Below are 144,179 nucleotides of genomic sequence, written 5' to 3'. Positions count from 1 at the left end.
TGCTGAACATCTTTGTTTTTGTCTATCTTGACGATATCCTGATTTTTTCACCGTCACTCGAGATTCATGTTCAGCACGTTCGACGTGTTCTACAGCGCCTTTTAGAGAATTGTCTCTACGTAAAGGCTGAGAAGTGCTCTTTTCATGTCTCCTCCGTTACTTTTCTCGGTTCCGTTATTTCCGCTGAAGGCATTCAGATGGATTCCGCTAAGGTCCAAGCTGTCAGTGATTGGCCCGTTCCAAGGTCACGTGTCGAGTTGCAGCGCTTTTTAGGTTTCGCTAATTTCTATCGGCGTTTCATTCGTAATTTCGGTCAAGTTGCTGCCCCTCTCACAGCTCTTACTTCTGTCAAGATGTGTTTTAAGTGGTCCGGTTCCGCCCAGGGAGCTTTTGATCTTCTAAAAGAACGTTTTACGTCCGCTCCTATCCTCGTTACTCCTGACGTCACTAGACAATTCATTGTCGAGGTTGACGCTTCAGAGGTAGGCGTGGGAGCCATTCTATCCCAGCGCTTCCAGTCTGACGATAAGGTTCATCCTTGCGCTTATTTTTCTCATCGCCTGTCGCCATCTGAGCGCAACTATGATGTGGGTAACCGTGAACTGCTCGCCATCCGCTTAGCCCTAGGCGAATGGCGACAGTGGTTGGAGGGGGCGACCGTTCCTTTTGTCGTTTGGACAGACCATAAGAACCTTGAGTACATCCGTTCTGCCAAACGACTTAATGCCCGTCAAGCTCGTTGGGCGTTGTTTTTCGCTCGTTTCGAGTTTGTGATTTCTTACCGTCCGGGTAGCAAGAACACCAAGCCTGATGCCTTATCCCGTCTGTTTAGTTCTTCTGTGGCTTCTACTGATCCCGAGGGGATTCTTCCTTATGGGCGTGTTGTCGGGTTGACAGTCTGGGGAATTGAAAGACAGGTTAAGCAAGCACTCACGCACACTGCGTCGCCGCGCGCTTGTCCTAGTAACCTCCTTTTCGTTCCTGTTTCCACTCGTCTGGCTGTTCTTCAGTGGGCTCACTCTGCCAAGTTAGCTGGTCATCCCGGTGTTCGAGGCACTCTTGCGTCTATTCGCCAGCGCTTTTGGTGGCCGACTCAGGAGCGTGACACGCGCCGTTTCGTGGCTGCTTGTTCGGACTGCGTGCAGACTAAGTCGGGTAACTCTCCTCCTGCCGGTCGTCTCAGACCGCTCCCCATTCCTTCTCGACCATGGTCTCACATCGCCCTAGACTTCATTACCGGTCTGCCTTTGTCTGCGGGGAAGACTGTGATTCTTACGGTTGTCGATAGGTTCTCTAAGGCGGCACATTTCATTCCCCTCGCTAAACTTCCTTCCGCTAAGGAGACGGCACAAATCATTATCGAGAATGTGTTCAGAATTCATGGCCTCCCGTTAGACGCCGTTTCAGACAGAGGCCCGCAATTCACGTCACAGTTTTGGAGGGAGTTCTGTCGTTTGATTGGTGCGTCCGTCAGTCTCTCTTCCGGGTTTCATCCCCAGTCTAACGGTCAAGCAGAGAGGGCCAATCAGACGATTGGTCGCATACTACGCAGCCTTTCTTTCAGAAACCCTGCGTCTTGGGCAGAACAGCTCCCCTGGGCAGAATACGCTCACAACTCGCTTCCTTCGTCTGCTACCGGGTTATCTCCGTTTCAGAGTAGTCTGGGTTACCAGCCTCCTCTATTCTCTTCCCAGCTTGCCGAGTCCAGCGTTCCCTCCGCTCAAGCGTTTGTCCAACGTTGTGAGCGCACCTGGAGGAGGGTGAGGTCTGCACTTTGCCGCTACAGGGCACAGACTGTGAGAGCCGCCAATAAACGCAGGATTAAGAGTCCTAGGTATTGTTGCGGCCAGAGAGTGTGGCTTTCCACTCGCAACCTTCCTCTTACGACAGCTTCTCGTAAGTTGACTCCGCGGTTCATTGGTCCGTTCCGTGTCTCCCAGGTCGTCAATCCTGTCGCTGTGCGACTGCTTCTTCCGCGACATCTTCGTCGCGTCCATCCTGTCTTCCATGTCTCCTGTGTTAAGCCCTTTCTTCGCACCCCGTTCGTCTTCCCTCCCCCCTCCCGTCCTTGTCGAGAGCGCACCTATTTACAAGGTACATAAGATCATGGACATGCGTTCTCGGGGACGGGGTCACCAATACTTAGTGGATTGGGAGGGTTACGGTCCTGAGGAGAGGAGTTGGGTTCCGTCTCGGGACGTGCTGGACCGTTCACTCATTGATGATTTCCTCCGTTGCCGCCAGGATTCCTCCTCGAGTGCGCCAGGAGGCGCTCGGTGAGTGGGGGTACTGTCATGTTTTGTCATTAATTATCATGTCTTGTCCCTGTGCTTCCCATTCTATTAGTTTCCCTCTGCTGGTCTTATTAGGTTCTTTCCCTCTTTCTATCCCTCTCTCTCCCCCTCCCTCTCTCACTCTCTCGCTCTCTCTTCTCTCTATCGTTCCGTTCCTGCTCCCAGCTGTTCCTATTCCCCTAATCATCATTTAGTCTTCCCACACCTGTTCCCGATCCTTTTCCCTGATTAGAGTCCCTATTTCTCTCCTTGTTTCCCGTACCTGCCCTGTCGGATCCTCATTTATATTCACCGTGCTGTGTCTATGTTTTGCCCTGTCGTGTCGTGTTTCCCTCAGATGCTGCGTGGTGAGCAGGTGTCTGAGTCTGCTAGGTTCAAGTGCCTTCCCGAGGCAACCTGCAGTTCTCGATCAAGTCTCCAGTCTGTTCTTGTCTTTACGTGTAGTATTATGCTTTTTGTTTTGTAAAGTTTATTCTGGATTAAATACTCTGTTTTCGCCAAGTCGCTTTTGGGTCCTCATTCACCAGCATGACACAGACAGGCTTTATCCCTAACAGAAACTTTTTCTTCAATCTCAGGCACCTCTTCAACATGATGTATTCTCAGAGGTTACCTAACGTGGACCTTGCCGTTATATCTCTTGATGCCGAAAAGGCCTTTGGCTAAGTTGAGTGGTCCTATCAATTCAAGGTCCTACAGAAATGTAATATTGGAGATGGGTTCATAAATTGGATCCAGATATTATATAGGAACGTCTGTGTGAGAATACTCACTAAGCAATCATTGTCGCCCCGATTGAACCTTTATAGAGGGACAAGGCAGGGTTGTGCGCTGTCGCTCTTCACTCTAATTATTGAACCCCTCACTCAGGCGATCAGATCTCATGTAGCAATACACGGCTATAATACTATACACTAAATAATATTTCCCTATTCACAGATGACATTCTCCTCTATGTAACAGAACCCCAAGCTAGTATCCCAGCTATTCTTGATGTGATTAATTGGAATCAATTGGAACAAGAGTGAATTAATGCCCACACGGTTGCAAAACACCTCCTGGCTAGAACATCTTCGAGTTAAGTTATCTTCAGAAAAATGTCCCTACCTAGGAATTGTAGTTTCCAAACAATACTCCTCACTATTTAAAGAGAATTTCCCCTGTCTGATGCAAAAACTCAAGGCAAACATACAATTTTGGAGAACTCTCTCAATGTCTCTGCTCGGGAAGAATTAATGCCATTAAAATGATTTTCCTCCCACAGCTGCTCTACCTATATCAGAACATCCCAGTATTCATACCAAAGTCCTTTCATAAACAACTGGACTCAATTATCAATCCATTCATCTGGGATTATAAAACACACAGGATAGGTCAAAAAACACCTCTGTAAATCCAAGATGGAAGGAGGATTGTCTCTCCCAAATGTTATATTTTATTACTGGGCCGCTAACCTCTGTGCTGTTACGTTTCTGCCGGATGACGCACTTCCGTCATCCAGCTGTCTTAGTATGAAGCTTGAGGAGTGTCACCCCTTCTCTATTGGCGCTGTGATTTAATGCATTTAATGTATTACCTGAAAGAGGTAGGCTAGGACATATATACAGTGCATTCGGAAAGTATTCAGACCCCTTCCCTTTTAAAAAGTTGTGTTCCGTTACAGCCTTATTCTAAAATGGACTAAATCATTTCCCCCCCTCATCAATCTACACACAATACCCCATAATGACAACGAAAAAAAGGGGTTTTATAATTTTTTGCAAATGCATATATATAAAAAGGAATAGCTTATTTGCATAAGCATTCAGACCCTTTGCTGTGAGACTTGAAATTGAGCTCAGGTGCATCCTCTTTCCATTGATCATCCTGGAGATGTTTCTACAACTTGATTGGAGTCCACCTGTGGTAAATTCAATTGATTGGACATGATTTGGATGATTTAGAAAGGCACACAACTGTCTATTTAAGGTCCCACAGTTGACAGGACATCAACCACCCGAGCGACGGCCTGTTCACTCTGACACCATCCAGAAAGCGATGTCATTACAGGTGCATCAAAGCTGGGACCGAGAGACTGAAAACTGCTTCTATCTCAAGGCCATCAGACGGTAAAATAGCCATCACTAGCCGGCTACAACCGGGTTACTCAACTCTGCACCTTAGAGGCTGCTGCTCTATATACATAGATATGGAATCACTGGTAACTTTAATAATGTTAACATACTGGTTTACTAATTTCATATGTATATATTGTATTCTATTCTATTGTATTTTAGTCAATTCCACTCCTCACATTTATATATTTCTTAATTCCATTCTTTTACTTTTATATTTGTGTGTATTGTTGTGAATTGTTAGTTTTTACTGCACTGTTGGAGCTCGGAACACAAGCATTTCGCTAATCACGCAATAAAATCTGCTAAATATGTGTATGTGACCAATTACATTTTATTTGATTTTATATCAGAGCAACAACCAAGCTATGAGGTTGAAGGAATTTTCCTTCAACAGGATTGTGTCGAGGCACAGATCTGGGGAAGTGTACCAAAAAATGTCTGCAGCATTGAAGGTCCCCAAGAGCACAGTGCCCTCCATCATTCTTAAATGGCAGAATTTGGTAACCACCAAGACTCTTCATAGAGCTGGCCGCCCGGCCAAACTGAGTAATCAGGGGAGAAGGGCCTTGGTCAGGGAGGACACCAAGAACCTGATGGTCACTCTGACAAAGATCCATAGCTCAAATCAAATGTTATTTGTCACCTGCGCTGAATACAACAGCGAAATGCTTACTTACAAGCCCCTTCACCACAATGCAGTTTTAAGAAAATACCAAAAAAAGCAAGAGATAAAAGTAACAAATAATTAAAGAGCAGCAGTAAATAACAATAGCGAGGCTATATACAGGGGGTACCGGTACAGAGCCAATGTGCGGGGGCACCGGTGTCGAGGTAATATGAACTGTACATGTAGGCAGAGTTATTAAAGTTATGCATAGATAAAAACAGAGAGTAGCAGCAGCGTAGAATGGGTAGCCATTTGATTAGATGTTTCTGGGGACCCATTCCAAATACTTTCAGTCTTCTGAGACAAAGGAGATGATTGGGGGTGGCCTGTCAGGAAGTACAGGATCCAGCTGCAGAGGGAGGTGTTTAGTCCCTTAGAGGTGTTTAGGTCCTTAGCTTAGTGATGAGCTTTGAGGGCACTATGGTGTTGAGCTGAGCTAAGCTGAGCTGAGCTGTAGTCCATGAATAGCATTCTCAAATAGGTGTTATTTTTGTCGAGGTGTGGAAGGGCAGTATGGAGTGCCATAGAGATTGCATCATCTGTGGATCTGTTGGGGCGGTATGCAAATTGGAGTGGGTCTAGGTTTTCTGGGATAATGGTGTTGATGTGAGCCATGACCAGCCTTTCAAAGCACTTCATGGCCACAGACGTGAGTGCTACGGGTCAGTAGTCATTTAGGCAGGTTACCTAAGTGTTCTTGGGCACAGGGGACAATGTTTGTCTGCTTGAAACATGTTGGTATTACAGACTCAGACAGGGAGAGGTTGAAAATGTCAGTGAAGACACTTGCCAGTTGGTCAGCGCATGCTTACAGTACACGTCCTGGTAAGCCATCTGGCCCTGCGGCCTTTTGAACGTTAACGTGTTTAAAGGTCTTATTCACATCGGCTGCGTGATCACGGTCGTGATCACACAGTCGCCCGGAACAGCTGATGCTCTCATGCATATTTCAGTGTTACTTGCCTCGAAGCAAACATAGAAGTTATTTAGCCTGTCTGGTAGACTCGTGTCACTGGTCAGATCTCTGCTGTGCTTCCCTTTGTAGTCTGTAATAGTTTGCAAGCCCCATTTGACGAGCATCGGAACCGGAGTAGTACAATTCGATCATTGATCCTGGATCATCGATCCTGTATTGACGCATTGCCTGTTTGATGGCTCGTCAGAGGGCATAGCGGGATTTCTTATAAGCTTCAGAGTTAGAGTCCTCTGTGGAGATGGGAGAACCTTCCAGAAGGACTCCACCAATCAGGCCTTTATGATAAAGTGGCCAGAAGGAAGACACTCCTCAGTAAAAGGCACATGACAACCCACTTGGCACCGAAAAGACTCTCAGACCATGAGAAACAATATTCTCTGGTCTGATGACACCAAGATTGAACGATTTGACCTGAATGCCAAGCGTCACGTCTGGAGGAAACATGGAGGCAGCATCATGCTGTGAGGATGTTTTTCAGTGGCAGGGACTGTGATACTAGTCAGGATAGAGGGAAAGATGAACGGAGTAAAGTACAGAGAGATCCTTGATGAAAATCTGCTCCAGAGGGCTCAGTACCTCAGACTGGGGGCGAAGGTTCACTTTCCAACTGGACAACGACCCTAAGCACACAGCCAAGACAAACACACGAGTGGCTTCGGGACAGGGCTCTTGAGTGGCCCAGCCAGAGCCTGGACTTGAACCCAATCAAACATCTCTGGAGAGACCTGAAAATAGCTGTGCAGCGACGCTCCCCATCCAACCTGAGAGAGCTTGAGAGGATCTGCAGAGAAGAATGGGAGAAACTCCCCAAATACAGGTGTGCCAAACTTGTAGTGTCATACCCAAGAAGACTCAGCTGTAATCACTGTTCAAATGTGCTTCAACAAAGTACTGAGTAAAAGGTCTGAATACGTATGTAAATGTTTTTCTGTTGTTTTTATTTTTATACATTTGCAAAAAATTCTAAAACCCTTTTTTTCCTTTGTCATTATGGGGTATTGTGTGTAGATTGATGATCAGAAAAAACAATTTAGTAAATTTTATTCAGGGCTCTGAATACTTTCCCGAATGCACTGTATATAGGTCTATATATTAATCTAGAACAGGATGATCTATTTTGGATGCAATTTGAATGGAGTTGATGGGGAGAGAGAAAGACTGCGAGAGAGTGGTCACGCGTGCACTGATTTATTTTTATTTTTTAAAACCTTTATTTAACTAGGCAGATTTAAAGCAACGGTAATGCAGCTGCAATTTCACAAAAAAAGTATCTTAACAATAAAACATGTGTCCCCCGAAAGCCAGATGGAGATGGTAAATTAAATGCGCATTCAGTCTTTATATTACTGTAGCCTAGGCTATGCTGCATCAAATGTAGGCCTACCAGTCACAAGAACAAAAGTGACCATGATCAGATGAGAGGTCTACATGCATTGTGAACTGCGCTCCAAATCATCATTCCAGATACCAATAAACAGCTGCACCCAGCGTTGAGCGTAGCTGTAGATCCAGGTCACAGCCCCACTGTAAAGAACGTCACGCTGCTTGCTTAGTACCACTTCCTCATGATTTGGCTCCCACTGAAGCTCGAACCCAGGACCTCTGCCTTGCTAGCACATATCACCGCCTTCCTGAAGCATCTTATCAGTCAGCACCACGCGAAAAGCTAGCAGTTCAGCTGCGCAAGTGGCGACACTTCAGGCTGAGGAGTAAGTTTCACACATCCCAATGCTCTATACGCACACACCCACACCCACCCACACACCCACGAGCACTTAAGATAAACAGATATTTTACAAAACATAGGAAAGGATACAGTTATTTGATAAGCAACTAAAAAAAACACTCTACTCTCCATCAACCACTCAACTCTTCAGGAATGGCCTTACAATAGAGTTATTAATAAGGCCCTGTATTTCCCAAGTGCTTCAATTTTAGAAGTGAACTCTTATAATGAGTGTTTTTCAGACATCTCATTGTTAGTCTATGTAAAGATGTGGTGAGTGAAGTCTTTAGAGACAGAGAGGAAAGGCAGACAGAAGTGTTACATCGAGTCAGACAGATCCCAATGGGCAAACACACACTGGTTGAATCAACATTGCTTCCACGTCATTTCAATGTGGAATAGACATTGAATTGACGTCTGTGCCAAGTGTGAAACCTTAAGCCTGTATCTGCATCCTTATTGCCTCTGTTTTTACCCTGGAACACCTTTGTTACGATATCAAACTATTATACATTCTTAAAGTACTTTTATATCCTTCTCAAAAGCAACTCTTAGATCCAGCAGTGAGATTATTGGAAGTGTTCATAAAACATTGTCCTTATAGAAGAGATTATCTTATAGAAGAGAAGGTCTTATAGAATAGAAGGTCTTATAGAAGAGAAGGTCTTATAGAATAGATGATCTTATAGAAGATAAGGTCTTATAGAAGAGAAGAACTCATAGAAGAGATGGTCTTATAGAAGAGAAGGTCTTATAGAAGAGATTATCTTATAGAAGAGATTATCTTATAGAAGAGAAGGTCTTATAGAATAGATGATCTTATAGAATAGAAGGTCTTATAGAAGAGAAGGTCTTATAAAATAGATGATCTTATAGAAGAGAAGGTCTTATAGAAGAGAAGGTCTTATAGAAGAGAAGAACTCATAGAAGAGATGGTCTTATAGAAGAGAAGGTCTTATATAAGAGATGATCTTATAGAAGAGAAGGTCTTATAGAATAGATGATCTTATAGAAGAGAAGGTCTTATAGAAGAGAATGTCCCATAGAAGAGATGGTCTTATAGAAGAGAAGGTCTTATAGAAGAGAAGGTCTTATAGAAGAGAAGGTCGTATAGAAGAGAAGGTCGTATAGAAGAGATGATCTTATAGAGGAGAAGGTATTATAGAAGAGAAGGTCTTATAGAAAAGAGGGTCCTTTAGAAGAGATTGTCTTATAGAAGAGATTGTCTTATAGAAGAGAATGTCTTATAGAAGAGAAGGTCTTATAGAAGAGATTGTCTTATAGAAGAGAAGGTATTATAGAAGAGGAGGTATTATGGAAGAGATTGTCTTATAGAAAGAAGGTCTTATAGAAGATATGGCCTCATAGAAGAGAAGGTCTTACATAATAGATTGTCTTATGGAAAAGATGGTCTTACAGAAGAGAAGGTCTTATAGAAGAGAAGGTGTTATAGAAGAGGTCTTATAGAAGAGAAAGTCTTATAGAAGAGAATGTCTTATATAATAGATTGTCTTATGGAAGAGAAGGTCTTATATAATATATTGTCTTATGGAAGAGATGGTCTTACAGAAGAGAAGGTCTTATAGAATAGAAGGTGTTATAGAAGAGAAGGTATTATAGAAGAGAAGGTATTATAGAAGAGATTGTCTTATAGAAGAGAATGTATTATAGTAGAGAACGTCTTATAGAAGAGAAGGTATTATAGAAGAGAAGGTCTTATAGAAGAGATTGTCTTATATGATACATTGTCTTATGGAAGAGATGGTCTTACAGAAGAGATGGTCTTATAGAAGAGAAGGTCTTATAGAAGAGAAGGACTCATAGAAAAGAAGGTCTCATAGAAGAGAAGGTATTATAGAAGAGATCTTATAGAAGAGAAGGTCTTATTGAATAGAGTGTCTTATAGAAGAGCAGATCTTATAGAAGAGACGGTCTTATAGAAGTGAAGGTCTTATAGAAGAGATGATCTTATAGAAGAGAAGGTCTTATAGAAGAGATTGTCTTATAGAAGAGAAGGTCTTATAGAAGAGATGGACTTATAGAAGATAAGGTCTTATAGAAGAGATGGACTTATAGAAGAGAAGGTCTTATAGAAGAGAAGGTCTTATAGAAGAGGATCTTATAGAAGAGAAGGTCTTATAGAATAGATGATCTTATAGAAGAGAAGGTCTTATAGAATAGAAGGTCGTATAGAAGAGATGATCTTATAGAGGAGAAGGTCTTATAGAAGAGAAATTCTTATAGAAGAGAGGGTCTTATAGAAGAGATTGTCTTATAGAAGAGATTGTCTTATAGAAGAGAATGTCTTATAGAAGAGATGGTCTTATAGAAGAGATGGTCTTATAGAAGAGAAGGTATTATAGAATAGGGAGTCTTATGGAAGAGATTGTCTTATAGAAAGAAGGTCTTATAGAAGATATGGCCTTATAGAAGAGAATGTCTTATATAATAGATTGTCTTATGGAAGAGATGGTCTTACAGAAGAGAAGGTCTTATAGAAGAGAAGGTGTTATAGAAGAGAAGGTCTTATAGAAGAGAGTCTTATAGAAGAGAAGGTGTTATAGAAGAGAAGGTATTATAGAAGAGAAAGTGTTATAGAAGAGAAGGTATTATAGAAGAGAAGGTCTTATAGAAGAGATTGTCTTATATAATAGAAGGTCTTATAGAAGAGGGAGTCTTATGGAATAGATTGTCTTATAGAAAGAAGGTCTTATAGAATATATGGCCTTATAGAAGAGAAGGTCTTATATAATAGATTGTCTTATGGAAGAGATGGTCTTACAGAAGAGATGGTCTTATAGAAGAGAAGGTCTTATAGAAGAGAAGGTCTCATAGAGATTGTCTTATAGAAGAGAAGGTCTTATAGAAGAGATGGTCTTATATAAGAGAAGGTCTTATAGAAGAGATGGTCTTATATAAGAGAAGGTCTTATAGAAGAGATGGTCTTATAGAAGAGATGGTCTTATAGAAGAGAAGGTCTTATAGAAGAGATGGTCTTATATAAGAGAAGGTCTTATAGAAGAGATGGTCTTATAGAAGAGATGGTCTTATAGAAGAGAAGGTCTTATAGAAGAGAAGGTCTTATAGAAGAGATGGTCTTATAGCAGAGAAGGTCTTATAGAAGAGATGGTCTTATAGAATAGATGGTCTTATAGAAGAGAGTGTCTTATAGAAGAGATGGTCTTATAGAAAGAAGGTCTTATAGAAGAGAAGGTCTTATATAATAGATTGTCTTATGGAAGAGATTGTCTTATAGAAGAGAAGGTATTATAGAAGAGAAAGTCTTATAGAAGAGAAGGTATTATAGAAGAGAAGGTCTTATAGAAGAGAAGGTCTTATATAATAGAAGGTATTATAGAAGAGGTCTTATAGAAGAGAAGGTCTAATAGAAGAGAGTGTCTTATAGAAGAGATGGTCTTATAGAAAGAAGGTCTTATAGAAGAGATGGTCTTATAGAAGATAGGGTCTTATGGAAGAGGGTGTCTTATGGAAGAGAATGTCTTATAGAATAGATTGTCTTATAGAGGAGAGGGTCTTATACAGGACATGGTCTTCCTCTTTCCATTGATCATGATTCATGACTATTGATCCACTGCACAGAGCGACTGAGACCTGGGTTGTTTTCTGTGATGCGCAGATGGTCACATCTGTAACCCTACACTGATTAATACTTCAATATGGCCATGTCAATCAAACATGGTGATTCAATTATGATAGAGGAACAGGGGAGAGCTGTCTTAAGGAACCCACAACAGATGAGGCCCCCTACAATACCTCTCCATCTCAACTCCCCAAATCCCCCTGTCTTACCTCCGAGTGGATGCGTCCCATGGGACTGGGCCCATTAAACTCCATTATCTGGACAGAGAGAATATGAGGGAACAGTACCATTGATCCAGTAAAGTAGGGGGGGGGGGCTAGGCATCCTCTTTTGTCAGATGAAGACAATGGTCTCTGAAGGTTGGTCTAAGGGGTGGAGGGGTTGAGGGAGTGAGTGGGTGAGAGGATGCTTTTGAGGATGCCATTGCTTTGTGTTCAGTTAGTTCAAGCCAACGGCTGTACAGTATATTGACTTCCAGTATGACCAACCAACTAGTAAACAAGCAAATTAGTGCTTGTTTGTACTGCACACACCCACAGCTCAGATGGGGCCCCTTCCTTCATCTCAATAGACTGTGAGCCGTGTCTTGCTTCTGGAAATTAATAAACATCCCATTTTTCCGTGTGGTTCGACTGGAATGATAGGTCTCTCTTTAAAGAGGACGGTTCCTCTTCATTTGACAGACTGGCATAACACTGTAGATCAGTGGTTCAAAACTGTGGGGAACCATTGAAACTCAGTCCGGCTTTCATATCACATGAATACACATTAGACATGGCAAAATGTATAGAATTGCAAGAAATGTGGCTTCAAAACGGCAAATTTGTCTCTGCATCCCATAACAAAATGTATTGAATTGCAGGATTTACAGTAAGCTTTAAAACTGGAAGGGGGAGGGTTCAGTCTATCTGCTGAGAGAGAGACAGAGACAGAAATAATTTACAGCTGTGTGATTTGACCATCACAACATTTAGCTTCAAGTAAATCAACATTCCATTGCTTTAAGAACAGAAACAGTAACTCAGCTGGCAACAACCAGAAGAGTAGTAGAAGAGTGATTGACATCTTACCAGTACAGAATTACCCCTTTCAAACCAGACAGGCTAGTCAATGAAGAGCTCCTTATTGGAATTAAAGAGGGGAACCAATTCGAACTGCCACGATCAATCACTTTTTTACCTTCCAATACGCCCAACATGTCAGTGTCCATCCACTTATTACCAGACTGACTGACCCTAACAACATGATAATCCTGTTAGTGTTTTGACCTTCCCTGGTCTGAGAATCATGGCCTGCGCCTAGGGGGTCTAGCATCTCACAGCTCTCATGGTCCTCAATAACTAGACTCATAACTCAACAAGAGGGGGGATTATAGGTTTCATTTTTTAAATTCTTTACTATTGCTGTACTATTCTATTATATTCTATACTCCTCAAAACTATTTATATTCTAGCACTGGGTTATGATTGAAGAATATTTTATTTGTGAGGCTCATATTATCTATCTCTGCAGTTATTCTATGTTGCTCTAAGTAAAAGATATCTCGCCACGAGCCAAACTTTACTTTGGAAGTGTTGAGTCTTAACTTCGGTTAAACAATGACCTTGCAGATCCAGCAGCCATACACATCCTTTTGTCGATTCAGTTTAATCTGTCTAAGTGAAGCTGGCATTTGACTGAACTCCATTCTGCAACCACTGTGGCATGATACAGCCTAGTACGGCAACTGCACTGTCTGCAACCGCAGGGCTCTTCAGTGGCTGGTGCGGTCAGCCCAAGCATCACCAAGGCCACACTGCCTGCCCTCCAGGACATCTACAGCACCCGGTGTCATATAAAGGCCAAGAAAATGATCAAGGACTTCAGCCACCTGAGCCACTGCTTGTTCACCCGCTACCATTTTGACTCTAGACAAGACTATCCTATATAACTAACTGTACAAACCTTTTCCATTCAGATACCTTCCATACTGTCTCTACAGACCATTCACATACATATATACAGTACCAGTCAAAAGTTTGGAAACACATACTCGTTCAAGGGTTTTTCTTTACTTTTAGTATTTTCTACATTGTAGAATAATCACGAAGATATCAAAACTATGAAATGACAAATAGGGAATCATGTAGTAACCAAAAAAGTGTGAAACAAATCAAAATATATTGAGATTCTTCAAAGTAGCCACCCTTTGCCTTGATGACAGCTTTGCATACTCTTGGCATTATCTCAGCCAGCTTAATGAGGTAGTCACCTGGAACACATTTCAATTAACAGGTGTGCCATGTTAAAGTTAATTTCTGGAATTTCTCTCCTTACTGAGTTTGTGACAAGGTAATGGTGGTATAGAGAGGAGAGCTCTATTTGGTAAAAGACCAAGTCCAAATTATTGCAAGAACAGCTCAAATAAGCAAAGAGAAACAACAGTCTGTCATTACTTTAAGACATGAAGGTCAGTCAATCCGGAACATTTCAAGAACTTTGAAAGTTTCTTCAAGTGCAGTTGCAAAATCCATCAATTGCTATGATGAAACTTGCTCTCATGAGGACCGCCACAGGAATGGACTACCCAGAGTTACATCTGCTGCGGAGGATACGTTAATTACAGTTAACTGCACCTCAGATTGCAACCCAAATAAACACTTCACAGAGTTCAATTAACAGAGAGTGCTTGAATCAGGACTTCATGGTTGAATTGCTGCAAAGAAACCACGACTAAAGGACACCTATAAGATGAAGAGACTAGCTTGTGAAAAGAAACACGAGCAATGGACATTAGACTGGTGGAAATCTGTCCAAAATTGACATTTTGGTTCCAACTGCTGTGTCTTTGTGAAACGCAGAGTAGGTGAATGGATGATCTCCGCATGTGTGGTTCCCACCGTGAAGCATGGAGGAGGAGGTATGATGGTGTGGGGGTGCTTTGTTGGTGACACTGTCTGTGATTTATTTATATTTTGTTTTTCAACAGGACAATGTAGCAGGTCCAGGGCAGACAGAGGTCAGTAATCCAGATAGGTGGGGCAAAGGTACAGGACGGCAGGAAGGTCCAGGGCAGACAGAGGTCAGTAATCCAGATAGGTGGGGCAAAATTACAGGATGGCAGAATGGCCAACACCAGGAAAACTAGGAAACAGGAACAATCGAGAGACAGGAGCAGAGGGGAAAACGCTGGTAGGCTTGATGAAACAAAACAAAATGGCAACAGACAAACAGAGAACACAGGTATAAATACACAAGAATAATGGGGAAAATGGGCGACACTGGGAAGGGGTGGAGACAATCACAAAGACAGGTGAAAGCTGTCATCAAGTCAAAGGGTGGCTATTTTGAAGAATCTAAAATCTAAAATATATTGTGATTTGTTGACTTTTTTGGTTACTACATGTGCTATTTCATAATTTTGATGTCTTTACAGCTATTTTACAATGTAGAAAATAGTCAACTAAATATATATATACAGGCGTGGCCAAAAGTTTTGAGAATGACACAAATATAAATTTTCAATGTTTGCTGCTTCAGTGTCTAGATATTTTTGTCAGATGTTACTATGGAATACTGAAGTATAATTACAAGTATTTCATAAGTGTCAAAGGCTTTTATTGACAATTACATGAAGTTGATGCAGAGTCAATATTTGCAGTGTTGACCGTTCTTTTTCAAGAACTCTGCAATCCGCCCTGTCATGCTGTCAATTAACTTATGGGCCACATCCTGACTGATGGCAGCCCATTCTTGCATAATCAATGCTTGGAGTTTGTCAGAATTTGTGGAGTTTTGTTTGTCCACCCGCCTCTTGAGGATTGACCACAAGCTCTCAATGGGATTAAGGTCTGGGGAGTTTCCTAGCCATGTTCCCCGAGCCACTTAGTTATAACTTTTGCCTTATGGCAAGGTGCTCCATCATGCTGGAAAAGGCATTGTTCGTCACCAAACTGTTCCTGGATGTTTGGGAGAAGTTGCTCTCGGAGGACGTGTTGGTACCATTCTTTATTCATGGCTGTGTGCTTAGGCAAAATTGTGAGTGAGCCCACTCCCTTGGCTGAGAAGCAACCCCACACATGAATGGTCTCAGGATGCTTTACTGTTGGTATGACACAGGATGGATGGTAGCGCTCACCTTGTCTTCTCCGGACAAGCTTTTTTCCGGATGCCCCAAACAATCGGAAAGGGGATTCATCAGAGAAAATGACTTTATCCCAGTCCTCAGAAGTCCAATCTTTGTACCTTTTGCAGAACATCAGTCTGTCCCTGATGTTTTTCCTGGAGAGAAGTGGCTTCTTTGCTGTCATTCTTGACACCAGGCCATCCTCCAAAAGTCTTCGCCTCACTGTGTGTGCAGATGCACTCACACCTGCCTGCTGCCATTCCTGACCAAGCTCTGTACTGGTGGTTCCCCGATACCGCAGCTGAATCAATTTTAGGAGACGGTCCTGGCGCTTGCTGGACCTTCTTGGGCGCCCTGAAGTCTTCTTCAAAACAATTGAACCGCTCTCCTTGAAGTTCTAGATGATCCGATAAATGGCTGAAAGCTGGCAGCAATATCCTTGCCTGTGAAGGCCTTTTTGTGCAAAGCAATGATGACGGCACGTGTTTCCTTGCTGGTAACCACGGTTGACAGATGAAGAACAATGATCCAAGCACCACTTGGACCAGTCTGTTTTAAAACTCAATCAGCATGACAGAGTGATGTCATGTTTTGTCATTTATTATCATGTCTTGTCCCTGTGCTTCCCATTCTATTCGTTTCCCTCTGCTGGTCTTATTAGGTTCTTTCCCTCTTTCTAGCCCTCTCTCTCCCCCTCCCTCTCTCACTCTCTCGCTCTCTCTTCTCTCTATCGTTCCGTTCCTGCTCCCAGCTGTTCCTATTCCCCTAATCATCATTTAGTCTTCCCACACCTGTTCCCGATCCTTTTCCCTGATTAGAGTCCCTATTTCTCTCCTTGTTTCCCGTACCTGCCCTGTCGGATCCTCATTTATAATTCACCGTGCTGTGTCTATGTTTTGCCCTGTCGTGTCGTGTTTCCCTCAGATGCTGCGTGGTGAGCAGGTGTCTGAGTCTGCTAGGTTCAAGTGCCTTCCCGAGGCAACCTGCAGTTCTCGATCAAGTCTCCAGTCTGTTCTAGTCTTTACGTGTAGTATTATGCTTTTTGTTTTGTAAAGTTTATTCTGGATTAAATACTCTGTTTTCGCCAAGTCGCTTTTGGGTCCTCATTCACCAGCATGACAGAAGGATCCGACCGAGGAATGGACCCAGCGACTACAGACGCTCGTAACACTGCCGTCGAGATCCAAGGAGCCATGCTCGGCAGACACGAGCAGGAATTGTCTGCTGCTCGCCATGCCGTGGAGAACCTGGCCGCTCAGGTTTCCGACCTCTCTGGACAGTTCCAGAGTCTTCGTCTCGTGCCACCTGTTACTTCCTGGCCTGCCGAGCCTCCAGAACCTAGGGTTAATAACCCACCTTGCTACTCCGGGCAGCCCACTGAGTGCCGCTCCTTTCTCACCCAGTGTGAGATTGTGTTCTCTCTCCAACCCAACACATACTCTAGAGAGAGAGCTCGGGTTGCTTACGTCATTTCACTCCTTACTGGCCGGGCCCGAGAGTGGGGCACAGCTATCTGGGAGGCAAGGGCTGATTGTTCTAACAATTACCAGAACTTTAAAGAGGAGATGATTCGGGTTTTTGACCGTTCAGTTTTTGGTGGGGAGGCTTCTAGGGTCCTGGCTTCCCTATGCCAAGGTGATCGATCCATAACGGATTACTCTATAGAGTTTCGTACTCTTGCTGCCTCTAGTGACTGGAACGAGCCGGCGCTGCTCGCTCGTTTTCTGGAGGGACTCCACACAGTGGTCAAAGATGAGATTCTCTCTCGGGAGGTTCCTTCCAGTGTGGACTCTTTGATTGCTCTCGCCATCCGCATAGAACGACGGGTAGATCTTCGTCACCAGGCTCGTGGAAGAGAGCTCGCATCAACGGTGTTTCCCTGCTCCGCATCGCAACCATCTCCCTCCTCTAGCTCTGAGACTGAGCCCATGCAGCTGGGAGGGATTCGCATCTCGACTAAGGAGAGGGAACGGAGGATCACCAACCGCCTGTGCCTCTATTGCGGATTTGATGGACATTTTGTTAATTCATGTCCAGTAAGAGGCCAGAGCCCATCAGTAAGCGGAGGGCTACTGGTGAGCGCTACTACTCAGGTCTCTTCATCTAGATCTTGTACTACTATGTCGGTCCATCTACGCTGGACCGGTTCGGGTGCTACATGCAGTGCCTTGATTGACTCTGGGGCTGAGGGTTGTTTCATGGACGAAGCATGGGTTCGGAAACATAACATTCCTTTCAGACAGTTAGACAAGCCTACGCCCATGTTTGCCTTAGATGGTAGTCATCTTCCCAGTATCAAATTTGAGACACTACCTTTAACTCTCACAGTATCTGGTAACCACAGTGAGACTATTTCTTTTTGATTTTTCGTTCACCTTTCACACCTGTTGTTTTGGGTCATCCCTGGCTAGTATGTCATAATCCTTCTATTAATTGGTCTTGTAATTCTATCCTATCCTGGAACGTATCTTGTCATGTGAAGTGCTTAATGTCTGCCATCCCTCCCATTTCTTCTGTCCCCACTTCTCAGGAGGAACCTGGCGATTTGACAGGAGTGCCGGAGGAATATCATGATCTGCACACGGTCTTCAGTCGGTCCCGAGCCAACTCCCTTCCTCCTCACCGGTCGTATGATTGTAGTATTGATCTCCTTCCGGGGACCACTCCCCTCGGGGTAGACTATACTCTCTGTCGGCTCCCGAACGTAAGGCTCTCGAGGATTATTTATCTGTGTCTCTTGACGCCGGTACCATAGTGCCTTCTTCCTCTCCGGCCGGGGCGGGGTTCTTTTTGTTAAGAAGAAGGACGGTACTCTGCGCCCCTGCGTGGATTATCGAGGGCTGAATGACATAACGGTTAAGAATCGTTATCCGCTTCCCCTTATGTCATCAGCCTTCGAGATTCTGCAGGGAGCCAGGTGCTTTACTAAGTTGGACCTTCGTAACGCTTACCATCTCGTGCGCATCAGAGAGGGGGACGAGTGGAAAACGGCGTTTAACACTCCGTTAGGGCATTTTGAGTACCGGGTTCTGCCGTTTGGTCTCGCCAATGCGCCAGCTGTTTTTCAGGCATTAGTTAATGATGTTCTGAGAGACATGCTGAACATCTTTGTTTTTGTCTATCTTGACGATATCCTGATTTTTTCACCGTCACTCGAGATTCATGTTCAGCACGTTCGACGTGTTCTACAGCGCCTTTTAGAGAATTGTCTCTACGTAAAGGCTGAGAAGTGTTCTTTTCATGTCTCCTCCGTTACTTTTCTCGGTTCCGTTATTTCCGCTGAAGGCATTCAGATGGATTCCGCTAAGGTCCAAGCTGTCAGTGATTGGCCCGTTCCAAGGTCACGTGTCGAGTTGCAGCGCTTTTTAGGTTTCGCTAATTTCTATCGGCGTTTCATTCGTAATTTCGGTCAAGTTGCTGCCCCTCTCACAGCTCTTACTTCTGTCAAGACGTGTTTTAAGTGGTCCGGTTCCGCCCAGGGAGCTTTTGATCTTCTAAAAGAACGTTTTACGTCCGCTCCTATCCTCGTTACTCCTGACGTCACTAGACAATTCATTGTCGAGGTTGACGCTTCAGAGGTAGGCGTGGGAGCCATTCTATCCCAGCGCTTCCAGTCTGACGATAAGGTTCATCCTTGCGCTTATTTTCTCATCGCCTGTCGCCATCTGAGCGCAACTATGATGTGGGTAACCGTGAACTGCTCGCCATCCGCTTAGCCCTAGGCGAATGGCGACAGTGGTTGGAGGGGGCGACCGTTCCTTTTGTCGTTTGGACAGACCATAAGAACCTTGAGTACATCCGTTCTGCCAAACGACTTAATGCCCGTCAAGCTCGTTGGGCGTTGTTTTTCGCTCGTTTCGAGTTTGTGATTTCTTACCGTCCGGGTAGCAAGAACACCAAGCCTGATGCCTTATCCCGTCTGTTTAGTTCTTCTGTGGCTTCTACTGATCCCGAGGGGATTCTTCCTTATGGGCGTGTTGTCGGGTTGACAGTCTGGGAATTGAAAGACAGGTTAAGCAAGCACTCACGCACACTGCGTCGCCGCGCGCTTGTCCTAGTAACCTCCTTTTCGTTCCTGTTTCCACTCGTCTGGCTGTTCTTCAGTGGGCTCACTCTGCCAAGTTAGCTGGTCATCCCGGTGTTCGAGGCACTCTTGCGTCTATTCGCCAGCGCTTTTGGTGGCCGACTCAGGAGCGTGACACGCGCCGTTTCGTGGCTGCTTGTTCGGACTGCGCGCAGACTAAGTCGGGTAACTCTCCTCCTGCCGGTCGTCTCAGACCGCTCCCCATTCCTTCTCGACCATGGTCTCACATCGCCCTAGACTTCATTACCGGTCTGCCTTTGTCTGCGGGGAAGACTGTGATTCTTACGGTTGTCGATAGGTTCTCTAAGGCGGCACATTTCATTCCCTCGCTAAACTTCCTTCCGCTAAGGAGACGGCACAAATCATTATCGAGAATGTGTTCAGAATTCATGGCCTCCCGTTAGACGCCGTTTCAGACAGAGGCCCGCAATTCACGTCACAATTTTGGAGGGAGTTCTGTCGTTTGATTGGTGCGTCCGTCAGTCTCTCTTCCGGGTTTCATCCCCAGTCTAACGGTCAAGCAGAGAGGGCCAATCAGACGATTGGTCGCATACTACGCAGCCTTTCTTTCAGAAACCCTGCGTCTTGGGCAGAACAGCTCCCCTGGGCAGAATACGCTCACAACTCGCTTCCTTCGTCTGCTACCGGGTTATCTCCGTTTCAGAGTAGTCTGGGTTACCAGCCTCCTCTATTCTCTTCCCAGCTTGCCGAGTCCAGCGTTCCCTCCGCTCAAGCGTTTGTCCAACGTTGTGAGCGCACCTGGAGGAGGGTGAGGTCTGCACTTTGCCGCTACAGGGCACAGACTGTGAGAGCCGCCAATAAACGCAGGATTAAGAGTCCTAGGTATTGTTGCGGCCAGAGAGTGTGGCTTTCCACTCGCAACCTTCCTCTTACGACAGCTTCTCGTAAGTTGACTCCGCGGTTCATTGGTCCGTTCCGTGTCTCCCAGGTCGTCAATCCTGTCGCTGTGCGACTGCTTCTTCCGCGACATCTTCGTCGCGTCCATCCTGTCTTCCATGTCTCCTGTGTTAAGCCCTTTCTTCGCACCCCGTTCGTCTTCCCTCCCCCCTCCCGTCCTTGTCGAGAGCGCACCTATTTACAAGGTACATAAGATCATGGACATGCGTTCTCGGGGACGGGGTCACCAATACTTAGTGGATTGGGAGGGTTACGGTCCTGAGGAGAGGAGTTGGGTTCCGTCTCGGGACGTGCTGGACCGTTCACTCATTGATGATTTCCTCCGTTGCCGCCAGGATTCCTCCTCGAGTGCGCCAGGAGGCGCTCGGTGAGTGGGGGTACTGTCATGTTTTGTCATTTATTATCATGTCTTGTCCCTGTGCTTCCCATTCTATTCGTTTCCCTCTGCTGGTCTTATTAGGTTCTTTCCCTCTTTCTAGCCCTCTCTCTCCCCCTCCCTCTCTCACTCTCTCGCTCTCTCTTCTCTCTATCGTTCCGTTCCTGCTCCCAGCTGTTCCTATTCCCCTAATCATCATTTAGTCTTCCCACACCTGTTCCCGATCCTTTTCCCTGATTAGAGTCCCTATTTCTCTCCTTGTTTCCCGTACCTGCCCTGTCGGATCCTCATTTATAATTCACCGTGCTGTGTCTATGTTTTGCCCTGTCGTGTCGTGTTTCCCTCAGATGCTGCGTGGTGAGCAGGTGTCTGAGTCTGCTAGGTTCAAGTGCCTTCCCGAGGCAACCTGCAGTTCTCGATCAAGTCTCCAGTCTGTTCTAGTCTTTACGTGTAGTATTATGCTTTTTGTTTTGTAAAGTTTATTCTGGATTAAATACTCTGTTTTCGCCAAGTCGCTTTTGGGTCCTCATTCACCAGCATGACAAGTGATCTCCAGCCTTGTCCTCGTCAACACTCACACCTGTGTTAACGAGAGAATCACGGACATGATGTCAGCTGGTCCTTTTGTGGCAGGGCTGTAATGCAGTGGAAATGTTTTTGGGGGATTCAGCTCATTTGCATGGCAAAGACGGACTTTGCAATTAATTTCAATTCATCTGATCACTCTTCATAACATTCTGGAGTATATGCAAATTGCCATCATATAAACTGAGGCAGCAGACTTTGTGAAAATTAATATTTGTGTCATTCTCATAACTTTTGGCCACAACTGTATATATTTATTTCTATTCCAGACTCTGACATTGCTCTTTGTAATATTTCTATATTTCTTAATTCCTTTCATACATTTTTGGGGATTTGCGTGTCTTGTTTTGCTATGTCAGGTATCACTGTACTGTTGGAGCTCGGAAAAGAAGCATTTCGCTACTCCTGCGATTACATCTGCTAAATATGTGTGTGCGATCAATAAAATGGTATTTTATTTGGCATGCAGACACTGGCAGATTGACAGTCAAGATACACATTTATTGAGCTGTGAGTCAAATATAAAGGCTCTTCATATCTAAAACACTCACAATGCTGTCATTGAGATGAATTTTCTTTACCTCAAAGTGCTAACGTGTCAACAGTACTTGCAACAATCAGATATGAATCAAATGCATCTATACTGTAAGATTCAAGGTGTTAGAGCTAACCGTCATGTTTTCAGCAGCATTTGACTCTAGAGTTAACAACAGTATATAAGCCGACATGAACATGATATTAACCAAGGTAAAGCTGTTAACAGTCTGACTGCATTTAATACACTGGTTCAGATGAAACAGAGTGACAGTACATGTAATGAAATTCATATTTGAATCATTAATAAAGATCACCTTAAGAGTTCACCTAATTAATAAAATATGTGTTTTTTTTAAACCCCCCCCCGCCATCCCCCTCACCCCCGTCTCTTCCCATCCCATCAGGCTGACAGAGAGGGTCTGGTATTCCCAGTGGGAATGCTGTCTGTTGGCTATAGTGTCTGTCTCGGGCTAGCAACGCTAACCATGCGGCACCGTGTTGGGGCTGGGGGAAGGAGAGAGGGGAGAGAGGGAAAAGAGGGGGTGTGGGCAGGATGGGGGGAAGACAGAGGCAAGGAAGGAGGGGGGTCCCAGTCTGTCATATGATCTATTGACTATCCACTGGCATCTGCCCAGTGGGTTCACAAGCAGCTCATTACAAAGCAACTCTGCTGTGACCCACAGGACCTGGAGAGTGAGGGAGGGAGGGAGGGAGGCAAAAAGGGAGAGGTGGAAGACAGATGTGAAAAAATAGAGATTAAAGAGGAGAGATGGATGTTGTTAATATAATTTCTTTCATTATATTTTTCTTGTTTTGCTTAAAAATTCTTCATCTTATTAGTTTTGCTATCATTGATAATGATGTTGTTATTGTTGTGATCATTTGCACTTGCAAATTTGCACTTGCAAGTTCATTCACTTTTTAACCTAAAATGGAGAATATAGGATAATATATTTCCTCAGAAGCATGAAAATATGAAGAAAGGGAGAAAGTAGTTAGAGTCATAGAGAAAGGATAAGAGAAAGGATGAGAGGAGAGAGGAGAGAGTCATAAAAAGGCAGGTGTGGAGAGAGATGTATTGGAATTAAACAATGAGGAAGAGGTGATGTAAGGATGACTGATGATGGATGGAGGAACAAAGCGTTCTCAAATGGTTGAAAAATACCCAATTGTTTTTAATTGAGAGCCTTTCTCCACATGCGCTGCTGGAAAGCAAACGTCAACACAAGTCAAGACAAGCTTCAAACTGTGTTGTCCATCACAAAAGTTTGAGAAAATGTTACTTTTGACGCAATCAATCTCTTTCTCTGGTCCAGTCTCCACCTCTCTGTCTACCTCCCTCTGCTCCCTGTGTCCCCTCTCCTCTCTCTGGTCCAGTCTCCACCTCTCTGTCTACCTCCCTCTGCTCCCTGTGTCCCCTCTCCTCTCTCTGGTCCAGTCTCTCTGTCTACCTCTCTGTCTACCTCCCTCTGCTCCCTGTGTCCCCTCTCCTCTCTCTGGTCCAGTCTCCACCTCTCTGTCTACCTCCCTCTGCTCCCTGTGTCCCCTCTCCTCTCTCTGGTCCAGTCTCCACCTCTCTGTCTACCTCCCTGCTTCCTGCTCCCTCCAGTCTCCACCTCTCTGTCCCTCTGCTCCCTCCCCTCCTCTCTCTGGTCCAGTCTCCACCTCTCTGTCTACCTCCCTCTGCTCCCTGTGTCCCCTCTCCTCTCTCTGGTCCAGTCTCCACCTCTCTGTCTACCTCCTCTCTCCCTGGTCCAGTCTCCCCCACCTCTCTGGTGTCTCCACCAGTCTCTGTCTACCTCCCTCTGCTCCCTGTGTCCCCTCTCCTCCTCTCTCTGGTCCAGTCTCCACCTCTCTGTCTACCTCCCTCTGCTCCCTGTGTCCCCCCTCCCCTCTGGTCCAGTCTCCACCTCCTGTCTGTCCCCTGCTCCCTGTGTCCCCTCTCCTCTCTCTGGTCCAGTCTCTGTCACCTCTCTGTCTCCACCTCTCTGTCTCCCTCTGCTCCCTGTGTCCCCTCTCTCCTCTCTCTGGTCCAGTCTCCACCTCTCTGTCTACCTCCCTCTGCTCCTGTCCCCTCTCCTCTCTCTGGTCCAGTCTCCACCTCTCTGTCTACCTCCCTCTGCTCCCTGTGTTCCCCTCTCCTCTCTCTGGTCCAGTCCCTGTGTTTCTCTGGTCCAGTCTCCACCTCTCTGTCTACCTCCCTCTGCTTCCTGTGTCCCTCTCCCTCTCTGGTCCAGTCTCCACCTCTCTGTCTACCTCCCTCTGCTCCCTGTGTCCCCTCTCCTCTCTCTGGTCCCCTCTCCTCTCTGGTCCAGTCTCCACCTCTCTGTCTACCTCCCTCTGCTTCCTGTGTCCCCTCTCCTCCTCTCTCTGGTCCAGTCTCCACCTCTCTGTCTACCTCCCTTTGTTCACTGTCTCTCCTCCTCTCTCTGGTCCTGTCTCCCTCTCGCTGCTCCCCGTCTCCTCTCTTCTCTCTGGTCCAGTCTCCACCTCTCTGTCTACCTCCCTCTGCTTCCTGTGTCCCCTCTCCTCCTCTCTCTGGTCCAGTCTCCACCTCTCTGTCTACCTCCCTCTGCTTCCTGTGTCCCCTCTCCTCCTCTCTCTGGTCCAGTCTCCACCTCTCTGTCTACCTCCCTTTGTTCACTGTCTCTCTCCTCTGCTCTGGTCCTGTGCTGCTCCCCGTCTCCTCTCTTCTCTCTGGTCCAGTCTCCACCTCTCTGTCTACCTCCCTCTGCTTCCTGTGTCCCCTCTCCTCCTCTCTCTGGTCCAGTCTCCACCTCTCTGTCTACCTCCCTCTGCTTCCTGTGTCCCCTCTCCTCCTCTCTCTGGTCCAGTCTCCACCTCTCTGTCTACCTCCCTCTGCTTCCTGTGTCCCCTCTCCTCCTCTCTCTGGTCCAGTCTCTACCTCTCTGTCTCCCTCCCTCTGCTCCCTGTGTCCCCTCTCCTCTCTCTGGTCCAGTCTCCACCTCTTTGTCTACCTCCCTCTGCTGCCTGTGTCCCCTCTCCTCCTCTCTCTGGTCCTGTCTCCCTGCCCCTGCTCCCCATCTCCTCTCTTCTCTCTGGTCCTGTCTCCCTCCCTCTGCTCCCATCTCCTCTCCTCTCTGGTCCAGTCTCCCCTTTCTGTCTCACTCCATCTGCTCCCTGTCTTCCCTCTTCTCTTTCTGGTCCTGCCCCCCCTCTCTCTGATCCTTTCTCCCTCTCCTCTATTCACATCTCTTTCCCTCTCTCTAAGATCCTGTATTTCTCCCTCTCTGATCCTCTGATCCTGTCTCCCTCTCCTTTATAAGGCCCTGTATTTCTCCTCTCTGATCCTGTCTCCCCTCTCCTTTATAAGGCCCTGTATTTCTCCTCTCTGATCCTGTCTCCCCTCTCCTTTATAAGGCCCTGTATTTCTCCCTCTCTGGATCTTTCCCCTCTTTAAGATCTTGTCTCTCTCTCCCTTTATAAGATCTTGTCTTTCTCTAGTCGCTAATTATTTCTTTCCCTCTCTCAGGCCCTGTGTTTCTCCCTCGCTGGTCCAGTCTCCGATCCCCTCTTTAATATCCTCTCTCTCTCCCTCTTTTTGATCCGGTCTCTCTCCCTTTCTAAGATCTTGTCTTTCTCCTTCTTTAAGATCCTGTCTTTCTCCCTCTCGTCCTTTCTTACTCTGTCTCTAAGATCCTGTCTTTCTCACTCACGAAGGTCCTGTCTCTCTCTCTGGCCCTGTTTCGACTATCTCCTATACCTTCTCATTGGTCCTGTCTAGCTCTCCTAACCCTTCTTTCTGATCCTGTGTCCCCTCTCCTCTCTAAGATCCTGTGTTTCTCCTTCTCTAGCAATCTGTTTCCTTCTCTGGTCAGATGCTTTAAGTGACATGAATTATTCAGGCCCGACTGATAGAGGCTGTAGCTCAGTGGCTTTTAAGCTCTTGGAGGGGGTGGTGCAACGCTAAAACAGCTCCCCATGACAAATGAACAATAATGGCATTACACACCATATTGCACCCAGTCCGACGCTTTATTATTCCCCCTCCTCTCAGACTAATGAACCACGGCCAACAAATAACCCAGATGAATTGGTAAAAGGTGGAAGGATGCATTTATAACTATGAGGGATGTGTACAATGTTCGGGCCTGGATAATCCTATTGTAAAACACAGGATGGAGTGTCCTAATGAAGCAGGTTCATTAGGGGGGACATAGATGGACTAGGGGGAACTATGATGGAGCTTCGATTGTCTACTGACTGACAGGAAGAGAGATAGGCGACCTAGGCTGAGCTGGACTGGCCTGGTTACACACCCTCTTAAAGTACATGTCTTCTTCATTTGTTTGTACAGTGGTGATGAAGGCATGAAACGTGTGCTCCTTCTTGTGTGTTTTTTTTTTTTGAGTTGTTCCACTTCATGGTTGTGAGTGTGACTACCTTTTTGACCTCTACTGGTTACACATCCACCATAGTTGAACGTTGCCAGAGAGCATTATGTGGATGGACAATATCAGAGGCAGCACAGCACGGTTCAAGTTAGAACAATAATGTGAAATGGGTAATACAGACAAACAGACAGAGAGATGAACAAGGCTATGGTTCATGGGAAGGGATGAAATGTTGAAGATTAAGGACATCTGCAGCCCTGGCAAGCTCCCATGATATATTCCACTCTAGCTAATACCACGAGCTCGTACTCTCCAATTAAGGTGCCACCAACCTCCTGTGCAAAGTACGTTATTCCTGCCCATGATGCAGGCATGATAGATATACAGTACTAGAAAATGGAATTATAAAAAAGTGTTAAACATATTTTATATTCTTCAAAGTAGCCACCTTTTGCACACACTTGGCATTTTGTCAACCAGCTTCATGAGGTAGTCACCTGGAATAAATTTCAATTGACAGGTGTGGAATTTCTTTCCTTCTTAATGCGTTTGAGCCAATCGGTTGTGTTGTGACAAGGTAGGGGTGGTATACAGAAGATACCCCTATTTGGTAAAAGACCAAGTCCATACTATGGCAAGAACAGCACTAATAAGCAAAGACAAATGACAGTCCATCATTGAATGAGTCGGTGTGTCAAAACTTTTGACTGGTACTGTATCTCAAGTTCGTATTCGGCCCATAATCTTGAGAGTATACTCTTCTATATAATCTCCAATACAGCTCCTCATGAAAACCCATAGTGTATACTAGCCTACCATTTTAGGAGGCTCTGCTATGTGAGGAGGACTGTGCCTGACGAAGACAGATCCTCACCTGGATCAGCTGGCCGCTAAAGCTCTGAAGCTAGAGAGAATTAGTGAGTCATAGTGGACTGCTGTTCTGTTACCCATCAAAGAAAGAGAGAGAGAGAGAGAGAGAGAGAGAGAGAGAGAGAGAGAGAGAGAGAGAGAGAGAGAGAGAGAGAGAGAGAGAGAGAGAGAGAGAGAGAGAGAGAGAGAGAGAGAGAGAGAGAGAGAGAGAGAGAGAGAGAGAGAGAGAGAGAGAGAGAGAGAGAAGAGAGAGAGAGAGAGAGAGAGAGAGAGAGAGAGAGAGAGAGAGAGAGAGAGAGAGAGAGAGAGAGAGAGAGAGAGAAAGAGAGAGAGAGAGAGAGAGAGAGAGAGAGAGAGAGAGAGAGAGAGAGAGAGAGAGAGAGAGAGTAGAGAGGACATATCATTAGTGTATCTCAACACAACCCCAGAACCAGCCTGGCCTCTGACAAACTCCAATCATAATGCTAAAACAAGCTGGGTGCTAGATTGGCTTATACTGCATGGTGCTTTTCTTCTAGGTCTCTAAGAGGTTTACATTGTCAGCAGGGCAACTCATTATTATGGCCTGCCTCCCTTCACCACACTCCTCTGAACTCAGCATGTACCGTATGCACTAAAGAGAGAGAGGGAGACAGAGAGAGAGAGAGGGGGAGAGAGAGAGAGAGGGAGAGAGCGAGAGGAGCAGCCCCATGGTTATACCACCACCAGCCCAGACACATAGCTTCTACAAGACCAGATCAACTAGTGCAGGACCCAGCTGAAGAACTCTGTCCAGGTGCTGATAGAGAACCTTACCACAGCGCTTGAGGAGGTAAAGGCCACCATGAGGAGAGAGATGGTGCAGGGTAAAGGAGATGGCAAAGGAGCTGCCTGTCATCAAGAGGGTGCTACAGCACAGAGAACAGACTGTAGAGACTCCCAGAGAGAAGCTGCAGCCCCTCACCACCCCTAACAACCCCACTGACCCACCTTTACCCTCAACCCCCTCATACCGACAACCCTTTACCCACACCCCCATTCAACAAGGAGGCTCACATGGGGACACCTACTACAGAGAGAAGCTCTCTGGCACCCCCTAATACACCCACACACCCCTCCTTGTACACAGGCCCTGTGTACTCCAGCCCCAGACCGTAAACCCACTAATCTGGTAAAACCCACTGAGGTGGCCATCCTCGTTGAATCAAATGGGAAATTCATCCAAGAGGATAGACTCTTCCCCCACCACAAGCTGTCCAAAATATGGTGCCCAAAAATGCCGGATGCACTCCACATCCTGTCCCAGCCTGACTTTGGCACACCAGGCCACATTATTATTCACACCGGCACCAACAACCTGCGAGAGGAGCAGGAGAGAGTAGGCAGCCTGGTCAACTGAGTAGCAGAGAGAGGGCCTCTGAGTGGTTCCTCAACTCCCACATCACCATCTCCACTCTGCTGCCCCGCAAAGACTTGCATCCCCGTACCATTCAGAAAGTCAACGCTGACATCACCAGAGGGTGTGGCCTACTCCCGAACGTACACGTTGCTCACCACCCAACAATCACCCCAGAGCACCTGCACAACCACTCCCACCTAAGGAAGCAGATAGTACAGATGTCTGCCAAGTCTCTAAAGGACGTGGCACTTGGTAGACAAACACCCCATGCCGTACTGGACAGAGGACCACCCAGAGACCCCTAACAGACCACTGCACCACCAAGGAGCCCCAGGCCCCTTCAACGCCCCACCAGACCCAGCGCACCCCACAGGCCCCACCCACCACCAGAGCATCACCACCTCCATCAGCGCAGCCAGACTGGGCACCGCCTACTACCCCACACCAGACCACCACCCCTACCAGACCAGAGAGGAAGCCCCCCGGCTCAGACCTGGCCCCCCTCCACTCCACAGGGCCCAACAGCAGGACCAGCGCAGCTACGCAGAGGTTATCAGAGGACAGCAGAACCCTGTAGGCTTGAGTGAGATTAAACAGCTCCTCCAATACACACGGACACACACACACACACACACACACACACACACACACACACACACACACACACACACACACACACACACACACACACACACACACACACACACACACACACACACCTATTGTACTAAAAATGTACTTGTTCATTGAATAGGAATATAAATATATATATATAACATAAAAATATTTGCTGTTATCCTTTTATCTTACTCTTAACAATTTATTAGTTAGTAGTTACTGTATTTCTTACTGTGCTATTCTTTCTTTTTGCAACATTAAATCACTATCAGTTAGCATGTGGAACATTCAGGGCCTAAACTCATCAACCTTTGGACTGAAGAGTTTAGCACTGGAGTTCAACAACAATTGTAACGATGTTGACGTCATCATTCTGCAGGAGACATGGTGTAAGGCTGACGTTGTCCCTCACTGCCCCACAGGCTACAGAGAGGTCATCATTCTGCAGGAGACATGGTGTAAGGCTGACGTTGTCCCTCACTGCCCCACAGGCTACAGAGAGGTCATCATTCTGCAGGAGACATGGTGTAAGGCTGACGTTGTCCCTCACTGCCCCACAGGCTTCATTCCCTCACTGCCCCACAGGCTACAGAGAGGTAATCATTCTGCAGGAGACATGGTGTAAGGCTGACGTTGTCCCTCACTGCCCCACAGGCTACAGAGAGGTCATCATTCTGCAGGAGACATGGTGTAAGGCTGACGTTGTCCCTCACTGCCCCACAGGCTACAGAGAGGTCATCATTCTGCAGGAGACATGGTGTAAGGCTGACGTTGTCCCTCACTGCCCCACAGGCTACAGAGAGGTAATCATTCTGCAGGAGACATGGTGTAAGGCTGACGTTGTCCCTCACTGCCCCACAGGCTACAGAGAGGTAATCATTCTGCAGGAGACATGGTGTAAGGCTGACGTTGTCCCTCACTGCCCCACAGGCTACAGAGAGGTAATCATTCTGCAGGAGACATGGTGTAAGGCTGACGTTGTCCCTCACTGCCCCACAGGCTACAGAGAGGTAATCATTCTGCAGGAGACATGGTGTAAGGCTGACGTTGTCCCTCACTGCCCACAGGCTACAGAGAGGTAATCATTCTGCAGGAGACATGGTGTAAGGCTGACGTTGTCCCTCACTGCCCCACAGGCTACAGAGAGGTAATCATTCTGCAGGAGACATGGTGTAAGGCTGACGTTGTCCCTCACTGCCCCACAGGCTACAGAGAGGTAATCATTCTGCAGGAGACATGGTGTAAGGCTGACGTTGTCCCTCACTGCCCCACAGGCTACAGAGAGGTAATCATTCTGCAGGAGACATGGGTGTAAGGCTGTAATCATTCTGCAGGAGACATTGTCCCTCACTGCCCCACAGGCTACAGAGAGGTAATCATTCTGCAGGAGACATGGTGTAAGGCTGACATTGTCCCTCACTGCCCCACAGGCTACAGAGAGGTAATCATTCTGCAGGAGACATGGTGTAAGGCTGACGTTGTCCTCACTGCCCCACAGGCTACAGAGAGGTAATCATTCTGCAGGAGACATGGTGTAAGGCTGACGTTGTCACTCACTGCCCCACAGGCTACAGAGAGGTAATCATTCTGCAGGAGACATGGTGTAAGGCTGACGTTGTCCTCACTGCCCCACAGGCTACAGAGAGGTAATCATTCTGCAGGAGACATGGTGTAAGGCTGACGTTGTCCCTCACTGCCCCACAGGCTACAGAGAGGTAATCATTCTGCAGGAGACATGGTGTAAGGCTGACGTTGTCACTCACTGCCCCACAGGCTACAGAGAGGTAATCATTCTGCAGGAGACATGGTGTAAGGCTGACGTTGTCACTCACTGCCCCACAGGCTACAGAGAGGTAATCATTCTGCAGGAGACATGGTGTAAGGCTGACGTTGTCACTCACTGCCCCACAGGCTACAGAGAGGTCATAATTCTGCAGGAGACATGGTGTAAGGCTGACGTTGTCACTCACTGCCCCACAGGCTACAGAGAGGTAATCATTCTGCAGGAGACATGGTGTAAGGCTGACGTTGTCCCTCACTGCCCCACAGGCTACAGAGAGGTAATCATTCTGCAGGAGACATAACATGGTGTAAGGCTGACGTTGTCCCTCACTGCCCCACAGGCTACAGAGAGGTAATCATTCTGCAGGAGACATGGTGTAAGGCTGACGTTGTCCCTCACTGCCCCACAGGCTACAGAGAGGTAATCATTCTGCAGGAGACATGGTGTAAGGCTGACGTTGTCCCTCACTGCCCCACAGGCTACAGAGAGGTAATCATTCTGCAGGAGACATGGTGTAAGGCTGACGTTGTCACTCACTGCCCCACAGGCTACAGAGAGGTAATCATTCTGCAGGAGACATGGTGTAAGGCTGACGTTGTCCCTCACTGCCCCACAGGCTACAGAGAGGTAATCATTCTGCAGGAGACATGGTGTAAGGCTGACGTTGTCAGGAGACTCACTGCCCCACAGGCTACAGAGAGGTAATCATTCTGCAGGAGACATGGTGTAAGGCTGACGTTGTCACTCACTGCCCCACAGGCTACAGAGAGGTAATCATTCTGCAGGAGACATGGTGTAAGGCTGACGTTGTCACTCACTGCCCCACAGGCTACAGAGAGGTAATCATTCTGCAGGAGACATGGTGTAAGGCTGCAGGAGACGTTGTCACTCACTGCCCCACAGGCTACAGAGAGGTAATCATTCTGCAGGAGACATGGTGTAAGGCTGACGTTGTCACTCACTGCCCCACAGGCTACAGAGAGGTAATCATTCTGCAGGAGACATGGTGTAAGGCTGACGTTGTCACTCACTGCCCCACAGGCTACAGAGAGGTAATCATTCTGCAGGAGACATGGTGTAAGGCTGACGTTGTCACTCACTGCCCCACAGGCTACAGAGAGGTAATCATTCTGCAGGAGACATGGTGTAAGGCTGACGTTGTCACTCACTGCCCCACAGGCTACAGAGAGGTAATCATTCTGCAGGAGACATGGTGTAAGGCTGACGTTGTCACTCACTGCCCCACAGGCTACAGAGAGGTAATCATTCTGCAGGAGACATGGTGTAAGGCTGACGTTGTCACTCACTGCCCCACAGGCTACAGAGAGGTAATCATTCTGCAGGAGACATGGTGTAAGGCTGACGTTGTCACTCACTGCCCCACAGGCTACAGAGAGGTAATCATTCTGCAGGAGACATGGTGTAAGGCTGACGTTGTCACTCACTGCCCCACAGGCTACAGAGAGGTAATCATTCTGCAGGAGACATGGTGTAAGGCTGACGTTGTCACTCACTGCCCCACAGGCTACAGAGAGGTAATCATTCTGCAGGAGACATGGTGTAAGGCTGACGTTGTCACTCACTGCCCCACAGGCTACAGAGAGGTAATCATTCTGCAGGAGACATGGTGTAAGGCTGACGTTGTCACTCACTGCCCCACAGGCTACAGAGAGGTAATCATTCTGCAGGAGACATGGTGTAATCATTCTGCAGGAGACATGGTGTAAGGCTGACGTTGTCACTCACTGCCCCACAGGCTACAGAGAGGTAATCATTCTGCAGGAGACATGGTGTAAGGCTGACGTTGTCACTCACTGCCCCACAGGCTACAGAGAGGTAATCATTCTGCAGGAGACATGGTGTAAGGCTGACGTTGTCACTCACTGCCCCACAGGCTACAGAGAGGTAATCATTCTGCAGGAGACATGGTGTAAGGCTGACGTTGTCACTCACTGCCCCACAGGCTACAGAGAGGTAATCATTCTGCAGGAGACATGGTGTAAGGCTGACGTTGTCACTCACTGCCCCACAGGCTACAGAGAGGTAATCATTCTGCAGGAGACATGGTGTAAGGCTGACGTTGTCACTCACTGCCCCACAGGCTACAGAGAGGTAATCATTCTGCAGGAGACATGGTGTAAGGCTGACGTTGTCACTCACTGCCCCACAGGCTACAGAGAGGTAATCATTCTGACAGGAGACATGGTGTAAGGCTGACGTTGTCACTCACTGCCCCACAGGCTACAGAGAGGTAATCATTCTGCAGGAGACATGGTGTAAGGCTGACGTTGTCACTCACTGCCCCACAGGCTACAGAGAGGTAATCATTCTGCAGGAGACATGGTGTAAGGCTGACGTTGTCACTCACTGCCCCACAGGCTACAGAGAGGTAATCATTCTGCAGGAGACATGGTGTAAGGCTGACGTTGTCACTCACTGCCCCACAGGCTACAGAGAGGTAATCATTCTGCAGGAGACATGGTGTAAGGGACGTTGTCACTCACTGCCCCACAGGCTACAGAGAGGTAATCATTCTGCAGGAGACATGGTGTAAGGCTGACGTTGTCACTCACTGCCCCACAGGCTACAGAGAGGTAATCATTCTGCAGGAGACATGGTGTAAGGCTGACGTTGTCACTCACTGCCCCACAGGCTACAGAGAGGTAATCATTCTGCAGGAGACATGGTGTAAGGCACGTTGTCACCACTGCCCCACAGGCTACAGAGGTAATCATTCTGCAGGAGACATGGTGTAAGGCTGACGTTGTCACTCACTGCCCCACAGGCTACAGAGAGGTAATCATTCTGCAGGAGACATGGTGTAAGGCTGACGTTGTCACTCACTGCCCCACAGGCTACAGAGAGGTAATCATTCTGCAGGAGACATGGTGTAAGGCTGACGTTGTCACTCACTGCCCCACAGGCTACAGAGAGGTAATCATTCTGCAGGAGACATGGTGTAAGGCTGACGTTGTCACTCACTGCCCCACAGGCTACAGAGAGGTAATCATTCTGCAGGAGACATGGTGTAAGGCTGACGTTGTCACTCACTGCCCCACAGGCTACAGAGAGGTAATCATTCTGCAGGAGACATGGTGTAAGGCTGACGTTGTCACTCACTGCCCCACAGGCTACAGAGAGGTAATCATTCTGCAGGAGACATGGTGTAAGGCTGACGTTGTCACTCACTGCCCCACAGGCTACAGAGAGGTAATCATTCTGCAGGAGACATGGTGTAAGGCTGACGTTGTCACTCACTGCCCCACAGGCTACAGAGAGGTAATCATTCTGCAGGAGACATGGTGTAAGGCTGACGTTGTCACTCACTGCCCCACAGGCTACAGAGAGGTAATCATTCTGCAGGAGACATGGTGTAAGGCTGACGTTGTCACTCACTGCCCCACAGGCTACAGAGAGGTAATCATTCTGCAGGAGACATGGTGTAAGGCTGACGTTGTCACTCACTGCCCCACAGGCTACAGAGAGGTAATCATTCTGCAGGAGACATGGTGTAAGGCTGACATTGTCACTCACTGCCCCACAGGCTACAGAGAGGTAATCATTCTGCAGGAGACATGGTGTAAGGCTGACGTTGTCACTCACTGCCCCACAGGCTACAGAGAGGTAATCATTCTGCAGGAGACAGCTAAGACATTGTAACTCATTACAGAGAGGTAATCATTCTGCAGGAGACATGGTGTAAGGCTGACATTGTCCCTCACTGCCCCACAGGCTACAGAGAGGTAATCATTCGGCAGGAGACATGGTGTAAGGCTGACGTTGTCACTCACTGTCCCACAGGCTACAGAGAGGTAATCATTCTGCAGGAGACATGGTGTAAGGCTGACGTTGTCACTCACTGCCCCACAGGCTACAGAGAGGTAATCATTCTGCAGGAGACATGGTGTAAGGCTGACGTTGTCACTCACTGCCCCACAGGCTACAGAGAGGTAATCATTCTGCAGGAGACATGGTGTAAGGCTGACAATGTCACTCACTGCCCCACAGGCTACAGAGAGGTAATCATTCTGCAGGAGACATGGTGTAAGGCTGACATTGTCACTCACTGCCCCACAGGCTACAGAAAGGTAATTGTGCCGTCACAGAAACACAGCTCTGTCAATAGAGGCAGAGACTCTGTAGGATTAATCGTTTGGTACAAATCCGAACTACAAAATCTAATTGAACCCCTCAAAATTGGTAAATATCACATTTGGTTAAAATGCACCGTCAACAAAAACGGAAGGGATCTGTTGAAGCTGTCGAATCCAATGGTAAGGTAAGGGGGGACTCTTTCGGGAGATTCACCTACTGCTCACCTCTTGGCCAGAGCACAGTAGACTATATGATCACAGACCTTGGCCCTTTCTCTCTCAGCTCATTCACTGTCAAGCCACTAACACCTCTGTCTGATCACAGCCAAATGACGATGTTCCACAAAAGAACAGACATGGAAACAACCACACATTCACAGTCCAGTAAGCTGTAGAACATCAGAAATTCATTCAGATGGGCCCAAAACAGCACAGAAGAATACCAGAAAGCAACCGGTAACCAAAATATCCAAACACTCTTATATAACTTTCTGGATACCACATTCACTCGCAGTAAAGAAGGCATCAATCTAGCAGTACAAAACATCAACTATATATTCAGACCAACGGCAAAAGAAGCACAACTGAAATTGATCAAAAACAAAACAAAAAAGACCACAGATGACAACTGGTTTGATGCAGATTGTACAATTACAAGGAATAAACTTAGAACACCATCCAACCAAAAGCACAGAGACCCAAATAATGGTGAATTAGTCCTTCATTACTGTGAGACTTTAAAACTCTGTAAACGTACACTGAGAGGCAAAAAGCACAGTTCAACGGCAATCAGCTGACAATAATTGAGGAATCCATAAACACAAACAAATTCTGGAAAAATTGGAGAAAGATTTAAAAAAATAAAAACAAGAGGTATTAGCGATACAAAATGGTGACATATAGACAACCCATTTTAAAACACTCTACAACACCGTTCAAATTGACGCAAACACAGAACATCTAAAATACAGTGACCCCCTCTCATTACCAAGCCCTGCAACGTCAAGAGCTGAGCAAAGACAAGAGTCCCCTCATCCAGCTGGTCCTGGAGCTGAGTTCACAAACCTGTTCTACCAACACACTGAAGTCCCAGGACCAGAACATCCAATCAATCAGAATAAAACAAATTACAACAGAGTCAAAACAAAACGTCATTGCTTATTGGGAAACACAAACACAAGCACAAAGCAGAATGCAGTGCTATCTGGCCATGAATCGACAGTACACCGTGGCTAACTATTTGACCATGGTTACTGATCAAAACCTTAGAAAAACCTTGACAAAGTACAGGCAGTGAGCACAGCCTTGCCATTGAGAAGGGTAGACACAGGAAAACCTGGCTTCCTGTAGAGGAAAGGCTGTGCAACCACTGCACAACAGCAGCACCTGAGACAGAGCTGCATTTCCTGACAAAATGTAAAAAATATATAAAACAATTAGAGAGTGTCATGTCCCCAAATTTGAAACCATTATTCAAGGTTTCAAAGACCTCTCTGATGAGAATAGGCTACCCGTCCTGTTGGGGGAGGACGCAGAGAGGACGCTGTGGGTTGGCAGCGCACTACATTGCTGCCTGCCATAAGATGAGGGACAGTATCTGACAGACCGAGCAACCAACCTGCACATCAATCAATCAAATGTATTTATAAAGCCCTTCTTACATCAGCTGATGTCACAAAATGCTGTACAGAAAACCAGCCTAAAACCCCAAACAGCAAGCAATGCAAGTGTAGAAGCACGGTGGCTAGGAAAAACTCCCTAGAAAGGCCAAAACCTAAGAAGAGACCTAGAGAGGAACCAGGCTATGAGGGGTGGCCGGTCCTCTAATGGCTGTGCCGGGTGGAGATTATAACAGAGCGTGGCGAAGATGTTAAAATGTTAATTGATGACCAGCAGGGTCAAATAATAATAATCATAGTGGTTGTCGAGGGTCCACAGTTCAGCACCTCAGCAGTAAATATCAGTTGGCTTTTCATAGCCGATCATTCAGAGTGTCTCTACCGCTGCTGCTGTCTCTAGAGAGTTGAAAACAGCAGGTTTGAGACAGGTAGCACGTCCGGTGAACAGGTCAGGGTTCCATAGCCGCAGGCAGAACAGTTTAAACTGGAGCAGCAGCACGGCCAGGTGGACTGGGGACAGCAAGGAGTCATCAGGCCAGGTAGTCCTGAGGCATGGTCCTAGGGCTCAGGTCCCCCAAGAGAGAGAAAAAAAGAAAGAAAGAGAGAAAGAGAGAGAATTAGAGAGAGCATACTTAAATTCACACAGGGCATCTGATAAGACAGGAGAAGTACTCCAGATATAACAGACTGACCCTAGCCCCCTGACACATAAACTACTGCAGCACAAATACTGGAGGCTGAGACAGGAGGGGTGTGGAGACACTGTGGCCCCATCCAACATGTACTCTATGCCTATTTTTATTGTTCAATGTTTTGTAAATATCCAAAGTAATATTTGGCAATATGTACATTGTTTACATCCAATAAAGGAAATAGAATTGAATTGAATTGAATTGAGAGAGAGAGAGAGAGAGAGAGAGAGAGAGAGACGGAGAGAGAGAGAGAGAGATACCAACATACCAATTAGGATTTGGCTAAAAATACTTGAATCAGTCATAGAGCCCATTGCCCTTTATGGTTGTGAGGTCTGGGGTCCGCTCACCAACCAAGACTTCACAAAATGGGACAAACACCAAATTGAGACTCTGCACACAGAATTCTGCAAAAATATCCTCCGTGTACAATGTAAAACATCAAATAATGCATGCAGAGCAGAATTAGGCCGATACCCACTAATTATCAAAATCCAGAAATGAGCCATTAAATTCTACAAACACCTAAAAGGAAGCGATTCACAAACCTTCCATAACAAAGCCATCACCTACAGAGAGATGACCTGGGGCTCTGTTCACAAACACAAACACACCCTACAGAGCCCCAGGACAACAGCACAATTAGACCCAACCAAATCATGAGAAAACAAAAAGATAATTACTTAACACATTGGAAAGAATTAACAAAAAAACAGAGAAACTAGAATGCTATTTGGCCCTACACAGAGAGTACACAGCGGCAGAATACCTGACCACTGCGACTGACCCAAAATTAAGGAAAGCTTTGACTATGTACAGACTCAGTGAGCATAGCCTTGCTATTGAGAAAGGCCGCCGTAGGCAGACATGGCTCTCAAGAGAAGACAGGCTATGCGCTCACTACCCACAAAATGAGGTGGAAACTGAGCTGCACTTCCTAACCTCCTGCCCAATGTATGACCATATTAGAGATACATATTTCCCCCAGATCACACAGATCCACAAAGAATTCGAAAACAAATCCAATTTTGAAAAACTCCCATATCTACTGGGTGAAATTCCACAGTGTGCCATCACAGCGGCAAGATTTGTGACCTGTTGCCACGAGAAAAGGGCAACCAGTGAAGAACAAACACCATTGTAAATACAACCCATATTTATGCTTATTTATTTTATCTTGTGTCCTTTAACTATTTGTACATTGTATATATATATATATATAATATGACATTTGTAATGTCTTTACTGTTTTGAAACTTCTGTATGTGTAATGTTTCCTGTTCATTTTTGTTGTTTTTCACTTTATATATTCACTTTGTATGTCATCTACCTCACTTGCTTTTTCAATGTTAACACATGTTTCCCATGCCAATAAAGCCCTTGAATTGAATTGAATTGAGAGAGAGAGAGAGAGAGAGAGAGAGAGAGAGAGAGAGAGAGAGAGAGAGAGAGAGAGAGAGACCACAATATGTACATTGTTACGTCATGCCAATAAAGCAAATTGAATTGAGAGAGAGATAGAGCTAGATATAGAGATATAGAGATACCACAAAAGCTTTCAACTCTTAACTGATATAACATGTTGTTTTCAAGGCTGTGCAATACCTGCATCTAGCTTACGCAATAGTTGATACACTGTTTCAAGGTTATTCCAAACACGCTACCACTCCTGACCTCCAGCCTATCATACAGTAGATTACACATAATTATCTACATGCATGCACATCTAGTCGTTGTTCTATCCAGTATCCTTGGTCTACTATGTCTGTCTACAGCTCAGCTCCTAACCCCCACCAGGACCTACTGTTCTGTACTCTTCATCTACACAGCTCCACATCTTTAACATCGCATAACATAGTTTTCTTCTCTCTAAGCTCCTCTGCTTCTTTATGCATTCATGTTATGGCCCACATGAACCAGGGAGCCTTGCTTGTCTGTTTGGGGTTACTGAGTATGTACGATGCACCAGATGTGTGTTTTGATAAGTGTTGTGATAATCAACGGAATCAACCAGGTACTCTAACCTCCTCTGCCTTTCAATCAACTCCAGAATGCACTGAAGAAGAGGATGAATGCTTCCCAAATGGAACTCTATTCATTATATAGCGCACTACCTTTGTGTGGAAAAGTAGTACATTATAAAGGGAAAGGGGTACCATTTGGACGCTGAAGATGAATTCACTGCAGAGGGTGGACTTTGACTCCAGTCAAAGTCCACTTTGTATGGACAGTCCCTGGGTAGATGCATCATACAAGCCTTGTGTAAGGAGCACAGATAAATCAGGTTGTCAAAAATGCTTTGTGTGTTTTCTTCATGTCATCTATCTTTTAATGGCTGCAGGAAAGAAACACTGCAATTTTAACCCCCTTGGAAATGAATTCATTCAACGCAACAGCAGCCATGTGTTCCAATTTACTCCTTGGTGTGTGTGATACAAATGCCTGCCAGTGGAGTGCATTTGCAAAATGAACAGGTCAAGCTGATTTAACATAAATAATCATTTCAGTGGAGCAGTGGGTGGGGGGTTTTGGCAGTAATCTCATACCCTATGGATGGGCTCTCATTATTGATTGCTAAATAATCATTTGGATTTGAGGCCAAACAAAATCTAAGACACAGCATAGTAGTCTACATGATGACAATATCAATCAATGAAAATCTGTCACAACATGACCATAATAAATACTCTGCCTAAATAACTTAGTTTAGTTTAAAGGAGCTTCATGTCTCTATAGCTCGATCCACAGAGAGGGGCAAAACATGAGCACTATCGCACTTCATCCTGGTCTCATAGACTAGCCGTAACATAGTAAATGTAAGTCTGGTACACTCAAATGAATATGATGGGTTACGTTTGGTATGGTTACATAAGACAAATGGTTACTTAAGGCAAAATTAAAGTAGGGTGGTTGGTCGGGCTAGTTGGTTGGATGGATAGGTGGGTGGGCATATAATGCAAACATCTAGCAACCAAAACAACGTTTCATCAAGGACAATTAAAAAAATTGCTAATAACTTTTCAACTACTTACTTACTTTTTAGCTACTTTGCAACCACTTAGCATGTTAGCTAACCCTTCCCCCAACCTTAACCATTTTATCTAACCCTTCAAGCTAAGTTCTAAACTTAACCTTAACTCCTAACCCCCTAGCCTAGCTAACATTAGCCAGCTAGCTAACATTAGCATCGAGGTAGAATTTTTGACATATACATTTAGAAAATTCGTATCATATTGTACATTTTGCTAAATCGTAACATATTGTACATTTAACAAATGTGTAACGTATAATATGAATTGTAATTCATAAAACATATCATATTAAATTTAATGTCTGGGATTTACCTACAGAATAATAATACAAAATGCTCTGAGACCAGGTTGAGCACTCTGGTAGATTAAATCAGACAAAGTGTGTGTTGAGTTGTCCCTAGACAGGTACAGTTGTAATGTGATATGCTACCTGGTGTTGTGAACATCTGCTTCTGTTTTCCCCTTTGGAGCTCACAGAGCATCTGTTCTGAGGAGGTGGGACATGTTGGCTGGTTAGGGTTGTCTTTCGGGTTGTCACATTGTGTAATTACTTCTATGTTAGACTGTGTCCTTGTGTGGAGACTTCTATATTAGACTGTGTCTCTGTGTAGAGACATCTATGTTAGACTGTGTCCTTGTGTGGAGACTTCTATGTTAGACTGTGTCTCTGTGTAGAGACTTCTATGTTTGACTGTGTCTCTGTGTGGAGACTTCTATGTTTGACTGTGTCCCTGTGTGGAGACTTCTATGTTAGACTGTGTCCCTGTGTGGAGACATCTATGTTAGACTGTGTCCCTGTGTGGAGACTTCTATGTTAGACTGTGTCCCTGTGTGGAGACTTCTATGTTAGACTGTGTCCCTGTGTGGAGACTTCTATGTTAGACTGTGTCCCTGTGTGGAGACATCTATGTTATACTGTGTCCGTGTGTGGAGACTTCTATATTAGACTGTGTCTCTGTGTGGAGACTTCTATGTTAGACTGTGTCCCTGTGTGGAGACATCTATGTTATACTGTGTCCGTGTGTCGGGATTTCTATGTTAGACTGTGTCCCTGTATGGAAACTTACTTATGTTAAACTGTGTGGATGTATAGAGATTACTATGTTAGACTGTGTCCCTGTGTAGAAACGTACGTATGTTAGACTGTGTGGATGTATAGATTTCTATGTTAGACTGTGGGAATTTGATTTGATTTAGTGTAGGTTCTGTCAGCACCAGCCATGGATACGTTCACTAATGGCTTTTATGGGTGACGTTTATGTGACAGTCGGGGATGGAGAGAGGAAGAGGTATGTCGCTCTCTTTAGAAAGCCAGCATGGCGGCGTGGTTAGGACATCAATATTTAGTAGCCTTGCGGGGGTCAAGGCAGGCAGAATGTATTCAGCACTATTTAATAAAGCATGCCATCGGCCGGCTCCAGCTCTCCCTCTCTCTTTCAGCCTGCCAGCTGATTGATTGTTGTGCTGCTTGTATTAATAATCTCGCCAGTGTTTTTGTGTTTGTCGTCGGTGTGGAGGGATAGCAGTAGCCTTGCTAGTTTAATAGGAATGGTGAATAAAAGGGTGAACTCTATGAGTGACGAGGCACCCAGGAAGTGATATAATGCAGGGACTTTTCTACAAATGGTGTAATCCACTGTAGCCCTACGTACATCAGAAGATAAGTCAGTAAATTAAACGTATGGTAGGGCTGTTGGGTGGGCTAAAACTAAACTGGGCCAGGGTCCAATAGTGGTCAACTTTGATGCTAAATCTGGACTGATCCTAAAAATATACCAAGCTCCAAGTATTTACACATACCTGTATAGTATTAAAAACAACTTATACCGAACAAAAAATATAAACGCAACATGCAACAATTTCAATGATTTTACTGAGTTACAGTTCATATAAGGAAATCAGTCAATTAAATAAATTCATTAGGCCCTAATCTATGGATTTCACATGACTGGGCAGAGACACAGCCAAGGGTGGGCCTGGGAGGACATAGGCCCAACCATTTGGGAGCCAGGCCCAGCCAATCAGAATTTGTTTTTTACCAACAAAAGGGGTTTATTAAAGACATAAATACTCCTCAGTTTCATCAGCTGTCTGGGAGGCTGGTCTCAGACGATGCCGCAGGTGAAAAAGCCGGATGTGGAGGTCCTGGGATGGCGTGGTTATACATGGTCTGCGGTTCTGAGATCGGTGCCAAATTCTCTAAAACGATGTTGGAGGCGGTTTATGGTAGAGAAATTAACAAATTCTCTGGCAACAGTTCTGGTGGACAATCCTGCAGTCAGCATGCCAATTGCACGCTCCCTCAAAATTTGAGACATCTGTGGCATTGTGTTGTGTGACAAAACTGCACATTTTAGAGTGGCCTTTTATTTCCCCCAGCACAAGGTGCACCTGTGTATTGATAATGCTGATTAATCAGCTTCTTTAACAGAGATGTAAACAAATGTGAGCCCAAAATTGGAGTGTCACGGTTGTGTGGAGAGACGGACCAAGGCACAGCATGATTAAAGTTCCACATATTTATTTACGCGAAACTTCCAAACAAAAAGAAACAAACAACGGACCGTGACATTAGAGGTGCCACATGCACTAACTCAAAACAAGATCCCACAAAACATAGTGGGGAAATGGCTGCCTAAATATGATCCCCAATCAGAGACAACGATAAACAGCTGCCTCTGATTGGGAACCATACCAGGCTAACATAGAAATAAAACACCTAGATAGGAACACCCCCCCAACCCCCGAGTCACACCCCGACCTAACCAAATTAGAGAATAAAAAGTCTCTCTATGGTCAGGGCGTGACAGTGACCCCCCAAAGGTTCTGACTCTGGCCGCAAAACCTGAAACCAACTGGGGAGGGTAGGGGGGTGACTAGTGTTGGTGGTGGCTCCGGTGCGGGTCTTTGCCCTTTCCCAGACCACGGGTCCTGCCATGGAGCCGGGTAGAACGGCGTGCCCTGACTGGGCATTGGCGCAGAGGGCACCCAGCCATGGAGCTGGGTTGGACGCCGCACCCGGCGTGGGCACCGGCACCGAGGAAGGCTCCGGCCATGGATCGGGACTGGCCCCCTTGCCTGGGCATTGGCGCAGAGGAAGGCTCCGGCCTTGGAGCGGGACTGGACGCTGTGTCTGGATGCCGTGCCTGGACTGGGCACCGACACAGAGGAAGCCTCCTGCCATGGAGCAGGACTGGACACCGTGCCTGGACTGGATATCGGCGCAGAGGAAGGATCCTGCCATGGAGCGGGACTGGCCCATCATGCCTGGAAGCTCCGGACCGTTGACTGTCGTAGGATGTCCCGGAACGTTGACCGTCACAGGAGGTTCCAGATCGTGGACCGTCACAGGAGGTTCCAGATCGTGGACCGTCGCAGGAGGTTCCGGATCGTGGACCATCGCAGGAGGTTCCAGACCGGGAACCGTCGCTGGAAGCTCCTGACCAAGGACCGTCGACGGCAGCTCCGGCCCGGGAATGGTCCGGCACAGGTGGCACCGGACTGGTGACACGCACTTCAGGGTGAGTGCGGGAAACAGGCACAGGACGTACCGGACTGGGGAGGCGCACTGGAGGCCTGATGCGTAGAGCCGGCACAAATTGTACCGAATGATGACACACTTCACACGGCGAGTGCGGGGAACTGGCACAGGACGTACTGGGCTGTGAAGGCACACTGGAGACTTGGTGCGTAGAGCTGGCACAGATGGTGCCGGGCTGAGAAGGTGCTTTTCAGCGCGCCTGCGCTGCAGCATACTCCTTGCCAAAACCTCTCTCCGGTGTCTCTCATTACCTTCCTCTATCGACTCCCACACAGGCTCTGGCCCTCTCCGCTGCTCAACTGCTCGCTCCGGCGCCCACCCCGTGTGCCACTCCCCAAAAACTATTTGAGCTGTCCTTTGGGCTCTCTCTGTGGCCGTGAACCCCGGCATCGTCGCTGTCCTCCCTTCTCTCCCTGCGTCTGCTTCCAAGGAAGGCTTTCGTGTCCTGACATGATTTCCTCCCAAGTCCATGTTGTCTTCTCCTTCTTCATCTCCTCCCAAGGCCAGGATATCTTCTCCTCCTGGGCATGCTGCTTGGTCCTGTTGTGGTGGGATCTTCTGTCACGGTTGTGTGGAGAGACGGACCAAGGCGCAGCGTGATTAAAGTTCCACATATTTATTTATGCGAACCTTCCAAACAAAAAGAAACAAACAACGAACCGTGACATTAGAGGTGCCACATGCACTAACTCAAAACAAGATCCCACAAAACACAGTGGGGAAATGGCTGCCTAAATATGATCCCCAATCAGAGGCAACAATAAACAGCTGCCTCTGATTGGGAACCATACCAGGCCAACATAGAAATAAAACACTTAGATAGGAACACGCCCCCTAGTCACACCCCGACCTAACCAAAATAGAGAATAAAAAGGCTGTCTATGGTCAGGGCATGACATTGAGAGAGAAAAGCTTTTTGTGAATATGGAAAATTCCTGGGATTGCTGAGCTTTTATTTGAGCTCATGAAACATGGGATCAATACTTTACATGTTGCGTTTATATTTTTGTCCAGTATACAGTATTTGCACTTATTCCTTTTGGAGGTTGTGTTGAGTATTTGTAATAAAACCTAGGCTATTGACCGAAGCACACATATAATCAGTAAACATTGAGTGAATTTCAGTCAATACGTTTTATTACAAATACTCAATGCAATACTCAATGTACAAAAATATTGTTTTTAATATGTTTAAAATGTACACTCAGGAAATATATTGCTCTTCGTTTTCTGGATATCTAAGTGTTCCATACTCCGGGAAGTGACTGAATAGTACCAGTAGTATTGACACAGACAGAACAGTAGTCTAATATAATCAAAACAATAGAAAGAGAGAAGTCAGGAGAGAAGTCAGGAGTTAGAGAAAAAGAGATAGCTTTACTATAAAGAAGGCGTCTCTAGCAGAAGTTGCAACATCTCATCATACACGCATACATGGTGAATATATTAATATGCCATTTTAATGTTGATTAGATGTACCTTACAAAATATGTTATTTCGTGAGTAGAAGCAAGACTGGCAAGCTGCTTTGATACTTGTAAAAGTAAAGAGAAATACAAATATACTAAAATAATTCCACAACAATTCTAATAATCCAAGCTCCAATTTTATAATAGTTATGTGCGTCTCATTGTATGGATAAAATCCCAGTTTTGCAGAATCACAAATAAACTGAACTCAAAGCTGTGAAAATACACAGATACTCTTACATTTCTGTAACCCCTTGTTAGTTCATTTGCTATTGTAGGGGAGGAGCGGTGTCTAGACGATGCAAACATTACAAACGGAATGAGAAGACACACTACTCCATACAGATGTAGGAACTTCATTTGAGCCAGAATGCTATAACAGAAAAATAATCCTGCAGCAGCAGGAAATGTGAATTATTATGTGGATTATAATGAATGGACATTTTTGTAGGAGTTGATACATTTTTCATAATGAGAAAATCAAGTCTGAAATGTTTACATTTCTTCAGAAGCCTTTTTAAACCTCAAATACACTCCACGTTGAAAATGTCCTGCATTGCAGTAAAGTTCTCCTGCAGCAGGGTGATCAAATTCATATCCTACATCTGTATGCACCTCCAATCATCATGCACAAACAAACAATAAGACATAAGAAAGCACTGTGTATCAGCAAATATGCATAATTCTCTTTTTATTGTTTTCTAGCCAGTTCACTAATTCCCCCTTTAGGATCCATACAGGGAAAGGACTGATGCTGTCAAGGGAAACAGCTTGTACAGTATCGTGACCCAAACACAAACAACGGTGAGATCAAGGCTAAAGTTCTGAACTAGAAGTTCTAAATCAGTCATCGAACGTTCCGTGATTCAGCAGTCTTTAAGGTTTGTTGAAGGTTTGAGAGTGGACTGTCTCTCTGTGCGCTTAGTCTTGCTTTGTTTAGAAGAGCATATAGCAACAGGAAGGGCACTGTATTGTGTCTCTGCCATCATTCCTGGTCTTCCTGTTACCTCATGTTTATACAGTGGTCAGGTGTCTGTAGATGGTGGGCAACTGTACCCAGAGGTCATGGTGAACTTTATCACAAAGCAACCGCATAAAAAACAAATGGGTCACAATTCTATGCGGAGATTGCTTTGAGAAGCTGGAGAAAGCAGGAGGTGTAAAGAGGACCAGTTCACAGAGGCTGTTGGTGGACATACAGCATATTATTTTTTTTAAGACTTAGGTGAGGATGAAGGCAGGACAAAAGACATCTCTTTGAAGGAGTGAAGCACATGACCAAATGTATCCCTTTCAAAATGGCAACCAGTTACTGGGACGTCACCAGGAGGGGTGGAGCAGCAGGCATGTTAGGTGAAAGGCATGATGAGTCTGTGCAGCCTTGAGAAAGTCCCGGGTTTGCCTTAATACAAAAACAAACAAAATAGGGGGAAATTGGCTATTCGGTAACTCAGAAAATGCCCTTTTTTTATATGCTTTGAACATGTGTGCAGAGAATGATACATTTCATGAGCACTTTCATTTACACCATAAAGGGGCTGACTAGGCCTCCTGTATACCTGTTCCACAATATACTGTTTATTCTCAACTCTTTCTTTTGAATTAGTGTTGATCAGAACAGTTACCGACAGAGAGACACAAGCCATCTATTAACATTTCAAATGAAGTTCATCGGGACAACATTGATGAAGTAATTTTGAGTCCCAATCATGAGATGCACCAGGTACATTTTCTTGGTGGATACAGATGTGTGATTCTTTCTTTTACCCAACAAGCTGTTTTTCTCAAGGATATTTACAAAGACATCTTTTTTTTCAGGACCTACAGTTCGTGTACCTATAGCTACAGTATGACAAATGCAATGTTACATTCCTGTATTATGTGAAATTGATATGAAATAAATGATAATACCAAGATGGAATACTAACAGTAATATAACATGAATACTCAACATGAAGAGCAGTGAATAGATCAGCACCACCTCTTTAATGGTGACATACAGTGAATGTTGCTCGTTTACAGCAGAAATACCCTTCGCCACAAAAGATGTCATGCGGCAATTTTCAAATTCAGTAAAGTTCTTTATCGTGGGTTCTGAGTTGGTTCTGATGTGAGACCATCAAGTCAGTCGGTCAAAAATGTGTACTCAACAATTAATATGTGAATTACTAATATATTAATGAATAATATAAACATAAGGGAATCAATTAAAATATGAAATACACACCTGAAATACAATGTGACATCCGTTAGCTAATCACCATTGATTAGCTAAGATCTATTAGATTTAACATGAAAGACTTTAGTAGTGCCGTTGTAATCAGTTGTAAATATGGGTGCTGAGCTTTCTGCCACTTTAAGAGGTGAAACATAAAGGAAGACTCATTAGTGAGTTCTACTAATGAAAAGATCACATGGTAAAATGGCGGTTCACCACTGTATCAGTATCGGTGGTAAAATGGCGGTTCACCACTGTATCAGTATCGGTGGTAAAATGGCAGTTCACCACTGTATCAGTATCGGTGGTAAAATGGCGGTTCACCACTGTATCAGTATCGGTGGTAAAATGGCGGTTCACCACTGTATCAGTATCGGTGGTAAAATGGCGGTTCACCACTGTATCAGTATCGGTGGTAAAATGGCGGTTCACCACTGTATTGGTGCACCCCAACTTCTTCCCACTTCCTTGACATAATGGCTACATGTCAATGATGACTAGGGCCAGGCAGAATCTGCAGGGACGTTCAATGTTCAATACCTTCACAGAGTTGTCTGTAACCTATATTCAAAGACATATGTTTTGGTTTTATTTGGAGTTGTTCAACAGTCAATTAGGATTCTAAGTAAGTTCTGAAGGGTTGAGAAGTCCTGCCTTTGCAGATTCAGCCTGCCTCAAACAACTGTTCTAAACGAAGCATACAAAAGGGGTGCCAATCAAGCCTAAGGTTCACAGCCATGCTAACCATGAAGTAAACAGGAAGTGAGTCACATCCTCGGAGTGCCAGTCGCCATAGAGATGTACAAACAGCAAAGCAGGTAAAACCTCCTCTCCAAGCTACTTGTCCTAGGTCTCTTGCACTAAAGTACTACCATGCTTGAAAATAAAATATATTTTTTTATGTTATTTATAACTGACATTGTAGTGGCTTGTACTATAAAAAAGCTTGAGGCAGGAATAGCATTGCTATAACTGTGGCCGTTTTTAATATCTCAACACAACTTGAGTTTGGAGGTGAATCATAGGTACAGCGGGAAGGCAAGGGAACATTAGAATTTCATTAAGCAGGTTATTCTTCTTTAAACCTGTGAGTCAACACTGAAAAATAAACAATTTAATTCATAACCAGACTTTACCCAAAAACATGATGTGTTGGTAATGCATAGTTTTTCAGTGAACTAGAAGGTGAGCTGGCACTGTTTACAGCACTAGCACTGTTTACAGCACTCATATATTCAAATGACTCATCTGCTGTATCAATTGAGAACAAAAAACCATCTCTCTCTGTGGAAATATCAATGTGATAAACATATCTGCCAACATCCTACTATGTTGGTGGTCCGTAGCTGATATGCTCACAGGACGAGTGTCTGTGTCTCCTTCCCTAGGGACGCTCGGGAAAGACACAGGGGGGCGTGAGGATGTGTGTGGGGAGAAAGAGAGGGGTTTGGGGGAAAGCTGAGTACGTTGAAAACAAAGAAAGCTCTAGAGCCACACAAAATGGTTGAAAACCTCAGCGTTTCCTCCTAGTCCTCTACAACTGAAGCCCGTTAGGCACACTCAGTCTGTATGAGGGGCAGAAGAAGGAGCATAGAGAGACTGGTACTGTTGAAGATTACCAAACTTCACCTTGGCAAGCCATTTCTATGGAACGTCAATAGCCGAACGTCAGGGCTTGGCTCACAGTAACTTCAACTCCATTCCATTCACACCCCCTTAATTCTCAGAGGAATGGTTTCTCCCTCCGCTTTAAGAGGTCAAACAGTCTCCAGGCAGGTGCTGTGTGTGTTTACATGTGTATATGTGTTTTTATATATTAATACACTTATATTCATATGTGTGTGTGTTTGCGTATGTGTGTGTGTGTGTGTGGTAGTAGTAGTAGTGGTGGTAATATCACCCACCGACCGCCAGGGGGAGTTCCTCAGATCCCCAGGCCAGGCCGGGCAGGGGGACTATGCCAGCGAGTAGATGGCGTTGACGGGTGAGGTGGCCTCAGAACTCTCGTTGCCTTCCGTCTCGTCCTTGTCCTTTTTGACAGTGTACTGGCCGATGAAGGAACCGTCCTCGTTGAACTGGCCATCCCCTCCCTCGCCATAGTCCACCAGGCTGTCGTCACTCTCCTTCACACCGCCATCCAGAGAGTTCTGGCTGCCCTGCAGAGGCTTGTTGTCCTCGTCGCTGCTGCAAAGGGTCAAGAGGTCAAAGGTTAGATTCCGCCTGTGATGTCATCAACACGGTCATCAACGCAGGCGAGTCCTTACCGTCTCAAAGGTTAGGGGAGAGAGAGGAGAGGGGTTAGGGGTAAGAAGAAAACTGGGGAAGGGAACAACTGTCAACAAGAGAAGTGTTGATTCTGTAGTATTCCACTGTCGTCTCTCTTACAGTACAGACTGTAGCTGGGGTCATTCAGTGCAGACTGGAACACAAGCACTTTCACAAACTCATTTTGGAACAACATCGATACTTGCCTTTAGCTATGATATAAAAACACTGGCAATGGTCAACCTGAGTGCAATAATATAAGCTTGCTAAAATATAAAAAGCCCTGCAGTAAATATTGTAGTCTAGAAGAACTGCTACAGAGCCCCTTTGTCTTTGGGGAAGCTGTACCTTAAATGCTCAAACCAATGCATTATCATACACATGCTGCTCAGTCTGGGCTATGTTCTGATCTGAGATCTGTGCATAAAGCTCAAACACACACAAAAGTCTGAGTGTTGCAGGTGTTAGTGTATTTGTGTGAAAGCCCAAGTTATAGTAGGTATCTCAGTTCAGAACATGTCCCTATGTCTTCTACCTCTGCAGTAGGGGGAGATAATTGTCATGCAGAAGGGATCAGGGGCTTTCAACCAGCATTAGCTCTCTAGACTCTTACAACAGCCAGATAGCAAACAGCAGAAAGGCATTACCAGAGCAGAGGGAACAAAAAATAATGAAGTTTAGCTCTTCAACAGTTTTTCCATCGTATTTGGAGGTGTTGTCTATTTCTCTTCATTGTAGAGGATGCATCTACAAACCAGACCGTGTTGACATGTTTTCTTCAGTGATGTACTGGTGTGGTACTGTATGGCTGGCCAGTTAGTAGACAAACTACACGACAATATAATCTGACAGAGATTACCTGAAAGCATGGCTCACCAAGCCAACGGGGCACACAAGGTCATCAACAGAGAATTACCAAGGCAACCATACCAAAGTATCAACAAGTCAACCCACAATCAAACCTCTGAACTCAAACAGACCAGATACTCAATCAGGTGTTACGAGTGAGAGAGTGAAAGAGTGAGAGAGAGAGAGAGAGAGAGAGAGAGAGAGAGAGAGAGAGAGAGAGAGAGAGAGAGAGAGAGAGAGAGAGAGAGAGAGAGAGAGAGAGACTAAAATCAGGAAAGGAATGGAGGAAACAGGTGCTGGACAAAAGTATGAGAGAGAGACTCTAGAGAAGAAAAGTAGACCAAAGAAAAGAGGGAGAGTGAAATACATGTGAAGAAACTGGATAACTGCGCAGGAGATGTTGTTTTATGTTTTAATCGATTAATATACTGTAGAAGGATTGTGAGAACATTGAGTTCACTGTCATACAATACCATATGTAGACTTTGGCCTTATACAGGCATGGAAAATGACAACCTTGATTTTTAGTACAGTAGACGTGAGGGTAATGTAGAAATGGCCTTATTAGATGTTCCTAGCCATCAAATTCAGTAAAATGTATCCAATTATAAGGAGATTAGCATAGCAGCTGGTAAATACGTAACTATTGTTCATAGCTCTAAATCCCCTCAAGAGGGAAGTATTACATCTTAATTATGAGCCTATTATTTCTCTATGTGTAATTGAATAAATCTACCAGAGTGGCAAAGTTGTTTTAAAAGCTCAGCTTTAGTCACGGGTTTGACAGCTTTTGTTTGTTGACCTTATCACTCGAGACATTTTAGTGAGCAGAGGGTTTAGAAAGATCAAGCATTCTTCCACTTTAAAATGTCTTTAGAATGAGAGTGTAGAATGATTCAATTATCTGATTAGATTAACTTTTGAGAGAGGAGCAAAGGTGGAAAGAGTAACTGGGAAGACTTTATTCTCCTAAAATAAGCTGCAGTGTCTGAAATGACTTTCAAAACAAACTGCTCTTGATCTTTGATATTTGAGCCTTGTTCTATAAAGACAAATCTTATGCAGCCCAATTAACATAACAATTGGACTAGAGAAATCAATTGCGTAAATGTCAACATCAGTTGTTTGTTACTGTCCACCTGTGCATCAATATCATGGAAATAAAAGGAGGATTTTAGTTGGTTAAGCCTGATACGTTGGAGGACAATTTTGATTGAATTGAAAACAGTATGGTCAATGTTTAGCCACTTCAGAAGGTTGACAAAGGTGATTATGTGTGTGATTAGATATTAATCGATTAAAACCCAATGCAAGAATTGAGCGGTCTTAAAAGGTAAATAATGCAAATAATGCATATTATTTCAAGGTTATTCTGGTTGTGGTATGCACTGTGCTGGATAGACTCCTGTCATACCTTTCGAGTGAACAACTTGATTTGGACCAATGGGAACAGAAACCAGAACAGGAAGACAAAGGAAAAGGTGAGGAAGAACAAAAAACAGAGATGGCTAAAAACACACTGAACAGACACATACTTTTTAAACACAGACTGAACATGTGTGGAGATTGCTAATATACCTGAGTGACATTGGCCTAAAATTATATTTACTAGTGGGTCAAAAACAGTTGGGTGCTCACACATAGTTGCACAATACTACTACTGTGATATCAAACAAACAAAAACCCATAAAAAACAACAACAATCATAGGGAACCAATAAGCCCTAGAATCAGGCTTTATGTGAAAGTTGCCTTGCACGAGCCTTGGCGCATGCGGCCCAGAACAGCTCGTAGGAGCAAGAGCATATCTTCTGTTTCTGTAGCGTGAGGCAGCTCGATGAACAAGTACACCCCCTAGTCCGGACACTAGTCTATCTTCTGTTTCTGTAGCGTGAGGCAGATCGATGTACAAGTAAACCCCCTGGACAGGACACTAGTCTATCTCCTGTTTCTGTAGCGTGAGGCAGCTTGATGTACAAGTACACCCCATGGACAGGACACTAGTCTATCTCCTGTTTCTGTAGCGTGAGGCAGCTTGATGTACAAGTACACCCCCTGGACAGGACACTAGTCTATCTCCTGTTTCTGTAGCGTGAGGCAGCTCGATGAACAAGTACACCCCCTAGTCCGGACACTAGTCTATCTTCTGTTTCTGTAGCGTGAGGCAGATCGATGTACAAGTAAACCCCCTGGACAGGACACTAGTCTATCTCCTGTTTCTGTAGCATGAGGCAGCTTGATGTACAAGTACACCCCCTGGACAGGACACTAGTCTATCTCCTGTTTCTGTAGCGTGAGGCAGCTTGATGTACAAGTACACCCCCTGGACAGGACACTAGTCTATCTCCTGTTGCGTGAGGCAGCTTGATGTACAAGTACACCCTCTGGACAGGACACTAGTCTATCTCCTGTTTCTGTAGCGTGAGGCAGCCTGATGTACAAGTACACCCCCTGGACAGGACACTAGTCTATCTCCTGTAGCATGAGGCAGCTTGATGTACAAGTACACCCCCTGGACAGGACACTAGTCTATCTCCTGTTTCTGTAGCGTGAGGCAGCTTGATGTACAAGTACACCCTCTGGACAAGACACTAGTCTATCTCCTGTTTCTGTAGCGTGAGGCAGCTTGATGTACGAGTACACCCCCTGGACAGGACACTAGTCTATCTCCTGTTTCTGTAGCGTGAGGCAGCTCGATGTACAAGTACACCCCCTAGACTGGACACTAGTCTATCTTCTGTTTCTGTAGCGTGAGGCAGATCGATGTACAAGTAAACCCCCTGGACAGGACACTAGTCTATCTCCTGTTTCTGTAGCGTGAGGCAGCTTGATGTACAAGTACACCCCATGGACAGGACACTAGTCTATCTCCTGTTTCTGTAGCGTGAGGCAGCTTGATGTACAAGTACACCCCATGGACAGGACACTAGTCTATCTCCTGTTTCTGTAGCGTGAGGCAGCTTGATGTACAAGTACACCCCCTGGACAGGACACTAGTCTATCTCCTGTTTCTGTAGCGTGAGGCAGCTTGATGTACAAGTACACCCCCTGGACAGGACACTCGTCTATCTCCTGTTTCTGTAGCGTGAGGCAGCTTGATGTACAAGTACACCCCCTGGACAGGACACTAGTCTATCTCCTGTTTCTGTAGCGTGAGGCAGCTTGATGTACAAGTACACCCCCTGGACAGGACACTAGTCTATCTCCTGTTTCTGTAGCGTGAGGCAGCTTGATGTACAAGTACACCCCCTGGACAGGACACTAGTCTATCTCCTGTTTCTGTAGCGTGAGGCAGCCTGATGTACAAGTACACCCCCTGGACAGGACACTAGTCTATCTCCTGTAGCATGAGGCAGCTTGATGTACAAGTACACCCCCTGGACAGGACACTAGTCTATCTCCTGTTTCTGTAGCGTGAGGCAGCTTGATGTACAAGTACACCCTCTGGACAAGACACTAGTCTATCTCCTGTTTCTGTAGCGTGAGGCAGCTTGACGTACAAGTACACCCCCTGGACAGGACACTAGTCTATCTCCTGTTTCTGTAGCGTGAGGCAGCTTGATGTACGAGTACACCCCCTGGACAGGACACTAGTCTATCTCCTGTTTCTGTAGCGTGAGGCAGCTTGATGTACAAGTACGCCCCCTGGACAGGACACTAGTCTATCTCCTGTTTCTGTAGCGTGAGGCAGCTTGATGTACAAGTACACCCCCTGGACAGGACACTAGTCTATCTCCTGTTTCTGTAGCGTGAGGCAGCTTGATGTACAAGTACACCCTCTGGACAGGACACTAGTCTATCTCCTGTTTCTATAGCGTGAGGCAGCTTGATGTACAAGTACACCCCCTGGACAGGACACTAGTCTATTGCAGGGCTAGGTCTGGTCCATGGTGTTACGTGCAGCTTGAACCTTCTTCAAATCATCTTTTTCAGGATAAATGAAAAGATGCAGGGCGCTGAAGGAGGCTCAAGCCACAGGTAACAGCCGAGAACAGAGCTAAATCAAGGCATGCATCTGTGGGTTTGGCAATTGGCATAAAAAGGACCTCTAACAGGTGAATTTATAGCACCACAGTGAGTCAAACTGGAATAGACCAGGGTGGCCATACCTAGTCCTGAAAAGCTGCAGTATGTGCAGGCTTTTGTTCCAGGCCAGCTTGAAACAATCAACAAATCATGGTCTTTAACCTAGAACCATAGAATGTTAAATCAATTGTGTTACAGCTGGGCTGGAACAAAATCTTGCACTCACTGCGGTGTTCCTGGATCAGGGTTGGCCACCCCTGCCATAGAGTCCCATACATGCAGAGACAGAACTGTCAAATCATTCAGCTTATGCTACACAGGGACCAGACATTAGCAATGATGAAAATGACTCCAGCACATATGTTTACCCCTGCATGTTTATTTTATCAATATCTTTTGAAAGCCGAGGTCTACATGACCGAAACATGGACAGAAACATGCAGAGATGGATGTGAGCCGCAGTGATGATCATCATTGATGACTATGTCATGTAGGAAGGAACAAGGAAAGGACAGTGGTGTTGATATTTCATCTCCATACAAAAGGTTCACTGTTGCTTATTCCCCAAATCGGTTCCTCAAGGGCATCAAACTCAAACGGTAGACTTTCCAACCTCCCTCCCTAAACCCTCACTACATCTACTCTACACCCTCTCTCAAACCTCCCAACCTCCCTCATTTCAGCCAAATTGATTTCCGTCCTCAGCCTTCACCTCTGCACCTGGTGGTTGCTGCCTGTTAAATGTCAGCTGTCGGAAGAAAAACAAAGCAATTAACCTTACGGGGGGAAAAACACGATCAAGCCCTCGACAGAGACAAACGGGTTCAGGACCTCTCAGAGTGTTCACGATCACTTTCACGATCATTACATCACCTACCTGATCCATGAAGCACTTGACGTCTCTCTGGGGAGAGATAAGACCTTACTGCCTCCTCACACTCTCTTGATCTCTCTCCCCTAATCTGCAAATCACCTTAATTTATTTACCTGACAGTTTATTACCTGATTAAATTGACACTTTCAGAAAATCTGCTTTTCTAACTCTGTGATATCCTGCAGACTGGTAATGAGAAGACGATTTCACAGTGCGAAGCCTTGGCTCACTGTTTGAACACCAGCTGAGCCTTGAACACTAATACGCTTTTCTGACTTGAATATCATGAGCCTGAGGCGATGCTTAAACCACAGCTGTGATTAGCGTCTCTTTCCCCATATTGAACACCCGCTGCTCTTAACCCTGAACCACCCATGGATAGGATAGGTCCCTGCCAAGACAACTCTCCACCAGAGGCTTGTATTGAACAGGTCCAGAACAGCCCTGGGCCTAAGATATTCTGCCTATTGAAATGGCTGTCGTTCTGCTTGTGAGAGAGCAGGTGTGGAACACAGGTAGCAAGTGTGGAACACAGGTAGCAGGTGTGGAACACAGGTAGCAGGTGTGGAACACAGGTAGCAGGTGTGGAACATATGTAGCAGGTGTGGAACACAGGTAGCAAGTGTGGAACACAGGTAGCAGGTGTGGAACACAGGTAGCACGTGTGGAACACAGGTAGCAGGTGTGGAACACAGGTAGCAGGTGTGGAACACAGGTAGCAGGTGTGGAACACAGGTAGCAGGTGTGGAACACAGGTAGCAGGTGTGGAACACAGGTAGCAGGTGTGGAACACAGCCATGGCCAGGCCAAAGATAGCCAGGTCAATTGATGACTTTAGCCTCAAGGCTAAACCAAGGTTAATGCATAGCATTGGGCTAGGTTTAGCTCTAGTGTTTATGATTGTAGTCTGGTGAAGCAATACTGGTGAAGCATACTGGTGAAGCATACTGGTGAAGCATACTGGTGAAGCATACTGATGTTGGATCTCAATTTGAGCCAGTTTGCTACAGCAGGAAAATAATCCTGCAGCAACAGTAATGTGAATTATTATGTTGATTATAATTAATGAACATTTTTGTAGGGGTTGATACATTTTGAAGGGAAAATCAAGTTTGACATTTCAAAGTGGAAATTACAAACTTTAGAAGCTCTTTTAAACATCAAATACATTACAAGTTTAAAATGTCCTGCATTGCAACAGGGTGATCAAATACATATCCTACATCTTTAACATGGCTTAGTCCTAAAGTAAGATTGTCCTATTTACTCATCTGCATTGAAGGGATAGTTGACCCAGATGTAAAACATTTGATGGAAGTAGACTATAGACCAAAACAGCAAGCAACATATGATATACGTTTTTGCGATTCGCTACAGATTGGTGAAGTGCCTTGACGGGAGTTCTAGCTGTGTGTAGAAACAACACTCTTCTCAATTCTCTCTGTGGGTTCACACTACCCAGAGAGTCTCAGCTGTGCCCTGATCACATGTTTGACACCCCCGGGAACCGATATCTCTGATTGACCAGTGTACCATGCCCACCTTGACACTCCTCACCCCCCATCTCCCACCTTCCCCTTCTACCCCAGAAACAGTAGTGCAAAGGGAGGAGGGTGAAGTAGTTCATAGACCATGATCTAGCATCACAGTCACTGCCTCAGTCCACATCCCCCAATCTCACCCCAAGCCCACGCGTTTTCATCCCCCAATCTCACCCCCAAACCCTTGCTTCCTCATCCCCCATCTTACCCCCAAGCCCTCGCTTCCTCATCCCCCCCATCTCACCCCAAGCCCTCACTTCCTCATCCCCCCATCTCACCGCCATGCCCTAGTTTCCTCATCCCCCAATTTCACCCATAAGCCCTCGCCTCCTCATCCCCCACTCTCCCCAAGCCCTCGTTTCCTCATCCCCCAATCTCACCCATAAGCCCTCAGCTCCTCATCCCCCAATCTCACCCCCAAGCCCTCAGTCTGAAGGGGAGTTCAGTATCTGTCTCTGACATGCGCAGGCCGGGAGGTGGATGCCGTGCCGAAACCAAAGTACCTGTTCTCCTTTTCGTTCTCATTTTCATTCCTGTCAGGGACAGACGACCATTTCAGCATTGAGAAGAGAGGGAGGAGATAGGATAGAAGAGAGGGTAAAGAGAGAGAGGGAAGGAAGGAGATACAACCTCCAGGTGACACACAAGCACACAAAATGAGAGCCAGAGACTACACACACACACACACACATGCGCGTACGCACGGACGCACAAACTCACACACACTCACGCACACGCACACAATTACACTTACACAAAACAACACACACACAAAAACACACACTCAAATAAATGCCCAGACACACACTCACACAACGTGTGAGTTGGGTAGACAGAGTGATTAATCCCAGTGCTATTGAGTGTGTCAGATTGTGAGTTTAGCAATGACCTTCACTGTAGGAAAGAGGGTAATATGAATAAACATTGATTATAGATGAGAGCAGACTTGCTTATATTTTCCATTGTGGACATGCCTCACATATATGTGATAATATAACATCTTTGAACATCTCACTTTACATGAACACTTTAAAACCACAGCACTGTGCTGTCAAGCAGAATAAACACCTGAAACAACATTGTTCAAATTATTTCCTTCATGGTCGGAATGCTTTTGACAGCCAAACGCAAAATGAATAAAATCTCTTCAAATTACTCTAAATATACATTCCTAATCCCATAGGGCAGCGCAAAATTGGCCCAGCATCGTCCGGGTTAGGGTTTAGCCGGGGTAGGTCGTCATTGTAAATAATAATTTGCTCTTAACTGACTTGCCTAGTTAAATAAAGGTTCAATATTTCTTAAATGTTTTAAAATCCATTGTAACTGGTCTGGCTAAATTAATGTACCATGTTTCCTTTGTGGCTTATAAGAACAATTAGGGGTTTGGGTTACTGGTTGTGTGGGGTTATAGGGGACAGAGTACAGGGGCACTTCATCTTGCTGTATCACATTAGTGGAAACCAAGTCTATTCGCATGGCAAGTCTGCCAGTTTTAACTAGCATTACTGACTTTTTGTAGCAGTTTAGGACAATTAACGTGTCAGGTTAGGAGAATTAACGTGGCAGGTTAGGAGAATTAACGTGGCAGGTTAGGAGAATTAACGTGGCAGGTTAGGAGAATTAAGTTAAGGTTAGGAAAAGGGTTAGGATTGGGGTTAGGGCATCCCCAACATGACTCGAACATATCTAGCTACACCAGGCTTGCCCTGAGAACAGTCTTGGTTTCCACTAATTCGATGCTGCCTTCCTCTTCTTCTGAAATTCTAAAGACTCCCTGCTGAGGCTAATATGATAATCATCATGGAAACAGTTGCTAAACTTTTAAGCGTGTACATAAAGTACAATGTGTCTGCCTATGTAACTACTATATTACCATGTAAGGACACTGGTTTTTAGCACCATTTCAATATAAAGTAGGACCACGATGATTAGAGTGAGTAAACCAGTTGGAGTGTGTTAGTGCTGATTTGACAGTTAAGTTAGAGGGTTAATTAAACAGTAAAGATGGAAATATTCTCATTCCCCACAGTGAAGACTGACTGGAGATCAGTGAATGAGCAAAAGACAATCACTAACTAACAAATACATACTGCAAACGTGCACTACCAGACCTAAGACATAATAACTCCTGTTTACTGTAGCTCGTCTCGATCGTCTTAATAGCATTCCCAAATATTACAAGGCCAAAGTAATAGTCCCTGTCCCTCATTCCTGATGCCTAAGTAGTTGCAGATAAACACTACTAAACATGATCCGAAGCCTGAATACCACACATGATAATCACAATGACACTTCCATAATAAAGCAAACAAGACATCCTCCTCTGTATAATCCTGGATGATACACAGTCATATCTAGCCATGATTACTAATGTTTTGCAATAGAAACTCTGCATATATAGATCATTCACTGGCTGGCAATTGTTCCAGAGATGTGTAGGCCAGAGATATGTAATATTCAAGAGAAATACTTACTTGTAGTCAAATGATCCATCCTCTCCCTTCTGATCCATTCCCTCCAGAGGGAGATCTTTTTTATCTTGTACTGAATAGTGATAAAACAAATAGAGGTACATGATTATACTGAACGTGCCACCATCTTGTGACTTAACTGGACACTTGCCCTCGTTCTAACCCCTACCTGGGTATTTCAACCCCCACCGTCTTTTCCTGCTCCCAAATGCCCTCAATGGGTTAACCCATAACCTAATACTTGACCCTGTCTAGTACACCCTTACATGGTTACTAGTTACTAGATTAGTTTTGACCCCCCTGTGTTAACCCTTACTTGGATACTGGACCACCTTGTGTTAAAGGTCCAATGCAGCCATTTTTATCTCAATATCAAATCATTTCTGTCAAACAATTAAGGACCTTACTATGATTGATTTCAATTGAAATGGTCAAAAATGAAAAAAATGACTTCTTAGCAAGGAGCGATTTCTCAAGCAAGATCTTTGCTAGGGCTGTATGGGAGTGGTCAGAGTGTGGGGGGGGGGGGGCAACTGAAAACGAGCTGTTATTGGCAGAGAGGTTTGGAACTGTCTTTCTTATAGATGGTTTAGCTGATTATGTCATGAAAATGATGTGCACTCTTCAATGGGGTTTGAGAGTTGTTGTGATTTTAGATGGCCAGATATCTACCAACAATGACAAGACACTGCCATGTAGGGAATTGTGAGTGACTCGTTTCAGCTAGTTTCATCTTCTTCTTGATACCCTGTCTTGTTTTGAGGTGTTTTGACAGATTTCATGTCAATGCTAATGACTAAATTCGCTAGTGAGTTAAATATATTGTCTCAGTTGTTGGTTATGTTTTCAATAAACATTGGAGATGAAATATAGTTTACATCTTGTCAAACAATCTAAGCAAACCCATCTGTTTTGCCCAATAGCTGCACATGCGTCGGTTGTGTTGCTAAACAACCAACCTGTCTATTGGTCTACTAACTAATTTACTGCCTGGTGATGTCAAGTCTCCATACCACCAAAACAGGCTGAAAAGGTGTTCTTTTCAAACACCTCTTACAGTAGAAGAGCATTATCATCATTTTCACAATTTCACAGTATTATTCCAACCTCATAGCGTGGAAATCTATACACACTGAACACAAATATTTCTAAGATGTATTTCTAAGAGTTACAGTTCATATAATAAAATCAGTCAATTGAAACAAATGCATTACATGACTGGGAATACAGATCTGCATCTGTTTGTCACAGATACCTACAAAGAAAAGGGAGGGGCGTGGATCAGAAAACCAGTCAGTATCCAACCATGCAGCGCGACACATCTCCTTCACATAGAGTTGATCAGGCTGTTGATTGTGGCTTGTGATATGTTGTCCCACTCTTCTTCAATGGCTGTGCGAAGTTGCTGGATATTGGCGGGAACTGGAACACGCTTACGTACAGACGTGCATTATCATGCTGAAACATGAGGTGATGACGGCGGATGAATGGCATGACAATGGGCCTCAGGATCTCGTCACGGTCTGCCATCTGCCTGGTACAGTTGAAACCAGGATTCATCCATGAAGAGCACACTTCTCCAGCATGCCAGTGGTCATCGAAGGTGAGCATTTGCCCACTGAAGTCGGTTACGACGTCGAACTGCAGTCAGGTCAAGACCCTGGTGAAGATGACAAGTACGCAGATGAGCTTCCCTGAGACGGTTTCTGACAGTTTGTGCTGAAATTCTTCAGTTGTGCAAACCCACAGTTTCATTGAGCTGTCCGAGTGGCTGGTCTCAGACAATTCCGCATGTGATGAAGATGTGGAGGTCCTGGGCTGGCTTGGTTACACGTGGTTTGCAGTTGTGAAGCCGGTTGGACGTACTGCCAAATTATCTAAAACGACATTGGAGGGGGCTTATATTAGAGAAATGAACATTCAATTCTCTGGCAACAGCTCTGGTGGACATTCCTGCAGTCAGCTTGCCAATTGCACACTCCCTCAAAACCTGAGACATCTGTGGCATTGTGTTATGTGACAAAACTTGAACTGCATGTGTGGCCTTTTAGGGTCCCCAGCACAAGGTGTACCTGTGTGATGATCATGCTGTTTAATCAGCTTCTTGATATGCCACACCTGTCAGGTGGATGGATTATCTCGGCAAAGGAGATATGCTTACTAACAGGGTTGTAAACACATTTGCGCACCACATTCGAGAGAAATAAGCTTTTTGTGCGTATGGAAAATTTCTGGTCTCTTTTAAACTCAGCAAAGAAATAAATGTCCTTTCACTGTCAACTGTGTTTATTTTCAGCAAACTTAACATGTGTATATATTTTTATGACCATAACAAGATTCAACAACTGAGACAACATGAACAAGTTCCACAGACATGTGACTAACAGAAATGGAACAATGTGTCCCTGAACAAAGGGGGGGATCAAAATTAAAAGTAACATTCAGTATCTGGTGTGGCCACCAGCTGCATTAGGTACTGCAGTATATCTCCTCCTCATGTCATCCTGTTACCCCGCTCTTCCACCAAGGCACCTGCAAGTTCCTGAACATTTCTGGGGGGAATGGCCCTTGCCCTTACCCTCCGATCCAACAGGTCCCAGATGGGCTCAATGGGATTAAGATCCAGGCTCTTCGCTGGCCATGGCAGACCACTGACATTTCTGTCTTGCAGGAAATCGTGCACAGAACGAACAGTATGGCTGATGGCATTGTCATGCTGGAGGATCATGTCAGGGTGAACCTGCAGGAAGGGTACCACATGAGGGAGGAGGATGTCTTCCCTGTTGTGCACAGCATTGAGATTGCTTGCAATGACAACAAGCTCAGTCCGATGATGCTGTGACACACCGCCCCAGACCATGACTGACCCTCCACCTCCAAATCGATCCCGCTCCAGAGTACAGTCCTCGGTGTAACGCTCATTCCTTCGACGATAAACGCAAATCCGACCATCACCCCTGGTGAGACAAAACCGCGACTCGTCAGTGAAGAGCAGTAGCAGTCAATATTTATTCGTCACTTTATTCAGTCTCATCTGAAAGTTGTAAATTCATTGTTATCTTCATAAACCCTGGCTAACAAGTTGAATCAGCAATTCAAAATGTAGTTTAATTATTTATTTACTAAATACCTAAATAATCACACAGAATTACATCTACACAGAATGTATTATACATTGATTACAAATGATGTCATAAAGGAAAACGTCCCATCGGACGGAACAGATATGACGGCTAGTTCAACAAAGAAAGGGGGTTGGTTTTGAATGAAAGAGCGGGAAGACTGAGGAACAAAAAATATTTTGTGTCTTTATCGGGCCGTAGGCAGCTATGCTATCATAAATACAGTATCTTATGCATTCTAAATAACCGCCCATTTGGAAAAGGAAAATGCAAGGAATATTTACTCTGAGCTGCTCTTGAAATTGTTGGTCGTAGATGAAAGACCGGGGTGCCCAGCAGGGATCTCTTATCCTCTGAAGAATCTCTCTGGTGGTAAACTGGATATGTTGTAGTATCGTTGTTTGTGGTAGACTGGATACATCGTCCGTCCTTTCCTAGCCCACGTTTACAGCGGCTGCTGCTAACTCAACGGAGTGAATAAGAGTTCAAAGTTCATACTAAGTTGCCATACTTTTAAGCTTGTGCTATATTCTGGCTGGTATAGTCGAAATTCATCCTTTCGGCGTGTCGATCGGCACCTTCACATTGAACAAGATGCTAATTTCGTTAACGTAGGACCGTCGTCCTCACGTCGTCGGAACAGAAAGTTGAATTTTCGTCAACGGGTTTATATAGTGGTGAAAGAAGGGCGTGTTTCATAGTTTAGAACCAAAGTCTGTTCACTTGGGTGGGTCCTCTGAGTGAGCAGAGTTTCTCTATGACAAACCGTTCTCTCATTTAAGAAGCTAAAATTATATTTATTCTTTTCACAAATAGTTTCATATTTAAACATTCAAATTGCACAACAATTCCATGTGAATCTGATAACTAGAATGTGTCGACTTTCCAAGATACAATTTATGTCATCCTGTCATTAGTAGTAATGTCTCAGACAACAACTGATCTGAGATCATATTCATTAAGTACCAACACATATTTTCAACTGTTTGGATTACCGAAATATGCTTCCATTTCCCCCCTTTCGATGTTACCAGACTCTCTATGTTACAAAGGCTTTACAAGAGTCAACTCTATAAAGTAGAGAGAGAGGAAAGGGGAAATGTTTTTATGGGGGTCATAAACCTCCCCCAACAGGCCAACGTCACAACACAGTTGTTGTTGCCATCCTGTACATGTCCTGCAGGTGTGATGTTCGGTTTTACTGATCCTGTGCAGGTGTTCTTACATGTGGTCTGCCATGGCGAGGGCAATCAGCTGTCCGTCCTGTCACCCTGTAGCGCTGTCTTAGGCGCCTCACAGTAACGGACATTGCAATTTATCTGCAGTCCTCGTGAGGAATCTGCAGTACTCATGCCTCCTTGCAGCATGCCTAAGGCATGTTCACGAAGATTAGTAGGGGACCCTGGGCATCTTTATTTTGGTGTATTTCAGAATCAGTAGAAGTGTCTCTTTAGTGTCCTAAGTTTTCATAACTGTGACCTTAATTGCCTACCGTCTGTAAGCTGTTAGTGTCTTAACGATTGTTCCACAGGTGCATGTTCATTAATTGTTTAAGGTTCATTGAACAAGCATGGCAAACAGTGTTTAAACCATTTACAATGATTATTTGGATTTTTAAGAAATATATTTGTTTATTTCAGCTCATTAAACATGGTACCAACACTTTACATGTTTAATTTATATTTTTGTTCAGTGTATAAAACACAGGAAATCACATTTTTGACTGCACCGGGCCTTTAACCCTTACCTGGATATTTGCCTCCGCGACTCCTCTTGATGAAGCAGACGATGAGGAGGATGAGGATGATGAGAGCGATGGCACACATCAGCCCGATAAACCAGCCCTGGGTAGCAATGTCCACCTGGTCTTTAATGTAGGCTGTCAGCACGCAAAAACATTGAGACACACACAGATGGGAGAGATGAAACACACAGAGAGAGGGAGAGATGAAACACATAGAGATGGGAGAGATGAAACACACAGAGATGGGAGAGATGAAACACACAGAGAGAGGGAGAGATGAAACACACAGAGATGGGAGAGATGAAACACACAGAGAGAGGGAGAGATGAAACACACAGAGAGAGGGAGAGATGAAACACACAGAGAGAGGGAGAGATGAAACACACAGAGATGGGAGAGATGAAGCACACAGAGATGGGAGAGATGAAACACACAGAGATGGGAGAGATGAAACACACAGAGATGGGAGAGATGAAACACACAGAGATGGGAGAAATGAAACACACAGAGATGGGAGAGATGAAACACACAGAGATGGGAGAGATGAAACACACAGAGATGGGAGAGATGAAACACACAGAAATGGGAGAGATGAAACACACATAGATGGGAGAGATGAAACACACAGTGATGGGAGAGATGAAAACACACAGAGATGGGAGAGATGAAACACACAGAGATGGGAGACATGAAACACACAGAGATGGGAGAGATGAAACACACAGACATGGGAGAGATGAAACACACAGAGATGGGAGAGATGAAACACACAGAGATGGGAGAGATGAAACACACAGAGATGGGAGAGATGAAACACACAGAGATGGGAGAAATGAAACACACAGAGATGGGAGAGATGAAACACACAGAGATGGGAGAGATGAAACACACAGAGATGGGAGAGATGAAACACACAGAAATGGGAGAGATGAAACACACATAGATGGGAGAGATGAAACACACAGTGATGGGAGAGATGAAAACACACAGAGATGGGAGAGATGAAACACACAGAGATGGGAGACATGAAACACACAGAGATGGGAGAGATGAAACACACAGACATGGGAGAGATGAAACACACAGAGATGGGAGAGATGAAAAACACAGAGATGGGAGAGATGAAACACACAGACATGGGAGAGATGAAACACACAGAGATGGGAGAGATGAAACACACAGAGATGGGAGAGATGAAACACACAGAAATGGGAGAGATGAAACACACATAGATGGGAGAGATGAAACACACAGCGATGGGAGAGATGAAAACACACAGAGATGGGAGAGATGAAACACAGAGATGGGAGAGATGAAACACACAGAGATGGGAGAGATGAAACACACAGATGGGAGAGATGAAACACACAGAGATGGGAGAGATGAAACACACAGAGATGGGAGAGATGAAACACACAGAGATGGGAGAGATGAAACACACAGAGATGGGAGAGATGAAACACACAGAGAGAGGGAGAGATGAAACACACAGAGAGAGGGAGAGATGAAACACACAGAGATGGGAGAGATGAAACACACAGAGATGGGAGAGATGAAACACACAGAGAGAGGGAGAGATGAAACACACAGAGAGAGGGAGAGATGAAACACACAGATGGGAGAGATGGAACACACAGAGAGAGGGAGAGATGAAACACACAGAGATGGGAGAGATGAAACACACAGAGAGAGGGAGAGATGAAACACACAGAGAGAGGGAGAAAAATAATAAGAGTCTGTTTTGCCCCAAATGAGTCACTGGAAATACATCCGACAATCTGTCCTCATCCAAGGATGTTCAAATCAAGATACACCAAGTATGACAACCCAAACCATCATCACAGCATTCGAGTATTCCCTCAACATAGAGCTATAACTCTAGATGGTATCCCAGTAAATCTATCTGTATAACAAATGATTCATTCAGTTGGGTCAATTTGAACACAAAACCTAGGTACTTTAGCAGAAGGAACAAAATATCACGCACAGCTCATTTTAAAAGCAACCAACCACAAAAAAGTATTGTTTTTTGACACCAGTCTTCTAACTGTAAAATAAGCGACTTTATTGAAACACTTCTGTAACACAATGCAGGCATAAATAGGAGGAAAAACATTAATAGCTTATAATTACTAACCAAGTAACAGCTCTGCCAGTGCCAGAGAAGTGTGACATTGGAAAAGTGAATTTGCTCAGAACAAAGCAAAGATAGAAAAGTAAAGTACAGGTCAAAGTATCAGATCCATTGTATATGACTTGTTTACTCATGAGCCTATCACACATTACCTTTCATTGGATTATTCTTACCACATGGAATACACTCCTATGGAAAATCAAGACATCATAAACAGCTAAATCGATATTCCACGAAGTTCAGAACTACCAATTCTGAAGAACAGAAACAAAACAGTCCCTCTACACTACAGTTGAATAACTTCACTTCAATACCAACTCCTTGGAGCTATATCAACTCCTAGCCTTGTGATCTGACCCTACAGACGTCATTGTTAGGGAACTGGAGTATCCATGGGGTCTCTGTAGCCTGGGTGCTGTCATGTCTCTGCATTAGCCTGCTATAGACTCCTAGCCTTGTGATCTGACCTAATAGATCTCATTGTTAGGGAACTGGAGTATCCATGGGGTCTCTGTAGCCTGGGTGCTGTCATGTCTCTGCATTAGCCTGCTATAGACTCCTAGCCTTGTGATCTGACCTAACAGATCTCATTGTTAGGGAACTGGAGTATCCATGGGGTCTCTGTAGCCTGGGTGCTGTCATGTCTCTGCATTAGCCTGCTATAGACTCCTAGACTGGGCTGATGCAGACAGACTGGCACCCAGGCTATCTGATATGACCTGATCTGGCTATGTACCATCCCTCCTCACCTGGCAGGTGGAGACTCACCTGCGCTGGTCTCAAAGGTGACAACATTGCTGGAGATGCTGTGGTATTCGTTGGAGTACACCCTCAGGCGGTACTTGGCCCCTTCGATCAGCCCCGCCAGTTTAATGGGCGGCTGGTTCACTGGTACGCTTGACACACTGCCATTGCCTTGGAACACAAGAGAGGTGCCAATCATACTACGTCATTGGGTGTGGCCAGGCTACCATGGCAACAAAGTAAATAGGAAGGGTACCACGTAATGATGCGACATGGGTGGGGCTGTTTCTTCCCCTATGAGATGGTGGGCCACTGGAGTAAATTGAGACTGAACCAATGCAGCACACACACACCCTCCCTCCAACATCCACCACTCATTAACAACCTTGTTGAAATGAATAGCTACATCAGTAAACCAATGTCATGTATACGGCTATGTTAATAGAATTACTAGAGAGTGAAAGTGAATAGAGCTGCAGCTCTTTAAGGAAGCTTTTAAAATATGGCTTTTAGAGGATTCTTTTTGGTTAATTTTCTTCTCAGTGGAAGTGAAACCACATTTTTCTCCTGGGGATAATGCTCCTGAAAAATCTAATCTAAAAAGGTGACTTTTTGTGGAGCGGGAGAAGAGGTAGAGCAAGAGAGTAGGTGTTCCTTCAGGCTACTATAATACAGTGGACATCAAAGTTTTACGAAACTAAACTCCCGCTGAATTGACAGCAGTAAGTTGGTTGTATTACCCTGACTGGTGGAATTTAAATTGACCATTATGAAACACTCTGTATTCTGGAATAGCAAAGGGCGGGAGGGTAGAGAAGCACTGTTTCTCAATTACCCATAGTCCTCCACTCATCTCAATAAAAAGGGCGGGAGGGTAGAGAAGCACTGTGTCTCGATTACCCATAGTCCTCCACTCATCTCAATAAAAAGGGTGGGAAGGTAGAGAAGCACTGTGTCTCGATTACCCATAGTCCTCCACTCATCTCAATTAAAAGGGCGGGAGGGTAGAGAAGCACTGTGTCTCGATTACCCATAGTCCTCCACTCATCTCAATTAAAAGGGCGGGAGGGTAGAGAAGCACTGTGTCTCGATTACCCATAGTCCTCCACTCATCTCAATAAAAAGGGCGGGAGGGTAGAGAAGCACTGTGTCTCGATTACCCATAGTCCTCCACTCATCTCAATAAAAAGAAACATACAGATGGTGAAAACGAAACGCGCCATCTTTTCAATGGAAAGACGTGCCCCTTCACCAAGCTGTTGGCTGGTGATGGCTGGTGGCACACGCAAACCTGTGACATCATGCACCATGCTATGACATGACCTTTGATCCCCTGAAAGGGTGACATCATCATATAGCAATCATCATACAGCAATCAACCAAATTCATTCCAAAGCTTAGTACATCCACTGCAGCCTCTGAAGCTACTAAACCAAATCATATGAAACAAAATGCATCCTTGACTAGGCAGCAGACAGGCCTGAAGCACTGCGAAAATCAATCAGTGGGAAGAATGTCTGACTAATATAAAAACACATTCCTTACAACCATTAAAACATGAAGCTGAAGCTAATGACTGAAATGCCCATGTAAAAAGTGTGTGAATAAAGACAACATCCTCCCACCCCCTCACTCTTACTCTAAACAGTCAATAGAAAAACAAGCCACACAACCAATCATACAGACACACAGCCAGCCAGACACACAGCCAGACAGCCAGCCAGCCAGAAACACAGACACACAGCCAGCCAGAAACACAGACACACAGCCAGCCATTCAGACACACGGCCGGCCGGCCAGCCAGCCAGCCAGACACACAGGCACGCAGCCAGGCACGCAGCCAGACACACAGCCAGACACACAGCCAGCCAGACACACAGCCAGCCAGCCAGCCAGACACACAGACACACAGCCAGCCAGCCAGACACACAGCCAGCCAGCCAGACACACAGCCAGCCAGACACACAGCCAGCCAGACACACAGCCAGCCAGCCAGACACACAGCCAGCCAGCCAGACAGACACACAGCCAGCCAGACAGGCACCCAACCAACCAGACAGACACACAGCCAGCCAGCCAGACACACAGCCAGCCAGCCAGACAGACACACAGCCAGCCAGACAGGCACCCAACCAACCAGACAGATGAAGCAGCAGCATGATACTGGGTAGTAGCCATGAAGTATGCACACTGCACAGTATGGGGAGTTAGGACATCATAATACACTATGAGTATGAACAATACAAAGATACATTTCCAAACAGAGAGATGGACAAAGAGCAGGAAAGAGGGAGAAAGTTAGGTATCGTGTGTGTTAGAACTATGCCATTGATACAGTGGAAAACAGATCAATGTGTGCACATGCTCAGCTCCTGTGAACATCAGCCTAACATCTTCTCTTTTACCTCAGGATGATTGAACACACACATATACTGACATCACTCTACCATCAGTATGCTGTAGGAAGTAGCATATATTTAAGGAATGTTTTCATTAAACTGTGTATTTCCCTCCAGTAAAGTAAAACGTAATTCTAGATGGGTCTCTCTCTCTCTCTCATCTCACTTAACAGTGGAGATAGGAAGAGACTTTGGGATTTTGTGCATTATAACTATGTCATTGATATAATTAGAAAATGCTGATAAACAATATACAGTTATAAGAACGTATAAATAATATACAGTTATAGGGACAAGTTCTTCATAGTTGTGTGAGAACTTCACCCCATCCCTGGGTTTCTCTCTCTAGCTCTCTCCTTTCACAATTTCCTCTTTCAAAGTACTGACTAAGATCTCTCTTAATTTCTCCCTCAGCCTCACAAAATACTTTCTGAAAGGAACGTCTGTTTGAGCCGGAGAGAGAAAATGAACACGGGCACAATGAAAGGCAAATCCAACAAAGGGATTTTTTAAGAAAACAGAAACTCAAAACCTCCAATCAAAGTACAATAAAAACTGGGGGTGCTATAAAATAACACAGTCATTATTTAAATGGGAATCCCACAGAATATATTATATATTGCACTCTATCTACAGCTATACAGATCATAATCTGACTTATATAGGCAATTGAACTCAGCTCTGCTGAAGCAAAATGAAATGAGAGTTGAGAGTTTCCCCTCAGACATTCCCTGGGAGTTTTATGAATAGAAATGAGAATGTTGCATGACTCGCCTCCAAATAAAAGCCTCATTTCTCTACTAGAGTGAAGGGCTGTCATGAATTGGACTGGATTTCTTTAATAACGTCAGTTGGTGTATGTCTCTGCCCCAGGAATGCCTCACAGTTCCTTTCAGAAAGCCTAGTATCTCTGCAGAGATAGACAGTCTGAAAACTGACTTCACTATTGACATTTCTTCCTAGGATGGGTTCTGAACTGTAGTTTTGATACGATAGACTTGGGTTAAATACATATGTAAAATCCTGTCAAATACTTGAGCTGGGCTTGATTTAGTTTGACTGTTGCAATGGCACAAACTCTGGTTATTGTCTTACCATCCAGAAGCTCTGACACAAACTCTGGTTATTGTCTTACCATCCAGAAGCTCTGACACAAACTCTGGTTATTGTCTTACCATCCAGAAGCTCTGACACAAACTCTGTGTCTTTTCTTATTTTACAGCCTAAGAGCTGAAAAACTCTGGGTCTTTTCTTATTGTCCAGCCTAAGCTCTGACACAAACTGGGTGTGGATCTTACCGTCCAGTGTGAACTCTAGCTGGAACTCGCTGCTGCCGATCGGGAAGTTGTGGTTCCAGCTGACGTTAGCGTAGTTACTGTTAGGCTTCACCGTCAGGTTCCAGATCACCCTCCCAGGAGCCATGCCTATAAGAGGTCAGGGCGGGGTCAGGGTGGTGTCAAGGGAAAGATGGAGCAGAGAAGGGCGTGTTACAACAGCCACACCCGCAGGGTTGCAATCACACAATGGTTCTAGGGTCAGGGTTAGATTTCTGGTTGCCCTATAAACAGTGGATTGGACCTGTGTTATATTTGAACACCTTTAAGGAGTGTCAACGTTGATGTCCTAACACTTCTGGTGGTGTCCACTCCACAGTTAATGCCTTAACCCTTCTAGGGGTGTCCTGATTTGTAATGGAGGTGCCCAGTAGTCCAGGTATCCCCTTAATAGGAACACGGCATTGAACAAAGTGAACAGCCCACAAACACCCTCTAACTGTTCATATTTATACATTGGATTCTCACAGCCTGACCGAACAGCGTTGAGTTAATGGTTACTTTCCAATACTTTAAAGTGACTTGATTTCCTGTAACCTATTTCCAAGGAGATATGACAAGGCAATGAAGTGGTATTGGAATGCAGCCAGTTCCTCCAAATGCTTCCTTCCTGGTCAGGAGAGAGTATCCAATCAAAATGCTTCAAATTAAAGAATATTCATTTATCACTTGAATCTTGGGGAAGATATACAAATAACACAACACACCTTTAAAATGTCTCTTTAAAGGTGGCATCCATTGTCAATCTATTTTATCCACACTGCCATGGAAGAAAATGACTGAACTAGAAGTAAACAACAGATAGGCCTATTGTATGTACCCAACACATTTGTATCTGCTTGCTTGGTGCTGGTGACCAACACAGGAGTGGTAGTGGTAGTAGAAGCAGTAACAGTTGTAGTAGTAGTAGGAGTAGTGGTAGTAGTAGTAGTAGTAGTAGTAGTAGTGGTAGTAGTACTAATGGTTGTTGTAGCAGCGGTAGTAGTGGGAGGAGGAGGAGGAGGTGGGACAGTTGTAGACATGGAGACGTCTGTAGGCTCGACTATAGGGCAATGGGAAGAGAGCACAGGGTTAAAGACAAAAGCAGGAAATCACAGGTAATCACACACACCAATAGAGACACAGAGAAAAAGTCAATGAAACAATGAGCAGAAAGGTGATATGGAATTTCCCAGAACCAGCACTGTTGACTGATGCAGAAATAAGGAAAAGGCAACAGTCCAATTAACAAAAAGAGGTAAACAGAAATATACTGTTTTTTTATAGATACTTGTCCTTTTAAGCATTAGAATTTAATAATAAAGTACATGTTTTATTGTGTGGGTAAATACAACAGTAAGGATTTATCTGGGACTAGGTATTCATAAATCATTTACTCACAACCCATGATGAGGGTCTTAAATGGAATATCAGTGCCCCCAAGTGGCCAACTGATGCTATGACACACCTCACCTCCATCCTGGCCCAAACCAACAAACAGAGCAGCTCTTTGGTGTGTGGATTTTCTTCTAGAATAAACAGGAAGTTATGGGAAATCCATATTTAGATACCCTACTGTTATTACAAATGAGCCTTGCTTTCTTTGGAAGCCATTTTGAACATCATCATCACAGTATCTACAGTGAACAGAGGGGGGCATACATTCTTTGTAGGACTTCTTGTTACGTTTCTTTTTACCTTGTAGTGGATGAACATCTCCATTTGGAGGATCCCACTAGAGAGCAGATGGAACTTATATGCTTGTTGAACTGCATCCCTCCCTCCTCCCTCCCCCATGCATAGTTCCAAACTCCCCCAGGTCAGACAGGACAAGCAGCATGCTAGAAAGAGCCAGCCATGAGAGAAGAAGAGGAAGACGAGTAAAATAAGGTACAGGCAGGTGCTCAAGAACCCTTTTTGCCCAGGTAACACTCAACAGCCAGCCAGAGATAACATTGGCCCCAAGCCATGTCAAATCTAAAATCTGTGCCAATCCCAGGCTGTGTCAGTCAAAAGGCAGAGACCAGACATTGCCCCCCAAATTGAAATGTGTGCCATCAGGGAATGGGTTCAAAGTTCAAACCTCAGAAAGAGTTGACACTGACTACACTACAGGGGATCCTGACCTGGACTTACAGTACATCAGGACTACACACAACTAGGATAGAAATGCATGTCCAATTCATGGTCAACTTTGCTGAAAATACTGAAGGTTGAAGCAGAGACTGTGACATTAGTTGCTTAAAAACAAATTCCTTTACCTTTACAGTGTACATTAGAGTGTTACTACTGACCACATACTGTAGGTTCTATGATCAAGATCAAATAGGACCCTTGTTCAGTCCCTGAAAGCACACAGCGACGCACAGATACACCAACAGATATAGTGACAGATAGAGAGACATCACAGACAGACAGAGGAGACAGACAGACGGAGGACAGACAGACGGAGGACAGAGGGGAAGCCAGTGTTTGTTAGAGTGCAGTTCCGCCCAGTAGAGAGAACTTTGTCTGATCACAGTACAAAGCTCTCTGTCAAGATGAATTGTTCATTTATTTAGATGACAATGTCAACCCTTATGGCTGCTTACTAGTTGTTCTATTAAATACATCTACTAATTGACATTTCAAATCGCTTTAATTGTTCGAAGAGAACTCACGGTTTAACCCTTGACAGACCTCAAAGTTACCCCTTAATTTGTTTTGTTTGTTTCCTACAGCGTAAAAGTAATCCACCCCTTTTTGAGGATAGAAAGTGCCTGGGTCTGTACTACTGTCATCAGTAGGGGGGAGAACAAACCCATGATATGTCCACCAGGCAAAGTAGTACGGAAATGCAAAGCTGACATGGTCACTAATTTGAGCTGGTCACCAAATGGAGTGAGACAGAGTCAGAGAGGAGTAAGACAGATAGACAGACAGATGGGCTGTGCAATTACCGTTACCTGCACCTGAGTGGTCAGTACCTGAGCTGAAAAAGTATTCTGTTAACACCCAGGGAGAGACAGAGAGAGAGGAGGGCGAGGGAGCGGGAGACAGGGGAGTGAGAGACATGGGAGAGGGAGACAGGGGAGACAGGGGAGATGGAGGGGGAGACAGGGGAGTGAGAGACATGGGAGAGGGAGACAGGGGAGACAGGGGAGATGGAGGGGGGACAGGGGAGATGGAGGGGGAGACAGGGGGTGAGAGACATGGGGAGGGAGACAGGGGAGACAGGGGAGATGGAGGGGGGACAGGGGAGATGGAGGGGGAGACAGGGGAGATGGAGGGGAGACAGGGGAGTGAGAGACATGGGGGGAGACAGGGAGATGGAGGGGGAGACAGGGTAGAGGGATGAGGCGGGGGAGATGGAGGGGGAAACAAGGGAGAGGGAGGGGAGACAGGTGAGGGGGGAGTGGGAGAAAGGTGAGAGGGGGAGACAGAGAAGAGGGAAAGAAAAGTGAGAGACAGCAAGTGGAGGAGGGAAAACAAGAGTGGGAATCAGAGAGGCTGAGAGAAAGACAAAGTGTTAAAAGACACTACAGAAGGTCAGCCACAGGAGAGGAAAGAGAGACAAAGAGAAAGATAAGAGGTCAGCCACAGGAGAGGAAGAGAAACAAAGAGAGAGATAAGAGGTCAGCCACAAGAGAGGAAGAGAGACAAAGAGAGAGATAAGAGGTCAGCCACAAGAGAGGAAGAGAGACAAAGAGAGAGATAAGAGGTCAGCCACAGGAGAGGAAGAGAAACAAAGAGAGAGATAAGAGGTCAGCCACAGGAGAGGAAGAGACAAAGAGAGAGAGATAAGAGGTCAGCCACAGGAGAGGAAGAGAAACAAAGAGAGAGATAAGAGGTCAGCCACAGGAGAGGAAGAGAGACAAAGAGAAAGATAAGAGGTCAGCCACAGGAGAGGAAGAGAGACAAAGAGAGAGATAAGAGGTCAGCCACAGGAGAGGAAGAGAGACAAAGAGAGAGATAAGAGGTCAGCCACAGGAGAGGAAGAGAAACAAAGAGAGAGATAAGAGGTCAGCCACAGGAGAGGAAGAGAGACAAAGAGAGAGATAAGAGGTCAGCCACAGGAGAGGAAGAGAGACAAAGAGAAAGATAAGAGGTCAGCCACAGGAGAGGAAGAGAAACAAAGAGAGAGATAAGAGGTCAGCCACAAGAGAGGAAGAGAGACAAAGAGAGAGATAAGAGGTCAGCCACAAGAGAGGAAGAGAGACAAAGAGAGAGATAAGAGGTCAGCCACAGGAGAGGAAGAGAAACAAAGAGAGAGATAAGAGGTCAGCCACAGGAGAGGAAGAGAGACAAAGAGAGAGATAAGAGGTCAGCCACAGGAGAGGAAGAGAAACAAAGAGAGAGATAAGAGGTCAGCCACAGGAGAGGAAGAGAGACAAAGAGAAAGATAAGAGGTCAGCCACAGGAGAGGAAGAGAGACAAAGAGAGAGATAAGAGGTCAGCCACAGGAGAGGAAGAGAGACAAAGAGAGAGATAAGAGGTCAGCCACAGGAGAGGAAGAGAGACAAAGAGAGAGATAAGAGGTCAGCCACAGGAGAGGAAGAGACAAAGAGAGAGATAAGAGGTCAGCCACAGGAGAGGAAGAGAAACAAAGAGAGAGATAAGAGGTCAGCCACAGGAGAGGAAGAGAAACAAAGAGAGAGATAAGAGGTCAGCCACAGGAGAGGAAGAGAGACAAAGAGAGAGATAAGAGGTCAGCCACAGGAGAGGAAGAGAGACAAAGAGAAAGATAAGAGGTCAGCCACAGGAGAGGAAGAGAGACAAAGAGAGAGATAAGAGGTCAGCCACAGGAGAGGAAGAGACAAAGAGAGAGATAAGAGGTCAGCCACAGGAGAGGAAGAGAGACAAAGAGAGAGATAAGAGGTCAGCCACAGGAGAGGAAGAGAAACAAAGAGCGAGATAAGAGGTCAGCCACAGGAGAGGAAGAGAGACAAAGAGAGAGATAAGAGGTCAGCCACAGGAGAGGAAGAGACAAAAGAAAGATAAGAGGTCAGCCACAGGAGAGAAAGAGAGACAAAGAGAGAGATAAGTGGTCAGCCACAGGAGAGGAAGAGAGACAAAGAGAGAGGTCAGGGGATAGAAAGGAACATTCTGACAAAAGAGCACAGCGACAGGCAGGCAGGCAGGCAGGCAGGCAGGCAGGCAGGCAGGCAGGCAGGCAGGCAGGCAGACAGACAGACAGACAGACAGACAGACAGACAGACAGACAGACAGACAGACAGACAGACAGACAGACAGACAGACAGACAGACCAAGAAGGAGAACACTGGATGGTTCTACACTCAGAGACTGACTGACCTATTGATCGCTACTAACACCAGTGTGTGTGTGTGATGTGTGTGTGTGTATATGTGTGTGTGTGTGTGTGATGTGTGTGTATATGTGTGTGTGTGATGTTTGTGTGTATATGTATGTGTGTGTGAAGGGTGTGTGTGCATATGTGTGTGTGTGTGTGTGTGTATATGTGTGTGTGATGTGTGTGATTCCCAGAAAGAGCTAAGACTAACCCAGAAATAACACCTTTTTTTGAATCACTCTTGTTTTGTGTCTACATAGTATAGATGGTTTCATTTTTGGATTCAGTCTTTGTGAAGTTTGTCACTCTGAACAGTGAATTAACAATCTGTATAGATACGTTCTGGTTCTCTGTTCGATGTCTCCTCTGCAATGACCCCCAAATCCTTCATTACCCAGCATACTACATCATTGAAGAAGAAAAAGACATTCTGTGTGTTGCCCAGGAAAGACATGACCATGCAAGCTGGTGACATACTGCATATCAACCTTAAACAACTCACCTGTAACTCACAGTAAACATGTCATCCCCCACAAATGATGCAGCGACCCCCTTGGGCCAAGTCAGATATTGCGTGCGACTCACACATTTCAGTTCATTACTATAGCTCCCGCCTTGGGCCAATCAGTGGCATTTTGTAAATGCAGAATCTCTAGGGCAAGATGCATCCTTCGACCACGTTTCATCCATATCGGGACAGTGCTGTCTGAGATATCGCGTGTGACAAAGATCCATAGTCCCCTCCCCGATATCATCGTAGGGGACAACAATGTGTCTACATACATGTATGTGAGTATGTGTAATAGCAAAAAGGTCTGAGTTGAGTGTGTGTCTGTGTGTGTGTGTGCCCGAGTGTGTGTGTGTGTGTGTGTGTGTGTGTGTGTGTGTGTGTGTGTGTGTGTGTGTGTGTGTGTGTGTGTGTGTGTGTGTGTGTGTGTGTGTGTGTGTGTGTGTGTGTGTGTGTGTGTGTGTGTGTGTGTGTGTGTGTGTGTGTGTGTGTGTGCAGTGGCAAGGCGACTCACCTTCATTGGTGAAATGTGGAGACTCCCCAGCGTAGACCTTCCCTGCTCCCACCTGTGTGTGGGCCGCCAGGTAGAACCTGTAGCGGATAGCTTGGTCTGGCAAGCGGAGTCTGTAGGCTGTCACGTTAGGTAGGAAACTCTCCATCTGCATGTGGCCCACACGCGACCCATTCACTACAGGGGCACACACACACACACACACACACACAACACACACAGACAGCTAGTCAGCTAATGCAGACGGCAATCTATCAACATACCATCATCTATTCTTAACATTAGTTTGTCTCTGTTATGAGCGTAGATTTGAATCAATTAGAAAGACCTTTCTGACCCGGTAACTTCTTGTTCAGTCTATACCACTGTGACCAGAACTCATCACCTGTCATCTATCATCTATCCAATCAGAAGTGCTCACCTCACTGTGGATCCAATCAGAAGGGCTCACCTGTTTGGTACTTGACTATGTAACAAATCAGAAGTCCTCACCTGTCACCTGTAATTGACAGTCTAACCAATCAGAAGGGCTCACCTGCTTGATAGTTGAGTGTGTATCCAATCAGAATGCCGTTAGGCTCCAGGGGTTTGTCCCACTCGAGGTGGATAGACTCTGGACTCCTCTGGCCGATCTTAAAGAACTGAGGAAGATCTGGCACTAAACACACAGGGGAGAGAGAGGGAGCGGGAGAGAGAGGGAGAGAGAGGGAGAGGGAGAGAGAGAGGGAGGGAGGGAGAGTAGAGAGAGAGTGAGGGAGAGAGGGAGGGAGGGAGGGAGGGAGGGAGGGAGGGAGGGAGGGAGGGAGGGAGGGAGGGAGGGGGAGGGATGGAGGGAGATGGAGGGAGATGGAGGGAGGGAGGGAGGGAGGGAGGGAGGGAGGGAGGGGGGGGGTAGAGAGGGAGGGAGGGAGGGAGGGAGGGAGGGAGGGAGGGAGGGAGGGAGGGAGGGAGGGAGGGAGGGAGGGAGGGAGGGAGGGAGGGGGAGGGAGGGAGGGAGGGAGGGAGGGGAGTAGAGAGGGAGGGCGAGGGAGAGAGGGAGAGAGGGAGGGAGAGTGTTAAAGGGTGTAGTAGCAAATCTTCTACGATGTAAAAACATACTGTAATTCATTTGTCTGATGCCCTAGTTGGTGTTGTCCTTCCCTCTCCCAGTCTCACCTCCTTCCTTGGTATGGAAATCCACATGGTTGCTAGGCGGCCCATCGTAACGACTGTTGGCGACCACCATAAACATGCGGTAGTGGCTGTATGGCTGTAGGTCTGTCAATATGCCAGTAGGCTGGGCCACGGTACTGTAGAACCCTTTAGTCTTCTTCTCTTTATTCACATGCAGACCCTTCACCATGCTGTCCTCACGCCAGTAGTACAGCTGGGAGAGAGGGCAACACACACTGTCGTCACAGGCTGTGTGTGTGTCTGTGTCTGTGTGTGCGCCTGTGTCTGTGAGTGTGTGTGTGTGTGTGTGTGTGTGTGTGTGTGTGTGTGTGTGTGTGTGTGTGTGTGTGTGTGTGTGTGTGTGTGTGTGTGTGTGTGTGTGTGTGTGTGTGTGTGTGTGTGTGTGTGTGTGTGTGTCTGTGAGTGTGTCTGTGTCTGTGTCTGTGTCTGTGAGTGTGTCTGTGTCTGTGTCTGTGTGTGTGTATGTGTGTGCCTGTGAGTGTGTCTGTGTCTGTGTCTGTGTGTGCGTGTCTGTGTGCGTGTGTCTGTGTGTGTAGTCGTGAGAGTCCAGTTCTCACCCTGTACTCCTTGAACTCTCCCCGGACAGTTTTGGGGTCTACCGGGGTCCAGTGGACGTTGACCGTGGTGCTGTCAATCTTTGACACATGCAGGTCTGTAGGAGGGGCTGTAGGCTCTGGGGAAAAACACACACAGGTAGGACATCACCAGTGAACATGTGTGTGTGAGAGAGAAAATGAGAGAGCGAGAGAGAGGAAGAGAGTGAGAGAAGAGAGCTAAAAATTTGGGGCAAAAGATTATGAATAGAAAATAAATGTTGCTTCATTTGTATATTGGTTTGTGAGTGCACGTACTGTCCTCCCCAGAATATCCTATGATGATGTTGGACTCAGGCCCTGCTCCAAAGTCATTCCTGGCCTGCAGTTTGATCTCATAGGGAACGTAGGTCTCTGTGTCGTGGACAATGTGCTTCGCCCCCACCGTAGTCACGTTGTTCCATTCCTCCCCCGTATCCTTCCGCCTCCACCACACCGAGTAGTGCAGGTTAGGGCCGTTTTGCTCTGTGTCCAACAAGGGCTGGAGAGCACAAAAATACACACTAGCAGTATAATTAGAACAACCTTGTCTTTGAGGGTATAATGACTGTGTATGAAGGGGAAAGGCTGAAACAGTGACAAACAGTCACTCACTCACTCACTCACTCACTCACTCACTCACTCACTCACTCACTCACTCACTCACCTCCCAGCTGATCTCCATGTTTGTGTTCTTGGTGCCCCAGCCTTTCAGGCCACTAGGGAAAGCATCAGGAGCTGAAACACACAGGGGCACAAAGAAAAAGGTGATCTCTCTGGCTATAACATAATTCCCTCCCTCTATCTATAATAGTATTGTAGCCCACATGCACAAACACACATATGAACACACACATTCAAAGGCATGCACAAACACACTGATACGCACACACACACAAATATAAACACACACACACACAAATATCCCTCTCATAAAGAAACATTTACACTAATATCTCATACACACTGCCTTCATTCCTTTGGAATGTTCAAGCATTAGTCCAAACTTACCTGTTATTCTTATTGGAGAGAGATGGAAAGAAACAGAGACAGAGAGAGCGCGAGGGATGGAAGAAACAAAAAGATGGATGACAGAAAAACAGAGACAGAGGGATGGACAGAAACAGAGACAGAGAGCAGACAGGGATGGACAGAAACAGAGACAGGGATGGACAGAAACAGAGACAGAAACGCGAGGGAGACAGAAACAGAGACAGAGAGCGCGAGGGATGGACAGAAACAGAGACAGAGAGCAGGGTGGACAGAAACAGAGACGCAGGGATGGACAGAAACAGACACAGGGAGAGCAGACAGAGAGCGAGGGATGGACAGAAACAGAGACAGAGAGCAGCGCGAGGGATGGACAGAAACAGAGACAGAGAGCAGTGCGAGGGATGGACAGAAACAGAGACAGAGAGCAGCGCGAGGGATGGACAGAAACAGAGACAGAGAGCAGATGGACAGAAACAGAGACAGAGAGCACGCGAGGGATGGACAGAAACAGAGACAGAGAGCAGTGCGAGGGATGGACAGAAACAGAGACAGAGAGCAGCGCGAGGGATGGACAGAAACAGAGACAGAGAGCAGCGCGAGGGATGGACAGAAACAGAGACAGAGAGCAGCGCGAGGGATGGACAGAAACAGAGACAGAGAGCAGCGCGAGGGATGGACAGAAACAGAGAGATGGAGAGAGAGGTAGAAAAGGCCACAGATGTTACCTGCAGGCAAGGCAGTAGACTGTGAGGGATGAGGGATGGACAGAAACAGAAAAGGAGATGTGCCCAGTCTGTGAGGGGAGCTGTGAGGGGAGCAGAGGGGTAAAGGTCAGAGGTTAAAGGTTCGTCAGAACATTAGTACAGTGGAGGAACCCCCATCCACTACATTACTACAACTGGTGCAGGGTGACGTTGCCCCTAGACACTGATCTTTGGTGACTTTAGCATTTTCCCCACTAATGGTTAAGGTTAGGATTGGGGAGGGGAAGCTGATCCTAGATCTGTACCTAGGGGTACCTTAACTTTGGAGCACTACAACTACACGACTGGGAAACCATAGAGTATGATCCACCACGGTCTACATACACAACTATTAGTAGCGGAAGTGTGCTAGTAGTCACTATTGACAGTAAATACAGTGACAGTCCATTTCAAGGCACATTCATGCATTAGAATCTTTAACATCTAGAAGTGTTATCTACGAGGGCTCACAACAATGTTAAGAACATGACGGTTGATGAGAAGATGATTTGTACAATGAAAGTAGAATATTTTCACATCAATGTTGAAGACTTTGACAGTTTGTGTAGCTGGTTTCAAAGGTCAAATAGGGGGTGCTTATATTTGTCCTGCTTCACTGAATGTACAAATGGGTAACCTGTACGAGTGTGAGGTGTGAAATGGATATCCCAACTCCCCCTGGGGTCACGGCCAGGGTCAGCCATTATAGACAACAAACAAGGAGTAATGTGGGTTAAGTGCTAAGAGTGTATGTTAGATGACTAACACGTTGTACATAATGACTACTTGGGCAGCAGGCAGCCTAGGGGTAAGAGCATTACTGAAAGGTCACTGGTTTGAATCCCAGAGCCGACAAGGTGAAAATTCTGTCGATGTGCCCTGGAACAAGGCACTTACCCAAATTGCTCCTGTAAGTCTCTCTGGATAAGAGTGTCTGCTAAATGACTAAAATGTAAATGCCTTGCTCAAGGGCAGATCGACAGATTTTTTTGAATCTTGGGGATTCAAACAATCAACCTTTTGATTACTGGCCCAACACTCTAACCAAATCAAATCAAATCATCAAATCAAATGTTATTTGACACATAAACATGGTTAGCAGATGTTAATGCGAGTGTAGCGAAATGCTTGTGCTTCTAGTTCCGACAATGCAGTAATAACCAACGAGTAATCTAACCTAACAATTCCACAACTACTACCTTATACACACAAGTGTAAAGGGATAAAGAATATGTACATAAAGATATATGAATGAGTGATGGTACAGAATGGAATAGGCAAGATGCAGTAGATGGTATAGAGTACAGTATATACATATGAGATGAGTAATGTAGGGTATATAAACATAAGGTGGCATAGTTTAAAGTGGCTAGTGATACATGTATTACATAAAGATGGAAAGATGCAGTAGATGCAGCAGTTTAAATGAGTACAGTATATACATATACATATGAGATGAGTAATGTAGGGTATGTAAACATTATATTAAGTGGCATTGTTTAAAGTGGCTAGTGATACATTTTTAAATACATTTCCATCAATTTCCATTATTAAAGTGGCTGGAGTTGAGTCAGTATGTTGGCAGCAGCCACTCAATGTTAGTGGTGGCTGTTTAACCGCTAGGCTACCTGCCATCTACTTATCCTACCTGTTGTGTGTAGGTGTGTGTGTGTGTGTGTTGTGTGTGTGCGTGTGTGTGTATACCTAACACAGTAAGGCGTGCTGAGGCAGTATCTTGGTCGATCTCTGATTTAACAGTACAGGTGTATGTTCCCTCATCCTGCTCGTGGACATTAGGGATGGACAGGGAATCCTCATCCTTCTTTAACCTACAGACCAGTCATGGGAGGAAACATGTTATTACATCACTATAACATGACATTACAGAACATCACTATTACATGTTATTACACGTCAACTAATAGCTATGCTCTTTCAACACCACTGTTTTTGTGTGTTTTTGTACAATGCATTGTTTTTGCATTTCATCCCATGGACACAGGGCTCAATCAAGTTATAGTTTGAGCCTTGATGGTAGAGAAAACTGTTGTTGAGTAGTTTCTTTCACCTCCATCCCAGAGAGAGAGGCTTGTCATCCTTCAGCCAGGTAACAGTGATGGGCAGGGTGAGGTCCGATTTGACCCGGCAGTCAAAACGAGCCATGGTGCCTCTAAATGCTGACTGGTGCTCTGGAGCCCTGACGATACGGGTCGGCTCTGAAACGAACCGTGTACACCACACACACAGGATACAACAGGGCACACATACACACACACACACAGGACAGACAGGCAGGACAGACACGCAGGACAGACACGCAGGACACACACAGGACACACACAGGACACACATATCCGGAAAAATGATGGGGATAGATAGGGAAGCCAAACGCCTTGTATGTCATTCCTGAACAGCTGGAGCTCAACCAATTAGATTCAGAGTGTTTTTTTCTCATGATGTGAGATGACATTAAGGCCACATGGGATGAATGTGTATAATAAACAGACTACAGAATATGATCTAATGTGAATATCTAAGTAACGTCATCTGCTCAGAGAAACAAAATAGGTTGATAAGGCACGAGGAAATGTTTGGTCTGAGAAGGAAACATAAAAACAGAAGCATGAAGTCGTGCTGTGATGAGATTGGTTGCTCTCTAACCTTTGACCTCCAGTCGGACCTGGTTCTCCTCCTTGCCCAGGATGTTTCTGGCCACACAGGTGTATGTACCCTGGTCCTCAACCCGCGCACGCTTGATCTCTAGGCTCCCATTGATGTAGACCCGGTATTGACCACCGTCCAGACCACTGCCCTGACCATTCTTAAACCTACACACACACACACACACACAGAGGGGAAAATATTCAGGGTAAGACTCTGGGTAAGACACACACACACACACACTCACACTCACACTCACACTCACACTCACGCACATCCACAACTTTTACATTCTATCATTTCGATTCAAATTCAATTCAATGGACTTTAATTGGCATGGGAAACATACAGTATGTTAACATTGCCAAAGCAAGTGAAAAATATAATAAACAAAAGTGAGATAAACAATAAAAATGAACAGTAACCATTACACTCACAGACGTTCCAAAAGAATAAAGACATTTCAAATGTCATATTATGTCTATATACAGTCGTGGGCAAAAGTTTTGAGAATGACACAAATATATTCACAAAGTCTGCTGCTTCAGTGTCTTTAGATATTTTTGTCAGATGTTACTATGGAATAATGAAGTATAATTACAAGCATTTCATAAGCGTCATATGCTTTTATTGACAATTTCATGAAGTTGATGCAAAGAGTCAATGTTTGCAGTGTTGACCCTTCTTTTTCAAGACCTCTGAAATCCGCCCTGGCAGGCTGTCAATTAACTTCTGGGCCACATCCTGACTGATGGCAGCCCATTCTTGCATAATCAATGCTTGGAGTTTGTCAGAATTTGTGGGGTTTTGTTTGTCCACCCGCCTCTTGAGGATTGACCACAAGTTCTCAATGGGATTAAGGTCTGGGGAGTTTCCTGGCCATGGACCCAAAATATTGATGATTTGTTCCCCGAGCCACTCAGTTATCCCTTTGCCTTATGGCAAGGTGCTCCATTATGCTGGAAAAGGCATTGTTCTTCACCAAACTGTTACTGGATGGTTGAGAGAAGTTGCTCTCGGTGGAGGTGTTGGTACCATTCTTTATTCATGGCTGTGTGCTTAGGCAAAATTGTGAGTGAGCCCACTCCCTTGGCTGAGAAGCAATCCCACACATGAATGCTTTACTGTTGGCATGACACAGGACTGATGGTAGCGCTCATCTTGTCTTCTCCGGACAAGCTTTTTTCCGGATGCCCCAAACAATCGGAAAGGGGACTCATCAAAGAAAATGACTTTACCCCAGTCCTCAGCAGTCCAATTGCTGTACCTTTTGCAGAATATCAGTCTGTCCCTGATGTTTTTCCTGGAGAGAAGTGGCTTCTTTGCTGCCCTTCTTGACACCAGGCCATCCTCCAAAAGTCTTTGCCTCACTGTGTGTGCAGATGCACTCACACCTGCCTGCTGCCATTCCTGAGCAAGCTCTGTACTGGTGGTGCCCCGATCCCGCAACTGAATCAACTTTAGGAGACGGTCCTGGCGCTTCTTTGGGTGCCCTGAAGCCTTCTTCACAACAATTGAACCGCTCTCCTTGAAGTTCTTGATGATCCGATAAATGGTTGATTTATTGGCAGCTATATACTTGCCTTTGAAGACCTTTTTGTGCAAAGCAATGATGGTGGTACGTGGTTCCTTGCAGGTGACCATGGTTGACAGAGGAGGAACAGTGATTCCAAGCACCAACCTCCTTTTGAAGCTTCCAGTCTGTTTTCAAACTCAATCAGCATGACAGAGTGATCTCCAGCCTAGGCCTTGTCAACACTCATACCTGTGTTAACGAGAGAATCACTGACATGATGCCAGCTGGTCCTTTTGTGGCAGGGCTGAAATGCAGTGGAAATGTTCTTGGGGGATTCAGTTCATTTGCATGGCAAAGACGGACTTTGCAATTAATTGCAATTCATCTGATCACTCTTCATAACATTCTGGAGTATATGCAAATTGCCATCATACAAACTGAGGCAGCAGACTGTGAAAATTAATATTTGTGTCATTCTCAAAACTTTTGGCCATGACTGTACAAAGCTGTAACGATGTGCAAATAGTTAAAGTACAAATAGGAAAATAATTAAACATAAATATGGGTTATATTTACAATGGTGTTTGTTTTTCACTAGTCACAAATCTTGCTGCTGTGATGGCACACTGTGGTATTTCACCCAGTAGATATAGGAGATTATCAAAATTGATTTGTTTTCAAAATCTTTGTGGATCTGTTGTAGTCTGAGGGAAATATGTCTCTCTAATATGATCATATACTTGGCAGGAGGTTAGAAAGTGCAGCTCAGTTTCCACCTCCTTTTGGGGCATTGTGCACATAATAGCCTGTCTTCTCTTGAGAGCCTGGTCTGCCTATGGCGGCCTTTCTCAATAGCAAGGCTATGCTCACTGAGTCAAAGCTTTCCTTAAGTTTGGGTCAGTCACAATGGTCAGGTATTCTGCCACAGTGTACTCTCTATTTAGGGCCAAATAGCATTCTAGTTTGCTCTGTTTTTTTGTCAATTCTTTCCAATGTGTCAAGTCATCTCTTTTTGTTTTCTCATGATTTGGATGGGTCTAATTGTGTTGCTGTCCTGGGGCTCTGTTGCGTTTGTGAACAGAGCCCCAGGACCTGCTTGCAGAGTCTCAATTTGGTGTTTGTCCCATTTTGTGAATTCTTCGTTGGTGAATGGACCCCAGACCTCACAACCATTCTATAACTCATTCAATTATTTTTAGCCAGATCCTAATTGGTATGTTGAATTGTATGTATGAATTGCATGTTCCTTTTTATGGCATAGAAGGACCTTCTTGCCTTGTCTCTCAGATCGTTCACAGCTTTGTGGAAGTTACCTGTGGCTCTGATGTTTAGGCCGAGGTATGTATAGTTTTTGTGTGCTCTGGGACAACGTTGTCTAGATGCAATTCGTTGTCACGTTCTGACCTTAGTTCTTTTGTTATGTCTTTGTTTTAGTATGGTCGGAGCGTGAGTTGGGTGGGTTGTCTATGTTCCTTTTTCTATGTGGTGTTTTTGTGTTTGGCCTGGTATGGTTCTCAATCAGAGGCAGGTGTCGTTAGTTGTCTCTGATTGAGAATCATACTTAGGTAGCCTTTTCCCACTTGTGTTTTGTGGGTGATTGTTTCCTGTCTTTGTGTATGTCAAAAGACAGCACTGTTTCGTTTCGTGTCATTCTCTTTGTTATTTTTGTTTTAGTGTTCTGAGTTTATTAAAGATCATCATGAACACGTACCAGGCTGTGCATTGGTCCCCCAATCCTTCCTACTACTCCTCCACAGAAGAGGAGGAAGACGAGCATTACATTCGTATTCATGGTCCTGGTGACTGGACCTTTTTTTGTCTTACTGAGATTTACTGTCAGGGCCCAAGTATTACAGAATATTTGCAGAATATCTAGGTGTTGCAGTAGGCCCTCCTTGGTTGGGGATAGAAGCACCAGATCATCAGCAAACAGTAGACATTTGACTTCAGATTCTAGTACGGTGAGGCCAGGTACTGCAGACTGTTTTAGTGCCCCCTCCAATTCGTTGATATATATGTTGAAGAGGGTGGGGCTTAAGTTGTCTCCCTGTCTCACCTCACGGCCCCGTGGAAAGAAATGTGTGTTTTTTGCCAATTTTAACTGCACATTTGTTGTTTGTGTACATTGATTTGATGCCGTATGTTTTACCCCCAACACCACTTTCCATCAATTTGTATAGCAGACCCTCATGCCAGATTGAGTCAAAGGCTTTTTTGAAATCAGCAAAGCACATACTTTGCCTTTGTTTTGGTTTGTTTGTTCGTCAATTAGGGTGTGCAGGGTGAATACCTGGTCTGTCGTATGGTAATTTGGTAAAAAGCCAATTTGACATTTGCGCAGTATATTGTTTTCACTGAGGAAATGTACATGTCTGCTGTTAATGATAATGCAGAGGATTTTCCCAAGGTTACTGTTGACGCATACGTCAAGGTAGTTATTGCGGTCAAATGTTTCTCCACTTTTGTGGATTGGGGTGATCAGTCCTTGGTTCCAAATATTGGGGAAGATGCCAGAGCTAAGGATGTTGTTAAAGAGTTTAAGTACAGCGAATTGGAATTTGATGTCTTTATATTTGATCATTTCAATTCATTGATGTTACCATCAACACCACAGGCCTCTCTGGGTTGGAGGGTTTGCAATTGTGTCCTGTAGTTCCTTCAATGTAATTGGAGAATCCAGTGGTTCTGGTACATGGTTTGATCATGTATATGTTTTTGCTGTTTGTTCTTTGTTGTAGGGCCAAAAAGATTGGAGAAGTGGTTTACATATACTGTACATCCCCAATATGTTCTCTACCTGGGTCTATCTTTCCACACTCATCAGTATATGTATTTTAGCTTTTGTGTGGACCACAGGAAGAGTAGCTGTTGCACGACAGCTAATGATGATCCAAATAAAGTAAACTCACCAACGTAGCTCAGGAAGTGGCGAGCCAAAGAAGGGACAGTCCAGGAAGGTTCTGTTGTTCTCTATCACCTTTATTAGCTGGTTCTTAGCACCAAGCATCCTGGGAGCCATGTCTAGAGAGAGAGAGAGAGAGAGAGAGAGAGAGAGAGAGAGAGAGAGAGAGAGAGAGAGAGACAGACAGACAGACAGACAGACAGACAGACAGACAGACAGACAGACAGACAGACAGACAGACAGACAGACAGACAGACAGACAGACAGACAGACAGACAGACAGACAGACAGACAGACAGACAGAGAAAGAGAGAGAAACAATTGACATATTTAGTCCTATTTCATTATAGCTTCATCACTCATCATCATAATCATCATCTTCATCACCACCAACACCACTCCCTCTCTTTACCCAATATGCTGACGAAAGCGTTGGCCAGCAGGTAACCATGGTGATTGGAGGCGTTACATTGGTACACAGCGCTGCTGCCGATCTGAACAGAGTGAAAGATGATGGTGTCACCTACCACCGATCTTCTGGGGTTGGGCAGGGAGCCTGGGAGATGGGGAGAGAGGTAGAGGGCAGAGGGAGAGAAAGGGGAGAGAGAAGATAGAAGAGAAAGAATAGAGGGGTATACATGTAACTAGTCAAAACTGGTTGGCAATAGAAATGGTGATTTGAGTTTGTTTATCCAGATGGTACTCTATGTCCATCAGAACACAGCAGGCTGATAATTGATGCTGAATGGGTTGTGAAGGACTCACTAGTTCTCTCCATAGACTCTCCGTTGACCAGCCACTGGATGAGTGGTTTGGGGTTCCCATTGGCCCGACACACCAGACGACTGCTCTCATCCGGTGCTAACACCAGGTTGAACGGCTTGTCCAGCCAATAGGGAGCCGCTGATGGGTTCAAGAGATGCCATTGGTCAGAAGGTCAACCACAAAGATCAACATACAGACACACACACGCGGCGCACAGACACAGAAAACACCTCCTCCGTGTATACCTTTAACCTGGACGAAGATGGAGTGTCGGATGCTTCCTATCCGATTGTTGGCCATACACATGTACTCCCCTGCGTCCTCCTCTGACACGCTGTCAATACGCAGAGTCTTATTGAAGTTGTCTAGCTTCACCTTCTGGTTCAGATCTCCTCCCTTCTTAAACCACTTTATACCGGGGGTGGGACTGAGAGGGATAGGGAGAGAGTGGGTGAGGGGGGGAAAGGGGAAATTGGGAGTGAGATTGGGTGTTATTTTTCTTGAGAAAAGTATTAGTGTGTGTGTGTGTGTGTGTGTGTGTGTGTGTGTGTGTGTGTGTGTGTGTGTGTGTGTGTGTGTGTGTGTGTGTGTGTTTGTGTGTGTGTGTGTGTGTGTGTGTGTGTGTGTGTGTGTGTGTGTGTGTGTGTGTGTGTGTGCGCTTGAGTATTTCAGCCACTCACAATCCGGCAGCGATACACTCCAGCTGTAGTTTTTGTCCTCTCAGCACCATCATCCTTGAGCTGTCAGTCCCCGTGGGGGAGAGGAAGTTAGGGGGAGTCTCTGCTACCTTACGACCTGGGGACAGGAGAGGAAGTTAGGGGGAGTCTCTGCTACCTTACGGCCTGGGGAAGGGAGAGGGAGTTAGGGGTGTCTCTGCTACCTTACAACCTGGGGACAGGAGAGGAAGTTAGGGGTGTCTCTGCTACCTTACGACCTGGGGACAGGAGAGGAAGTTAGGGGGTCTCTGCTACCTAACGACCTGGGGACAAGAGAGGAAGTTAGGGGGGTCTCTGCTACCTTACGACCTGGGGACAGGAGAGGAAGTTAGGGGGTCTCTGCTACCTAACGACCTGGGGACAAGAGAGGAAGTTAGGGGGGTCTCTGCTACCTTACGACCTGGGGACAGGAGAGGAAGTTAGGGGGGTCTCTGCTACCTAACGACCTGAGGACAGGAGAGGAAGTTAGGGTGGTCTCTCTCTGACCTGAGGACAGGAGAGGAAGTTAGGGGGTCTAACCTAATGACCTGGGGACAGGAGAGGAAGTTAGGGGGGTCTCTGCTACCTTACGACCTGGGGACAGGAGAGGAAGTTAGGGGAGTCTCTGCTACCTAACGACCTGAGGACAGGAGAGGAAGTTAGGGGGTCTCTGCTACCTAACGACCTGAGGACAGGAGAGGAAGTTAGGAGGGTCTCTGCTACCTTACGACCTGGGGACAGGAGAGGAAGTTAGGGGGGTCTCTGCTACCTTACGACCTGGGGACAGGAGAGGAAGTTAGGGGGTCTCTGCTACCTAACGACCTGGGGACAGGAGAGGAAGTTAGGGGGGTCTCTGCTACCTTACGACCTGGGGACAGGAGAGGAAGTTAGGGGGGTCTCTGCTACCTAACGACCTGAGGACAGGAGAGGAAGTTAGGGTGGTCTCTGCTACCTAACGACCTGAGGACAGGAGAGGAAGTTAGGGGGTCTCTGCTAACTAACGACCTGGGGACAGGAGAGGAAGTTAGGAGGGTCTCTGCTACCTTACGACCTGGGGACAGGAGAGGAATTTAGGGGGGGTCTCTGCTACCTTACGATCTGGGGACAGGAGAGGAAGGGGTTAACACACAAACCACCATGATCACACCCACACTAAATATTCAACACATTCACCTTTATCCAAATTCTAATCAAACACAATCATTGGAGTTTACATTTAATCCAAAACTCTGACACCATAAAGTGTACAAGCTCCTTATAAGGATAAGAGACAAATGAAAACTAATTGGTTTATTATGTTCATGCTTCTATGTCAGCATCTCCGCCAAGCAAACGGATGAAACGGTTCATCTACATCCGTAGAATGTCCTCATCCATCTCTTTATGCCGCCCCACGTAGCGTTGGCTGGTTTTCCTGTTTGTTTCCGCAGCCAGATCAACCTGTTAGCTGTTCCTTTGTCTGTCAACTCCCATGGAGTGCCATTTCAACCAGAGGAGAAAGAAAAACAACAATGTTGATTTCTGACTTTCAGTCCGCCAGAGAAAAGAGACTACACAGAAAACATACTGTTTCTTCTTTTATTTGATTTCCTTTCTTTTAAGGAAATCGTTTGATCTTGCTGAGATCATAAATTTAAGTTTGTAAATTTCAGTGACATGCTTCATATAACAACACCACCGCAGGGCTTAGGCATTAGGCTGGTGATGTTAAATCACTAACGTTTTCCCCTGCCAACGTTTGGACCCTTTCCAGAACCTTCTGCCCTCTAAGTAGGGTTCAGGGTTAAAAGGATTTATCCTCTTGAAGATAACGTATCAGAAATGTTGAACTGCGTCATGAAGGGAGGTTACACATAGATCAGTGGCAACACTTGTGGCTGTGAACTGCTTATTTGTTTGTTGAGTTTTAAGGACAGAAAAGTGTGTGCTATTGGTGGGATAACTCATACATTTCATATCACAGTCACATATCACAGTACTTACCCTCCAAATTGATACTGTTTCCTCTTTCTATAGCTTCTAAACACTATGATGCTGCTTCCTCTTTCTATAGCTTCTAAACACTATGATGCTGTTTCCTCTTTCTAAAGCTTCTAAACACTATGATGCTGTTTCCTCTTTCTAAAGCTTCTAAACACTATGATGCTGTTTCCTCTTTCTATAGCTTCTAAACACTGTGATGCTGTTTCCTCTTTCTAAAGCTTCTAAACACTATGATGCTGTTTCCTCTTTCTATAGCTTCTAAACACTATGATGCTGTTTCCTCTTTCTAAAGCTTCTAAACACTATGATGCTGCTTCCTCTTTCTAAAGCTTCTAAACACTATGATGCTGTTTCCTCTTTCTATAGCTTCTAAACACTATGATGCTGTTTCCTCTTTCTAAAGCTTCTAAACACTATGATGCTGTTTCCTCTTTCTAAAGCTTCTAAACACTATGATGCTGTTTCCTCTTTCTATAGCTTCTAAACACTGTGATGCTGTTTCCTCTTTCTAAAGCTTCTAAACACTATGATGCTGTTTCCTCTTTCTATAGCTTCTAAACACTATGATGCTGTTTCCTCTTTCTAAAGCTTCTAAACACTATGATGCTGCTTCCTCTTTCTATAGCTTCTAAACACTATGATGCTGTTTCCTCTTTCTATAGCTTCTAAACACTATGATGCTGTTTCCTCTTTCTATAGCTTCTAAACACTATGATGCTGCTTCCTCTTTCTATAGCTTCTAAACACTATGATGCTGTTTCCTCTTTCTAAAGCTTCTAAACACTATGGTGCTGTTTCCTCTTTCTAAAGCTTCTAAACACTATGATGCTGTTTCCTTTTCTAATGCTTCTAAACACTATGATGCTGTTTCCTCTTTCTAAAGCTTCTAAACACTATGATGTGGTTTCCTTTTCTAATGCTTCTAAACACTATGATGCTGTTTCCTCTTTCTATAGCTTCTAAACACTATGATGCTGTTTCCTATTTCTAAAGCTTCTAAACACTATGATGCTGCTTCCTCTTTCTATAGCTTCTAAACACTATGATGCTGTTTCCTCTTTCTATAGCTTCTAAACACTACGATGCTGTTTCCTCTTTCTAAAGCTTCTAAACACTATGATGCTGTTTCCTCTTTCTAAAGCCTCTAAACACTGTGATGCTGTTTCCTCTTTCTAAAGCTTCTAAACACTATGATGCTGTTTCCTCTTTCTAAAGCCTCTAAACACTGTGATGCTGTTTCCTCTTTCTAAAGCTTCTAAACACTATGATGCTGTTTCCTCTTTCTAAAGCTTCTAAACACTATGATGCTGTTTCCTCTTTCTAAAGCCTCTAAACACTGTGATGCTGTTTCCTCTTTCTAAAGCTTCTAAACACTATGATGCTGTTTCCTCTTTCTAAAGCTTCTAAACACTATGATGCTGTTTCCTCTTTCTAAAGCTTCTAAACACTATGATGCTGTTTCCGCTTTCTAAAGCTTCTAAACACTATGATGCTGTTTCCTCTTTCTATAGCTTCTAAACACTATGATGCTGTTTCCGCTTTCTAAAGCTTCTAAACACTATGATGCTGTTTCCTCTTTCTAAAGCTTCTAAACACTATGATGCTGTTTCCTCTTTCTAAAGCTTCTAAACACTATGATGCTGTTTCCTCTTTCTATAGCTTCTAAACACTATGATGCTGTTTCCGCTTTCTAAAGCTTCTAAACACTATGATGCTGTTTCCGCTTTCTAAAGCTTCTAAACACTATGATGCTGTTTCCTCTTTCTAAAGCCTCTAAACACTTTGATGCTGTTTCCTCTTTCTATAGCTTCTAAACACTATGATGCTGTTTCCGCTTTCTAAAGCTTCTGAACACTATGATGCTGTTTCCTCTTTCTAAAGCTTCTAAACACTATGATGCTGTTTCCTCTTTCTGAAGCTTCTAAACACTATGATGCTGTTTCCTCTTTCTAAAGCTTCTAAACACTGTTTCCTCTTTCTAAAGCTTCTAAACACTATGATGCTGTTTCCTCTTTCTAAAGCTTCTAAACACTATGATGCTGTTTCCTCTTTCTGAAGCTTCTAAACACTATTATGCTGTTTCGTCTTTTTTTAACCTGTATTTAACCAGGCAAGTCAGTTAAGAACAAATTCTTATTTTCAATGACGGCCTAGGAACAGTGCCTGTTCAGGGGCAGAACGACAGATTTGTACCTTGTCAGCTCTGGGCTTTGAACTTGCAACCTTCCGGTTTCTAGTCCAACGCTACCCTGCCGGAATGGATACTGACCTCATTGAACGTCAGTTCATCAGGATTCATTACACCTCGTGGGACATCTAGCTTAATATTAATATATAAATATACCTGTCTTTCTTCAAACATGCATACAAGATTATATGAAAGAATCACAGTCCAAACAATTTGAATTACCCACAATCCTCCATAAACAAAGTCATGTGGCAAGATAAGAAATGCAAGAAAGGGCTCTCGAGTGGTGCAGCAGTCTAAGGCACTGGAGGTGTCACTACAGACACCCTGGTTCAAATCCAGGCTGGAGCACAACTGGCTGTGATTACGAGTCCCATAGGGTGGCGCACAATTGGCCCAGCGTTGTCTGGGTTTGGCCAGTGTAGGCTGCCATTGTAAATATGAATTTGTTCTTAACTGACCAGCCTAGTTAAATAAAATAAATGCAAGGTGAGACAAAACCAAGGAGTTCAATGAATTCTCTTTTTGGTTATCCTCATGAAAGTCACATTCATTTTAAGCAACAAATTCAGTTAGATGTATTCCTACATTAAATTAACATAAAGGTATTTTAAGGGTATTTAAAAGTTTTAAAGATATTTTTGTGGTATTTTGACACTTTATGGAGACAGTTATGAAATGACAGAGGAGAGACAGATTGGTGGAAGAAACAGATTGTAGGGTTGGAGCAGGTAATTGAACACCGGGCTTTGGTAGGAGAGGGGTGACCTGTCTAAGCTGGAACTAGTTAGCGTTATCGCTAGACCACTGGCTCTGCACCACTTCTATTCATACATTTTTCTTAAATATATGATAGTTGTTTATTTTGTCAATTTTAATTCATCCCAGAATCCTTTTTTTACAGTGTGGCTGTATGGTTGAGTGGGTGAAATTCAACTTTACTGCCCCTCCGGTTTCTAATCTGTCTAAACCTTTGATAAAATAAAGGTGGAATTCCACAACAGCAAAAATGCATAGGGACTTATCATCAATTAATATTTAGGCTATTATCCATTTGCATTTCTAAACCATTGACTGTATGAAAAACACAGTTTGTGTGATGCTGCTTTTACATGCACTGAAACCTCAAAAAGTGTTTTCACAACACTATCTTAAAAACACACATTTTCAGGTGGAAGAACCACTTTGGGTGTTTCAGAGTACTTCATTTCTGTTTTAAAACACATTCTAAGTATTAAAACACTTACATTGGGTTTACAGTCAAACACCCACCAAACACAAGAGCTCAGCTTTAAGTGAACTACTTTTCATAGTTTCATTACACAATCATGGTGTTTTCAGACTTTCTATTTTAACAGTGTGACCCAACGCCCTATTGAGACACTTTATGTTGGTGTTACCTTCATTTTGGCTGTTACTTGTATGCACGCCATCACTGTGACAAGTAGCTATGGTGACATTATAGCCATGGCAACGTGCAGCCATGGCAAAGTGTAGCCAATAGCCATCCTTGATCGATATCCTCCCATGCTGCACTGAGACCTGAGAAGAAAAGTAGGCCTGGCCCCCAGGGACAAGCTTACTACCACGTGTGCACGCGCATGTACATGTGTGTAAGAGATACTCATTATGACAGGTGGTGCAGCTCTATCCATCTCCTATGCCCGCTCTCTGAGTGTGAACACGCATGTGTGGACATTTGCATCTGCATGCGTATAATAATGAATGAATGAACAATGAATCATCAACACAAATGCTCTTATTTGCATGCATAATTTAGAATAATCCCTGTTTACTCAGCCTATCTCTTACATGACCTTCCCATAGGGGTTTAGTTGGGGGCTGTCCCCATTCTGTCCTTATGAGAGTCCCCTCACATGCCATCACTCCCAGGCCTACTCCCCAAGGCCAGGGCAGTAAGAACATTTGCCACTGGTTCCCCCTCTGGCTATGGGCTGACTGTGGAATGGACTTGGGTTTTAAGGGCTTTATGATACACAGGAGGAGAGGAGAAGCTTTACTCTGTACAATCCTCCAAGTGATGGTGTGTGTGTGTGTGTGTGTGTGTGTGTGTGTGTGTGTGTGTGTGTGTGTGTGTGTGTGTGTGTGTGTGTGTGTGTGTGTGTGTGTGTGTGTGTGTGTGTGTGTGTGTGTGTGTGTGTGTGTGTGTGTGTGTGTGTGTGTGTGTGTAACTGTGGGGGAGGGCCAATGGGGAGAGACCAAGGGGGATGTATTTTAGGAAGAGAAGCCCTTTCTAACCCCCTCTTAGACTGCTACAGTGCCCCAGGGAGATTTCCCAAAGCTCTACTGTCAGATCTGACTTAGTTTGGAGAGGCTCTAAGTCTAAGGGCATGCTTGACATTGGTTGAGTTAAGGGACAACCTCAATTGGCCTATTGTCAGAGTTACTGCATATGCAATGAGTCAGCTTCTGAGAGAGAAGGATATGCAAGGATAAAGGACCTTATGGGCAATCAACCCCATGTTATATTTTGCCTGTGAGAGGTATTGGTTAGGGTGAGTGTCATCAGGGTGTGTAAATAATAAAACATGCTACACTTGAATTCAGTTCAGTTTAGCTGGCTGGTTAGCAGGCCAAAGTTAAGGTTTATGTGCTTGCTATTGAAGGACTATATCAGTCTGGAAATAATGTTAACAGTATTGAAAGAAAAGCCATTGAGCGGAAAGATTAGCAGGCTAGGCTATGATGCTAGCTGTGTTAGCTAGCTGTGTTGTTAACAGATCCATTGCACTGAGAAGTTAGCATTAGCAGGCTAGGCTACGTGGCTAGCTGTTTAGGATGATGACCGGGTACTGCTGGGGGTGAAGAGTGGGAGGTAACTGGAAGTGTGTTTGTCTGGACTGACCACCATATGGGTCAGTGGAGTTGACAGAGGAAGTGTCGTTATGCGGCATGCAGAACACACACACACACACACACACACACACACACACACACACACACACACACACACACACACACACACACACACACACACACACACACACACATGGCTGTAAGGATGAAAACACACGCACAGAGACACTCCTGTACATACACATGCACATACAGTGCCTTGCGAAAGTATTCGGCCCCCTTGAACTTTGCGACTTTTTGCCACATTTCAGGCTTCAAACATAAAGATATAAAACTGTATTTTTTTTGTGAAGAATGAACAACAAGTGGGACACAATCATGAAGTGGTGCAAAATTATTCAGCCCCCTTAAGTTAATACTTTGTAGCGCCACCTTTTGCTGCAATTACAGCTGTAAGTCGCTTGGGGTATGTCTCTATCAGTTTTGCACATCGAGAGACTGAAATCTTTTCCCATTCCTCCTTGCAAAACAGCTCGAGCTCAGTGAGGTTGGATGGAGAGCATTTGTGAACAGCAGTTTTCAGTTTTTTTCCACAGATTCTCGATTGGATTCAGGTCTGGACTTTGACTTGGCCATTCTAACACCTGGATATGTTTATTTTTGAACCATTCCATTGTAGATTTTGCTTTATGTTTTGGATCATTGCCTTTTTTGGAAGACAAATCTCCGTCCCAGTCTCAGGTCTTTTGCAGACTCCATCAGGTTTTCTTCCATCTTCCCATCAATTGTAACCATCTTCCCTGTCCCTGCTTAAGAAAAGCAGGCCAAAACCATGATGCTGCCACCACCATGTTTGACAGTGGGGATGGGGTTTCAGGGTGATGAGCTGTGTTGCTTTTACGCCAAACATAACGTTTTGCATTGTTGCCAAAAAGTTCAATTTTGGTTTCATCTGACCAGAGCACCTTCTTCCACATGTTTGGTGTGTCTCCCAGGTGGCTTGTGGCTAACTTTAAACAACACTTTTTATGGATATCTTTAAGAAATGGCTTTCTTCTTGCCACTCTTCCATAAAGGCCAGATTTGTGCAATATACGACTGATTGTTGTCCTATGGACAGAGTCTCCCACCTCAGCTGTAGATCTCTGCAGTTCATCCAGAGTGATCATGGGCCTCTTGGCTGCATCTCTGATCAGTCTTCTCCTTGTATGAGCTGAAAGTTTAGAGGGACGGCCAGGTCTTGGTAGATTTGCAGTGGTCTGATACTCCTTCCATTTCAATATTATCGCTTGCACAGTGATCCTTGGGATGTTTAAAGCTAGGGAAATCTTGTTGTATCCAAATCCGGCTTTAAACTTCTTCACAACAGTATCTCGGACCTGTCTGGTGTGTTCCTTGTTCTTCATGATGCTCTCTGTGCTTTTAACGGACCTCTGAGACTATCACAGTGCAGGTGCATTCATACGGAGACTTGATTACACACAGGTGGATTGTATTTATCATCATTAGTCATTTAGGTCAACATTGGATCATTCAGAGATCCTCACTGAACTTCTGGAGAGTTTGCTGCACTGAAAGTAAAGGGGCTGAATAATTTTGTACGCCCAATTTTTCAGTTTTTGATTTGTTAAAAAAGTTTGAAATATCTGATAAATGTCATTCCACATCATGATTGTGTCCCACGTGTTGTTGATTCTTCTAAAAGAAATACAGTTTTATATCTTTATGTTTGAAGCCTGAAATGTGGAAAAAGGTCGCAAAGTTCAAGGGGGCCGAATACTTTCGCAAGGCACTGTAATGTAAATATAATGCACTTTCAACAAACATTTTTACAGAGGGGTTGATTTCCAGTTCCAAGAGAGCTAGCTGTAAGAATGGATGGGCACTGAGCACCGAGCAGCTTCTCCCCTGCGTCAGAAATTAGCACTGAGCACCGATCAGCTTCTCCCCTGTGTCAGAAATGAGCACTGAGCACCGAGCAGCTTCTCCCCTGCATCAGAAATGAGCACTGAGCAGCTTTCTCCCCTGTGTCAGAAATTAGCACTGAGCAGCTTCTCCCCTGTGTCAGAAATTAGCACTGAGCAGCTTTCTCCCCTGCGTCAGAAAAAGAAAAATGTCAACTTCTTACAGACAGATGGGCACTGTGGAGAATTCCTCTGTCAGGAACAATTGTGGCAGAGCTGGAGGAGCGAACACAGCCTCAACAGCACACACTGAGGTACAAAGGAGAAAGTCCTGGTAAAATAACATCCTGTACATGTCATGGCCTAGGCCACCACTAGAGGGAGACATCTCATATTTCATGTGAGGCATACAGGTTGACCATACAATAGATGATCCTATTCATACACAGTGATAGAACATGACTACATTCAAAGACATTTGGTGCGTGTAGGGATACGTGTGTGTGTGTGTGTGTGTGTGTGTGTGTGTGTGTGTGTGTGTGTGTGTGTGTGTGTGTGTGTGTGTGTGTGTGTGTGTGTGTGTGTGTGTGTGTGTGTGTGTGTGTGTGTGTGTGTGTGTGTGTGTGTGTGTGTGTGTGTAGCCTACTTACTGGTCTGCACTTGGAGTGTGAAGGGGTTCTTCTGCTGGATGGTGTGTGTGAAGAGGAAGCGGGCGTTGCAGCTGTAGTCTGTGTGCGAGTCTTTAGCCAGAACATTAGAGAAATACAGATCTCCATTCAGACCCATGGACACACGCCTATCTTGGGTTATAGGCATCATGGCTGTGGAGGGAGAAGGACAGAGGGAGGGAGGGAAGAGGGAGGATTGGAGTGAGGGAAAGGAGAGAGAGAGAGAATGGAGGCGGTAGAGAAAGAGGAAGGAGGAAGGGAGAGATGAGAGAAGGAGAGGTAATGATGGGGGAGGAAAGAGAGGGAGAGAAAGAGGTAAATATGGCAGAGAATGAAGGGAGAGGGAGTGAGTGAGAAAGATCTTAAATCATTTAGACTGTATGCTTCATAATGGACCATAACATGATCTAATTTCAGAGGCATCCACTAGACTGACCAAGTGGATTAGCCTACATCTCATGTGACTTGAAAAACAGAGTCAGTCCCAACCAGATAGATAAAGATCAAATAGATGTTATCCTTTAAACTCTAACTGTAGTCTGGTCTCATTGGCTTAAACTCCTAACTTGACTGGACCTGAGCTGAGTGTATGTAACGTGTAACAGAGTACCAGCAGTGTTAGGACACAGCGGTAGCCAGTGGGGCCAGCTATAGACAATATATCCTAACTAGGATTCTATATCTATGGTGCCAGCCTGGTCAGCTCTAGTGTTGTCATCCTCTGTGATGATGTAGCACTGGGACTGGGACTTGTCACTCTGTGGCTCTGTGTTAATGTTAACTTCTAACACGCACAGATGCTCCCGACAGATGATCACACACTCTGTAACTAAGACGAGTGATAGGGCCAATCTGGTTGTCTTGACGGTGCCGTGGTCCAATCATGCCCCCGCCGGTGGTCAAATGTAGTGGTGGTGTGTAACTGTGACTGGGCAATGTGCCATAATGCTATGATTGCTATTATATACTTGATGTATTATGTTCATAGTGGCCCCATGGCTATAATTAGCTTGGCTAATAAAGATTTAGTGAAGTGAGAGTAGTGAAGTACAGTCCAGAGAGTATAGCGACACCATTAGCTGTGAAGGACTACTTCAGTCTGGGCTCTTAAAATGGCTTCTGGCCTCAGCTCTTTACCCAACCGTCAGATAATTACACACACACACACACACACACACACACACACACACACACACACACACACACACACACACACACACACACACACACACACACACACACACACACACACACACACACACACACACACACACACACACACACACACACACACACACACACACACACACACACACACACACACACACACAGAATTACAGTGGGTCAGCAGTAACACACACCACTAGAGAAGAGGATAGAGAGATAGAAAAGAGGGAGAGAGAGAGAGAGTGAACGAGTGATCAAGCGAGAGAGAGAGAGAGAGAGAGAGAGAGAGAGAGAGAGAGAGAGAGAGAGAGAGAGAGAGAGAGAGAGAGAGAGAGAGAGAGAGAGAGAGAGAGAAAGAAAGTGAGGATATCTTGAGAGTGAGAGGTTTGAAACACTTCCAGACAGAAGAGAGAGAGAGGGGAGAGAGAGCAGGAGAGAGAGAGGGAGAGAGAGAAAATAAAGCAATAGCATTAAATAGCAAGTGACAGAAGAGCTGAGAGGTCACCGAAGAGGACAAACGACTGGGATAAAGAGGGACAGAAGGACACAGAGGGAGAGGGGGACAGACATAGAGAGAGACAGAGAGAGAGCTAGACTCACCGCTGTTCATCCAGAAGGTGTGTGGAGGGGGCAGGCCTGGAGGAGGGTTACAGGCCAAGACCAGGGAAGAACCCTCACCCACTACTACTGGCTCCAACACCTCCTTGGGCCACAGAGGGGACTCTGACAGAGGGAGGGAGAGAGGTATGTAGGTGACATGAGATCAAAGGAGGATGCTGAGGGGAGACGGCTCATAATAATGGACTGAACGGAGTAAATGGAATGGCATCAAACACCTGGGAACCATGTGTTTGATGTATTAAATACCATTCCACTGTTTACGCGCCAGTCATTACCACGAGCCCATCCTCTCTGATTAAGGTGCCACCAACCTCCCGTGTATGAGATACTTATAGATACTTATAGACTACTGATTTTTGTGTCTATGTCTATACGTGTGTGTGTGTGTGTGTGTGTGTGTGTGTGTGTGTGTGTGTGTGTGTGTGTGTGTGTGTGTGTGTGTGTGTGTGTGTGTGTGTGTGTGTGTGTGTGTGTGTGTGTGTGTGTGTGTGTGTGTGTGTGTGTGTGTGTGTGTGTGTGTGTGTGTCAGAGGGAAAGGGGGATACCTAGTCAGTTGTACAACTGAATGTCTTCAACTGAAATGTGTCTTCTGCATTTAATCCACGGGAGTGTGTGTGTGTGTGTGTGTGTGTGTGTGTGTGGATGTGAATTAACAGACTCCTCACTGGACACTCGTAGTAGGATCTTGTTGGTCAGCGCCGTTCCAAAGTCATTAGAGGCGAAACACTGGTATTCCCCCTCATAGTCCTCTGGCCTCCCTCCGCTCCGGAAGCTAATCTCCAGCGTTCCCGAGCGCTCCCGCATCGTCACCCGTGGATCCTTCCACACGTTGAAGAACTTCCCGTTCCGTCGCCATGAGAACCTGAGTCACCATGGAAACAAAAAGAACATAACAGAACAGGATCAGAACTACTGCAGAGATAGCTTGCAAAGTAATGTCATACTTTCCAGGTCCATACCCAAAATGAATCTCTCCAGAAATAAGTCTCTCACTGTTGCCGCCTGCTACCGACCCCCTCAGCTCCCAGCTGTGCCCTGGACACCATTTGTGAATTGATCGCACCCCATCTAGCTTCAGAGTTTGTTGTGTTAGGTGACCTAAACTGGGATATGCTTAACACCCCGGCAGTTCTACAATCTAAGCTAGATGCCCTCAATCTCACACAAATCATCAAGGAACCTACCAGGTACAACCCTAAATCTGTAAACATGGGCACCCTCATAGACATTATCCTGACCAACTGGCCCTCCAAATACACCTGTGCTGTCTTCAATCAGGATCTCAGTGATCACTGCCTCATTGCCTGTATCCGCTACGGGTCCGCGGTCAAACGACCACCCCTCATCACTGTCAAATGCTCCCTAAAACACTTCTGCGAGCAGGCCTTTCTAATCGACCCGGAAGGATATTGACCTCATCCCGTCAGTAGAGGATGCCTGGTCATTCTTTAAAAGTAACTTCCTCACCATCTTATATAAAATATCAAAAAATATCAAATATAAAATATCAAAAAATGCAGAACTAAGAACAGATATAGCCCTTGGTTCACTCCAGACCTGACTGCCCTCGACCAGCAAAAAAACATCCTGTGGCGGACTGCAATAGCATTGAATAGACCCTGCGATATGCAACTGTTCAGGGAAGTCAGGAACCAATACACGAAGTCAGTCAGGAAGGAAAATGCCAGCTTTTTCAAGCAAACATTTGCATCCTGTAGCTCTAATTCCAAAAAGTTCTGGGACACTGTACAGTCCATGGAGAACAAGAGCACCTCCTCCCAGCTGTCCACTGCACTGAGGCTAGGTAACACGGTCACCACCGATAAATACATGATAATCAAAAACTTCAACAAACATTTCTCAACAGCTGGCCATGCCTTCCTCCTGGCTACTCCAACCTCGGCCAACAGCTCCCCTCCCCCGCAGCTACTTGCTCAAGCCTCCCCAGTTTGTCCCCAGCCTACCCAAATCCAGATAGAGATGTTCTGAAAGAGCTGCAAAACCTGGACCCATACAAATTAGCTGGGCTTGACAATCTGGACCCTCTATTTCTGAAACTATCCGCCGCCAGTGTCGCAACCCCTATTACCAGCCTGTTCAACCTCTCTTTCGTATCGTCTGAGATCCCCAAGGATTGAAAAGCTGCCGCGGTCATCCCCCTCTTCAAAGGGGGAGACACCCTGGACCCAAACTGTTACAGACCTTTATCCATCCTGCCCTGCCTATCTAAGGTCTTCGAAAGCCAAGTCAACAAACAGATCACTGACCATCTCGAATCCCACCATACCTTCTCCACTGTGCAATCTGGTTTCCGAGCCGGTCTTGGGTGCACCTCAGCCACGCTCAATGTACAAAACGATATCATAACCGCCATCGATAAAAGACAGTACTGTGCAGCCGTCTTCATCGACCTGGCCAAAGCTTTCGACTCTGTCAATCATCATATTCTTATCGGCAGACTCAGTATCCTCGGTTTTTCTAATGACTGCCTTGCCTGCTTCACCAACTACTTTGCAGACAGAGTTCAGTGTGTCAAATCGGAGGGCATGTTGTCCGGTCCTCTGGCAGTCTCTATGGGGGTGCCACAGGGTTCAATTCTTGGGCTGACTCTTTTCTCTGTATATATCAATGATGTTTCTCTTTCTGCGGGCGATTCCCTGATCCACCTCTACGCAGACACACCATTCTGTATACTTCTGGCCCTTCCTTTGACACTGTGCTATCTAACCTCCAAATGAGCTTCAATGCCATACAACACTCCTTCCGTGGCCTCCAACTGCTCTTAAACGCTAGTAAAACCAAATGCATGCTTTTCAACCGTTCTCTGCCTGAACCCGCACACCCGACTAGTATCACCACCCTGGATGGTTCCGACCTTGAATATGTGGACATCTATAAGTACCTAGGTGTTTGGCTAGACTGTAAACTCTCCTTCCAGACTCATATCAAACATCTCCAATTTAAAATCAAATCTAGAGTCGGCTTTCTATTTCGCAACAAAGCCTCCTTCACTCACGCTGCCAAACTTACCCTAGTAAAACTGACTATCCTACCGATCCTCGACTTTGGTGATGTCATCTACAAAATAGCTTCCAATACTCTACTCAGCAAACTGGATGCAGTTTATCACAGTGCCATCTGTTTTGTTACTAAAGCACCTTATAAAAAGCACTGTTTGAGAAGATTCTCCAATTAGAAATGCTTTTACGGCCAGGAGAAAAGGCTTAATTTGTGTCGGTGCAACCACACAAAATGTTATTTTTTTTCAGAAGCTCTTTTGATTGGTTAACCAATAATGACAGCATGTGGTTGCATAACTGCTAGGGCTGCTATTTTGGAAAGGGATTATAGAGCATGCTTACCGTCATATTTACATAAAATGTATAGTAGAGGAAAAGACTGAAGAGGAGATTAGGGGAGAGGAGAGGTGAAGAGTGGAGAGGAGGGGAGGAGGAGGACAGGATAGAAGAGGAGAGGTGAAGAGTGGAGAGGAGGGGAGGGGAGGAGGAGGACAGGATAGAAGAGGAGATTAGGGGAGAGGAGAGGTGAAGTGTGGAGAGGAGGGGAGGGGAGGGGAGGTGGAGGACAGGATAGAAGAGGAGATTAGGGGAGAGGAGAGGTGAAGAGTGGAGAGGAGGACAGGATAGAAGAGGACAGATTAGGGGAGAGTAGAGGTAAAGAGTGGAGAGGAGGGGAGGAGGAGGACAGGATAGAAGAGGACAGATTAGGGGAGAGTAGAGGTAAAGAGTGGAGAGGAGGGGAGGAAGAGGACAGGATGGAAGAGGAGAGATTAGGGGAGAGGAGAGGGGAGGGGATGACAGAATAGAGGAGGAGAGATGAAGAGTGGAGAGGAGGGGAGGGGAGGGGAGGAGGAGGACAGGATAGAAGAGGAGATTAGAGGAGAGTAGAGGTGAAGAGTGGAGAGGAGGGGAGGACAGGATAGAAGAGGACAGATTAGGGGAGAGTAGAGGTAAAGAGTGGAGAGGAGGGGAGGAGGAGGACAGGATAGAAGAGGACAGATTAGGGGAGAGTAGAGGTAAAGAGTGGAGAGGAGGGAAGGAGGAGGACAGGATAGAAGAGGAGATTAGAGGAGAGTAGAGGTGAAGAGTGGAGAGGAGGGGAGGACAGGATAGAAGAGGACAGATTAGGGGAGAGTAGAGGTAAAGAGTGGAGAGGAGGGGAGGAGGAGGACAGGATAGAAGAGGACAGATTAGGGGAGAGTAGAGGTAAAGAGTGGAGAGGAGGGAAGGAGGAGGACAGGATAGAAGAGATTAGGGGAGAGGAGAGGTGAAGTGTGGAGAGGAGGGGAGGGGAGGAGGAGGGGGAGGACAGGATAGAAGAGGACATTAGTGGAGAGGAGGGGAGGGGAGGAGGACAGGACAGAGGAGGAGAGATTAGGGGACATTAGAGGTGAAGAGTGGAGAGGAGGGGAGGAGGAGGAGGGGGAGGACAGGATAGAAGAGGAGATTAGTGGAGAGGAGAGGTGAAGAGTGGAGAGGAGGGGAGGGCAGAAGAGGAGGGGAGGAGAGAAGACAGCAGAGGAGAGCCCAGTCCCATAGCTCTGTCTGTGGCAGACTATAGAACCAGGGCCGTAGGACCAGAGCTACATCAGGACAATAGCTCACACTCTATTTGAGGCTGTATGGAAGCCAACAGGACTGTGTGGGACTGAATGAGTGATTGATACCTCTTTGAATGATCCATGAGCATGAATAGTCAACTGCATTATTCTAACACAATTACTTTCCTGGGAAGGAAGAGGGGTGTGTGTGCACTGTGTGTATGAGCGGGCATGTGTTTGTGCATTGTGTGTGTATTTGTGTATGCGTGTTTGTGTGCATGTGTAGCAGTGTGTGTGTTGTGAGTGTGTGTAAACCTTCACTGTGCCTCAAAACATAAAGCACCCCTGAATGAGATCACTGTGCTCAGCTGGTCAGAGCCACCTTACACAACCACAGGAGACTAAGGGTCTGTCTGTCTATCTGTCTATCTGCCTGTCTGTCTGCCTGTCCGTCCGTCTACATGTCTGCCTGTCTGCCTGCGTGTGTCTATGTGTGTTAGTGTGTGTAACCCTGCTCCTGTAAGTCTTTCTGGATAAGAGCGTCTGCTAAATTACTAAAATGTAAATGTGTGTGTGTGTGTGTGTGTGTGTGTGTGTGTGTGTGTGTGTGTGTGTGTGTGTGTGTGTGTGTGTGTGTGTGTGTGTGTGTGTGTGTGTGTGTGTGTGTGTGTGTGTGTGTGTGTGTGTGTGTGTGTGTGTGCATGCCTTGTCATGTATTATGTCATCTGCTGGAATGAGAGGTGAGGCGGGGGAGTGATGGGAGAGGAGGCAGTAGATGGGAGAGGAGGCAGTAGATGGGAGAGGAGGCAGTAGATGGTAGAGGAGGGGGAGTGATGGGAGAGGAGGCAGTAGATGGTAGAGGAGGGGGAGTGATGGGAGAGGAGGCAGTAGATGGGAGAGGAGGCAGTAGATGGTAGAGGAGGGGGAGTGAGGGAAGAGGAGGGGAGTGATGGGAGAGGAGGCAGTAGATGGGAGAGGAGGCAGTAGATGGTAGAGGAGGGGGAGTGATGGGAGAGGAGGCAGTAGATGGTAGAGGGGGGAGGAGGGAGAGGAGGCAGTAGATGGGAGAGGAGGCAGTAGATGGTAGAGGAGGGGGAGTGAGGGAAGAGGAGGGGGAGTGATGGGAGAGGAGGCAGTAGATGGTAGAGGAGGGGGAGTGATGGGAGAGGAGGCAGTAGATGGTAGAGGAGGCAGTAGATGGTAGAGGAGGCAGTAGATGGTAGAGGAGGCAGTAGATGGTAGAGGAGGCAGTAGATGGGAGAGGAGGCAGTAGATGGTAGAGGAGGGGAGTGAGGGAAGAGGAGGGGAGTGATGGGAGAGGAGGCAGTAGATGGTAGAGGAGGGGGAGTGATGGGAGAGGAGGCAGTAGATGGGAGAGGAGGCAGTAGATGGTAGAGGAGGGGAGTGAGGAAGAGGAGGGGAGTGATGGGAGAGGAGGCAGTAGATGGGAGAGGAGGCAGTAGATGGGAGAGGAGGCAGTAGATGGGAGAGGAGGCAGTAGATGGTAGAGGAGGGGAGTGAGGGAAGAGGAGGCAGTAGATGGGAGAGGAGGCAGTAGATGGGAGAGGAGGCTGTAGATGGTAGAGGAGGGGGAGTGAGGGAAGAGGAGGGGGAGTGATGGGAGAGGAGGCAGTAGATGGGAGAGGAGGCAGTAGATGGGAGAGGAGGCAGTAGATGGGAGAGGAGGCAGTAGATGGTAGAGGAGGGGAGTGAGGGAAGAGGAGGCAGTAGATGGGGAGGAGGGGAGTGAGGAGAGGGGGGAGTGAGGGAAGAGGAGGGGGAGTGATGGGAGAGGAAGCAGTAGATGGGAGAGGAGGCAGTAGATGGGAGAGGAGGCAGTAGATGGTAGAGGAGGGGGGGAGTGAGGGAAGAGGAGGCAGTAGATGGGAGAGGAGGGGGAGTGAGGGAAGAGGAGGGGGAGTGAGGGAAGAGGAGGGGGAGTGATGGGAGAGGAAGCAGTAGATGGGAGAGGAGGGGGAGTGAGGGAAGAGGAGGGGGAGTGAGGGAAGAGGAGGCAGTAGATGGGAGAGGACGGGGAGTGAGGGAAGAGGAGGGGGAGTGATGGGAGAGGAAGCAGTAGATGGGAGAGGAGGGGGAGTGAGGGAAGAGGGGGGGAGTGAGGGAAGAGGAGGCAGTAGATGGGAGAGGAGGGGGAGTGAGGGAAGAGGAGGCAGTAGATGGGAAAGGAGGGGGAGTGAGGGAAGAGGAGGAGGAGTGAGGGAAGAGGAGGGGAAGTGAGGGAAGAGGAGGAGGAGTGAGGGAAGAGGAGGGGGAGTGAGGGAAGAGGAGGGGCAGTGAGGGAAGAGGAGGCAGTAGATGTGAGGGGAGAGGAGGGGGAGTGAGGGAAGAGGAGGCAGTAGATGGGAAAAGAGGGGGAGTGAAGGAAGAGGAGGCGGTAGATGTGAGGGGAGAGGAGGAGGAGTGAGGGAGGGAAGAGGAGGCAGTAGATGGGAAAGGAGGGGAGTGAAGGAAGAGGAGGCAGTAGATGGGAAAGGAGGGGGAGTGATGGGAGAGGAAGCAGTAGATGGGAGAGGAGGAGGAGTGAGGGAAGAGGAGGGGAGTGAGGGAAGAGAAGGCAGTTGTAGATGGGAGAGGAGGGGGAGTGAGGGAAGAGGAGGCAGTTGATGGGAAAGGAGGGGGGGAGGGTGAGGGAAGAGGAGGAGTGGGGAGAGGACAGGAGAGGAGGAGGGAGTGAGGGAAGAGGAGGAGGTTGTGAGGACGGGAGGAGGGGGAGGATTGAGAGAGAGAGGAGGGGTTGTGGGGACAGGACGGGAGTGAGGGAGAGAGGAGGGGTTGTGGGGGAGGATGGGAGAGGGGAGAGGAGGGGGTTGTGGGGAGAGGACGGGAATGAGGGGAGAGGAGGGTAAGTGAGAGAGAGAGGAGGCAGTTGTGGGGAGAGCACGGGAATGAGGGAAGAGGACGGGGAGTGAGAGAGAGAGAGGAGGCGGTTGTGGGGAGAGGACGGGAGTGAGGGGAGAGGAGGGAGTGAGAGGGAGAGGAGGCGGTTGTGGGGAGAGGACGGGTGTGAGGGGAGAGGAGGGTAAGTGAGAGAGAGAGGAGGCAGTTGTGGGGAGAGGACAGGAGTGAGGGGAGAGGAGGGTAAGTGAGAGAGAGAGTGAGGAGGCGGTTGTGGGGAGAGGACGGGAGTGAGGGGAGAGGAGGGTAAGTGAGAGAGAGAGGAGGCGGTTGTGGAGAGAGCACGGGAATGAGGGAAGAGAGGAGGGTGAGAGAGAGAGAGAGGAGGCGGTTGTGGGGAGAGGATGGGAGTGAGGGGAGAGGAGGGTAAGTGAGAGAGAGAGGAGGCGGTTGTGGGGAGAGGATGGGAGTGAGGGGAGAGGAGGGTAAGTGAGAGAGAGAGGAGGCGGTTGTGGGGAGAGGATGGGAGTGAGGGGAGAGGAGGGGGAGTGAGAGAGAGAGAGAGGAGGCGGTTGTGGGGAGAGGATGGGAGTGAGGGGAGAGGAGGGTAAGTGAGAGAGAGAGGAGGCGGTTGTGGGGAGAGGACGGGAGTGAGGGGAGAGGAGGGTAAGTGAGAGAGAGAGGAGGCGGTTGTGGGGAGAGGATGGGAGTGAGGGGAGAGGAGGGTAAGAGAGAGAGAGAGTAGGCAGAATGGGGTAGAGGGAACAGGCTGGCATATCAAGTTTTTAGGAACGGCAGGTAGCCTAGCGGTTATGGGCATTGGGCCAGCAAAGGTCGCTAATTCGAATCCCCCCCCCCCTGCACCTCTCAGATTTAGAGGGGTTGAGTTAAATGCAGAAGAGACATTTCAGTTGAAAGCATTCAATGCAACTGGCTAGGTATCCCCTTTCCCAAGGTGGAAGGAGGGGCGGGGTATCATGTGGGTTCAGTGGGTTAGCAGGGTAGCCTAGTGGTTAGAGCATTGGACTAGGAACCGAAAGGTTGCAAGTTCAAATCCCCGAGCTGACAAGGTACAAAATCTGTCGTTCTGCTCCTGAACAGGCAGTTAACCCACTGTTCCTAGGCCATCATTGAAAATAAGAATTTGTTCTTAACTGACTTGCCTAGTAAAATAAAGGTAAAAAAGCATATTGTAATGTTAGGAGAGCTGACTGGCTGTCATGGGGTGGCTGGATGGCTGTCGTGGGGTGGCTGTCATGGGGTGGCTGGATGGCTGTCATGAGGTGGCTGTCATGGGGTGGCTGGATGGCTGTCATGAGGTGGCTGTCATGGGGTGGCTGGATGGCTGTCATGAGGTGGCTGTCATGGGGTGGCTGGATGGCTGTCATGGGGTGGCTGGATGGCTGTCATGGGGTGGCTGGTGGCTGTCATGAGGTGGCTGTCATGGGATGGCTGGATGGCTGTCATGAGGTGGCTGTCATGGGATGGCTGGATGGCTGTCATGAGGTGGCTGTCATGGGGTGGCTGGATGGCTGTCATGGGCTGGCTGGATGGCTGTCATGGGGTGGCTGGATGGCTGTCATGGGGTGGCTGGATGGCTGTCATGGGGTGGATGTCATGGAGTAGCTGTTATAGGGTGGCTGTCATGGGGTAACTGGGTGGATGTCATGGGGTGGCTGGATGGTTTGGAAGTGAGGAATAGAAGTGGGGGTGGATTTAGGGGGTTAGGGCAAAGTGTGCCAATGAGTATTGGGTAGCGTTTTGGTGGGGTGCTGACAAGGTTCAGGTAGGGATTGGAATGGGGTCCAGGTGGAGGGTAGGGGGTGAAATGGTGTGCAGGATGGCTGAGTTGGCCTATTCATGCTCACAATAATGACTGCCACCCTGTATAACTGTCACAGTCAGTCAGAGGAAGAGAGAGAGAGCCAGTGACAATGCAGGGTGGCAGTAGGAAAGGGGGAGTTAAAGAGGGAGACGACAGGGAGACGACAGGGAGTCTTGCTCCCAGGCAGACTAAATAACTTTTTTGCCCGCTTTGAGGACAATACAGTGCCACTGACACGGCCTGCAACGAAAACATGCGGTCTCTCCTTCACTGCAGCTGAGGTGAGTAAGACATTTAAACGTGTTAACCCTCGCAAGGCTGCAGCCCCAGACGGCATCCCCATCCGCGCCCTCAGAGCATGCGCAGACCAGCTGGCCGGTGTGTTTACGGACATATTCAATCAATCCCTATACCAGTCTGCTGTTCCCACATGCTTCAAGAGGGACACCATTGTTCCTGTTCCCAAGAAATCTAAGGTAACTGAGCTAAACGACTACCAACCCCGTAGCACTCACTTCCGTCATCATGAAGTGCTTTGAGAGACTAGTCAAGAACCATATCACCTCCACCCTACCTGACACCCTAGACCCACTCCAATTTGCTTACCGCCCAAATAGGTCCACAGACGATGCAATCTCAACCACACTGCACACTGCCCTAACCCACCTGGACAAGAGGAATACCTATGTGAGAATGCTGTTCATTGACTACAGCTCGGCATTCAACACCATAGTACCCTCAAAGCTCGTCATCAAGCTCGAGACCCTGGGTCTCGACCCCGCCCTGTGCAACTGGGTACTGGACTTTCTGACGGGCCGCCCCCAGGTGGTGAGGGTAGGCAACAACATCTCCTCCCCGCTGATCCTCAACACAGGGGCCCCACAAGGGTGCGTTCTGAGCCCTCTCCTGTACTCCCTGTTCACCCACGACTGCGTGGCCACGCACGCCTCTAACTCAATCATCAAGTTTGCGGACGACACAACAGTGGTAGGCTTGATTACCAACAACGACGAGACGGCCTACAGGGAGGAGGTGAGGGCCCTCGGAGTGTGGTGTCAGGAAAATAACCTCACACTCAACGTTAACAAAACTAAGGAGATGATTGTGGACTTCAGGAAACAGCAGAGGGAACACCCCCCTATCCACATCGATGGAACAGTAGTGGAGAGGGTAGCTAGTTTTAAGTTCCTCGGCATACACATCACAGACAAACTGAATTGGTCCACTCACACTGACAGCGTCGTGAAGAAGGCGCAGCAGCGCCTCTTCAACCTCAGGAGGCTGAATAAATTTGGCTTGTCACCAAAAGCACTCACAAACTTCTACAGATACACAATCGAGAGCATCCTGGCGGGCTGTATCACCGCCTGGTACGGCAACTGCTCCGCCCTCAACCGTAAGGCTCTCCAGAGGGTAGTGAGGACTGCACAACGCATCACCGGGGGCAAACTACCTGCCCTCCAGGACACCTACACCACCCGATGTTACAGGAAGGCCATAAAGATCATCAAGGACATCAACCACCCGAACCACTGCCTGTTCACCCCGCTATCATCCAGAAGGCGAGGTCAGTACAGGTGCATCAAAGCTGGGACCGAGAGACTGAAAAACAGCTTCTATCTCAAGGCCATCAGACTGTTAAACAGCCACCACTAACATTGAGTGGCTGCTGCCAACACACTGTCATTGACACTGACCCAACTCCAGCCACTTTAATAATGGGAATTGATGGGAAATGATGTAAATATATCACTAGCCACTTTAAACAATGCTACCTTATATAATGTTACTTACCCTACATTATTCATCTCATATGCATATGTATATACTGTACTCTACATCATCGACTGCATCCTTATGTAATACATGTATCACTAGCCACTTTAACTATGCCACTTTGTTTACTTTGTCTACACACTCATCTCATATGTATATACTGTACTCGATACCATCTACTGTATGCTGCTCTGTACCATCACTCATTCATATATCCTTATGTACATATTCCTTATCCCCTTACACTGTGTATAAGACAGTAGTTTTGGAATTGTTAGTTAGATTACTTGTTGGTTATCACTGCATTGTCGGAACTAGAAGCACAAGCATTTCGCTACACTCGCATTAACATCTGCTAACCATGTGTATGTGACAAATAAAATTTGATTTGATTTGATTTGAGACGACAGGGAGACGACAGGGAGACAGGACTGAAGGGAAACAAGAAAAAAAGGAGAGAGCTGGAGAGTAAATATGAGAGAAAAAGAGGAGGGATAACAAGTGGAGACCCAGCTTCAGGGGGGTTAAAGGGAGGGATAGAACAACGGAGTCGGAAAGGATGCAGGATGAAGAGAGAACGAAACAAACACAAACAAAAATACAATAGAATAATCAGAGAGAGAGAGAAAAAGTGGGTGAGAAGGTGTGAGAAATTAGAGACAAGCTGAGTGGAGGAGGGAGGTGACAGATGAGGGAAGGACAGAGAGAGGGATGGGTATTTGTGTGTAACTCACGTTGGCACGGGGTTCCCCTTGGCCTCACATTCAATGATGATGTTATCTCTGGGATCAACAATGTAGTCCTTCAATGACTGTTTCATTATGGTGGGAGGCTGCTTCACTAGAGAGAGAGAGAGAAAGAGAGAGACAAAGGAGAGAAAGAATGCAAACAGAGAGTGAAAGAAAAGGAGATAGAGAGAGTAAGATTCAGCAATAATGTCCGAGGAGGTGTGGTATATGGCCAACATATGCACAATGCGGAATGCCTGGATACAGCCATTAGCCGTGGTATATTGGCCATATACCACAAACCCCCGAGGTGGGTTATTGCTATTATAAACTGGTAACCAACATAATTAGAACAGTAAAAGTACTTTTTTGTCATCTGATATATCACGGCTTTCAACCAATCACCAGACACCACACAACCCCACAGCGCAGACGCGCGCGCGCGCACACACACACACACACACACACACACACACACACACACACACACACACACACACACACACACACACACACACACACACACACACACACACACACACACACAGGAAACATAGGAAAACACCATTCTCAAAAGTGACCACAAATGTGATTTGCATTTTTTGTGCATTTTTATGGTGAAAATTATCTTCCTCAAACTCGAAGCTCACGTGCTGCGTTTGTATTCCAGTTAGGCTCTACACCCCTTGTGAAGCAGATTAATGTGCTTCATTTGACAAAGTTATTTGGTCACTTTAGTTGTGATGCAAACCTTATAAAAACATATAGGCCAGGCTACATGAAGTGTGCGACTATGATTTGAAGAAGTTGCAACAAAAAAAAACATGTGCACTGTTTGCTGGGCATCATTCACAAGTGATAGGCTAATATTGTCACCCATCACACGATTATCATGCACCTGTCTCGAAACAGGAGCAGCTGAAATTAGCAAATGGAGGATGCTTTTTCCCGTGGTTCATTTTCATGCCAGCCAGGTAGGCTATACTCCTGTTGTAAAGAGAAGCAATGTGCTTAATATTAGGAAAGTTGAGAAATAAATATACGTAGTAGCCCTAGTCTATAGAAAGCTGATGGGATCCCCTCTGTTTTCTCATGCAATTGCATAGCCTATAGAGATGTTGCACAACATCAGCTCATGGGCTCTCATGAAGTGTTTCATTAGATTGGAATACGTTTACATTTAAAGTGACTAGTAAATAGATCACTAGTCACTTTAAACAATGCCTCTTTATATAATGGCACTTTAATAATGTCTACATATCTTACATTACTCATATCACATGTATATAGTGTATTGAGACCCAATCACTGGACACTTTAATAAATGGATCACTAGTCACTTTAAACAATGCCACTTTAAATAATGCCACTTTAATAATGTTTACAAATCTTACATTACTCATATCACATGTATATAGTGTATTGAGACCCAATCACTGGACACTTTAATAAATGGATCAGTAGTCACTTTAAACAATGCCACTTTAAATAATGCCACTTTAATAATGTTTACAAATCTTACATTACTCATATCACATGTATATAGTGTATTGAGACCCAATCACTGGACACTTTAATAAATGGATCACTAGTCACTTTAAACAATGCCACTTTAAATAATGCCACTTTAATAATGTTTACAAATCTTACATTACTCATATCATATGTATATGCTGTATTTTATACCATCTCCTGCACCTTGCCTATGCCACTCGGCCATCGCTCATCCATATATTTATATGTACATATTCTCATTCACCCCCCTTTAGACTTGTGTGTGTTAGGTAGTTGTTGGGAATTGTTAGATTACTTGTTAGATATTACTGCACTGTTGGAACTAGAAGCACAAGCATTTTGCTACACTCGCATTAACATCTGCTGACCATGTGTATGTGACCAATAAAATGTGATTTTATGTCAGAGTGCTGAGTTCTTCTAGAGTGCTGAGTACCCGGCAGTTAGCAAGTTTGGTAAGCTACTAATGACCATCGGCAGCAGCAGAGCTTGGAGAAGCCTAATTACCGTGACTAAACGGTCATGTGGTTTTTGACTGCCATCATGCCTCGTGACCGCCGGTGTGGCGGCAATACAGTCACCGCAAACAGCCCCAGCTCCTAGTACTACGCCATTGTATCATTTACTGCTGTAAATGTGGATTCAAATGGGTATTTTCATCCCCCATAGAGACAATGTAGAAACATGATTGAGTATTACAGCAGACACAATACACTCTAAGAAGAAAAAGTGCTTCCGCTGTCCCCATAGAGCCCTTTGAATAACCATTTTGTTTCCTAAGAGTGAAGACAACAGACACAACAGAAAATAGACACAGTAGACACAATACAAAATATTACTGTGTTAATAAATAATACTTACAATCCTGCTGGATCTTTTCTGTTAGTCCCAAAGAGAGTGAGTGAGAGAGGAGGGCAGAGAGAGAGATGTTGCAGGTGTTGTTAGTGATATTAGAGTGTTCATTGCAACACAGGCCTATAGCTAGAGCATGTCTACAGTGTCAAACAATGTTACATACTGTAGTTACAGTTCTACTCTTACGGAGTAGGCATGTCATAAAATGGTATTCTACAAAACAAAGTTATTATACTGTTATATCCATGTTTTGTATGTGAAGTACATTTTGTTGCTAGTGTAGCATAATACGTTTATTGACTACAATGACTGTGAATATGTCCTGAAACAATGAAAGTGAAACAATGAGATGTAAACGTACCTGTTGATGATTCCACAACGGGAAAAGGTTGATTTGAAAGGAGGGAGCAGTGGAGAGAGGGAAAGAGAGATATGATTTTCATCTGCTAGAATCAGCAAGTTAGTCATTTTCAAGAACAGTACAGATGAACATAAAATACACACATATGTAATTATATTCCACTGCATAAATAATCTATCCCGAAACAGTACATTTACATTTATAATATATTTCATATTGTCTTCATGGCACTCTTTAGCTACCCTGTAAATGGCCATGGCTGACATACTGTAATTGGCATTACAGTAGTGGTCCAATGCTGTGTCTGATTGACAAGAGCACATTCCTCTCCGGACTTTCTGTCTTTATATGTACTAGTGTGTGTGTGTGTGTGTGTGTGTGTGTGTGTGTGTGTGTGTGTGTGTGTGTGTGTGTGTGTGTGTGTGTGTGTGTGTGTGTGTGTGTGTGTGTGTGTGTGTGTGTGTGTGTGTGTGTGTGTGTGTGTGTGTGTGTGTGTGTGTGTGTGTGTGTGTGTCCAAGGCTATGGGGGAACAGCTGCCTATAGACAGGTGGAACACCCAACCACCACAGTTGTTTTATGATATTCATTGTGCCATATAGCCATGCCCATGCTGGAGGGAAGGAACATAATAGGCTAACAAGGACATGACAACCATCATCAATAGAGGTCACCACTGGAAGCTGGGGGACAGAGGGTTGGGGAAGGGAAGGGGAATGACAACAGAGATAAATCCATCTGTCATCACCTCACATTAGATACATTCAGTCCTATAGACAGCCCATGTTACCATTCAGTCCTCTCAGGTATAGCATTAAATGCACTGGGAGCACCAGAAGATTTGGGATAATAATAATAATAATAATAATTAAATTTGCACTTTTATCCAAAGGACTTACAGTCATGTGTGCATACATTCCATGGGTGGTCTCAGGGAGATTTGCGGATAACCTCTCTGTGGTCTCTCAATGACCAGGGCTGATTCTACCTCCCTCCATCCCTCTTAATATGTTTGGGAGACGTTGGAGGGTTATGAGGGTATTATGCATTTTACTCTGTGGGGGGGGGGTCTTCTCTCTCTCTGTTGTGTGTGTGTGTGTGTGAGAGTCCTCTGTCTGACACTAATTAATAGAGCTTTCTGAGGCCAGTGGTGAAAGGTTGTGGAGTATAAAGAAACACTGAGGGGTGCTGTGGAGGGTAGATGAGGTGGAGACTACAGAGGTGATGACAGGTGATGGCCGTGTGTGTGAGGTCGAGAATAAGTAGTGTGCAGGTGTGTTTGACCGCCAAATAGCAGGTGCCCATGGCACTTTATCCCGATCAAATCATTTTTCATAACACCACTGTGAGACATTCACAGCTATTTTTCTCCTTTATGAAAAAAAAACAATAGAGAAAGGAGAGAGAAAAGGTCTCCTTTCCTTTGTCTCTTACTTTCATATTCACACTGGAGTCAGTCCAATGGGAGGCACAAGCTTGTGTGTGTGTGTGTGCGTATGTATGTATTGATGTTTTGGATGAAATCTGACAAACTTTTACAGATGCACAATCGAGAGCATCCTGTCAGGCTGTATCACAGCTTGGTACGGAAACTGTACCGCCCTCAACCGCAAGGCTCTCCAGAGGGTGGTGCGGTCTGCCCAACCCATCACCGGGGGCAAACTACCTGCCCTCCAGGACACCTACAGCACCCGATGTCACAGGAAAGCCAAAAAAAAGCATAAAGGACAACAACCACAACCAACAAACAACAACCAGCCCCTGCCTGTTCACCCTGCTATCATCCAGAAGGTGAGGTCACTACAGGTGCATCAAAGCTGGGACCGAGAGATTGAGAAACAGCTTCTATCTCAAGGCCATCAGACTGCTAAACAGCAATCATTAAGTCAGAGAGGCTGCTGCCTACATTGAGACCCAATCACTGGACACTTTAATAAATGGATCACTAGTGACTTTAAACAATGCCACTTCAATAATGTCACTTTAATAATGTCCACATATCTTACATTACTCATATCACATGTTTATACTGTATTTTATACCATCTACTGCACCTTGCCTATGCCGCTCAGCCATCGCTCATCCTTATACAGTATTTATATGTACATATTCTCATTCTCCTCTTTAGATTTGTGTGTGTTAGGTAGTTGTTGGGAATTGTTAGATTATTTGTTGGATATTACTGCACTGTTGGAACTAGAAGCGCAAGCATTTCGCTACACTCGCATTCACATCTGCTGACCATGTGTATGTGACCAATAAAATTAGATTTGATTAGAAATGTTGATTTGAAATGTTGATTTGATTTGAAATCAATGATGGGTAGTCAGAGTTGAATGGTTATGAGAAGATAGAGCCACCGTAGTCAGCCATACGTGACAAACTGGCAGTACTATGGAACAACCTACTCTATATGCATAAATGTTCATGTGTAGAGTTCTATTGTGGATTTGTATATCGGTTACTGCTAATTGGTTTCAGCTCTGTTGGATGAAAACATACATATTAAATTCATATTGAATTAGCATGCCATATTTCATAGTTCAGTTGGTAGAATATACACTCGACTATAGTTAAACCATGCAGAAATATCTTTAGATCATATGGATGGACTGAACAGATTCACTGGGTAACACATCAATATGTGCGAGTGTGTGTGTGTGTGTGTGTGTGTGTGTGTGTGTGTGTGTGTGTGTGTGTGTGTGTGTGTGTGTGTGTGTGTGTGTGTGTGTGTGTGTGTGTGTGTGTGTGTGTGTGTGTGTGTGTGTGTGTGTGTGTGTGTGTGTGTGCGCGCGTGCGAGTGTGTGTGTGTGTGTGTGCGAGTGTGTGTGTGTGTGTGTGTGTGTGTGTGTGTGTGTGTGTGTGTGTGTGTGTGTGTGTGTGTGTGTGTGTGTGTGTGTGTGTGTGTGTGTGTGTGTGTGTGTGTGTGTGTGTGTGTGTGTGTGTGTGTGTGTGTGTGTGTGTGTGTGTGTGTGTGTGTGTGTGTGTGTGTGTGTGTGTGTGTGTGTGTGTGTGTGTGTGTGTGTGTGTGTGTGTGTGTGTGTGTGTGTGTGTGTGTGTGTGTGTGTGTGTAAGTGTTCGCGCGGGATAGAGGATGGTCAGAGAGATGAGTGTATGTGAGCTCAGTTCTAATGTTAAGAGATATCACTTTTCATGAAGCTGAGTCTGCAGATGCAGACTGGATAACTGTGTTGTATTTTACATAGAGTGTACACTGTACATGTAAATATAAATCACTTAATTTCCTATGCTTTTTTCCTGAAGGTCCATCTGTAAACACCAATAGGTTAGTAAGGGATGTGGCATGAAACTTTGTTTTCTTCATTTATTGTTCACTGTCCTTCATTTCCAAAACCATTGTGTGGGTCACCGGTAGCCAAATGGTATGAGAACCAAAGGTTTACGATCAAATATATATTATAAAACAATGTTTTGACTGATTTCATGTGTTTACGATTCGATTGATGGACTTACGATCAAGAGGAACCTCGATAGCAGACATTTCTTGCCACAGCAGCAGGAGCAATGACATGACAGACAGGACCCAAGGCCCGACCTGCACCAACATCTCTCTCCTCTGATTGGCTCTCCTCTCCTGTCACAACTCCTGGTTGGCTCCTGATACGGCTCTGACCTATCAGAGAGACAGAGAGATGTGTTTTCAGTATGTGTGGCTGGCCTACATCAGCAGCTGAGGCCCTTACTCCCCAGAGAGAGCTACCCAGAGACAATGAAGACATCACACAGAACAGTTCCACCTCTCCTCCAATCATCCACTCCCCCATTACCCCAAACCAGTATTAGAACCCCAGGCCCAGGACTACTCCTCTCCCTTCTTCTCCTACTGACCCCAAACCTTCAGATCCCCATTCCTCCATTCCCCCAGACCACAAGACCTTCAAACCCAGAGTACCAGAGCGCAGACCAGGGTACCATCCCAGTCTACTAACCCCACACACCCTGCCTCCTAACCCCATACACCCTGCCTCCTAACCCAATACACCCTGCCTCCTAACCCCATACACCCTGCCTCCTAACCCCATACACCCTGCCTCCTAAATCCATACACCCAGTCTACTAGCCCCATACACCCAGTCTACTGACTCCATACACCCAGCCTACTGACCCCATACACCCTGCCTACTAACCCCATACACCCAGCCTACTAACCCCATACACCCAGCCTACTAACCCCATACACCCAGCCTACTGACCCCATACACCCTGCCTACTGACCCCATACACCCTGCCTACTGACCCCATACACCCTGCCTACTGACCCCATACACCCTGCCTACTAACCCCATACACCCTGCCTCCTAAATCCATACACCCAGTCTACTAGCCCCATACACCCAGTCTACTGACTCCATACACCCAGCCTACTGACCCCATACACCCTGCCTACTAACCCCATACACCCAGCCTACTAACCCCATACACCCAGCCTACTAACCCCATACACCCAGCCTACTGACCCCATACAACATGCCTACTGACCCCATACACCCTGCCTACTGACCCCATACACCCTGCCTACTAACCCCATATACCCTGCCTACTAGCTCCATACATCCTGCCTAACATAGCCCAGTTGGTCCCGTGTAGCTCAGTTGGTAGGGCATTGTGTTTACAATGCCAGGGTTGTGGATTCAATTCCTGTGGGGGACCATTATGAAAAATGGATGAACATGTTTGCACTCACTACTGTAAGTCACTCTGGATAAGAGTGTTTGCTAAAGGACTAAAACGTCAAACAAACGTACGTAGCAGGTGTAAAATAAACACCTGAAACTAGATCACTGACATACAAAGGTTTGTTCAATTAATACAGTAAATAGATTTAAGATGGAGTGTCACCTTGTTATCAAAGATATTAGAGACAAGAGAAGATACAAAATCCCAAAGTCAATGAATGGAGGAACATATAATGCTCCACCCAGCAGATGTTATGCTGCGTCATGTGATCCCTTCACAAAGTCAGGGTATGAGTTCAGAAATGGGCCTATTGTCCTCAAAAGTACGTTATGTCACAATTGCAAAGCCTTATAATATTACAGAGAACCAGCTCATTATCTCACATCTCTGAAAATATATGTAATGTTTGGTTTTTGAGCGAGCGCCCAATTGATTCCCATTCCCTCCTTGAAGGAGAGCTCTCTTTGTCCCAGAATTGTGGCCCATTGGCGCTGCATAGGCAACGTACACAATGGTTGGTAATGCGATTCCAAACGAGTTTCCCATCTCCACAAAAGTATCTCTTTTTCCACTTTCCCTGAAAACTTGAACATCCGGTTGTTGGTGACTCAGCAGAGGCTATCCAAACCCAGACCATTAACCAGTGCTGCAGACTGAGATAAAGAGCCAGACGTGTAAAGAACCAAACTCAATCACACAGCAGCTGAAGACACTGACCATTTAACATTCACCTCCACTTCAACAAACTAAATCCATGGCAAAATACCAAAAACATTGCGCATCAATGTATTGTTTTGTTGCATCTCCTACATCAAAGGTACAGTGCATTCGGAAATGATTAAGACCCCTTCACTTTTTCCTCATTTTGCTACGTTACGGCCTTATTCTACATTATGGCCTTATTCAATCTACACACAATATCTCATAATGACAAAACAAAAACATTATATATACTTTTTTGCAATATAACTTATGTAAATATCACATTTACATAAGTTTTCAGACCCTTTACTCAGTACTTTGTTGAAGCACCTTTGGCAGCGATTGTAACATCAAGTCTTCTTCTGTATGACGCTACAAACTTGGCACACCTGTATTTGGGAGTTTTTTCCCATTCTTCTCTGCGGAACCTCTCAAGCTCTGCCAGGTTGGATGGGGAGTGTCGCTGCACAGCTATTTTCAGGTCTCTCCAGAGATGTTCGATCGGGTTCAAGTCCAGGCTCTGGCTGGGCCACTCAAGGACATTCAGAGACTTGTCCCGAAGCCACTCCTGCATTGTCTTGGCTGTGTGATTAGGGTTGTTGTTCTGTTGGAAGGTGAAGCATTGCCCCAGAGCGAGGTCTTGAGCGCTCTGGAGCAGGGTTTCAATCAAGGATCTCTCTGAACTTTGGTATTGATCATATTTTCCTCGATCATGACTAGTTTCCCTGTCCCTGCCATTGAAAAACATCCCCACAGTATAATGCTGCCACCACAATGCTTCACCGTAGGGATGGTGCCAGGTTTCCTCCAGGCGTGACACTTGGCATTCAGGCCAAATAGTTCTATCTTGGTTTCATCAGACCAGAGAATCTTGTTTCTCATGGTCTGAGAGTGTTTATGTGCCTTTTGGCAAACTCCAAGTGGGCTCTCATTTGCCTTTTACTGAGGAGTGGCTTCCGTCTGGCCACTCCACCAAAAAGGCCTGATTGTTGGAGTGCTGCAGAGATGGTTGTCCTTCTGGAAGTTTCTCCCATCGCCACAGAGGAGCTCTGGAGCTCTCTCAGTGACCATCGGGTTCTTTGTCACCTCCCCAGACCAAGGCCCTTGTAAGGCCCCCCAGAGCTGCCACCCGGCATCCCACCTAGGCGAGCTTGACAGACTGGCCGAGATGTGGGTGCCCGACGAGCCGGCTGAGGCGTGGGAGCCAGACGAGCCGGTTGAGGCGTGGGAGCCAGACGAGCCGGTTGAGGCGTGGGAGCCCGACGAGCCAGCTGAGGCATGATGTGGGGTGGGAGCCTGCCGAGCCAACCGAGGCAAGGAAACCTCTCGAACCAGCTAAGGCGTGGAAGCCTGACGAGCCAACTGAGGCACCCCCGGTTCCTTCGGCATCGGAAGCCGGACCCGACGTCACCAACAAAAACCAAAATCAAAAACTCCTTGATACTTCAAATTGTGGTGTCAGCATTCTGTAAGTACAGATGAGAAGCAAGTACAAGCAGTGATCATTTAATAAACAACAGACAGGAAACATTACACAGAGAGCATCTGGACAGGAGAAACAAAACAACATTAATGCTGACAAGGGAAACAAACTGAGGAACAGACAGATATAGAGGGGCAATCAACAAAGTAAAGGAGTCCAGGTGAGTCCAATGAGCGCTGAAGCGCATAATGATGGCGACAGGTGCCCTCGAGTGCCAGAGAAGAGGAGAGGTAGCAGGCGTGACAGCCCTTCTTCCCTGATTGTTCAGTTTGGCCTGGGCAACCACCTCTAGGAAGAGTCTTGGTGGTTCCAAACTTCTTCCATTTAAGAGTGATGGAGGCCGTTGTGTTCTTTGGGACCTTCAATGCTGCATGCTACTCAGACATACCCAGATCTGTGCCTTGACACAATCCTGTCTCTGAGCTCTACGGACAATTCCTTCAACCTCATGACTTGGTTTTTGCTCTGACATGCACTGTCCACTGTGACCTTATATAGACAGGTGTGTGCCTTTCCAAATCATGTCCAATCAATTGAATTTGCCACAGGTGGACACCAATCAAGCTGGATAAACATTTCAAGAATGATCAATGGAAACAGGAATCACCTGAGCTTAATTTCAAGTCTCATAGCAAAGGGTCTGAGTCCTTTTTAAAGGTCGACCGATTATGATTTTTCAATGCCGATACCAATACCGATTATTGGAGGACCAAAAACAACTTTTGTTAAATCATCCCACATTTGGCGAAGGTTTCCGTCTTTGTTAGGAAGAAATGTCTTTTACTGTTGCTAAACAGACTAAATGTACTGCCTGAAATATTCAATATCTTTTACTGTTGCTAAACAGACTAAATGCACTGCCTGAAATATTCAATATCTTTTACTGTTGCTAAACAGACTAAATGCACTGCCTGAAATATTCAATATCTTTTACTGTTGCTAAACAGTAAAAACCAGGCAGAGATAACATTGATGTTTGTGTTCATTAGCAAAAAAGAAGAGTGTGATATACAGTAGAGATCTACAGTAGTGCTCCCTGGTGTGTTGATTCATTATATTGAATGAATGAATGCACACAGACGCATGTCATCCAAAGTGCAGTTTTCTAAGAAGTCCTGTGTAACAGTCCTCTGTCATATCACACACACTGTCTAAGAAGTCCTGTGTAACAGTCCTCTGTCATATCACACACACTGTCTAAGAAGTCCTGTGTAACAGTCCTCTGTCATATCACACACACTGTCTAAGAAGTCATGTGTAACAGTCCTCTGTCATATCACACACACTGTCTAAGAAGTCCTGTGTAACAGTCCTCTGTCATATCACACACACTGTCTAAGAAGTCCTGTGTAACAGTCCTCTGTCATATCACACACACTGTCTAAGAAGCCCTGTGTAACAGTCCTCTGTCATATCACACACACTGTCTAAGAAGCCCTGTGTAACAGTCCTCTGTCATATCACACACACTGTCTAAGAAGCCCTGTGTAACAGTCCTCTGTCATATCGCACACACTGTCTAAGAAGCCCTGTGTAACAGTCCTCTGTCATATCACACACACTGTCTAAGAAGCCCTGTGTAACAGTCCTCTGTCATATCACACACACTGTCTAAGAAGCCCTGTGTAACAGTCCTCTGTCATATCACACACACTGTCTAAGAAGCCCTGTGTAACAGTCCTCTGTCATATCACACACACTGTCTAAGAAGCCCTGTGTAACAGTCCTCTGTCATATCGCACACACTGTCTAAGAAGCCCTGTGTAACAGTCCTCTGTTGTTGTTGTTGTAATGAATTTTTACAGTTGTTTTTTTATCATATTTTAAATAACTTTATGATACTGTCATGAAGCATTATGACCTTCCTGTGTCACTTTACTTGGACTAAGAAAATACACTTTATGACCGTGTCAAAAAGCATTATGACCGTTATAATCATATAACGGTGACTAACCCCATTCCGTACAAATTTGCGTAATTGTAACATTCAAACGAGGCTGCAATGAAAACTAATGGGACTGAAGCGACTGTGTTGACATCAACATCTGGGGTGTGAATTACATTTCTATTCAATCATTGATTGACATGGTAATGGTCCAATAGTATTGGAGAAAAGTTGAAAAAACTGACCCCTCCGACGCTGTACGTTAAATTGTGACGTGTCATGACGTAATGAACAGCTCGCATAAAGCAACTCATTCTGTGTCTTACAGCCTCTCTCCACCAGGTGTAGAGCTTCTGTCACTGTTTAAAAACAAGACAGGGACAGGGACAGGGGCGGGGGCGGGGACAGGGACGGGGACGGGGGGCGGGGACAGGGACGGGGACAGGGGACAGGGGCGGGGACAGGGACGGGGACAGGGACGGGGACAGGGGCGGGGACAGGAACGGGGACGGGGACAGGGACGGGGACAGGGGCGGGGACAGGGACAGGGGTGGGGACAGGGATGGGGACAGGGACAGGACAGGGGCGGGGACAGGGGTGGGGACAGGGATGGGGACAGGGACAGGGACAGGGGCGGGGACAGGGACAGGGGTGGGGACAGGGATGGGGACAGGGACAGGCACAGGGGCGGGGACAGGGGTGGGGACAGGGGTGGGGACAGGGATGGGGACAGGGGCGGGGACAGGGACAGGGGTGGGGACAGGGATGGGGACAGGGGCAGGGGGGGACAGGGGCGGGGACAGGGGTGGGGACAGGGAGGGGGACAGGGACGGGGCGGGGACAGGGACGGGGACAGGGACGGGGACAGGGGCGGGGACAGGGGCGGGGACAGGGACGGGGACAGGGGCGGGGACTGGGACAGGGGCGGGGACAGGGGTGGGGACAGGGGCGGGGACAGGGACGGGGACAGGGACGGGGGTGGGGACAGGGACGGGGGCAGGGACAGGGACAGAGACAGGGGAGATACCTAGTTATTTTTTGCATCATCAGTGCAAGCCATCATGACTCTCAAAAGCCACGACAGCCGCTGTTTACTTCTGATGATAACTTCAGCGTCGCCCTAAAAACATGATTTAAATTCAACACAGACCTTCAAATAGGTATGTAACACCTTATATAAACTCTTTATAGTGTTTTATTTACATTTCAGAGGTGATAAAGTGATAAGTTGGACAGATCGGGTGAAAAATGCTGTTTGGACCTCTGTACGCCTATGAAGATATTCCATAAAAAAATATACCGTTTCCAGCTACAATTTACAACATTAACAATGTCTACACTGTATTTTTGATCAATTTGATGTTATTTTAATGAACAAAAAATGTGCTTTTCTTTCAAAAACAAGAAAATTTCTAAGTGTCCCAAAACTTTTCAACGGTGGAGTCTCTCTGCCTTTCACTATGACGCAATAGATGTTGCTTCCGCACCCGTCATTTTTTAAAGACCGGCGGAGCTCATTGCCTTCTTGAATCATGCAGAGATGGGCATCATGAAGGGCTCGTCATTGGTTTTGTTGGAAAGGGGAGAAATGGTCCTTTACAATGGTATTGATATTACAGTTGATCTGGAAGTATTATGTTTTTTGAACTCTAAAATAAGGTCAATTGTACAGAATTGTATGGTAGATGTACATTTTTCGTGAACCAATTCTTTGTGGCTTGCTAGCTAGCTAGTTAGCCTTATTGACTTACTATGGACTTGCGGTACCCATTCACTGGACAATAATGGCAATAGAGACGAAACAAGATATACGTACACAAAGCAACCGTTTTACTTCATAACTATCAGCTAGCTATATGTGAATCATAATAATGGAGCTAGCCAAATAGTATAGAAGGCAAAAATGACCTAATATTAACTAACATTATGCAAGATAGAAGGCAATTCATTATGGCTAGCTAGCTAGCTAAGAATTATTCATGGATATCTGGCTAGCTAACAGTACTAGTAGCTAGCCAGTTACCCCTATTGTCATAAACATGCCAAAATGAACACAATGTATTTATTAACATATCAAGATAAAATGTTGTAGTCAGGCAACATATAGGAAGTGAATAGGCAACATTCCATTCCGAAGTCAGAGTGTATTTTCTCTCGCTTCAGCTCATGTGTAATTTTGTACATAATTGCTTCATATTTCGTGGAATACTTTCCATTGAAGCTTGCATCGATGCATGCTTCAAAACTTTTATTTAGACTCATACTCCGACCCTGCATTTTGAGAAACATCCTAGGATTTTAAATGGGAATCACTTGGTCTCCACAAAGAGAGTAAAACAGAACACACACACACACACTTGCATCAATACTGACAGCAGACCAAACACACTGGGAGAGACAAGAATCCAGCAGCAGGTAAATGCACTTACACGTACATGCGAACACTCACACTCACACACACTCAGATTCCCACGCACACACTCACATTCACACACACACACACACACACTCAGATTCCCACGCACACACTCACATTCACACACACACACTCAGATTCCCACGCACACACACACACACACACACACACACACACACTCAGATTCCCACGCACACACACACACACACACACACACACACACACACACACACACACACACACACACACACACACACACACACACACACACACACACACACACACACACACACACACACACACACACACACACACACACACACACAGATTCCCACGAACAGAGATAGAGATATCCCTCTAGTGGTGTGCGGGCTGTGCTTTGGCAAAGTGGGTGGGGTTATATCCTTCCTGTTTGGCCCTGTCCGGGGGTGTCCTCGAATGGGGCCACAGTGTCTCCTGAACCCTCCTGTCTCAGCCTCCAGTATTTATGCTGCAGTAGTTTGTGTCGGGGGGCTAGGGTCAGTTTGTTATATCTGGAGTACTTCTCCTGTCCTATTCGGTGTCCTGTGTGAATCTAAGTGTGCGTTCTCTAATTCTCTCCTTCTCTCTTTCTTTCTCTCTCTCGGAGGACCTGAGCCCTAGGACCATGCTCCAGGACTACCTGACATGATGGCTCCTCGCTGTCCCCAGTCCACCTGGCCATGCTGCTGCTCCAGTTTCAACTGTTCTGCCTTACTATTATTTGACCATGCTGGTCATTTATGAACATTTGAACATCTTGGCCATGTTCTGTTATAATCTCCACCCGGCACAGCCAGAAGAGGACTGGCTGCCCCACATATACTCTCTCTAATTCTCTCTTTCTTTCTCTCTCTCTCTCGGAGGACCTGAGCCCAAGGACCGTGCCCCAGGACGACCTGACATGATGACTCCTTGCTGTCCCCAGTCCACCTGACTGTGCTGCTGCTCCAGTTTCAACTGTTCTGCCTTGTTATTATTCGACCATGCTGGTCATTTATGAACATTTGAACATCTTGGCCATGTTCTGTTATAACCTCCACCCGGCACAGCCAGAAGAGGACTGGCCACCCCACATAGCCTGGTTCCTCTCTAGGTTTCTTCCTAAGTTTTGGCCTTTCTAGGGAGTTTTTCCTAGCCACCGTGCTTCTACACCTGCATTGCTTGCTGTTTGGGGTTTTAGGCTGGGTTTCTGTACAGCACTTTGAGATATCAGCTGATGTACGAAGGGCTATATAAATAAATTTGATTTGATTGATTGATTGAACACACTCACATTCACAGGCACACACGCATGGGTGAGTCATGACAATGGCATCACCAACCATCAACAGAGAGACAGGAGTAGCCATTGTAGTCATACACAGAACACACCAATACAGCAGACACTCAGTACAGACAGACACTCAGTACAGACAGACAGAGTATGGATGATAAAGGGGCAATCTGCAGCTGCAACATCAATTTTTTTACTTTTGTAAATGAATGATATATACCAATTGATTATTAAAGAATATAACTTATAAATGAATGATATATACCAATTGATTATTAAAGAATATAACTTATAAATTAATTATATATACCAATTGATTATTAAAGAATATAACTTATAAATGAATGATATATACCAATTGATTATTAAAGAATATAACTTATGAATGAATGATATATACCAATTGATTATTAAAGAATATAACTTATTGTAACGTCGTTCTTCGTTTGTTGAAAGAGAGTCGAACCGAAATGCAGCGTGGTGGTTACTCATGTCTTTAATGAAGGAAGAGCGATACATGAAATAACTATACAAGATACAAAACAACAAACGGAACGTGAAACCTATTACAGCCTATCTGGTGAAACTACACAGAGACAGGAACAATCACCCACGAAATACACAGTGAAACCCTGGCTACCTAAATACGGTTCCCAATCAGAGACAACGAGAATCACCTGACTCTGATTGAGAACCACCTCAGGCAGCCAAGCCTATACAACACCCCTACTCAGCCACGATCCCAAATGCTACAAACCCCAATACGAAAATACAATAACCCATGTCACACCCTGGCCTGACCAAACATATAACGAAAACACAAAATACAATGACCAAGGCGTGACACTTATAAATTAATGATATATACCAATTGATTATTAAAGAATATAACTTATAAATTAATGATATATACCAATTGATTATTAAAGAATATAACTTATAAATGAATGATATATACCAATTGATTCGTAAAGAATATAACTTATAAATTAATTATATATACCAATTGATTATTGAAGAATATAACTTATAAATTAATGATATATACCAATTGATTATTAAAGAATATAACTTATAAATGAATGTTATATGCCAATTGATTCGTAAAGAATATAACTTATAAATTAATTATATATACCAATTGATTATTGAAGAATATAACTTATAAATGCCTATTGAGCTTTAGTTCAACAGCAGAACCAAAAATATAAGCTTGTTCTATTCTAATATTTGTAAACATTGTAAATTTAAACAAACACTGTATTGCTTCAAAATGCTTAAAACTATCATTTTGATATCTTGGATGGTTAGTCCTTGCATCCATAGCTCTGTCTATCAATTTGAGAGTGGTTACATTTCACTAGGCCCATTCATTTACATTTACATTTAAGTCATTTAGCAGACCAGCTTTTTACCAAAACAAAGGCAGGGAAATGTATTTATTATGGTTTCAACTGCGGATTACCCCTTTAAAGAGACAGAGTATGATGGGCAAAGGGCAGCAGTGACATGTACACTTGTCAATACCAGCAATCAACTGTGTCAGACACATTAAGAGTGTGTGTGTGTGTATCTGGTAGTATTGACACTGCTACACACACTGTTAATAAATGTTATAAATGTAATTTTTGTCTTACAAAACTTACAATATAGCAAACCACCATACAATTATGTGACAGACAAATGACAGACTAACCACCTCATTGCTCAGATGATTGATTACAAGCTGATTAAAAAGAAGAAATAAAACAGCTTTTGTGTTGGACAATGACAAATGGACCAGTTTGATGAAAACCATTTCAATATTCCACAAAAGACGATTGGAAGACGATTTTTCATGTTCATGAATGACAACATTATTGTATGAAAATAGCAACAAGAGGACAATCAGAAACAGTTTTTACAACTAAAAATCATATTTTAAAATCCTCGGTAGAGTGAACATGTGTAGCCATGAGAAAAATATGAGCAGAGCTCGCTAACAGAAGCCTCTGCACAGACAGCTCAACACACACACACACCTCTAAAGAGAGACAAGTTACCTCTTTTGGAGACGGTTTCCTGACCAGGTGAAATACTGCTTCACTCTCTCTCTCTGTCCTCCTAGGCTCTGACTCGTTCCACACACACACACACACACACACACAGCTCCTCCATCTGCCTCCGCCCCCTTGCCTTCTCCATGCCCACCTCATGAATTATTAATTAGCCCCAGGGCAAACACGCTCCACTGCTTGAACGGACACACACACGCACCCACACAGGCTCGCTCACAGATAAATACACACCTACAGCTTACACACACACACAAACATACACACACACAGCCAAACCCAGCCAAAGACACACAAATGCATCTACACACAAGCACGCTCAAGCACACACACATATATACATACATGACCACATAAAAGCCTAAACACACGTCATCGTGAAAACACATGCAGAGCATACTCATACTCCTATATAAAGACACAGACAACCACGCGTGAACACAGACCATGAACAAACACACACATTAACACTTGCCCACACACACACACGCACACACACAGTTCCATCCTCCCAGGCGTAGCTGGAGATGTAGCCCATCGAGGATGAACCTCAGCTGGGAGGGATTACAGCACTGTCATGGCCAACCCTTCCACGACTGGAGGGGTCAGGCAGGCCAGAGAGATCGTGTGGGTGGGTGTATGTTTATCAGACCATGCCTTCATGCTGCTCCTCCCTTCCCATAGGCTGAAACTCAAACGGGAAGTACCCGTGGTAAGGACTGTTAAACGCTGGTCTGACCAATCGGAATCCATGCTACAATATTGTTTTGATCATGGGGACTGTGATATGTTCCGGGTTGCCTCTGAGAATAACATTAACGTATACACAGACATGGTGACGGAGTTCATCACTGTGACTACTAAAACCTACCCAAACCAAAAACCGTGGCTAGATAGCATCACTTGAGCAAAACTGAAAGTGCAAACCACCACATTTAACAACAGCAAGGTGGCTGGGAATATGGTTGAGTACAAACAGTCCAGATATGCCCTTCATAAGGCAATCAGAATGTCAGTACAGAGACAAAGTGGAGTCGCAATTCAATGGCTCAGGCACATGACGTATATGGCAGGGACTCCGGACAATCACCAATTATAAAGGGAAAACACAGAAGTGTTGCTCCCGGACAAGCTAAACACCTTCTTTGCCAACTTTGAGCTTTCGTTCCCCTTGGCTGACATGAGTAAGACATTTAAGCGCGTTAACACTCGCAAGGCTGCCGGCCCAGACGGCATCCCTAGACGCATCCTCAGAGCATGCGCAGACCAGCTGGCTAGAGTGTTTACAGACATTTTCAATCTCTCCCTATCCCAGTCTGTTGTCCCCACTTGCTATAAAATGTCCACCATTGTTCCTGTACCCAAGAAAGCGGAGATCAAATCAAATCAAATTTTATTTATATAGCCCTTCGTACATCAGCTGATATCTCAAAGTGCTGTACAGAAACCCAGCCTAAAACCCCAAACAGCAAGCAATGCAGGTGTAGAAGCACGGTGGCTAGGAAAAACTCCCTAGAAAGGCCAAAACCTAGGAAGAAACCTAGAGAGGAACCAGGCTATGTGGGGTGGCCAGTCCTCTTCTGGCTGTGCCGGGTGGAGATTATAACAGAGCATGGCCAAGATGTTCAAATGTTCATAAATGACCAGCATGGTCGAATAATAATAAGGCAGAACACTTGAAACTGGAACAGCAGCACAGTCAGGTGGACTGGGGACAGCAAGGAGTCATCATGTCAGGTCGTCCTGGGGCACGGTCCTTGGGCTCAGGTCCTCCGAGAGAGAGAAAGAAAGAGAGAATTAGAGAGAGCATATGTGGGGTGGCCAGTCCTCTTCTGGCTGTGCCGGGTGGAGATTATAACAGAACATGGCCAAGATGTTCAAATGTTCATAAACGACCAGCATGGTCAAATAATAGTAAGGCAGAACAGTTGAAACTGGAGCAGCAGCATGGCCAGGTGGACTGGGGACAGCAAGGAGTCATCATGTCAGGTAGTCCTGGGGCATGGTCCTAGGGCTCAGGTCAGCTGAAACTGGAGCAGCAGCATGGCCAGGTGGACTGGGGACAGCACGGAGCCATCATGTCAGGTAGTCCTGGGGCATGGTCCTAGGGCTCAGGTCCTCCGAGAGAGAGAAAGAAAGAGAGGAGAGAATTAGAAAACGCACACTTAGATTCACACAGGACACTGAATAGGACAGGAGAAGTACTCCAGATATAACAAACTGACCCTAGCCCCCCGACACAAACTACTGCAGCATAAATACTGGAGGCTGAGACAGGAGGGGTCAGGAGACACTGTGGCCCCATCCGAGGACACCCCCGGACAGGGCCAAACAGGAAGGATATAACCCCACCCACTTTGCCAAAGCACAGCCCCCACACCACTAGAGGGATATCTTCAACCACCAACTTACCATCCTGAGACGAGGCTGAGTATAGCCCACAAAGATCTCCGCCACGGCACAACCCAAGGGGGGGGGCGCCAACCCAGACAGGATGACCACAACAGTGAATCAACTCACTCAGGTGACGCACCCCCTGCAGGGACGGCATGAGAGAGCCCCAGTAAGCCAGTGACTCAGCCCCTGTAATAGGGTTAGAGGCAGAGAATCCCAGTGGAAAGAGAGGAACTGGCCAGGCAGAGACAGCAAGGGCGGTTCGTTGCTCCAGAGCCTTTCCGTTCACCTTCCCACTCCTGGGCCAGACTACACTCAATCATATGACCCACTGAAGAGATGAGTCTTCAGTAAAGACTTAAAGGTTGAGACCGAGTTTGCGTCTCTGACATGGGTAGGCAGACGTTCCATAAAAATGGAGCTCTATAGGAGAAAGCCCTGCCTCCAGCTGTTTGCTTAGAAATTCTAGGGACAATTAGGAGGCCTGCGTCTTGTGACCGTAGTGTATGTGTAGGTATGTACGGCAAGACCAAATCAGAGAGATAGGTAGGAGCAAGCCCATGTAATGCTTTGTAGGTTAGCAGTAAAACCTTGAAATCAGCCCTTGCTTTGACAGGAAGCCAGTGTAGAGAGGCTAGCACTGGAGTAATATGATCAGATTTTTTGGTTCTAGTCAGGATTCTAGCAGCCGTATTTAGCACTAACTGAAGTTTATTTAGTGCTTTATCCGGGTAGCCGGAAAGTAGAGCATTGCAGTAGTGTAACCTAGAAGTGACAAAAGCATGGATTAATTTTTCTGCATCATTTTTGGACAGAAAGTTTCTGATTTTTGCAATATTACGTAGATGGAAAAAAGCTGTCCTCGAAATGGTCTTGATATGTTCTTCAAAAGAGAGATCAGGGCCCAGAGTAACGCCGAGGTCCTTCACAGTTTTATTTGAGACGACTGTACAACCATTAAGATTAATTGTCAGATTCAACAGAAGATAACTGAACTAAATGACTATCGCCCGTAGCACTCACTTCTGTTATCATGAAGTGCTTTAAGAGGCTAGTTAAGGCTTATATCACCTCCACCTTATCTGTCACCCTAGACCCACTTCAATTTGCTTACCGCCCCAATAGATACACAGATGACACAATCACCATCGAACTGCACACTGCCCTATACCATCTGGACAAAATAAATACGTATGTAAGAACGCTGTTCATTGACTACACCTCAGCCTTCAACACCATAGTACCCTCCAAGCTCATCATTAATCTTGGGGCCCTGGGTCTGAACCCCGTCTTGTGCAACTGGGTCCTGGACATCCTGATGGGCCGCCCCCAGGTGGTAAAGGTCGGAAACACCACTTCGCTGATCCTCAACACAGGGGCCCCACAAGGGTGCGTGCTCAGCCCCCTCCTGTACTCTCCAACTCAATCATCAAGTTTGCAGATGACACAAAAGTGGTAGGCCTGATTACCAACGACAACGAGACAGCCCACAGGGAAGAGGTGAGGGCCCAGGTGGAGTGGTGCCAGGAAAATAACCTCTCCCTCAACCTCAACAAAACAATGGAGCTAATCTTAGATTTCAGGTGACAGCAGGAGGGAGCACTTGAAAAACTTCAAGTTCCTCGTTGTACACATCACTGACAATCTGAAATGGCCCATCCACACAGACAGTATGGTGAAGAAGGTGCATCAGCCCCTCTTCAACCTCAGGAGGCTGAAGAAATTCTGCTTGGCCACTAAGGCCCTCACAAACGTTTACAATTGAGAGGCTGTATCACTGACTGGTACGGTAACTGCACCGTCTGCATCCGCAGGGCTCTACAGAGGGTGGTGTGGTCTGCCCAACGCAACACCGGGGAACATAATGAACATATAATAATGTTTACAAAATACAAGTCGTATAAATACAAGGCCACAAATACGGACCGCAATACAATAAACATTTACTCACAAACAAACACGGGGGAACAGAGGGTTCAATAATGAACAAGTAATTGGGGGATTGAAACCAGGTATGAAAGACAAAGACAAAACAAATGGATAATGAAAAGTGGATCGGCGATGGCTAGAAGGCCGGTGACGTCGACCGCCGAATGCCGCCCGAACGGAGAGGGACCGGAGAGGGACCGACTTCAGCGGAAATTGTGACAGATCTGTACTTCTCCCCAACTTTGTCCCTGACCTGTTAAGAGAGCTCCTTGGTCTTCATGGTGCTGCTTGCTTGGTGGTGCCCCTTGCTTAGTGGTGTTGCAGAGATTATGTGACAGATCATGTGACACTTAGATTGCACACAGGTGGACTTTATTGAACTAATTATGTGACTTCTGAAGGTAATTGGTTGCACCAGATCTTATTTAGGGGCTTCATAGCAAAGGGGGTGAATACATATGCTCGTACCACACATTTTTTGAAACAAGTTATTTTTTTCACTTCACTGATTTGCACTATTTTGTGTATTTGTGTCCATTACATGATATCTAAAATCCATTTAAATTACAGGTTGTAATGAAACAGGGAAAATGCTAAGGGGGATGAATACTTTTGCAAGGTATATGCTGTATTCTAGTCAAGGTCTATCCTATTCAACTATTATATCCATATACAGTTCATAATGTCTAAACATTCCATGACATATATACTGTATATATTTATACTCTGGACTTGCTCGTCCTAATAGTTATATATTTCTTAATTAGATTATTTTACTTTTTATATTTGTGTGTATTGTTGTGTATTGTTAGATATTACTGCACTGTTGGAGATAGAAACACTAGCATTTCGCAACACCAGCAATAACACCTGCTAAATATGTGCATGCGACCAATAAAATGTTATTTGATTTAGATTTTATTTGCATCCGTGCGTGATCAGGGACCTGTGTGCATGTTCGAGGAGGGGGCAGTTAGGGTGGATGTGTGTGTTCGTAGAGGGATTGAGGGTGTGTGTGTGAGGTGTATCTAAGAGAGCATAGAGCATGTTAAATATCCCCAACAGCATCTTGAGTAGGCTGGAGGTCACAGAGAGCAGCAAGAGGAGAGGGGGACAGGAAGCGGGACAGGGGTGGGGGTAGAGAAAGCAGTACTTTCTTGTTAAAGGAGATTGGAGGGTGAATGAGATGGGCGGTGATGGGGGTGGGTAGATATCCCCCCGTAGCGTCTTGGATTATTGACCTCCTCACCTTGTCCGGCATTTTACCTCCCGTCTGTCTACTCCCGCTCTCATCTCCACTTATCCTTATGCAATCACCCTTACCCAACCAATCAATAACCCCCTCCCCTTCCCACCAGTAACATGCTAATGACCCTCCTCACCTCGTCCGGCATTTCACCTCCTGTCTGTCTACTCCCGCTCTCATCTCCACTTATCCTTATGCAATCACCCTTACCCAACCAATCAATAACCCCCTCCCCTTCCCACCAGTAACATGCTAATGACCCTCCTCACATATGTTTAAACCGTATGCTAACCTAACAACAGCCTACCCCAACCCCCTCACACACACTAAGAAAAATCCCGAACAGAAAAACAATGTTTTGTTTTTTCCCCCCACAAAATTCAAATCACAGTGGGCTGGCTCGCCTGCTCTTCTCTAATGATGCGACTGCGTGTTCAGTCTTCGGCCTGTTGCGTGTAGAATATCCTAGCCTATTCATTGATGACAGGCCATGATTTACTAGAAGACATTGCAAGACAAGAAATTGTGAAATACAGCTTTCTATAGCGAGATAGAGATTTTGATTGCCGATAGATAGTCCTAGTGCAAGGTTCTGACTCTGTTTGCGTGGTGGCCGACCTGCCTATACTGTGACCCTCCCCTCTCTCTCCGTCCCTCAATAACCCGCTATGAAAGATGCAAGTGTTTGTGTTCTCGGAAGTACGGCAACTAATCAGTCGCCTCTGTTCCAAAAATACAGAATCTTAGGAGTCGATTCCTAGAGGAAAATGTCATGGTAAGTCACAGTATTTAACTAACTTTAAAGTACCTTTTTAAGAGAGAATGGTTGATTGACGGTTCTGGTCACCTAGTGATGGAAGTTAGTCCCACATTCCTTGCAGACAAGTAAAATGCCTGTTCAGTGGCCCTTCGAAACTACAGTATCTCCAGAGAAGGTTTTGTGTTTCAAAATCTGTAGTGTACACTTTCAGACAAACAAACATATGCACACGCAAGCACACACGTTACCCCATCCCATGAACTCTAGCATATCTTTGTTTATTAAACCCTGTTTGAGGCCAATCACCCTGGGATGCTTATACTGCTTTATACAGCACACACACACACACATTGACCTTTGAATGCATAAATAAATAGATGTTCAGATGAACAGGTCAGATGGTGTAATAATTCTAATCTGAGACATAAGACGTCTTGCTTTCCCATGCTGACCCTCTCAGATGACTCAGCTTTAGATTCTGTTCAGGAGCCAAATAAAGAGAAATACTGTATAAAAAACAACCTCATTATTTATCTGGCTAAAAGAACAGAAAGGCTATTAAAGGTTCACTCTGCAAGTCCCATTTCCCTATGCTCTCTCAATTTAATTCAAGGGCTTCATTGGCATGGGAAACACATGTTAACATTGTCAAAACAAGTGAAATAGATAATAAACTAAAGTGAAATAAACAATAAAAATGTACAGTAAACATTACACTAAAAGAAGTTTCAAAATAATAATGATGTCAAATGATGAACAGGTTTTGCAACAATGTGCAAATATTGAAAGTACAAAAGGGCAAATACAGTGCCTTGCGAAAGTATTCGGCCCCCTTGAACTTTGCGACCTTTTGCCACATTTCAGACTTCAAACATAAAGATATAAAACTGTATTTTTTTGTGAAGAATCAACAACAAGTGGGACACAATCATGAAGTGGAACGACATTTATTGGATATTTCCAACTTTTTTAACAAATCAAAAACTGAAAAATTGGGCGTGCAAAATTATTCAGCCCCCTTAAGTTAATACTTTGTAGCGCCAGTCCAGAGGTTATTGGGGTGGTCAATGGATTATCTCTGCAAAGGAGCCATGCTCACTATAACAGGGATGGAAACAAATTTGTTCCCAACATTTTTGAGAACATTTCTGGAATCTTTTACTTTAGCTCATGACATCACACTTTACATGTTGCATGTATAATTTGTTCAGTTTAAAATGGCCCTTCTCATTGGCATCAGGTACCACACTAATTGAGCTGTTTAAATATTTAGAGCTATAGAGATAGATAGGGAGGAAATGAAAAAACAGAGGGAGGGAGTAAAAATGAGGGTGAGAGCTGGAGGGAGATAGAGGGACATGGAACACAGAGAGAGATGGAGATTGAGGGACATGGAACACAGAGAGAGATGGAGATAGAGGGACATGGAACACAGAGAGAACTGGAGGGAGATAGAGGGACACGGAACACAGAGAGCTGGAGGGAGATAGAGGGACATGGAACACAGAGAGAGATGGAGATTGAGGGACATGGAACACAGAGAGAGATGGAGATAGAGGGACATGGAACACAGAGAGAACTGGAGGGAGATAGAGGGACACGGAACACAGAGAGCTGGAGGGAGATAGAGGGACATGGAACACAGAGAGAGATGGAGATTGAGGGACATGGAACACAGAGAGAGATGGAGATAGAGGGACATGGAACACAGAGAGAACTGGAGGGAGATAGAGGGACACGGAACACAGAGAGCTGGAGGGAGATAGAGGGACATGGAACACAGGGAGAGCTGGAGGGAGATAGAGGGACATGGAACACAGAGAGAGATGGAGATAGAGGTACATGGAACACAGAGAGCTGGAGGGAGATAGAGGGACACGGAACACAGAGAGCTGGAGGGAGATAGAGGGACACGGAACACAGAGAGCTGGAGGGAGATAGAGGGACACGGAACACAGAGAGCTGGAGGGGGATAGAGGGACACGGAACACAGAGAGCTGGAGGGAGATAGAGGGACATGGAACACAGAGAGAGCTGGAGGGGGATAGAGGGACACGGAACACAGAGAGCTGGAGGGGGATAGAGGGACACGGAACACAGAGAGCTGGAGGGGGATAGAGGGACATGGAACACAGAGAGCTGGAGGGAGATAGAGGGACATGGAACACAGAGAGAGCTGGAGGGAGATAGAGGGACATGGAACACAGAGAGAGCTGGAGGGAGATAGAGGGACATGGAACACAGAGAGAGCTGGAGGGTTATAGAGGGACATGATACACAGAGAGAGACAGATGAGTCCGACATCAGAATTTTACAGGAAAATAGAGAGCCTGTTGTTTTTTTTTAAAGAGAAAAAATACATAAAAAAGAGAGAGTTGTGATCAAGGAAAACAATTGTTAAACAGAGCAGAGAGAGAGAAAGAGAAAAAGTGTGTCTATCTTAGAGCACTAGTTACCAGCATTAACCCAGTGTAGACCCCTGTAGCAGAACACTGAGGACAAACAGGATGGCCCTTTGTTTCAACTGGCCAGAGAGGAGGATGTCTCCCAGAGAGGAGGATGTCTCTCAAAGAGGATGATGTCTCCCAGAGAGGACGATGTCTCTCAGAAAGGAGGATGTCTCCCAGATAGGAGGATGTCTCTCAGAGAGGAGGATGTCTCCCAGAGAGGACGATGTCTTTCAGAAAGGAGGATGTCTCCCAGATAGGAGGATGTCTCCCAGAGAGGAGGATGTCTCCCAGAGAGGAGGATGTCTCTCAGAGAGGAGGATGTCTCCCAGAGAGGAGGATGTCTCTCAGAGAGGAGGATGTCTCTCAGAGAGGAGGATGTCTCCCAGAGAGGAGGATGTCTCCCAGAGAGGAGGATGTCTCCCAGAGAGGAGGATGTCTCTCAGAGAGGAGGATGTCTCCCAGAGAGGAGGATGTCTCTCAGAGAGGAGGATGTCTCTCAGAGAGGAGGAAGTGTCTCAGAGAGGAGGATGTGTCTCAGAGAGGAGGATGTGTCTCAGAGAGGAGGATGTCTCCCAGAGAGGAGGATGTCTCTCAGAGAGGAGGATGTCTCTCAGAGAGGAGGGTGTCTCTCAGAGAGGAGGGTGTCTCTCAGTAATCAACTGGCCAGAGGAGCTTAATTAGCAACTAACAACAGGGTTAGGAGATACGCCAAGTGCGTGTGTGTCTGTGTCCGCATGTGTGTGCGCGTGTGTCTGTGTTCGTGATGTGTGTAAACGCAGGTTACTAATGAAAGCAGACAAAATGTTCAACCACAACATCACCAAAATCAAAATGATGTTTCTACAGTCAGCATCTGTGTGGCGTATGAAACTGTGACGGACTGTCAAAACATTTACACAACATCAGCGGTTTCAATAAGCATAAACTGAGGCATTTTGCCCAGACTCAGTGAAACACTTAAAGTGTTTGATGGCTTGTCATGTGTCCATCCAGGAAACGTGCTACTGTTTAGGTGGCTGTGTGTGTGGTTATATATAATGTTAAAGGAATGGTCCTTTCTTCAGTTGTATTATCCTGACATGGCTGTTGCTCCAGTAAGATGAACTTCAGACCTGTACTGCATGTAGGCCAAGCCAAATATCTAGCACATAGCCAGAGATAAAACAGCATCACTACCTAGCATTCAGCACTATCACTCCAGGACATGACCTCCAGGGCAGCAGGGAACAGGTCAGCAGGCTATAGTATGTCCAAAGTGGATGGGTGGGGCTGCTCTGCTGGAGGGCCTGGAGGTCTGCCCTCTCTCCATTAATCTCCAGGGCTTTATATGAAACACCAAGAGGACAGCCAAGGGACACATGAATCATACACACGCACACACAGACACACACACTCCTCCACATGATGAATGAGGCCATAACACCTGTGGATATGGTGACTGTCCAATAATCCACTATCAGGAGTAAAAACAGGATTTGACTAGAGAAAAAGCAGTCGGTTCAGGCTTCTTAGATAAATGATACAGTCACGTCTCTGGGCCACGACAGCTTCAGAACCAGGACGTTCTGATCTGACTGACTGGATTGTCTGACTCTGTTTGTGACTGAGACGTGACCGCTCACTCTGTAAGACCAGGATGCTTGACTCTGTGACTGAGACGTGACCGCTCACTCTGTAAGACCAGGATGCTTGACTCTGTGACTGAGATGTGACCGCTCACTCTGTAAGACCAGGATGCTTGACTCTGTGACTGAGACGTGACCGCTCACTCTGTAAGACCAGGATGCTTGACTCTGTGACTGAGACGTGACCGCTCACTCTGTAAGACCAGGATGCTTGACTCTGTGACTGAGACGTGACCGCTCACTCTGTAAGACCAGGATGCTTGACTCTGTGACTGAGACGTGACCGCTCACTCTGTAAGACCAGGATGCTTGACTCTGTGACTGAGATGTGACCGCTCACTCTGTAAGACCAGGATGCTTGACTCTGTGACTGAGACGTGACCGCTCACTCTGTAAGACCAGGATGCTTGACTCTGTGACTGAGACGTGACCGCTCACTCTGTAAGACCAGGATGCTTGACTCTGTGACTGAGATGTGACCGCTCACTCTGTAAGACCAGGATGCTTGACTCTGTGACTGAGACGTGACCGCTCACTCTGTAAGACCAGGATGCTTGACTCTGTGACTGAGATGTGACCGCTCACTCTGTAAGACCAGGATGCTTGACTCTGTGACTGAGATGTGACCGCTCACTCTGTAAGACCAGGATTCTTGACTCTGTGACTGAGACGTGACCGCTCACTCTGTAAGACCAGGATTCTTGACTCTGTGACTGAGATGTGACCGCTCACTCTGTAAGACCAGGATTCTTGACTCTGTGACTGAGACGTGACCGCTCACTCTGTAAGACCAGGATTCTTGACTCTGTGACTGAGATGTGACCGCTCACCAGACAACCTTTGTGTTCAGCTGTTTCTGAGGTGTTATCACACTACACAACAACCCTCCCAATTCATGTTACGTGAACGTCAGAAAAACAGACAGAGACAAAAAAATTATCTAGTCGAGACAGAGAGAGAGAGAGGAGCAAGCCTAGCCGGTAATTGGGTAAGAGTTGTCATGACTACAGTGATGCGCCACACTCCTATCCACCCCTAGCCTCACAAGCTGCTTGATCTTGCGAGCTTACATGAATGTTCACTGCAGCAGTAATCAGTAGTCTGGTAATTACAAGGCTACTCCACCCCCCTCTCACAAACAGCTTCCTGTCAATCTGTCAGCAGCATCAGAAGGTCCACACACAGCCCTGACACACATACACACACACTGGCCTGACACACACACACACACACACGCACACGCACACACACACACACACACACACACACACACACACACACACACACACACACACACACACACACACACACACACACACACACACACACACACACACACACACACACACACACACACACACACACACACACACACAGGCCTGACACACACACACACACACAGGCCTGACACACACACCACACAGGCCTGACACACACACCACACAGGCCTGACACACACACCACACAGGCCTGACACAAACACACACACAGACCTGACACAAACACACACACAGACACACACAGGACAGATTCATGGAGGAGATGACCCTCTCTGGACTCTTTGTTGAACCAGAGACTAACAATAGTACTTCCCTGACTATCAGTCAAACACAAGCCATCCTATTGTCTGACCTTTGGCCCCGATCTTAAAAAGCAGCCCTCACCACATAGGCACACACACACACACACACACACACGCCATGTCTTAAGATGCCCCAGAGCAACAGGAGGTTCTGTCGTTTCGCCAGTTAATGAGGGTTGGGGCCAGAAGGCCAGGAGAAGGACAGGGTCGGAACAGAGGGCCAGGACACCTGCCAGAATTGTTAGAATAGCCCCCCTCACGCCTCATCCTTGCCGCCGTCAGACATATGTACACATTTAGCAAAAAAAACAGCAGTAACCAAAATACCAAATATATATAAAGATTCATGAATAATTCTGTTTTTTTATATGCAAATATATCAACACTAATGTCGTATTTCTTGACAAGTTCAGAACCAGTGACTTGAGCACTGGGACTTGAGCACTGGGACTCGAGCACTGGGACTCGAGCACTGGGACTCGAGCACTGGGACTCGAGCACTGGGACTTGAGCACTGGGACTTGAGCACTGGGACTTGAGCACTGGGACTTGAGCACTGGGACTCGAGCACTGGGACTCGAGCACTGGGACTCGAGCACTGGGACTCGAGCACTGGGACTCGAGCACTGGGACTCGAGCACTGGGACTCGAGCACTGGGACTCGAGCACTGGGACTCGAGCACTGGGACTCGAGCACTGGGACTCGAGCACTGGGACTCGAGCACTGGGACTGGTAACTCGACACGGACTTGGGCACAGGGGACTTCGGGCAAGACTCAGACTTGAGGTTTAATGACTTGACTACAACACTGCTTTTCTATACCATTTTTTATAGTGGTTCACATTTTGTGGTCTCCTTTCACTCTATATTGGTATCAGAAGTCTGACGGCACCATGGTGTGATGAGTGTCTGCTGAATTAACAATATATATAAATGTATATGAAAAAATGAAACATTTCAAAGCATGCTGAATATTATTCTAATGAGCTCTGCCCCGAAACAAGGCGATTAATTAATACCCAGTGTGCTTTGCAGTTCCTTTTGGTATGTCAGTTTTCACATATAATACATATACATTTTGGTCATTTAGCAGACATGATCCAGAGTGACTTCCAGTCAGTGCATTCAACTAAAGTAATAAACAACAACATATCACAATGACAGTTTCTGTAAACATTACTGAGAATGTGAGAATGTGGTTGCGGTTCGGGCTGACTGTATTTTAAAATACAAAACATATGTATTTTAGAGATTTTTTTCAATAAGTATTTTATAGTTTATTTTGATACATTGATCTTTATGGTATTTTGTAATTGTATTTAGTCCTTTTTGCCCATCTCTGAACATAAATTCAGACACATAAGACCCACATTTCTTGTAGACTTGACACACTTTCTTCTCTCCCTATGTCTTATGCTCATATAAACACTGGCTTAGTTACACAACCACAAAGACTCAAACCTGCTAGATCTTTCACAAACATACACATAGTGTGCACACACACACACACACACACACACACACACACACACACACACACACACACACACACACACACACACACACACACACACACACACACACACACACACACACACACACACACACACACACACACACACACACACACACACACACACACACACAAGCATGAAGGAACAATGGCAGTAGCAGCTGGAGAGCCTCAAGAAAGGAGAGGAGGACAGAGATGCCTGCATGTCTAATGACCAGCCAGCCAAGACAACACAGGACAGCACAGCACAGGACTGACCATCTGTAGCATTGGCCATCTCCAACATCTGCCCCAATCAATTTCACATTTACACACACACATGGATGCACACACACCACGCGTGCGCACGCAGGGACAGACACATGCACATTTTGCACACACAAACTAAGTGTGAAGGTTCAGCAGATAAGGGTCATATCTGCACAATATCTGTCCCAAACATGTTCTATTGGAAAGACATGGAGATAACACTAGTCTATGCCTGTGTTTGTGATCATCACTCTAGTTGTGTTAGGCCACATGGGCCCACAGAGAAGTAAAACAGAACACTGTAACTGAAGACTGCTATTCCTGGGCTGGAGAATATGGTCTGGGCTACAAACTAACATATTTAGAATAACAGCTAGATTATTGTAAAATGTATTACATTTTCACATTCATAGTGCAGTGAAAAATATCATATTACAATGTTTTATTGTTATTATTGTGGTTGTACAAATTATATTTCAGAAATAGGAATTACTACACATCAATTGTCAGTGACAACAGTTTCACAAAAGTGAACAAACAGAGAAAGGTCAGGGATTACAATTGTATAAACCTATGATATAAACCTGTGTGATCTGGGAGTTGGGAC

At 45.6% G+C, this 144,179-nt stretch overlaps 2 protein-coding genes across 5 annotated transcripts; one reads left to right on the top strand and one right to left on the bottom strand.

Annotated features, from left to right (window-relative positions):
- The first annotated feature begins 28,856 nt into the window (after positions 1–28,856).
- On the top strand, positions 28,857–43,935 carry LOC124016615 (homeobox protein Hox-A4-like). The gene is made up of 3 exons (XM_046332146.1): positions 28,857–29,162; positions 43,349–43,629; positions 43,752–43,935. The coding sequence occupies exons 1-3, from the start codon at positions 28,857–28,859 to the stop codon at positions 43,933–43,935; spliced, it is 771 nt and encodes a 256-aa protein (XP_046188102.1).
- Positions 43,936–46,097: 2,162 nt separating this feature from the next.
- LOC124029066 (neurofascin-like) lies at positions 46,098–136,220 on the bottom strand. Of its 4 annotated transcripts, XR_006837717.1 has the most exons (27): positions 129,812–131,062; positions 118,766–118,925; positions 114,939–114,956; positions 112,569–112,674; positions 101,482–101,678; positions 100,796–100,918; positions 99,011–99,181; positions 89,454–89,568; positions 89,019–89,200; positions 88,774–88,911; positions 88,421–88,564; positions 88,016–88,127; positions 83,591–83,757; positions 82,998–83,145; positions 82,634–82,758; positions 79,861–79,931; positions 79,473–79,695; positions 79,179–79,294; positions 78,604–78,814; positions 77,984–78,106; positions 77,452–77,625; positions 71,125–71,250; positions 67,452–67,598; positions 64,553–64,684; positions 59,687–59,756; positions 49,560–49,839; positions 46,098–46,839 (listed from the first exon to the last, which is right to left on the bottom strand). XR_006837717.1 is itself a non-coding variant. In XM_046340923.1 (26 exons), exons 2-26 carry the CDS (start codon positions 118,857–118,859, stop codon positions 49,611–49,613), a joined length of 3,462 nt encoding a protein of 1,153 aa, XP_046196879.1. In that variant the 5' UTR covers positions 118,860–118,925; positions 136,201–136,220; the 3' UTR covers positions 48,614–49,610. The 4 variants fall into 4 exon arrangements, 3 of the variants coding, with proteins under 3 accessions (XP_046196879.1, XP_046196875.1, XP_046196884.1); XM_046340923.1 differs by lacking the exons at positions 46,098–46,839; positions 129,812–131,062 and adding an exon at positions 136,201–136,220 and having other exon boundaries at positions 48,614–49,839; XM_046340919.1 differs by lacking the exon at positions 46,098–46,839 and having other exon boundaries at positions 48,614–49,839; positions 129,812–131,060.
- Positions 136,221–144,179: the final 7,959 nt, after the last annotated feature.

This window comes from Oncorhynchus gorbuscha, linkage group LG03, assembly GCF_021184085.1.
Source record: "Oncorhynchus gorbuscha isolate QuinsamMale2020 ecotype Even-year linkage group LG03, OgorEven_v1.0, whole genome shotgun sequence".
Lineage (NCBI taxonomy): Eukaryota > Metazoa > Chordata > Actinopteri > Salmoniformes > Salmonidae > Oncorhynchus > Oncorhynchus gorbuscha.
The sequence above is the reverse complement of the archived record's forward strand: the minus strand, read 5'-3'. Positions and strand labels throughout refer to the sequence as shown.

What these genes read in the sequence shown, in the direction of transcription:
- LOC124016615 (XM_046332146.1), top strand. Translation starts at nt 28,857, where the DNA reads ATGCCGTACTGGACAGAGGACCACCCAGAGACCCCTAACAGACCACTG. An exon ending in TCAGAGGACAGCAGAACCCT is followed by an intron (nt 29,163 to 43,348) that starts GTAGGCTTGAGT and finishes GCCCTTTCCCAG; the next exon opens with ACCACGGGTCCTGCCATGGA. An exon ending in ATGGAGCAGGACTGGACACC is followed by an intron (nt 43,630 to 43,751) that starts GTGCCTGGACTG and finishes TGACCGTCACAG; the next exon opens with GAGGTTCCAGATCGTGGACC.
- LOC124029066 (XM_046340923.1), bottom strand. Translation starts at nt 118,859, where the DNA reads ATGTTGGTGCAGGTCGGGCCTTGGGTCCTGTCTGTCATGTCATTGCTC. An exon ending in CACCTTCTGGATGAACAGCG is followed by an intron (nt 99,182 to 100,795) that starts GTGAGTCTAGCT and finishes CTCCCTCCACAG; the next exon opens with CCATGATGCCTATAACCCAA. An exon ending in AGAGTCTATGGAGAGAACTA is followed by an intron (nt 88,565 to 88,773) that starts GTGAGTCCTTCA and finishes CCCATCTCCCAG; the next exon opens with GCTCCCTGCCCAACCCCAGA.